Source organism: Equus przewalskii, chromosome 16 (assembly GCF_037783145.1).
Source record: "Equus przewalskii isolate Varuska chromosome 16, EquPr2, whole genome shotgun sequence".
Classification (NCBI taxonomy): domain Eukaryota; kingdom Metazoa; phylum Chordata; class Mammalia; order Perissodactyla; family Equidae; genus Equus; species Equus przewalskii.
Genome location: NC_091846.1, coordinates 1,229,610 through 1,351,505, shown reverse-complemented (window position 1 = coordinate 1,351,505; position 121,896 = coordinate 1,229,610). Strand labels below are relative to the sequence as shown.

Sequence of the window (121,896 nt, the reverse complement as noted above, 5' to 3'; positions counted from 1 at the left end):
GCTAATCTTCCTCAAAAAAGAAAGAAAAGTAAAAAAAAAACACCTTATGAAAATTTGTTCAAGAATGCATTGACTCTATAGATCATTTTGAGGAGAACTGAAATCTTAATATTGAGTTTTTTGTTCTATGATGATTATATCTCTCCATTTGTTTACAACTTCTTTAATTTCTTTCAGCAAAGTTCTATAGATTTTGGATAGGTATTACCTAAATTTTGTTAAATTTATTCATAAGCATTTAATGTTTCCTATGCTATTGTAAATTACATTGTTTTTAAATTTTGATTTCTAATTGTTCATTGCTCTTAAGTATAATTACAATTGATTTTGGGGTATTGACTTTGTATCTACAAATGTGTTAAACTCATTTATGAGTTCTATTAGGTTTTCTAAAGATTTCCTAGCAGTTCCTAAGTATACAACCATGTCATCTGCAAATAAACAGTTTTATCTCTTCCTATTCAATCTTTATGCTATTTATTTCTTTTTCTTGCATTATTGTATTGGATAGAACTTTTAATACAATGTTGAAAAGAAATGGTGAAAGTGAATATTCTTGCTTTATTCCCAATGTTGAGGGACAGCATCCAGTCTTTCACTATTAAGAATGATACTAGCTATAGGTTTTCTGTAGATGCCCTTTATTAGGTAGAGGAAGTCCCCTTTCAATCCTCATTTTTTGTAGTTCATTTCACATATGGACAACGAATTTTGACAGATGCTTGTTCTACAACTATTGAAATGATCATACTTTTTTTCTTTTTTAGTCTGTTTATATGGTGAATTACATTTTGAATGTTTGGACAAACTTATGTTCCTAAGATAAACTTCACTTAGTTATGATGTTTTACCTTTTACCCTTTATATATATTGTTAGACTTAATCTGCTAATTTATTTATTTATTTCTTGAGGAAGATTGGCCCTAAGCTAACACTCGTGCCCATCGTCCTCTACTGTATATGTGTGACACCTGCCACAGCACATCTAGATAAGTAGTGTGGACCTCTAAGTCCATGTCCAGGATCTAAACCAGTGAACCTAGGGCTCTGAAGTGGAGTGCGAAAACTTAACTGTTATGCCACTGGACCAGCACCAATCTACTAATATTTTTAAAAGAATGTTTGCATTGTGTTCACGAGGGATATTAGTCTGTAGTTTTCTTTTCTTTTACTGTTTTTGTCAGGTTTTGATATCAGGGTAATGCTGGCCTCATAAAATAAGTTGGAAATGTTTCCCCCTCTTATACTTTCTAGAAGAGTTTGCGTACAGTTGGTGTTATTTAATCTTTAAATTCTTGGGAGAATTTACCCTTGAAGACATCTGAGCCTAGAGTTTTCTTTAGGGGAGGTCCTAAACTCCAGATTGAATTTCTCTCCTAGAGGTTATCTGCTTCTTCTGGAGCGAGGCTTGGTTGTTTGCTTCCTTCAAGGAATTTGTCCATTTCAAAAAAATATGTCATATTTATTGACATAAAATTGTTCACAAATTTCTCTTATTATCCTTTTATTTTCTGTAGGATCTGTAATGATGTACCTGTTTTCATTCCTGATATTGGCAATTTCTGTATTCTCTTGCTCTCCCTGTCCAATCTGGCTAAGAATTTATCTATTTTATCAATCTTTTCAAAGAACCAGCTTTTGGTTTCATTGGTTTTCTCTATTACTAACTTCCTCTATTGTTATTCAGTTTTCCATTTCATAGATTTCTATACTTTCCTGTCTGATAACTTTGAGATTTATTTACCTTTCCTTTTCCAGTTTCTTAAGATGAAAGTTTCGATCATAGATTTGAGATCTTATTTAAAAATTTACATACAATTCTAAGAGTTCTGCCAAATGCATAGAGTAACTATGCACCATAATCAAGATACAAAATGGTTATATCTCCCCCACATTTTGTATTATCTCTCTTTTTTTTCCTTGAGGAAGATTCACCCTGAGCTAACATCTGTGCCAATCTTCCTCTATTTTGTATGTGGGTCACCACCACAGCATGGCTGCTGACAAGTGGTGTAGGTCTGTGCCCAGGAACCAAACCTGGGCTGCTGAAGAGGAGTGCACTGAAATTAACCACTGGGCCACGGGGCCAGCCCCCTTGTATTCTCTCTTGCTGTTCCTCTGTATTCAACCCCTCACCAAACCCCCAACTCTTGGCAACTGCTGATCTGTTCTATACCCCAATCATTTTGCCATTTACAGAATTTCATATAAATAGAATTATATAGTATATATTCTTTCAAGTCTGGCTTCTATCATCTAGCATACTTCATTTGGATTCCTCCATATTGACTGCTTCAGTAGTTCGTTCTTTCTTATTGCAGAGTTCATTCCGTTTATTGTCTGTTCTATGGATGTACCACAGATTGGTTTTCCGTTTGCCGGTTGTTGGGTTGTTTCCAATCTTGGGAATGTGAGCAAGCAGACATAAACATTTACCTACAGGTTTTTAGTGTGAACTTAGTTTTCATTTGGTGTGAACTAAGTTTTCATTTCATTTGGGTAAACACTTCAGAACAGAAATTCTGGCATTTTGTGGAAGCTGATAGAAATTCTATATAGGAATTTACATACATCTTTATATATGTTTAAGGAATATTTATAGGAATTTACATATACTATATTTATGTTTAAGTTTATAAAAGTCAAACTGTTTTCCAAAGGGACTATACTATTTTGCATTCCCACTAGCAATGTATGAGAGTTTCAGTTGCTCCATATCCTTCCTAACACCTGGAATTGTCAGGGTTTTTTTAAAAAAAATTTTAACCATTCTATTAGATATGTGATGATATCTCGTTATGGATTTGATTAGCATTTCCCTAATGACTAGGATGTTTGCATCTTTTCATATGCTTATTTCTAGTCATATATCTTCTTTCAAGAAATGTCTGTTTAAATCTTTTGGCCATTTTTAAAAAGTTGGGTAAAGTATATAGAATATAAAATGTATCATTTTAACCACTTTTGAGTGTACATTCAGTAGTACATTCATATTGTTGTGCAACCAATCTCCAGAACTCTTTTCATCTTGCACAACTGAAACTTTATTTCCATCAAACAACAAAAAAGTTTAAAAACAAAAAATTTTTTACTGTGGTAAAATATACGTAACATAAAATTTACCCCACCATTTTAAAGTGTACATTTCTGTAGCATTAAGTACACTCATATTGTGCAACCATCACTGCCATCTGTCTCCAAAACTTATTCATTTTTCCAAACCGAAACTTCATACCCATTAAACCATAGTTCCCCATTCCCCACCTCCCCTCAGCCCCTGGTACCCACCATTCTACCTTCTGTCTCTAGGAATTAGTCTACTCTAGGTATCTCATATAAGTGGAATCATACAACATTTGTTCTTTTCTGACTGACATTTCACTTAGCATAATGGCTTCAAGGTTCATCCATTTTGTAGTATGTGTCAGAATTTTCTTCCATTTTAAGGCCGAAAAATATTCCATCATGTGTAGATACCACATTTTGTTCACCCATTGATCTGTTGATGGACACTTGAACTACTTCCACTTTTGGCTGTGGTGAATAATACTGCTATGAACATGGGCGTACAAATATGTCTTTAAGACCTACTTTCAATCCTTTTGTGAATATACCCAGAAGTGGGATTGCTGGATCATATGATAATTCTATTTTTAAGTTTTTGAGGAACTGCCACACTGTTTTCTATAGTGGCTGCACCACTTTACATTCCCACCAGCAATGCATAAGGATTTCAATTTCTTCAGTCCTCACCAATACTCGCTATTTTCTTTTCTTTTCTTTTCTTTTTTTTGTTATAGTAGCCATTTTAATGGGTGTGAGGTGGTATCTCATCATGCTTTTGGATTGAACTTTTCTAATGATTAGTGATATTGAGCAAGTTTTCATATGTTTGTTGGCTATTTGTATATCTTCTTTGAAGAAATGTCTAAATGTCTTGCCCATTTTTTACTTGGCTTCTTTGTTTTAGTTTTGCATATTTTTATACTGTTTTTAAAAATTATTGAGTTTGAGAATTCTTAATATATTTTGTAAACAAGTCCTGTAACAGAGTTGTAATTTGTAAATATTTTCCCCCAGTGTGTGGCTTATCTTTTCATTCTCTTAAGATTGTCTTTGAGGGGCTGGCCCAGCTGTGTAGTGGTTAAGTTCACATGCTCTGCTTTGGTGGCCTGGGATATGTGGGTTTAGATCCCAGGCGTGGACCCATGCGCTGCTCATCAAGCTATGCTGTGGTGGCATCCTATGTACAAAACAGAGGAAGACTGGCAATGGATGTTAGCTCAGGGCCAAGCTTCCTCAGCAAAAAAAAAAAAAAAAAGAAAAAAGATTGTCTTTGAAAACCTATAAGTTCTTAATTTTGATGAAGTCTAATTTATCAACTTTTTCTTTTGCATTTTAAGCTTTTGGTGTCATATCTAAGAAATCTTTGCCCAACTCAAGGTCACAAAGATTTCTGCTATGTTTTCTTTTAGATGTTCTATGGTTTTAAGTTTTGCACTTAGGTCTATGATACATTTTGAGTTACTTTTTGTATATGATAAGAGGCTACCATTATTATTAACTGTGCATATCCAACTGTTCCAGCACCATTTGTTGGAAAGACTATCCTTTTTCCATTGAATTGCCTTTATACCTTTGTTGAAAATCAGTAGACTGTGTATATTTATGGACTCAGGGATCACAATCCTTGGCTCCCTCTTTTCCAATATCTGAGACCATTTTTTCCTCTATTTTGGGGGGTCTTCTATTTGTTTAAGGCAGGAACTTAAGTTTGGTCCTGTTACTCCATCTTGGCAAGAAGCAGAAATTCCCTGTACCATAATCCTTAAAACTGTTTCTTATTGATAGATATTCATTGTGTTTTCAACATTTTTCTATTTTAATATTGCATTAATATCCTATCTAATGTTTCAATTTTTTCTATTCTACTTCTATGCTGAAATAAACAACTTTGTCTACCTTTGTGTCCACTTGTGAGTATTTCTGTACAGCACATCTCTAGGATTGGAATTGCAAAGCCAACGGGCAGATACATATTAAATTTTGATACGTCAAGAACTGTGAGGGGTTTGAGATTTTCACCTTATTGCATACTAACAGGTTAGCTTGCCACAGTTTTGTGGAAGCTGACAGAAGACATGAGACTCCTGGCTTAGTGATAAAAGATTACTCACAGCAAAAGCAATAGCTAGCGTGTCAGCATATTTACACCAGTTGTTGCAGCCCAATTCTCCCAGGGTTACACAGAGGGCAAGATGACCCTGGCATTTGCAATGGGCCAAGGGACCAGCACTTTTTTAGCAAAGAACAAACATTGTAGCTACCAGCAAACAAGCCAGTCCCCCTTCCACTCTTGGAGTGTGCAGTTACAGAGTTCTCTGTGCGTGCCTTGACCTGTGTGGCTGTCTGTGTGGGCAGCTACAGAAACTGCTCAGCATCAGGAGATGGACAAACTTTACACTCTGGTACACGCAGCAAGAATGTGCAGGAACGCTCAGGGCTCATGGCTGACTACTCTCTCAACAATATCCTGTAACATTTCTCTCCGAAAGGCTGTGTCAATTTAAGCCTGCCTTCAACTGTGTAGGAAAGAGTCGTATGTCTGAAAGACTTCATTGCCAGTATGGGAATAGTATCAATCTTTGTAATTTTAGCCAATTTGATTGGTGAAAGATGACTTATCTTTGTGGTGTTACTTTTCATTTCTCTTCTCTTGAGTTGAGCATCTTTTCAAGCATTTGTTGATAATTTGTGAAATCGTTCTTTAAAGCTTACCCCCCTCTGACATTCCTCTTTCCATGCTCCTCACTCAGGGGAAAGTAAAGGAAGAGCTCCATGTGTCATCTGAGTCCGTCCGCGTCCGACATGTTTTCTGCTTGAGTATTGTCTCATCGCCTTGAAGCGCATGACTGTAGCACTTCCCTTCAGTTTGTGCTGTGTGGACCCAGACTGTTGTCATGCGATGTATGATCCCCTTTCCTCTCTGTCTGTTATTTGTTCTTGAGCTCCAAAAAGAGCCAGGAGTCAGGTACCGGGACATTTCCTTTTTCTTATACAGAAACCGACTGTGCCTCTCTAAGGAGGAAGTAAAGTTCAAGAGGCTCTACCCTCAGTCTCCTTAGCATAATATAGTGGAATTCAAGTAAGTCCTCCAGTTTCACGGGTTGATACCTTCGGAGCTTTCCTTCTCTGCTGTCCCAAAGTTCCTGAGCCTCAATCTCATCTGTGGAAAAAGGCTGCAGGTATCTTTCTAGAAACGTATTGTGGGCGTAAACTCAGCAATAACCGTCCTTAGTTTCAAGGCCTGAGCTGGCCTGTATTGAAGAGGTGCTGATATCTTAAAAAGGGAAATTCTGGTGACAGCGAGAGCGGTGGGCCGAGCCTTGCGCCCGCCTGGAGGGGCATCCTCCTATGTACGGTTTTTAGGGTGCACGGTTGAAAGCTGAAAAGGAAAAAAAGAATGACCGGACTCCGCAGCGGCCGGGCTTCGCGCTTCCCGCCCGGCGCCGCCTGGGCTGCCTCTGCTGGCCGCCAGCTCCGCGCGCTCCTCCCACCCGTGGCGCCGCGGCGGCGGGGAGGCGGCTCCTCCCCCCCCGGCGCGCGCCCAATGGGGGCCGAGGCGGCGGGCCCGCCCCCGGCCCTGCCCGCAGCCTATCCGGGCCAGCGCGCCCGACGCGGCTCGAGGCGCGGCCAATGGGCGCGGGGGACGCCCGCCGGCGCGGGGACCCGGCTCAGCCCGAGGGCCGGAGGGCCGCGCCGCCGCCGCTCTCCGCGCTGGCACTGCCGTTCCTGGGCAGCCAGGCGCCGTGGCCATGGCGTCCTCAGCGGCCGGCGTGGTGGCCATCGTTGGCAGGTAAACAGCCCCGAGCCGCCGCGCTCTTGCCACCGGCGCCAGGGGAGGTGTTGGGCCCGCGCGTCGAGCTTTGGGGTGGGCGCGCAGGTCGCTGTCACCTTGGGGAGAGGAAGCGGCGTGGCGGTGCGCCAGCCGCCGGCCCTCCGAGGGCTGCCCTCGCCCTGGCACCCTCCACAGACCTGGGCAGACTGGGAGAAGCGCCTGTCGCGGCGTGGCTTTGCGGTTGAAGCACACTGTAGAGTGCTGTTTTGTTTCACTTCGTGTTGACCTACCAGCAGGTTCGGAGAGCCGGCCGCTCAGGCTGCGGTGGAAATGCGATTTATGGAATTAGTTGAAAGTTGCCAGACCTCCCAGCAAGTGCAAACAGATGTGCTGAGCAGTACGTATTAAGGAAATGAGATCTGGCAACCATTCTGCAGAACTGTCTTCCTTTTTTGGGTCACTTTTCTTTTTTGAGGAAGATGAGCCCTGAGCTAACATCTGCCGCCAGTCCTCCTGTTTTTGCTGAGCAGGACTGGCTCTGAGCTAACGTCCGTGCCCATCTTCCTCTACATGATATGTGGGACTTGCGGCAGCAGGGGGAGATAGTGGTGCTAGGCCCGGCCGGCAAACCCCAGGCTGCTCAAACAAACGTGGGAACTTAACCGTTTTGCCACTGGGCCAGCGCCTGCAGAACTGTATTGTTAACCATTTCCATTTTATGAGTGAGAAAACAGATTAAGCAGTTTACCCCAGGGCACAGTCAGTAGGTGACCGAGATGGGACTAGCCAGCAGGGAGGATCTGATGCACGCCCTCTACTAGGCTGCCTGCAGGGCGTGGGAGTGCGCCCTTCTTGAACCCAAGAGTGTAGCTGGGGGAGGGAATAGGGACACACAGGACATTCCTAATTCAGGGGAAAGGCCCAGTTTCCAGAGGGGAACTCTGGAGTCCAAACAACTTGCTGGGATGTGTCGGTTTAGCAGCCTAAATTCCGTCCAAATTTTTCTGGTTTGTCCTCCCACCACCCCTTTCAAAACTCCTTCTGTTTTCATTTAAAAAAAAAAAAAAAAGGCATTTATGTGTACCTTTCCATTGGTAGCTATCATAGCAATCTAACAACATGTTCATACTTGCTATTGATAGAAGCACCTTTTTGGGGGTGGTTCTGTCCCTTTATGTCACTGAGGTGTTGATGAAAATAATCTATAACCAATCTATAAATGAAAATTTGGTTGAGTTTATTCTGAGCCAAAATGTGAGGACCACGGTCCGGGGCCTTCCTTCTCTAAGGAGGGAAAGGCACCAAAGATGTGGGGTGTACAGAGTGGTTATATACCCTCAAAGAGAATGTTTCACGTATGATTGGAATGTCCCTTTTACATTAGTCATGAAACTGCTCTGTCGGCACAGCGATTGATGGACACAGCAGGCAGGTCTGCTGTCTGGGTGGACACAGTGGCCGGTCTGTTGTCTTGAGCTGAGTGGTCACAGGTGAGCACAGCAATCAATTCCTAGCCTAGGGAGAGATGCTTATCCTTAAGGAGATGTCAATGTGGGGGAGTTGCATCTTTATCTTAAGGGCATTTTTTCTTGTCTTTGCGACATAGCAAATGTTTAAAGCAGAGAGACAATGCATGCTTAATGGCCAGGTCAGGCCAGTTTGGAAAAACAAAGTCAGGTCGAATTAGGTTTACACCCAATGGCTTCCTGATATACTCCAATATATCCTGTTGGTTGCCATTTCTGTTTGTCAGAGGTGTTGGCCTGCCCCCTACTCCTCAGTTTACAGCCCTGTCTGGAGAGCAATTTCAATGTCAGGGTTTTGCCTTTAGAATCCACTGAAGGAAGGAATCATGATGCTTTTTTTCAGCTTTCGTTTGCTCTCAGAGCAGTGGAATGAAGTGTGCTTTTGTCCTCTCCAGGCATGTGGGTGTGTATGGTTGCCCAGTGAAGGAATATAAAAATATATACAGTTGCCTCCCCTGTATGTGCGCGGGGCTACATTGCAAAATCCCCAGTGGAGGCCTGAAACAGGATAGCGCTGAACCCTCTATATAGTATGTTTTTTCTCATATGTACATACCTATGATAAAATTTAACTTATAAATTATGCATGGTAAGAGATTAACAACAATAATAAAATAGAACAATTATAACAATATAGTGTAATAAAAGTTACCGTACATCTTAACCTCAGTATACAGTTTTTTTTCTTTCCTTAAGTCAAGAACTTTCACCTTTTTGCTTAAAGGAAGCACTTTATGGCTTCTCTTTGGCATATCTGAATTGCCAGCATCACTAGTCTTACACTTTGGGGCCGTTATTAAATAAAATAAGGGTGGCTTGAACACAAGTACTGCGATACCCGGACAGTCCTTGAGAAGGCTAGTAAGTGACTAAGGGGCGGATAGTGTATACAGTGTGGATATGCTGAGCAAGGGGTGGTTCACATCTCGGCTGGGATGGATTGGGACTGCCCGAGATTTCATCATGCTACTCAGAATGGTTCATGATTTAAAACTTATGAATTGTTTATTTTTGGAATTTTCTATTTAATATTTTCGGATCTCAGTTGACCACAGGTAAGTGAAACCGCGGATGAGGAGGGACTGTGTGGAAGCGTACTTTGTACTGGGCATGGCGACTATGCTTGCCTTGCGTTATGTTATCCAGGGTCAAGGACTAGAGTTTTGTATGTCTCCCACCATGCCTTGGGTGTTTCGCCTGACCTCATAAATGTTAAGTGAAGCTTTGAGTTGGCTGTACCCTTATCTGGCTCTGGTTCTTGTGGGAAGGAGCACAGTCTCTCAGGAAAGGAGCTGGCATTGGCGAGTCGGTTTCTTTCTGACTCCCTGTTGACAAGGACTTAGATGGAGCTGGCAGACTTTAATGACCACAGGAATTAGCATGGGATAGAAAGTCCTGTCCATCCCGACACTCTCAGCACCCCGGCAGACACCCATCTCTGCTTCTGGGGTGGTGCTGCTTCCATTCCCTTCGTCCCCCTCTCTCTCCTCTCCACCCTTCTTTCTCTCTTTCTCCTGGCCCCATAGGTGATTCCAAGGAACATCCATTTAAATTCGCTGAAACCTGGTTGAGTTTCATTCTTGGATTTGAACAGACCAAAAAAAACACATTTCAGTTTCAGGAACGTATTGGACCATTGTTTTTCCATCTTTTCGATTGCCAGACTCCTTCTTAAAAGTACTTGCTCTATTTGATTCTTTTCCATTAATCTTTTCATAAAGGCCACTCTTCCTCAGGGCCACTTAGTGTTCCTGTGAGCAACCTGTAGGGCGCACTGGTTGCTTCTTGAGTTGGCTCCAGCACTGCGTGTGGTCTGCCTGGGAAATGTCTGATAGCTTTGCCGGCAAATAACTGCATTGCCTCCTTAGATCCAGAGCGTGAGAACAGTCTTACTTCAACTTTTACCCAGTAAATAAGTAACTGTAGAATGGAAAGATAGTTTAAAAAGTCTCTAGAGTGGATTTATTCAAAGCTAAGTGTCATTAATGATAAAATTAGAATTGAACCCATTTTACTTAACTTTTCTCCCCTGCTGCTTTGCTGCTGTCTAACAAAATAAATGTTCACTTGCAGCAGCCTTTTGAAGCACCAGTTCAGATTTATGACTTTATACGCTTTAAAGCATAGCAGAATGGTCAGAATGGTGAAGGCCCATTTTATGGCCCCCAGGCAGCTAGGGGTTCAGAACGAGTTACTGTGATGTCACAAGCTCTAAGGACAGGAAGCTAGTTGTATTTGGGCCTGAGGTAAAGCTCTGAGGACAGGAAGGCTGATGGAGACCAAGGCAGTGAGGCGGCGCCCTGGGCTGTGCATCTGCCCTCCGCATTGCTGTGCTCCGCAGATTACCCCTGCACTCGCTTGCTTTTCCTCTCTCCCCTGCCTCTTTATTTTGCGTATTGCTGCAACCCTGATATTATGAGCTTTCAAGTCCAGTGCCTGTTACTGACTTATAATTTCCCTATTTTAGGTCTGATTTTCAGGAGAGGAAAGCTGATTGGCTGAGCTCCTCTATGCAGCCAGGCTGCAGACATCATGGGGGCTGGGAAGCCAATCGATGGCTGCTTTGCATCAGGTGTCCTCTTCAAGTCCCAGCCTCAGTGACTGCGGATGTGTGTGGGGGAAGGGATGCCAGGGGTTCCCATGGGTTTGCTTTCTGCTCGTGGTCTTGCAGAGGAATATGGGCAATACGTAAAACCTACATGAAACCTACACTAAAAAACAAATGTTGTCTTTAATGCCTGTTTCGTGGGATATAACTATTTTCTTCCCAACATTTTGTTGTAAAAATTCTCAAACACACAGAAAAGTTGAAAATAGAGAAAAAAGATTACCCACATGCCACCTCTGTATTCAACAGTTATTAAAAATTTGCTATATTTGCTTCATCTGTATATAACTTATTTAGCCAATTCTGAATACTAGATGGTTAGTTTTTGCTAATATAAATTCTACTGTGAATGCATCTCTTTGTGCATTGTCCATATGAACCTCAGATAAATTCTAGAGGTAGAATTCCTGGGTGAAATGGTACAAACACTTATAGGTTTTTTTTGAGGGAGATTAGTCCTGAGCTAACATCTGCTGCCAGTCCTCCTCTTTTCTCTGAGGAAGACTGGCCCTGAGCTGACATCCACCCCATCTTCCTCCACTTTATATGTGGGATGCCTACCACAGCATGGCTTGCCAGGCGGTGGTGCCATGTCTGCACCTGGGATGCAAACTGGTGAACCCCAGGCCACCAAAGCGGAATGTGCGAACTTAACCGCTGTGCCCCTGGGCTGGCCGCGGTCTCACACTTTTAAATACCATATCTGTGCAGTAAGGCCCAAATTCGTATCCTCAGACCAGAGCTTGCCCCTGAATCTTAAGAGTTGTATCCAGTTGTTTACTAGATGTACCAATTAGACATCTCAAACTTAAAGCATCCTGTATTGAACTCTGGATCTTCTCTCCCAAAATCTACTCCATTTAAAGTTTTCCCCATCAGAATTAATGACATGTCTTTCTTTCCTATTGCTGTCCAAAAGACACTTGGAGTCATCTTCAGTTCTTTTTCTCACACTCTACATGCAGCCCACCAGCAATTCTTGTTGGCTCTTCCTCAAAAGTATTGTGTATTCAGAACTCAACTGACTACTTCTCATCACCACGTCTGCTTCCATTCCAGTTCAACCTACCATCATATCTTGCAGTAGCCTCCTAACTCCTTACTGGTCTCCTTACTTCCATCTTTGCTTGTCTTTGGTATCTTCTTTTTTATTTTTATTTAAAAGCATTTTGTGTGTGTGTGTGAGGAAGATTGGCCCTGAGCTAATATCCATTGCCAATTTTCCTCGTTTTGCTTGAGGAAGATTGTCGCTGAGCTAACATCTGTGCCACTCTTCCTCTGTTTTATGTGGAATGCCACCACAGAGTGGCTTGATGAGCGGTGCTAGGATCTGAACCTGTGAACCCCAGGCCACCGAAGCAGAGCATGGGAACTCAATCACTATGCTAGTGGGCCAGTCCCCTGTTTTTGGTGTATTCTTTTTTTTTTTTTTTAAAGATTTTATTTTTCCTTTTGCTCCCCAAAGCCCCCTGGTACATAGTTGTGTATTTTTAGTTGTGGGTCCTTCTAGTTGTGGTATGTGGGACGCCGCCTCAGCATGGCTCCATGAGTGGTGCCATGTCCCCACACCCAGGATTCGAACTGGCAAAACCCCTGGCTGCTGAAGCGGAGTGTGCAAACTTAACCACTTGGCCACAGGGCCGGCCCTGGTGTATTCTTAATAAACCAACTAGAACATTCATTTTAAAAACTGAAATCAGATCACATCTTTCTTCTAAAACCTTGTGGCTACCCATCTCATTCAGAGTAAAAGCCAAAATGTCTACATGGCCTCTGAGGTGCCTCCCCTGCCCTCTCTGACCTCATGCCAACCATCCTCTTCCTCCATTCCAGCTGCACCAGCCTTGTTGATCTGGAACATGCAACACTCTCTCATCTCGGGCTTTTCACCTACAGTTCCCTCTGCTGGGGACTCTCCTCTCCCAGGTATCCTCAGGGCTTGCCCCTCACCTCCTTCAACTCTTTACTAAAATGTCATCTTCCCAATGAGACAGTCTTTGGCGGTGATTTAAGATTTCTCTGCTTCCCAGTCCCCACTCCCCTACTTGCTGTCCCTCTCCCCTTCTCTGTCTTTCCCCCAGCACTTTTTACTTTTTAGTGTGCTATCTGCTTTACTTTTGTAGTTTATTGTCTTCCTGCCTGCTGTATGCTCCATGGGACAGGAATTTTTGTTTTGTTGCTGCTGCATCCCCAGTGCCTGGAACCATGCCTGGCACATAGTAGGGACTCTATTTCTTCAGTGAATGATTGTGGCCTTCATATTAACCCCATGGGAAGAAGGTTGTTGGCCGTCATCTAGTTTTTATCACTAGATAATGGAGCTTTCTTTGTTGCCAACAACTAACGTTTGTCAAGCCTCTGCAATGTGCCAGGGAGACAAAGGTGAGCAGGAGAGTTCCTGACACGTAGAGTTTGCCCGGTTGAACAAGCAAACAAGAGCAGATACGTACTGCTGATTAAGCATTGCTTTTTTTAAGCTTCACTGTACAAAATTCACTGTGTCTTTTATTCGTGTACTTAGATCTCAATGACTAAAGATCTAACAGTTCGCAGAAAACAAACGAGAAATGTAACCCCCCTAGCCTTAGCCCTCGAGATCCAGGTGTGTGTCATGTGCTTCCCTCACACCCGAGTCCGTGCAGACTTGAGACTGGTGCCCGAGGGAGAGCTTTCCAGCCTTGGTCCCGGAGGAAAGACTGTCTTGAGAAGATAGAGCTTGGGTGGGCCAAGGTTACCTTTTGATATGCAGTCCCCAGGAGAACAAAGGGACAGGTGGCGAGGCTTGCAGACGCAGGGACCACTGGAGCTGAGATTGGAAGAATGTTAAAACATACGGTTTCTTCTAGGCCCGTGAGGAAGCACCCAGTTGCTCTCTGGTGGGGTAGACAAGTCTTTCCCAAACTCAGAATCAGCCCTGCAGGATAATTTAGTGTTCATTTAAAATAATTTTTAAAAAAATTGCAGTAAGATGCCCGTGACAAATTTTGCCATCTTAACCATTTTTAAGTGTGCAGTTCAGTAGGGTTAAGTACATTCACATTGTTGTGCAACCAACCTCTAGAACTTTATCATCTTGCAAAACTGAAACTCTGTCCCCATTAAACAATTCCCCATTCCCCCCTCCCCTCAGCCCCTGGCAACCACCATTCTACTGTCTATCTCTGAATTTGACTACTCTAGGGACCTCCTATAAATGGAATCATACCATATTTGCATTTTTGTGACTGATTTATTCTATGTAGCATAATGTCCTGAAAGTTTATCCCTGTTTTAGCATGCATCAGAATTTCCTTCCTTTTAAGCCTAAGTTAGTGTTCATTTTTAAAAGTGTAAGTTCCTGGGGTCGGCCTGGTGGCGCAGCAGTTAAGTGCACACATTCTGCTTCGGTGGCCCGGGGTTGGATTCCGGGTGCAGACATGGCACCGCTTGGCAAGCCATGCTGTGGTAGGCGTCCCACATATAAAGTAGAGGAAGACGGGCGTAGATGTTAGCTCAGGGCCAGTCCTCCTCAGCAAAAAGAGGAGGATTGGTAGCAGTTAGCTCAGGGCTAATCTTCCTCAAACAAATCAAAACAAAACAAAACGTAAGATGCTTAATATAGATAGCTATTCTTTGCATCCAGAGTTGGGTTACTCAGAAGGCTGGGTAAATTCTCACTGGCCCAGCCACTAGTTCTGTCCCTGTGGAGAGTTATCCTTAGGGCCCCAAGAGGAGATATGTGGTAAACCCTTTGAGATTGGCCAGCTTGGAAGCTGGAGTTTGGAGTGGGAGACACACAGGTTTGAAGAGGTTTTGTTGCATTTTAGCCACGTGAACTACCTTCCTATAGCCACCTCCTCTGCAAAAATCCCTTGATAACCTGGGCCCCAGATGTGTTGTGAGAAGAGATGCCTTCCTCCCTCTCACCCCTGGCTGAATGCTCACGTACTAGTATTACCTCCCAAGGGGGGCCGTCTGCCCCCTGCAAGACGTGCTAGTAGTCAAGAGGCAAGGTGGTGGGAGAGAAAGGACTATATTACAGCTTGCCAACAAGGGGGAAGATGGCTGACTAAGGTCCGAAAGAACCATCTTACAGAACAAAGACTACAGGCAAGTTATGTAGGGGGCTGGTCTCTGGGTGGGGGCCGACATCTGGTCTAGTTCCTGATAATCTTTTGTTTTACTGGATGTGCATCAGAGACCGGAGCAGGAGCAGCGCCCTCTACACTGACCTTTCAGTTGTCGTTGATGATGGTTTATCAGCATGGACTCTCTGCCCGGGGGTCGTCACATTCCCAAGGAACTTGAAAGAACAAAGTTATTGACTTATTGCAGCTGAGAGGGCCCATAGGATCTGCAGAGCATGCATACCCTGGAGAGTGCATATCCAGTTAGGTTAGTTAGTCAGAGATCATTCACAGTTATGATCGGTTTCTTTTCTACAGTGTGGCCTCCCTTATCTCTACCTTGTGTTGAGCTGGTATCGCTAGGCAAGTACCTTTTGGGAAAGAATTCTAATCATGCTTCTAGGTAACCCTCTACATTCCACCAAATATTCTGTTTGTTTCTTCTTTGCCCTTCTACTCAACCAAACTTGAGAACTTACTGAGTTATTGTTTACCTTTGTGTCACAGAAGTTGGTTTTCAAAGCATGTTCACATACATTCATTTTTTAATAACAGATTTATTGAGATGTAATTCATATACCATACAATTCACCCATTTAAAATGTGTAATTTAAGGGGCTGGCCCCGTGGTTTAGTGGTTAAGTTCGGCATGCTCCACTTTGGTGGCCCAGTTTCGTGGGTTTGGATCCCAGGTGTGGACCTGCTTCACTCATCAGCCATGCTGTGGCGGTGTCCAACATACAAAATGGAGGGAGAATGGCACAGATGTTAGCTCAAGGCTCATCTTCCTCAAGCAAAAAAGGAGGATGATTGGCAACGGATGTTAGCTCAGGGCTAATCTTCCTTAGTGAAAAAATAAAATAAAATGTACAATTTAGTGGTTTTTAGTATATTCACAGAGTTGTACAGCCATCACCACAATATATTTTAGAATATTCTTACCAGCCCCAAAAGAAACCTTGAACCCATTAGCTAACCACTCCTGTCTTTCTTCCCCTAGCCCTGGGCGATGACAAATCTACTTTCTGTCTCCATAGATTTGCCTATTCTGGACACTTTACGTAAATACTGTATGTAAACCTTTCTGACTGGCTCTCATCCATGTAGCATGTATCAGTACTTCATTCCTTTTTATGGCTGAATAACTCTGTTGTGTGGGTATACCACATTTTATTTATTCATTAGTTGATGGACTTTTGGATTGTTTCCATTTAGTTGTTATGAATAATGTTGATATAAACTTTTCTTTTTAAAAGATTTTATTTTTCCTTTGTCTCCCAAAGCCCCCCAGTACATAGTTGTGTATTTTTAGTTGTGGGTCCTTCTAGTTGTGGCATGTGGGATGCTGCCTCAGCATGGCTTGATGAGCGGTGCCATGTCCGCGCCCAGGATTCGAACTGGTGAAACCCTGGGCTGCCGAAGCAGGGTGTGCGAACTTAACCGCTTCGCCGCGGGGCCGGCCCCTGATATAAACATTTATGTAGAAGTTTTTTTTCTGACATTTGTTTTCATTCCTGTTGGGTACATACCTAGGAGTGGAATTGCTATTATACATTCTTTTTTTCTTTTTTTTTGGTGAGGAAGACGAACCCTGAGCTAACATCTGTGCCAGTCTTCTTCTCTTTTATATGTGGGACAACATCACAGCATGACTTGATGAGCCGTGTATAGGTCTGTGCCTGGGCTCTGAACTCATGAACCCTGGGCCGCCAAAGTGGAGTGCAAACTTAACTACTGTGTCATTGGGCTGGCCCCTACATTCATTTTTTAAAAAATAGCCTCTATTTTTGACAGTTCTTTTTTTTTGAGGAAGATTAGCTCTGAGCTAACTACTGCCAATCCTCCTCTTTTTGCTGAGGAAGACTGGTCCTGAGCTAACATCCATGCCCATCTTCTTCTACTTTATACGTGGGACACCTACCACAGCATGGTGTGCCAAGCGATGCCATGTCCACACCCGGGATCGAACCAGTGAACCCCAAGCTGCCGAGAAGCAGAACATGTGAAATTAACCACTGCACTACTGGGCCAGCCCCTATTTTTGACGGTTTTGAGGAGTACTGGCCAGGTCATTTGTAGAACGTTCCTTTGTTGGGATTTGTGTGATGTTTTTCTCACTATTAGGCTGGGCGATGGGTGTTTGGGAGGAAGACCCAGAGGTGAAGTACCCTTCTTCTCACATCATATCAAGGGTACATATGCTCAACATTCTTTATCACAGTTGACATTAACATCATTCACCTGGCTGAGGTAATGTTTGTCGGTTTTTTCTGCTGTAAAGTTAGGCTAGTTTTCCCCCTTTTCCATACGGTACTCTTTGGAAGGAAGTCACTATGCACAGCTCACGCTTCCAGGGTGGGGAGTTCGGTTACAAGGCCCTGAGGGCAGAGTATTGTAGGGGAGGTGGACATTTCCTCTCCCCAAATGGGGGTTCGTCTGGCTGGAGAACGAATTAAATTCACATGAGACAGAATAGCAAGAGAAAATTAAACAAAACTTTATGAGGAACCGTGGCCCGGGGCCTTTCTTCCCGAAGGAAGAAAGGGCACCGAAGAAGTGGGGTGCACAGAGTGGTTATATAGCCCCCAGATGGGGTGTTTCACATATGATTGAAAAGTCCCTTTTACAATAGTCACGAGGCTGCTCTGTCAGTACAGCGCTTGATGGAAACGACAGATAGGTCTGCTGTCCCAGTGAACGCAGAGGGGTGGCAGGTGTATTGCCTCAGGCTGGGGGGGGGGGTCACAGATGAGCGCTGCAATCGGTTCCCAGCCTAAGGAAAGATGCTTAATCCTTAAGAAATGCCAACATTGGGAGGGGGAGGGAAGTCAGTTACAGGAGGTTACCAGACTAGCACAATAAAATGCAGATTTAAGTCCTTGCCTTTGGTATTGATTAAGAGTTTTTAGAGAGAAGGTCATCTCTTTTCTTCTTCCTGGTACAGAGAGGGAGGCACCTTTTACAGATAGAGATTTACCTTACAAACGTAAATGTGTCCTAACAAAGGGCAAGTTCCATTCCTCAGAGCCTCCTTGCCTGTCCCAGTTTATCAAAAGCAATCAGCCTCAAATAATTCTGATGCCAAAGAGACATATCTTGGGGTGGCCAATTTCAGGTCCCCACAGTATCTACACAAATTGTCTGGAATTCTTCTGCAAGGGAGATTTGGCTTCTCTCCCATTTGTTTATTTCTTTACTGTATTTATTTATGTCAGTATGGACTCGGATATTTATTTTATACTTTGGGTTATAATCTAGTGTGACTTTACTTTTTTGCTGACTTGCTCCAGCTGTGGCCATTGGGAGCTCTTTCAGTTAGCTCCTGTATCCATTTGATATGCCCCATCAATAGAGGTTTTTTTCCTTTGGAGCACTTCCTTGCTTTCTGGACTACAAGTATCTCCAGGTCCAGCTTGTGTATTTCCTGGCTCAGTCCTAGAGTCAGCCATTTCTCTGAGGAGCCTTGCTTCCTTTTACTGGAGAATGGTATTAGAAACCAAGTTTTGGGCTCTAGATGTGCTCCCTACATTTATTTTAACTTTTTGAACAGCTCTGTATGAGTTCTCCATGTCTTTTTTATCTTTTCCTTTTCCAATAAATAAAATAAATAATAAATCAATAAAATAAAATAAATCTGAAGCAGTGTGCAGAATGTAGTGGTAAGGACTCAAGAGTCAGTCTGTTTGGGTTCATCTCAGAGCTCCAGCACTTACAGCATGTGTAGTCTTAACCCTCCGTACCTCAATTTTCCCATGTATAAAATGGAAATAATAATACACCTCCTTTGTAGGTTTGTTGTAACGATTAATAGAGGTAAGACACATGAAATGTTTAATGTTGCCTGGCACTGAATACATGCTGAAATGCTGGTGGTGGTAGCAGTAATTATTTATTTGAAGAGGACAGGGAAAATACCTGTTCTTCAAGTTAAGTGACTTGCCTAAGACAGTAGTCAAATGGAGGTTCCCATAGAGGTCCTTCGCCTCCACGACGCCCTGCCACCTCCCTACTGTTAATTTTTTGTTGCAGTGTGCGAGTGTGTGTTAGCTACCTGGTGTCTAGTGGGGCTCCATTCAGAATATTAACACTGGCACTAGAGTCGGGGACTCGGGAGCTCCTGTGTGGAAACAGATAACATTTTAAATAAATACAGCTATCAAAATGTGTAATTTTAAGATGCTAAATATTTTAAGACTAGAATGGTGTATAATTTTAAATATTTCATTCTGGGTTAGGAATGAAAAACTGTTCTATTATTAACTGGAAGCCTTTCTAATTTTCTTTCCTTTCAGTGGACTCATTGGGCAAAGCTGGGGTATGCTTTTTGCCAGTGGAGGCTTCAAAGTGAAACTCTATGATATCGAGCAACAGCAGGTCACAAAAGCCCTGGAAAACATCAGGTAAGTCGGCTGGCACCTTTGGGATGAATTGAAATAACTGTTGCTCCCAGTTCATCTTGTTTATCGTGTTTCAAGGCTGTGAATGTCTGTGACTTCACTCTCTCATTTGATGGCTATTACAGCACCACTGAGCTTTTAAAGGCCGGGGCTGCAGCGTTTGAAACGTGAACTAAGACTAAAGAAGGGGCTCAAATTGTAAGGAAAGGACCCTTAGGATTGTAAAGATGTGTGATGGGTGAGGAACTGAACGTAAATCTTAGGCTTCAAGCCTGAGGGAGTTTGTAGACTTCCCTTGCTGTGTCACACAGGGCTGGAGGTCTGGATTTCCGGCCTTCTCTCTGGGCCAACGAGCCTGTGACAGCCAGAGCTGCATGGGCATTCCATTTGAGCAGTAGAGGTCCTGAGGTTTGTTTTGACCTACTGATCTAATGATGGCAGGACCCAAACTACCTGATAAGTGTAATAGTTAAGGCATGAGAGGAGATGAACTTGGCCAATGCTGAGGGCTGATCACATGGAGGGCTTATTTTAGGGAGAATCACGGGGAAGAAGAATAGGAACCAAAGGGAAAAGGCCAGAAATAGGGAGGCCAAAGACAGAAGAACCAAACTAATGCGAGGCATGCTAATTCATGTCCACCTGAGGCGACTCTCGCTGGCCACTGTTCTGAGCATCTCAGACAGGCTTTTGTGTAGGTGGTTCTCATCCTTCCTCAGTGGCCTACACATGAACATGTAACCTGAATTTGCGTTTTTGTGTAACGAAAATGTTTTATCATCTACTCTTTGAATAGACATATATAAAGGGTAAGATTTCAAACTAATAGGCATCAAGAAATATTATATATCTTAGTACCTTAAGAACCTGAAACCCAGAGCAATCAAGTTACTTCTTACATACAGTAACATATAGCCAACTCCAAGATAAGATGTCAATCTAAAAAACATAAACAAAACAAACAAAAAGCAAAAAATGAAGCAACCACTATAAAACTAAACACGTCCACCTCTAATGCTTTATTTTGTACTGTAACAGACGGAAGAGGAATTGGCATAACTACCTACCATGTTCCAGGCACGTGCTGTTCACTAAGGATACAAAGATGAACAAGACATATATATAGTCTTATCCACCATGGAGCTTATAGTCCAGTAATCTTACCATAGTAATTCTCATAGTAAACCTTATGAGGCAGATATTGTTGCCAGAATTTTATGAGAAAACTTGGATCTATGAATGGTCAGTACCCCCTCAAAGACACAGTAAGACACAAGATTCTAGCCCTGGTCTAACTGACATGTTAAGGGTGGGTCTGAGCATCTTTAGCATCCATGTGTACTATTTGTTTTATAGAGATGCTGCAACTATTACTTATAATATTTGATATATACAAAAGAACAAATAATTTGTACCAGTTTATGAAGAATATAATAAAATAAACATTCATGAACCTACTAGTCAACTTAAGATCTAGAACATTATCCATATGTACACCTTTTGGATCTGATTCCCTTGCCTTCTCACCAGAAGTAACAAATATCCTTTATTTTGTATTTACCACTACCTTGCCTAAAAAAATAGTTTTATCATATATATATATATGTATCCCTAAACAATATGTGGATTTAGTTTTGCTTTTTTTGTGCTTTATAAAAAATATTTTTGAGATTCGTTTATGTTATTGCTTGTGATTGTAGTACATCTATTTTCATTGCTATATGATAGTCTACTGTGTGACTGCTATAATTTCTCTTTTATCCTTTTGATCAACATTATAGCTATTTCCAGTTTGGGGCTATTGTAAACAATGCTGCCATTAATATCCTCGTGTGCATCTCCCAGTGCATAAGTGCAAGAGCGTCTACAGGGTACATTCCTAGGAGTAAGATTGCTGGTCTATTTTTCCATCTGGGATTCTGATTATAACTCATTCTAGCCTTCATATGTTTTAACTTCTCTTTCTATTTTCTGTCTGCCTGTCTCTTTGGAATACTTTCTGGAAACACTTTTTAGATCTTCCAGTTTACTAATTCTAGTTTTGGCTGTGTCTAATCTGCTACTTAAACCATCCATTGAGTTTATTTTAATAATTAAATGTTCATTTTAAAAGTTCTATTTACTTCTTTTCCAAATAGACCTGTTCATTTCTAAGAGTTTCTCATTGTTTGCTCATTCTTTATGGTTCCATTTTTCAAGTCTATGAGCATTTAATGCATAATTTTTTATATTGCATATCTTTTTTTTTTGGCTGTGTCTTTTTTTCTTGGGGAATATTAACCCTGAGCTAACCTCCACTGCCAATCCTCCTCTTTTTTGCTGAGGAAGACTGGCCCTGAGCTAACATCTGTGCCCATCTTCCTCTATTTTATATGTGGGATGCCTGCCACAGCATGGCTTGACAAGCAGTGCATAGGTCCATGCCTGGGATCTGAACTGGCAACCCGGGCCACTGAAGTGGAACGTGCAAACTTAACTGCTGTGCCACCAGGCCGGCCCTATATTGTATATCTGATAATTCCAATACCTGAGGTTCCTCCGAATCAGATCCTGAGGTGAGGATTTCTTGGCCAGTGATTTATGAGACTGACGTGCTGCTGACTGCGCTAAGAAGGTGATTCTGGGCCAGTGATTTATTAAGGAAGTATCCCGGAACAAAGCAGTGAGGGAGTGAGGTGACAGGATAGGAAGATGAAGCAGCCAAGTAAGGGCGTGATTTTAGGAGAAGTCCCCAGCTCAACAAGAGTCCATGGAGTTGTGGAGCATAAAGTAGTCTGCAGAGTTTGTCACCTCTTAAGGCAAGAGAGCTGAGCTTTCACATTCCTGCCTCAGTCACTGACTGGGGGCCATCCTGGTTGGAGGTGAACTCCAGGCACTTCCAGGTCTCTGGTCTGGGTAGGGCAGTACTCTGAGAAAGAGGGTAGGTGTGAACCTTTAGCGACAAAGAATTCAAAAAGTGGAGTGGGCACCCAGTGCTGGTAAAAGGGATTCAGAGAGAGCTGGGTGGAGCAACAATGGCCTCCACTATAGGAGTCGTTAAGGGGCTTTAAATAAAACAATTTTTTTTCCTGATTGACTTATTCTACTTTCATTCATTAATTAATACTGATTGAGCACCTTGTATGTGCTGGGCACACTTCAGCACGGGGGATTAAGTAGGGAACACACAAGACTAAGGTCTCTGACCTCGAAGAACTCACGTTCTACAGGGAGAGGGAAGAGTAGGGACGTAGATAATCCAAAGTGAATCGCTGAAATATACGGTCTGTCCCGGCGGGAGCTGCAAACCACCACCAGCTGGCCCAGTCCCGTCTGCAGCCTGCTTTTTATATCCGATGAGCTAAGATTGGTTTTTACATTTTTAAGGATTATATAATTAAAAAAAAGAAGACTGTAACAGAGAATTTACGTGGCCACAAAGCCTAAAATATTACTATGTGGCCCTTCACAGAAAAAGTTTCTCAATCACTATGTTAAATAGAAGAGATTCTGATTCCAGTTCTGATGTGTGGGTTTTTCCCTCACACTGCCAGTTCTCCGACACAGGTGGGTGTCATCAACGCAAAATAACCAATAACCCTTCTATACGTGAAAAATAAGGTGAGTTTTACTTGAGCCAAAATTATAACCTTGGGAGGCCTTTGCCAGGTTGGAAGAAAGCATTCTGGAGTAACACGGTTTTCAGTACAGTCTTAAACTTTTTTAGAAAAAAACAGCTTTTTAGAACAAAGACATACATTAAACACGACCAGGATACATATTTATCAAAGGTTCAAAGAGGTATTTAGTTGCAAATTAGCAAGTGGTGGTGACCTTGATAACGATAACAATGGAAAGGGACCAATTCCCCCCTTATCAATAGGGCGTAGGAGGGGAGGTCTGCATTCTTATCTTTTTTTTTTTTTTTTTAAGAGATTGGCACCTGAGCTAAAACCTGGTGCCAGTCTTCTTTTTTTTGTTTTTTTCTTCTTCTCCCTGAAGCCCCAAGTACATAGTTGTATATTCTAGTTGCAGGTCCCTCTAGCTCTGCTATGTGGGACGCCACCTCAGCATGGCCCAGAATCCGAACCAGTGAAACCTTGGGCCACCAAAGCTGAGCATCTGAACTTAACCACTAGGCCACAGGGTGGCCCCTACATTCTTAACAGAGTGCATTATTTAATGCTTAAAGCAGATGTGCAATGTGTGTTTGATAGGCCTTAAGTCAGGCTTCTTTAGTTCAAGCTGAATCAGTTTTGAACCTGAGTAGTTACTACAAATACCTCAATATGTGAAGATTTCTTGTCAGTGTCCTACAATTCAACTCAATTCTGACACTCTCTACCTGGAGATAGCATCAGATTTCCCAGGTTAAGGGCTCGGTCCCACAAGACTGCCCTCCCTTTCAGATACTGCTTGCAAGTCCAGGTTATTACCTGTACTTCTGACCCACTAGCTGTAAATCATAGGATCCCACAACCCCCTTCTTCGGTTCCATTAATTTGCTAGAAGGGCTCATGGGACCCAGGTAGCCAGCTTACCCACTAGATCACCAGTTTATTACAAAGGATGTAAATCAACAGCCAAACGAAGAGATATACAGGGCAAAGTGTGCTGGGGAGGCTGGGAGCTTCCCTGCGGTCTGGGCCCCACCCTCCGCAAACCTCCACCTGCTCACCAGCCTGGACGTGCTCTGAACCCTGTGCTTTGGGTTTTTATGGAGGCGTCATTACACAGGCGTGATTGATTAAATCATTGGCCATTGGTGATGGAGCTCAATCTCCAGGTCTTCTCCTCTTTCCTGGGCTGGGGGTGGGGTTCTAAGCCTCTGATCACCTGGTTGGCTCCCCTGGCAACCAGCCCCCATCCCTGGGTGCTTTCCCAAAGTCACCTAATTAACATAACAAAAGACACCTTTATTCTTCTCACTGGACATTCCAAGGGTTTTAGCTCTATGCCAGGAATGTGGACAAAGAAGACCAAATACATATCTCTCATTATAAATCATAGTACCGGAATGGTGATAGGTGCTAAAAAGAAAAATAAATTTTGCAGTGGATTGTTACCTTGCGTGTTTGGTGATCTTTGTGAGCTTGTATTTGGTTGATCCTAATCTGGGGCCTAAATTGGATATGGTTTTCTCCACTGTAGGTTTTCTTTACCACCCAGTTAATTTTCTTCCTAGGTCTGGGGGTTAACTAGATATCTGACTTCACATCGCAGTCTCCTTCACGCCTGGTCCAGAGAGTCTGCAGGCACAGAGTTGCTCATGGCATTTATCCTTAGGGGATAAAGGCAGGAAACTCTGGCTTTTGCTGGTTTCAGTTCTTTTTTTTTACTTGATAAAGTTTTGTTAAAGAAACAGCTCCTTCTTTTTTAATTCCTAGGTTTTCTTTTTTTAGATAGATTTTATTTTTTAGAGCAGTTTGAGGCTCACAGCAAAATTGAGGAGAGGTATAGAAATTTCTCATTTACCCCCGTCCCCATTCTCAGCACCCCCCACCAGAGGGACGCATTTGTTAAAGTTAATGAACCTACACTGACACATCGTTATCGCCCAGAGTCCATAGTTTACATTACGGTTGTCTCTGTATTGTACATTCTGTGGGTTTGGACAAATGTATAATGACGTGTATCCATCATAATGATATCAGAGTAGTTTCACTGCCCTAAAAATCCCCTGTTCTCTGCCTGTTCCTCCCTCACTGACCTCTAGTGCCTGGCAACACTGATCTTTTCACTGTCTCCATAGTCCTGCCTTTTCCACAATGTGATACAGTTGTCATACAGTGTGTGGACTTTTCAGATTGGCTTCTTTTGCTTAGTGATATGTCTTTAAGATTCCTTCATATCTTTTTGTAGCTTGATAGCGCATTTCTTTTTAAAACTGAATAGTATTCCATTGTCTGGACGTACCACAGTTTATTTATTCATTCACCTACAGAAGGATATCTTGAGTGCTTCCAAGTTTTGGCAATTATGAATAAAACTTCTGTAAAGATCCGTGTGCAGGTTTTTGTGTGAACATAAGTTTCAGCTCTTTTGGCTAAATACCAAGGAGCTTGAATCCTGGATGATATGGTAATAGTATGTTTAGTTTTGTAAGAAACTGCCAAACTGTGTTCCAAAGTGGCTGTACCATTTTGCATCCCCAGTGTTACCGAACCAGGTTAGTTTTTGCCCGTCGCCCAGTAAGCCAAACCACCGAGACGATGAGATTGCAGCAGAGGGAGGGTTTAATCACAAGGCAGCCACGTGAGGAAGTGAGAGCATGAGCCTCAAATTTGCTTCCCCGAAAATAGAGACTCAGGGATATTTATGCGATGGGGGCAAGGTGGTCTGAAACATGGAGCAAGGTGATTGGAGGTGAGGAGAGGTGAGGTAATTGATGATCTGTGCAAGCGTAGTCAGACTTCATGCCTCTTCATAGGACCCATGTTCACAAAATGGTGGCATTAGCACGATCTGAGGGGTGGAGTTTTTAGCCTCTTGACGTCATAAGGTCGCCTATCGGACATCTCTGTGGACCCAGTTGATGAGTTGGTGGTCTCAAGCGCCCTGAAGTGGACTAGGAGTTCTAATTCCTGAAAAACAGCTCATACCCATTACCAGGTGACCCAGCTTCCAGGGAGATCTTATCTATAGGAGCCTAGTGGGAGTCAGATAGCATATTGCCTCAGCAGCACAGTTAACAATGGGTGGGTTAAACAGCTGAAAGCTATAATGAGTAATTGCAAAAAGGGAAAAGACTTTAGTACCTAGCTGCTTAATCATCAATGGCTGTTTGCCGGTTTCACCACCCGCAGTGAATGAGGCTTCCTGTTGCTCAGCATCCTCACTAGCATTTGGTATTGTCAATCTTCTGATTTTTGGCCATTCTTATAGGTGTAGAGTGGTATCCCATTGTTTTAATTTGCATTTCCTTGATGACATATGATGTAGAGCATCTTTCTGTATGCTTATTTGCCATGTTTATCTTTTTTTGAGTTCTTCTATTTTTTTTATTAATGTTATGATAGATTACAACCTTGTGAGATTTCAGTTGTACATTTTTGTTAGTCATGTTGTGGGTTGAGTTCTTCTATTTTTGATTAAAAGGGGAGCCTTGAAAAATTTCCTTACTTGCTGTACTTGTTGTGACTCCCTGATGCATAAAAATTATTCTTATGCAGTATCCCATGATTTTGTAAACAGAGGCCCTTCAGAGACTCTGATCTACCATGGTGTTGGAAGTGGAAGTCTTCAAAAGTCTTTAAATAAATTTTAAGTCTCAATAAAAACAGCTCAAAAGCCATATGTTCAGGAGACGGCCTGGTTGTGTTTGAGCTACACTTCAGCAGCCTGGGGTTCGCAGGTTTGCATCCTGGGCTTGGACCTACACACTGCTCATCAAGCCATGCTGTGGCAGCCTCCCACACACAAAATAGAAGATGGGCACAGATATTAGCTCAGTGACAAGCTTCCTCAAGCAAAAAGAGGAAGATTGCCAACAGATGTTAGCTCAGGGCCAATCTTCCACACACACACACACAAGCCACATGTTCTTTCATTGTAATGCAGAAGAAAATACACGTCTTGAGAGAACATTGACTAACGATAAAGAAGGAACTGAGAGGTAAAAGAATTTCCTCAGATTGAGTCAGAGTGTTTTTAAAAGGTATGGAAATGTGGAAAATGATAGCACAAAGTACTTAATATTTGATTTAATGGAGGTGATGTAGGGAGCAATAGGAAGAAATTTATTGATAGTGAAAAACCATTCAAAGGAATACCTACCACTGTAAAGAACTTTAAGGAATTTATGATATTCCTAAATAAGTACAATTACATATACTTTGTTAGCTTATCTTTTATTCCCACATTAGGTGGTTTGTAAGGGCATAACAAGTCCTATTTTGGAAATGGTGGTCGATAATGAAGGGACAGAAAAAATTTCCCTTCTTCTAGGTTCTTTGGCTGGTCTATTAATTAAACTGACATAAGACATTAATAGGAGAAAGACAGACAAATTTCATATATGTAGGAGCCCCATAAAAATACGAGCCCTAAAGGGCAGCCAGGTAACTGAGGCTTCTGTACCATCCTGAGCTAAGGAGAGGGCCTGGGGGCTGGGAGTACAAAGGGGAGGAGGCCATTCACAGGAAGGCAGAGGAGACGCGTGGAAAACAAAGGCTGCCCTGTTAGGCAGATCAGTTTCTTAGGTAAAAAGGTGTCTCTGGTGGTTCCTCTTCTCCTGGTGCAGCCCCCTTCCATTGTACGTTCAGGCAGCTGATGGGGAGGTAGAGAGCTTTTCCTGACTCTGCTGGGTTTTGATTGCCTTTAATTCAAAGTAATCCTTATGCCAAAGACACATATTTTGGGAAAGCAAAATCTGCTTCCCTTCAATAGTAACAATGGCCCTCAATGATAATGCTGGCCCTCAGCAATAATGCTGGCCCTCAATGCTGGCCCTCAGTAATAATGCTGGCCCTCAATAATGCTGGCCCTCAACAATAATGCTGGCCCTCAATAATAATGCTGGCGTTCAATAATGCTGGCCCTCAATAATAATGTTGGCCCTCAATAATAATGCTGGCCCTCAATAATAATGTTGGCCCTCAATAATGCTGGCCCTCAATCATAATGCTGGCCCTCACTCATAATGCTGGCCCTCAATAATGCTGGCCCTCAATAATATTGCTGGCCCTCATATATTCAGGTGGGATACTGACTGTTCCCAGAGATAGTGTTGGTGGTCGGTGGCTTTGGAGCTGAGAGAGATTAGCTCAGTAACTAGCCACTATTGGAGGAGAGCATGGCCTGGAGAAGAGGAGACCCTTGACCCTCTGTTTAGGTTGTGCTTCAAGCCAGCATGCCTTGGGCTGCAGCCTAGGGGTTGGCAGATTTTTTCTGTAAAGGACAGATAGTAAAGGCTTTAGGCTGCTCAGGTCATATGGTCTCCATAGCAACTACTCCTTACGGAGTGAAAGCAGCTGTAGACAATATGTAAACAAATAGGCATGGCTGTGAGCTAATAAAACTTAATGGATTAGCACTGAACTTGGGAATTCATACAGCTTTCGCACATCACAAAGTGTTATTATCCTTTTGACTTTTTTTCAACCATATAAAAATGTGAAAACCGTTTTTATCTCACAGGCCATAGAAAAACAGGTGGTGGAGCAGATTTACCCAGTGGGCTGTGGTTTACCAACCTCTACTCTCCACTTTTCAATTCTATCATCATTCCATCTTTTATTTTGTAAAGCCAGTTCCAACTCAGTTGAACCAGGAAAAAACTCTAAGATTCCTAACTGAAAAGTTCTTTATTCTTTTTCTTGGGGTATTTGTATTTTAGGCCTTATTTTTTTAGGTGTATCATTAAAGGTTTTGGTCACTTTTAAAGTCCTTTCTGGCATAAGGGGGTACATGGGGAAATTGTGAGAGCGTTTTTTTTCCTCCTTCTTCTTTTAGGCCAAATTAAAGGTGTTCCTTTTATCCTACTACTTTGCTTAATTAAAAGCTACTATTTCTTAATATTATTGGTGCCCAGTTAGATTAAACTTTTAGATATCAGTCTGTAAGAGTTTTGAACCCAAAACACAATAATTTGTTACTATTAGAAGGCTTATTATAGAAAAGACAAATGTACTGAATTCTTATGTATCTAAAACTTAAAAGAGTCCACACAAACCCTTCTTCAATAGCGGTGCCTTTATTTTTATAACACACATCCCTTTAAACTGAGTTAACTTAAACGTGCAGAACTGGTTGTGCTTCTTTGGCAGGAAGTACGGATCTTAGGGTGCCTTGTGACTGACTACTTCTTTCTTTGCGGGTTGTTGCTAGCAAATAACTTTGGGAAAATCAGGTTGAGTCGTGTCATGTTGCCCTCCTGGGGAGCACTGAATTTTTCATCTGTGACTTAAGTGAAGCCACCTGTTTCCATTTCTTGACTCACAAGATTTTCAAATGTGCCGTCCTGTACAGAGAGGCCAAGTTAAGCAGGATTCAGAGGAAACCTTATTTTTGTAAATAGTTTGGTTAGTGAGATGAGTTCTGAGTTTCAAAATGTTTTTAGCCAGGAAAGAATTATTGCAGCTTCTTTCAGTAAGTAAACCGTGTCAACCTGAAGGTTAACAGTGTCTGTTCGCTCACGTCAACTATAGTCCCTAGATGGTCAGGATCCCAAGATTAAAATGTCCCTGACCCCGAGTTAGGCATGAGGTGGACAGAGAGCCAACTTTATCCTTTTGTCAAGAAGTATAGACAATGTGTCTTTCTGATTGGGGTGAGTTGACTGTTGGGTCAAAATAGTTTGTGCCCAGTGGGCATCCTTTTATGACACTGTGGATTTTAAAAAATTTATTTATTTTTTTAACAATGGCATCTGAGCTAACATCTGTTGCCAATCATTTTTTTTTTCTTCTTCTTCTTCTCCCCAAAGCCCACCAATACGTAGTTGTATATTCCAGTTGCAGGTCCTTCTGGCTCTGCTGTGTGGGACGCTGTCTCAGCATGGCTTGATGAGCCGTGCTATGTCCATGCCCAGGATCTGAACCGGCGAGACCCCAGGCCGCCAAAGTGGAGCACACAAACTTAACCACTCGGCCACGGGGCTGGCCCCGAGACTCTGTTTTGTGGTCTTTTTTTTTTATCACACTAGGTTGTGAGCTTTGTGAGGACAGAGGCTGTGCGTTATACTCTCAATGCCCCTCATTATTCAAATGTTATGTGATCTCTGTGCTAGCCATCATAGGCACAGAAATAAGTAGCATGCATGTTTCTTGTCCCCAGAGCCTGGAACATAATAAGCACTTGCTCAATAATTATTTTAAGTGAGTCATGGGAAGTTTTTCTAGAATCTCAAAAGGTAGTTCTTCTGGCCGTGTTTTTCATAGATGGTGTCCTGCCACCTGTACCACCTTTGCAGTTTGGCTCACTTACCGTATTTGGTTTCTTCTGAACATTCTACAGTAGAAAATAAAATGTTGAAATTTGTTACTTCTGCATGAAAACTCTATGTATGTTAGAAATATTAAACTCTAATCTTCCTAAATGGGTAGAAATGGTTCATCTTGATTCTGAACTTGTAAAAATGAACTTCAACTGGGTGAGGTTGACATTTTAAAATATTAAAACAGAAGATTAAAGAAATTATTATCACAACTCATACCATGCCAAGAGATCTTAGTGAATTAAAAAAAAAAATGAAAAAACTGTCATCCAAGACTAATCTTTTTCTATCCGGGTGGCAAAATGAGTAATTTAAAACTTAACATCTTTAAACCTCATAATAGAAAGAGAGCTTGACCTTGGAAAATCTTATTACCAGGTGCTTCACTGCCTGGTTTCTGTTCTCCATTAGGTCTCAAGTAAGAATTTGAGAGGATGAAGGTATTTTTAAGAAGAAAAATAAAAATCAGGTAAACAAAGCTGTAATATGGACCTATAGATCAGAACTGTTTTACTGGTTGTGATTTGGATCCAATCTCATTTCCACCTAGTGAGAGGGCCGTTCTAGCCCTCACAGGACCACGATTCCCTGGCGTGGGCCATATTGACATCTCAGGGACCACCCCTACTCTGGGCAGTGAACAAGCTGTCTTGTCCAGCTGGAGTCGCAGTGTGAAATCACTGTCTTTGGGTAAACCTACTCTTCTCAGTCTCAGATCTCTCTGCCATCTGAAAATGGTCATATGTGGTACTCAAATCCACCTAAAAATGAATCTGCTTTCTAAATAGATATGGATTTAATAAACCACCAGAAGCAATCTCTGAAACTAGGTAGCTGCCCTTATACTCCGTTCCCTAAGTAACTGAACTTCGGGTCCCTGAACTCAGGCATTTCTAATACCTGGGTCTCTGGACTTGTTTTTAACTTGCTGCTGACATCTCTGCACTTGCTTAAACATCTTGAACTCAGTTTTGATCTTTGTATTGGTCTGTTCTGGTTTGAAACTGATTTTTAGTTTTCCTACATACCTTTGGCTAGAATAACGGAGTATAATAGGTCACAAAATAGCCACAAATTGCTCCCATCCCTGTCTGCACAACCCTTTGCAATGTGACTTTGCTGCTCCCATCCCCTGACTCTGGGCTTGGCCACGGACTTGCACGGGTCAGTGGGACATGAGCAAACGTGCCGCAAGCAGAGGCTTGGAAAGTCCCTGTGCATGGAGAACTTGCCCTCGCTTTAGCGAGCTAGAGGCATGTGGCCCAGCTGTCAGGAGCACTAGCCAACACTAGCACTAGCTCCTAGACAGATGAGTGAAGCCATCGGACTGCAGCCACATGAGTGAGCCCAGCTGAGCCTAGCCAAAATTACTAACCCCTAGGATTGAGACAATAGATGGTAGATAACTGATACACTGGGCCTTGGTCCTTGGCTGCCTGTGGTTAGAGTGCTCTCCTCTACCAATTCTAGGTTCTGGGGCTTTCTGGTTTTGTCTTTTGACAGCTGTCCATGGGAATTCCACTCCTGGAGGAAGTGATGCAGAGCTGTCAGCCTGAATCCCGGTGTTAAAGGAACATACCATAAATAAAGTTTTATTGGCACACAGCCACGCTATTTATTTGCATATTGTCTGTGGCTGCTTTCACTCTACAGCAAGCAGTTGCCACAGAGACCATATGACCTGTGAAACCTAAAATCCTTACTATTTGCCCCCACCACCCAGAAATAGATCAGTAATGTATGAGTAATAATTAACATGCCATTTGATTTTAGGAGAAGTTGAGTAGTAGCTAAGCTGATAGTGAATGCTTTACTACCAGGGGAAATTTGAAAGGGGGAAATTTGAACATAGACTGTTGGTAAAATTCCAGAGCTGGGGAAAATACATGTCATGTGGGAAAAAAGTACATGTCATGTGGAAGAAATTGTATTTCTATACTGTGACAACCCACAGTTAGAAAACACAATAAAAAATTTGCTACAATTACGAAAAAATGTATGCAATGTAGGTGTAAATATAAGGCAAGTGTAAGACATTCACGGAGAAAGTTTTTCAATTTTATTGAAAGACTATAGGGGTGGGCCTGGTGCTGCAGCAGTTAAGTGTGCACGTTCCGCTTCGGCTGCCCAGGGTTTGCTGGTTTGGATCCCGGGTGCGGACATGGCACCGATTGGCAAGCCATGCTGTGGCAGGCATCCCACATATAAGGAGAGGAAGATGGGCACGGATGTTAGCTCAGGGCCAGTCTTCCTCAGCAAAAAGAGGAGGATTGGCAGCAGATGTTAGCTCAAGGCTAATCTTCCTCAAAAAAAAAAAGAAGACAAATAAATGGAGAGACATCCCCTATTCCTGGCAGGAACCTGTCCTGATTAGTTTAATTGAAGCTCCCCCAGAAGCAGGGTGCAGGGCAGCAGGTTGACTAAAGCCAACTGGACTGAAAAATTCAGAAGTGACCTGAAGTCCTGTTGCCAAAAGTTTCCCAGTGGGTCCTGGGTTCGGCTGGTCCTTCAATCTGGCTTATCTCTGTGCTCACAGATCACGCGGTGGAGGGTGGGGCATCGTAGCTGCCAGGTTGTACTGACTGTCAGTACTCTCAGCTCCTACTCCTCGCTCAGGCCGGCTGTCCTATCTGTTGTCTGCAGAGTCTGACCTTTGCCAGGGCTTTTGGGAGACACTTTGACTTGCTTCTCATTGGCATTTTCCTTTCCCCATACTTAAATCTCAGGTTTTTCCACTCCAGAGTCATTTACCTCACCACTTTTCCATTATTTTCCATCTTCCCCAAAATTAGATCTTTTGTCCATTGTATCTTCTGATATCTCTCACTTTGTGGGCATATATATATATATATATATATATATATATTTTAACACACTCACAAACACACACATTTATTTATTTTTTTTTGAGGAAGATTAGCCCTGAGCTAACTACTGCCAGTCCTCCTCTTTTTGCTGAGGAAGACTGGCCCTGAGCTAACATCCATGCCCATCTTCCTCTACTTTATATGTGGGACACCTACCACAGTATGGCGTGCCAAGAGGTGCCATGTCCATGCCCAGGATCCAAACCCGTGATCCCCGGGCCGCAGAAGCAGAACGTGCGAACTGGTTTATTCCTGAACTCCAGTTCATATGGAGTTTTGTTCTTGCTTGACTTCTACCCTCTTTTACCTTCTAGATGAGTCAAGTTTAAATAAAATTTAAATGGCACTTAAGGCAACCATTCCTTTAAAAAAGAACATAGCTTGTCTTTTTTAATCTGTTATTATGGTGAAAAGCACATAACATAAAATTTACCTTGTTTAGCATTTTTAACTGCACAGTTCAATAGTGTTAAGTATATTCACACTGTTGTGCAACCGTCACCACCATCCATCTCCAGAACTTTTTCATCTTCCCAAACTAAAACCCCGTGCCCGTTGAACAACTCCCCGTTCTCCCCTCCCCCCAGCCCCTGCACCCACCGTTCTGCTTTCTGTGTCTGTGAGTTTGTCTACTCCTGGTACCTCATATAAGTGAAATCATATAGATTTGTCTTTTGTGACTGGCTTTTTCACTTAGCACAGTGTTCTTAGCACTCATCCATGTTGTAGTGTGTGACAGGATTTCCTTCCTTTTTAAGGCTGAATACTATTCCATTGTATCTATATCCCACATTGTGTCTATCCAGTCATCCGTTGATGGACATTTGAGTTGTTTCCACCTTTTGGCTATTGTGAATAATGCTGCTGCGAACACGAAGGTACAAATGCCTCTTGGAGTCCCTGCTTTCATTTCTTTTGGATATATACCAAGAAGTGGGATTGCTGGATCATATAGTGATTCTATTTATAATTTTCTGAGGAAGTGCCATATTGTTTTCCACAGTAGCTGCACCATTTTATGATCCCACCAATAGTGCACCAGGTTTCCACTTTCTCCATTGTCTTTATCTTTTTAAATTAATAAGTGCTCCTTTTGAATAAAACTTCAAAAACAGAAATAGAAAAAAATCAGCCATATCCTACCATACACTGAAATTGTTAACATTTCCTTTTTTCCAGTTTTAAATAAAAATTTACCTTCTCTGAATTTAGGGGGCAGGTATCTGGAGCCGTAGTGCGGGGGTGACCTCTAGAGGTAGACTGGCGTGTTGCAGCCCTGCCCACGTGCTGTAAGCTGAGTGCGTTCTGACACCCCTTCTTAGTGCGGCCACATTCTGGCTTGTGGGAGGCCACTGAGAAGCTGCTGGAGACTCATATCTTGTCCAGGTAGTTATGTGCATCTTCTGCAAAGTCTGAGGCAGAGGTTCTTCCAGAACACTTAATGAAAACGTTGCCGAATGGCTGGGTTTGGTTGTGGCAGGTAGATTTGTTGAAGAGAACACGAGGGATCTGTCTGCGTGGGCTGAGCTCCTCCAGACCTTTCGGGTGCTTTCCCCCACCCGGGCTGCCCGCACGCGGAGCCGGAGCTGGCAGCCGCCCCGCAGGCTGATGTGTCCCACGCCTCTGCCCTCGCGTCGCGTGCTGCCAGGGGCGAAGGGCCTGGAGGCCGAATCGCTTATGTGGGTTCTTCATCCTGAGTCTCACCCGCCAGAGGCCGTGGTTGTGGCTCTGCTCCTCCCCTGCTGCGTGGCGGTGCCCTGGGGGGTTCCAGGACAGGCCTCGGCTGAGGGGCGCGGGGCTGGCTTGCGCTCCCGTGTTTCATCTGATCTGACTCGGGACGTTTGCAAGAAAGTTGAGACGTTTGCTTTGGCTGCTGAAAGCTGAAAGCAGGTGCTTTTGAGCACGTCAGCTACTCAGACGTGATTTCCTGGAGGACAAATGGCTAATCGTGATGTCACGAGGCTTTAGCATTTAAAACTCCATCTGAGTTCAGTAGAAAATGGTTGTGTGAGGTTGGTGGCTAGAGGGACGTTAACTTTAATTTTTTTTTTTTTTTTAAATGACAAGCAGCAAGTATGTCAGGATTGGTGGTGGTTAATTCTTGATGGTAGAAATATGGGGATGTTCATTATTCTTTCTATGTTTTTTGTCAAAATAAGTTAAGAAAAGAAAATAGTTCTAGAAAAGGAACCACGGGCACTATATTAAATTTCCTACTTGTTCTTCTTTGACAGCAAATACTTTTAATTGAACTGAAGTGATTTTTTGTTGCCTACAAACAGCTCTTCAAGATATGAACATTTTTATTCTGCTTATATTTATGGGCAAGGTCGTTAACTTTTACCAATGTTATTGGCTCCTTGGATCAGCCATTGCTGCAGATCTAGTTGATATAGATCGTACAGTTCAAAACCGAGCAGTTCAGATGTAATTTCCTTCAGCCACTGGGCCCATCTAATCTCTGGACAAATGAGGCCATTTCAGGTGTAAAGGATGCAGGTACTCAGATCACACCTGTCGATGGGGAGTTATTGTGAGACTTGGGAGGGAGCGAGGAACGCAGGAAGCCATCTCTGCAGCTGTATTGTTGTTGCAGAAACGGGACATTATTCAGGGGACACCGGAGCCTCTGAGAGTTGGACAGCGGCTCTGGTAACGCACAGCAGTTCTCGGGGGGGTTGTTTCAGAGCAGGTCCTGGGCTAAGGTCCTGCCTTTCTAAGTCCACCGCTGTGGTGACTACCACTGGCCAGATGTCTGTTGCTCCTCCTGCCCTTGACTGATCCACTGTGTGGGTCTTCATTTCAAATTGCCTGAGAGGGATGAGCTGAGTGACTGGCCCTGTACCATTTAGCATAGGTTCCCATTCACTTGACCTCTGGAGCCAGGCGGTAGGTCAGCCTGGGCACATCTGCCTTTGGTTCAGCCTCCCATCTAGGGTCTGGTCCATGGAAGCCACGGTATTTGGCTCACATGGGACCCAGCCTAGCACGCCTATTGGTAATGAATTCCTGAAAGGAGATAGTGGATTGCCAGGTACTCCCTGAGGGAAATGGGGGCCCTGTAGCCCAAGTGCAAGCTCAGCAGGCTGGGACCGGGGTGTTCACAGCAATTGTGACAAGGAAATGGATGGAAGGTCCTCTTTCTGTTCTCTTCAGTGTATTGAGTACCTCGAATCTTCAGATTTTTTTTTGATTTTTCATTCTTTTTTTATTGTGGTAACAGTGATTTATACCATATAAATTTCAGGTGAACATCGTTATATATTTTGATTTCTGTGCATATTACATCATGTTCACCACCCAAAGACTAATTACAATCCACCACCACACACCTGTGCCTAATCACTCCTTTTGCCCTTGTCCCTCCCCCTTCTCCTCATGTAACCACTGATCCAATCTCTGCCTTTGTGTTTATTTGTCGTTGTTTTTATCTCTGCTTTTAAGCGAGATCATATGGTATTTGATTTTCTCCCTCTGACTTATTTCACTTAGCATAATGCCCTCAACATCCATCCATGTTGTCACAAATGGCTGGATTTCATTGCTTCTTATGGCTGAGTAGTATTCCATTGTGTATAAATACCACATCTTCTTTATCCATTCTTCCCTTGATGGACACCTAGGTTGCTTCCAAGTCTTGGTTGTTGTGAATAATGCTGTGATGACATAGGAGTGCATATATCTTTATGCATTTGTATTTTCATGTTCTTTGGATAAATACCCAGCAGTGGAATAGCTGGATCATATGGTAATCTATTCTTAATTTTTTGAAGAATCTCCATACTGTTTTCCATAGTGGCTGCACCAGTTTGCACTCCCACCAGCAGTGTATGAGGGTTCCCTTCTCTCCACATCCTCTCCAACACTTGTTTCCTGTCTTGTTAATTATAGCCATTCTGACCGGAGTGAGGTGATACCTCATTGTAGTTTGATTTGCATTTCTCTGATAGTGATGTTGAACATCTTTTCATGTGCCTGTTGACCATCTGTATATCTTCTTTGGAGAAATGTCTGTTCAATATTTTGCCCACTTTTTAGTTGTGTTGTTAGTTTTTTTCTTGTTGAGATATATGAGTTCTTCGTATATTCTGGATATTAACCCCTTATCAGATATATGGGTTTGCAAATATCTTCTTCCAATTGTTGGGTTGTCTTTTCGTTTTGTTGGTGGTTTCCTTTGCTGTGCAGAAGCTTTGTATTTTGATGTAGTTTCATTTGTTTATTTTTTCTATTGTTTCCCTTGCCTACTTAGAGATGGTACTTGAAAATATGCTGCTAAGACAGATGTTGAAGAGCGTACTGCTTATGTTTTCTTCTGGAAGTTTCATAGTTTCAGGTCTTAGATTCAAGTCTTTAATCCATTTTTGAGTTAATTTTTGTGTATGGTGTAAGATAGTGGCCTAGTTTTATTCTTTTGCACGTGGCTGTCCAGTTTTCCCAACACTATTTATTGAAGAGATTTACCTTTCTCCGTTGTATGTTCTTGTCTCCCTTGTGGAATATTAGCTGTCCATAGATGTGTGGGTTTGTTTCTGGGCTCTCAATTCTGTTCTGTTGATTTGTGTGTCTGTTTTTGTGCCAGTACCAGTTTTAGTTACTATAGCTTTGTAGTATATTTTTGAAGTCAGGGAGTGTAATACCTCCAGCTTTGTTCTTTTTTCTAAGGATTCCTTTGGCTAGTCACAGTCTTTTGTCGGTTCATATAAATTTTAGGATTCTTTGTTCTGTTTCTGTGAAAAATGTTGTTGGAACTTCGATAGGGATTGCATTGAATCTGTAGATTGCTTTAGGAAGTATGGACATTTTAATTCTGTTAATTCTTCCAATCCAAGAGCAGGGAACATCTTTCCATTTCTTTGTGCCTTCTTCAGTTTCTTTCAACAATGTTTTATAGTTTTCACTGTACAGATCTTTCACCTGTTTGGTTAGGTTTGTTCCTAGATATTTTATTCTTTTTGTTGCAATTGTAAATGGAATTGTAGTCTTAATTTCTCTTTCTGCTACTTGGTTGTTAGTGTATAGAAGTGCCACTGATGTGTTTTTTTTTTTGAGGAAGATTAGCCCTGAGCTAACTACTGCCAGCCCTCCTCTTTTTGCTGAGGAAGACTGGCCCTGAGCTAACATCCATGCCCATCTTCCTTTACTTTCTATGTGGGACGCCTACCACAGCATGGTTTTTGCCCAGCAGTGTCATGTCTGCACCCAGGATCTGAACCGGCAAACCCTGGGCCGCCGAGAAGCGGAACATGCAAACTTAACCGCTGCACCTCTGGGCCAGCCCCTGATTTTTATATGTTGGTTTGTATCCTGAAACTTGGCCATATTCATTTATTATTTCTAAAAGTTTTTTAGTGGATTCTTTAGGGTTTTCTATATGTGAAATCATGTCATCTGCAAATAGTGACAGTTTCACTTCTTGCTTTCTAATTTGGATCCCTTTTATTTCTTTTTCTTGCATGGTTGCTCTGGCTAGGACTTCTAATACTATGTTAAATAAGAGTGGTGAAAGTGGGCATCCTTGTCTGTTCCTGTTCTTAGAGGGATAGCTTTCAGCTTTTCTCCATTGAGAATGGTATTAGATGTGGGTTTGTCATATATGACCTTTATTCTGTTGAGGTACTTTTCTTCTATACCCATTTTATTTCAGTGTTTTTATCATAAATGGATGCTATATCTTCTCAAATGCTTTCTCTGCATCTATTGAGATGATCATGTGATTTTTATTCTTCATTTTGTTAATGTGGTGTATCACATTGATTGATTTTCAGATGTTTAACCATCCCTGCCTCCCTGGAATAAATCCCACTTGATCATGGTGTGTGATCCTTTTAATGTATTTTTGTATTCGATTTGCTAGTATTTTGTTGAGGATTTTTGCATCTATGCTCATCAGTCATATTGGCCTGTAATTTTCTTTTTTTGTGTTGTCCTTGTCTGGTTTTGAAATCAGTAATGTTGGCTTCGTAGAATGAGTTAGGAAGCTTCCCCTCCTCTTTACTTTTTTCGAAGAATTTGAGAAGGATAAGTATTAGGTCTTCTTTGAATGTTTGGTAGAATTCACCAGGGAAGTCATCTGGTCCTGGATTTTTATTTTTTGGGAGGTTTTTGATCTCATTACTGGTGATTGGTCTATTCAAATTCTCTATTTCTTCTTGATCCAGTTTTGGAAGGTTGTATGATTCTAAGAATTTATCCATTTCTTCTAGATTATTCAGTTTGTTGGTATATAGCTTTTTGTAGTATTCTCTTATAATCTTCTGTGTTTCTGAGGTGTCTGTTATAATTCCTCCTCTTTCATTTCTGATTTTATTTATTTGAACCTTCTCTCTTGTTTTCTTGGTGTGTCTAGCTAAAGGTTTGTCAATTTTATCTTTTCAAAGAACCAGCTCTTGATTGTTTTCTATTGTTTTTTTTAGTCTCTATTTCAGTTATTTCTGGTCACATTTATATTATTTCCTTCCATCTACTGATTTTGGGCTTGCGTTGTTTTTCTTTTTCCACCTCCTTTAGGTCCACTGTTAGATTGTTTATTTGGGATTTTTCTTGTTTGTTGAGGTAGGCCTGTATTGCTATAACTTCCCTGTTAGAACCGGTTGTATTGTATCCCATAGATTTTGGCATGTCGTATTTTCATTTTCATTTGTCTCGAGCTGTTTTTGATTTCTCCTTTGATTTCTTAATTGACCCAATAGTTGTTCAGTAGTATGTTGTTTAATCTCCACATATTTGTGGCTTTTCTGATATTCTTCCTGTACTTGATTTCAAGTTTCATCCCTTTGTAGTCAGAAAAGATGCTTGGTATTATTTCAGTATTCTTAAATAGTCTGACTGAGACGTTGTGTGGCCTAATATGTGATCAAACTGGAAAAATGTTCCATGTGCATTGGCAAGGAATATATATTCTGCGGTTTTTGGATGGAATGTTCTGTATATATTTACTAAGGCCATCTGGTCTAATGTGTCGTTTAAGACCAATGTTTTTGTATTGATCTTCTGTTTGGTTGATTTGTCCCTTGGTGTAAGTGGAGTGTTAAAGTTCCCTACTATTATTGTGTTGCTATTTCTCCTTTTATGTCTGTTAATAATTGCTTTATATATTTAGGTGCTCCTGTGTTGGGTGCATAGATATTTACAAGTGTTAGATCCTCTTGTTGGATTCTTCCCTTTGTCATTAGGTAGTGCCCTTCTTTGTCTCTTCTTACGGTTGTTGTTTTAAAGTGTATTTTATCTGATATAAGTGTTGCTACCCCAGCTTTCTTTTCTTTGCCGTTTGTGTGGAATGTCTTTTCCCATCCCTTCACTTTCAGTTTGTGACTGTCTTTTGGTCTGAAGTGTGTCACTTCTTTGCAGCATATATATGGGTCTTGTTTTTTAATCCAGTTGGCCACCCTGTGCCTTTTGATTGGAGCATTTAGTCCATTGACATTTAAAATAGCTATTGATAAGTATGTACTTATTTCCATTTTGTTACTTTTTTTCTGGGTGTTTTAGTAGTTCTTGTCTGTTCCTTTCTTCTTCTTCTTCTTCTTCTTTTTTTTGCTGAGGATGACTGGCCCTCAGCTAACATCCATGCCCATCTTCTCCTACTTAATTTGTGGGACGCCTACCACAGCATGGCTTGCTGAGTGGTGCCATGTCCACACCCGGGATCCAAACCGGCGAACCTCAGGCAGCCGAAGTGAAACGTGTGCACTTAACTGCTGCACCACTGGCCGGCTCCGTGTTCCTTTCTTCTTCTCTTGCTCTCTTCTCTTGTGGTTTGATGGTTTTCTTTAGTATTATGTTTGGGTTCCTTTCTCTTAATTATTTGTGTATTTCTTATAGGTTTCTGGTTTGTGATTACCATGAGGTTCGTTTATAATAACGTACATATATAGCAATGTATATTGAGTTCATGGTCTCTTTAGTTTGACTTTTTTCCAAAAGCTCTACTCTTTTACTCCTCTCCTCTCACATTTTAAGGTTTTGATATCATATCTAACCTCTTATTTTGTGTATGTGTATCTGTTATCCTCTTATCATTGAAATAGGTAATTTTAGTACTTTTGTCTTTTGACTTTCATCTTATCTTCGTAGGTGGTTGATCTGCTACCTTTCCTGTATCTTTGTCTTTAGCAGTAATTTTATTGCTTGTTTTGTTTTGATAATTTTTTTATTCCTATTTGTGCTCTTTTCTTTCCCACTTAAGCAAATCCCTTTAGCATTTCTTGTAAGGCTGGTTTCTTGGTGATAAACTCATTTAGTTTTTGCTCATCTGGGAAACTCTTTATCTCTCCTTCCATTCTGAATGATAACTTGCCAGGTAGAGTATTCTTGGCTATAGGTGTTTTCCTTTCAGCTCTTTAAGTATATCGTGCCACTCCCTTCTAGCCTGTAAGGTTTCTGCTGAGAAGTCAGCTGGTGGCCTTACTGGGTTTCCTTTGTATGTCCCTTGCTGCCTTTTTCTTGTCGCTTTTAGGATTCTCTCTTTATCGTTAATTTTGCACATTTTAATTATAACGTGTCTTGGTGTGGGCCTCTTTGCCTTTATCTTGTTTGGTGCTCTCTGTGTTTCCTCTACTTGGATGTCTGTTTCTTTCCTTAGGTTAGGAAAATTTTCAGCTTTGACTTCTTCAAATAGGTTCTCTGCCCCTATGTCTCTCTCTTCTGCTTTTGGGGCACCTACAATATGAATGTTAGTGCACTTGATGTTGTCCTAGAGTTCCCTTAGACTGTGCTTGTTCTTTTTAATTCTTTTTTCTTTTATTTATTCAGCTTGAGTGATTTCCTCTAGTTTTTCTTCCAGCTCGCTGATCCGTTCTTCTGTTTCATCTTCTCTGCTGTTGAGTCTCTCCAGTCAGTTTTTCCTTTCCAGTATTGTATTCCTCACTTCTGGTTTTTTAAAAATATTTTCCAGTGTTTGTTGACATTCTCACTGTGTTCATTTATTCTTCTCCCAAGATCAGTGAGCATTGTTATCACTTTTTGCTTGAACTCTTTGTCAGGTAGATTGTTTATTTCTGTTTCATTTAGTTCTTTTCCTGGGGTTTTGTCCTGTTCCCTTGCTCCGCACATATTCCTTTGCCTCCTCATTTTGCCTCTTTGTGCTTATATTTATGCATTAGGAGAGTCAGCTATGTCTCCTGATCTTGGAGAAGTGGCATTATGTAGGAGATACCTGTTTTCAATTTTATTTTTACTTTAATTTTTTTAATTTAAATTTCCTTTTCCTTTCTTTGTTTTTGAGGAAGATTAACCCTGAGCCAACATCTGCCACCAAAAGAGGAGGCTCTTTTGGCTGAGGAAGACTGGCCCTGAGCTAACACCCATGCCCATCTTCCTCTCCTTTATATGTGAGACGCCTACCACAGCATGGCTTGCCAAGCGGTGCCATATTCACATCCGGGATCCAAACTGGCAAACCCTGGGCCGCTGAAGCGGAATGTGCACACTTAACTGCTGTGCCACTAGGCCGGCCCCAGGAGATACTTTTTGAGGCCCAGTAGTGTGCTTCCCTCTAGTTCCAAATGTTCCAGGAGTGTCTCCTGTATGGGCTGTGTGTGTTCTTCTGTTGGGCAGGGTTGCTCTTGCTGCAGGTTCCCGGGGAGGCTAGGCTGTCCCCCTGGCCGGCTGGTTGTGATGTTCAGCTGTGTGTGGCTGCTATGGACCTTTCAGTCACTTTGTCTGGCATGAGGAGCCCCAGCACAGTTGGTTGCAAGGTCTAACAGCACATTCCTGTTGCATTTTTTTCTGTTTAGTGTGTAGGCCCCTGGCATGGCTGGCTGCCAGGCTCAGGGGCTTACAATTGCTGTAGGCCTCCAGCCTGCAAGGCTCTTGTCACCTCTCAGGATTGCTGCTGAGTGGGGCTGGCCCCAGGCTTGGGAGCACCCAATTATTTCAGGCTTTGGAAGGCAGGGCCAATCCCCTATGTGGCTATTTGAGAAGCACACGTCTTCTGCCACTGATATGCCTCATGGCCCACAGGTCCACACACACCCACTGTCAACACAGTCCTGGCCCATGCACACTTTTTGACCCTCTGGGGCAGACTCAGTCCCCTCACTACAGATGCCCCCACCCACTCCACCAGTGCCCCACACTCTCCACCCACTCCTCACATATGCCCTGCCCCACAGAGGGGGCCCACTCACCTGCCTGCAGAGGATCCAGACCCCCAGTCTATGCAGGCCGTGTTTGGGAGGTGGCTGGCCCACTGACGCGTGACCACAGGACCTCTAGGACTAGTAAACTTTTGTTTTTCATTTTTATCTTAGTAGAGTAGCCTTTCTTGTGATAGAATTTGTGTACCATCCCTTTGACTTGGTTAAAGGGTACAATTGACTGCTTTTTAGTATACTTACAGAGTTGTGTAACTTCAAACATTTTTGAAAGATGGATCAAAAACATGTGAAATGAGAAAGAAATGCTCTTCACATCAGTGGTGCTGTCCTCCCCGTGGTAGTGCAAATGAGGACGCAGGCCGTGTTTGGGAGGTGGCTGGCCCACTGACGCGTGACCACAGGACCTCTAGGACTAGTAAACTTTTGTTTTTCATTTTTATCTTAGTAGAGTAGCCTTTCTTGTGACCCTTTTTGTTGTATTTCCCTTGATGGGATATAAAATATCCATTTGCTGGCACTTAACTTCAGTCAGTTCTTTCTTGATTTTAGCTCTTAAACTTATAAATCTTAAATTTCTCATCTCTTGCTAAGACACCATACAACACTATACAACTAACATAAACTCCTTGAGGAACTGGCGAAGAAGCAGACTTTGTTTTGTACATCGTCAGTAACTACCTTTATAAACCTCTGCTTGAGCTCAAGGACTGTCTGTGCAGACCTCTCTGTAATGCCTGCGCTTGTGGGGTCGGGGGTATTTGGGGCCCAGCACGGAGCTGTTCTGTGTGCGGGGAGAGCTGAGGAGGAGCTTCTGTGTGTTTGTCCTTATGATCCTCCAAAATGAAGTAGCCATTTTCTGGCCCTATTTTATAGTGTTTTTTTTTTAAGCTAATACATTTACAGATCTTCCAAATTACCTGTATGACAAAAATCTCCCAGATTCTCCCTCTCCTTAAAAAAAAAATGTAAGCCCAGGTCTCGTGTGCTGATGACCTGTAATGGCTTCTTTATCCTTGCCGTCCCCAAAGCAGGAGAGGCTTTGCGTCTGCCTGATCATTTGTGGACTCATTATCTTTGCCACGAAGCTTCTTTTCATTAGAAATAAAGAAATCTATTTGTGTTTCAGCATATCTCTGTATTTTTTTTTTTTTTACAGTAACAACAGCAAGAAAGTTTCTCTTCCTCAGTTTGTAGCTAAAACAACACACGAAATGCATGGCTTTAAGAAAGAGAGCACGCAGAAACCAAACCAAAGAGCAGCTCTGACCTGGAGCTGGCCTGGCGCTTGCCACTGGCCACAGCGCTCTCCGGTTGGACATAAGCAGTCTCAGGAACACCCACCTCAGACAACATCCCTCTCAGACCGTGACAAAATGAGACAAAACAGGACCGTGTCATGTGTTATAAATTTCTGTAAGCGTAGACAAAAACAGGGTCACTGTGCAACCTACAAATGCTGAGCACCCCTCTCCCGGCTGAAGAGAAGGACTGCGACTTCCTTGCCCGTTCCAGCTTTGTGTTCAGTCTGGTCTCCCTTCCGTGCATGCGTGTTTACTGAGATGCCCAGTCTTCAGGTTGCCCTTGCTTTCTGACAGCATCCAAACTAGGGAACTTCGACCCTCCTCCAAACCACCCAACTAAAGCTCAAGTCCTGTGGTAACAGATTCTCTCCGATGCCCTCTCACTGGCACCCGCGGTTCCCCTGGTGTGTGTCCCCCTCCCTGTGTTAAGTAACAAACCCGACATTCCACTGCAGCTCTCTTCTTTGGCTGAAGGACATTGACAGCTTGAAGATAAAAACCATGATGTGAAATGATGTAAAAGTTATTTGACTCGCTGGCAGAAAATAACAGACTTATTTGGAAATGCTCTTTGGGCAACTGTGTGTGTTTGTATATGTACTCTGCCTTGTTTATTTAATGTGTCATGAATTCTAAGCAGGACTGACCACGTAGTTTCTGAGGCTACGTGCAAATGAAAATGTGGGGCCCTTGCTCAGTATTTATTAAGAATTTTAAGACAGCGACAGCAGAGCATTAAACTTAGCACGGGCCTTCTGACACGGGGCCCTGTGCGACTGCCCAGGCCACACACCGTGAAGCCGCTGCTCCTGCTTATAAGACGCCTTCTTTCAGCCCTTCTCCTCAGGGACTGACTGAAGGATGAGGAGGAAGACCACTGCTGTCCAATTTTTCCCCCCATGGGCCTTTTTTTTATCCTTTTTTTCAAAAAAAGTTAAAATTTTTAATTGTGGTATCATACACATAACATAAAATTTACTATCAATAATTTTTAAGTATTCAGTTCAGTGGTTTTAAGTACATTCACATTATTTTACAACTGTCCATCTTTATAACTCTCTTCATTTTGCAAAACTGAAACTATTCTCATTAAACACTTAACTCCCCATTCTCCCCTCCCCCAGCCCCTGAAACCACCATTCTTCTTTCTATCTCTATGAATTTGACCACTCTAGATGACTCATATAAGTGGAATTCTGCAGTATTTGCCTTTTTGTGACTGGCTTATTTCACCTCCAGGTTCATCCATGTTGTAGCATGTCTCAGAATTTCTTTTCTTTTTAAAGCTGAATAACATTCCGTTGTATGTACATACTGCATTTTGTTTATCCATTGATCCGTATACGGACATTTGGGTTGTTTACACTTTTTGGCTATTGATGAATAATGCTGCTATGAACGTGGATGTACAGACATCTGTCCGAGTCCCTGCTTTCACTTTTTTAGGGTGCATACCAAGAAGTGGGATTGCTGGATCATGTGGTAGTTCTGTTTTTAACTTTTTGAGTTAAAAGCCACAGTGGCTGCATTTTTACATTCCCACCAACATTGCATAAGGGCTCCAATTTCGCCGCCTCCTTACCAACACTTGGTTTGTTTTCTCTTCTTTCGATGGTTGCCATCTTAGTGGGTGTGAAGCGGTATATCATTGTGGTTTTAGGTCTGCATTTCCCTACTGATTATTGATATTGACCTTTGTTTTTGAATACTCACAGTGATCACTCTCCTTCTTCCTAGAAAAGAGATGAAGTTGCTGGAGCAGGCAGGCTCTCTGAAAGGCTCTCTGAGTGCTGAAGAGCAGCTGTCACTCATCCGCGGTTGTGCAAGTGTTGAAGAAGCAGTAGAGGGCGCCATGCACATTCAGGTGAGCCAAGAACTTTGTACTCAAGTCTGTAGGGGCTTGAAGAGCTGTCTTCTGACCACCATGGAAGAACAGGGGAAGGTAAAGGCAGTGGGAAGGTGTGGACGTCTTGTACCCTCAAGGTCAGAAGGATGTTTTATGTGATGGGAGACATGGCCTCAAAACATCTCCTGTATGGGCTCTCATGAGACTAATATGATAATGTTCTCTTTCAAAGGTGTTAGAATTTTGAGTGAAAATTGATTTTCTGGACAGCTAACACTTTTAGTTTATCTTCCTATTGGATGAGAGATTATATTCTTGTTCCCAGCAGAAGCTTAAAGAAATCACCTAAAAGAAACCCTTTCAGTTCTTGTAGCATTTGCATTTAGCTTTTCCAACAACTTCACTTAAAAAAGAGAAGCCCTCCAGGGCACCGTTTCCACAGCTGAGTGAGCTCCAGGCAGAGCTGAGGGGCAGCCTCGGGCCGCGGGCACAGCTCGATGCTCTCTGCAGGATCCGTGCTTCCTGGGGCTCCTGGCGCACCGGCAGTCCTGCCCCCAGTTAAGAACCCTGAGGTAGAAAGTTGTCTTCTAAAGTGTCACACTTACTGCCGTTGGGTTTAAGCAGATTTTAAAAGAAGCATCATTCCTGGGAGCCCTCCGTGATAGTTTGTGTTTTCTGAGACTTGTGCATTTCTGTTTATTCAGTGTTGCACATTTCATTTGGTTACTGTGATGATATTCTAGCTGAGAATTTGGGAGCAAACCAAAAAAGACTGAGTGTGTTTTGTGTTTAGGTCAGCTGCTGCTCTGAGATTCAAGCCAAATAGAGGAAATCTAAGTTCTTGTCTTTGTAGCTCTAAAATTTCTCTGATTCATTTAACAACTGTGTGTTGGATAGAGCGTAAGAAGAGGACTGTTTTTCAATTCCTTATCTCTTTCTAGCGTTTTCCTCTCTATCTGTTGTATGGGAAGGTTGTGTAGAATTGAGGAGTCTTAAAAGGGATCCCAGTGCCCCTTTAATTAGCTGTCAGATGCTGTCTGTTTAAACACTGAAGTGGTGGCGGGTGCTGTTGGAGCACTTGCTTCTGAAGATCATGGAAGCTTTCCTGCCTGGTCTCAGCAGAGAGGGTTAGCTTTTGAGGAAAGTGTGTGCTTCTTATGCTGAGCCTGCTGGAGGAGGAAATACAGTTTCGATTGTGTGCTCCTGACACTAGCAAGGACAAGTGGGATCTTCCTGCCGTGGAGGCAGTGGTTGAGAACACAGATGTTAAGTCAGGCAGACTTTGCACTGAGCAGCTGTGTCTCTTTGGCAAGTTTTCTTAATTTCTGAGCTCTACTTTCTCATCTGTAAAATGGGCATAATACCCACAGCACTGGGTGATTGTGAAGAGAACCATCAGTGCTCAATCTAAGATGACCCTAATGTAAGGCACGTCTCCCAATGAGAAGATTAAAAAAAAAAGTCCCCTTTTGGGGTCAGTTTGGTATATAATATTTACTTGATGGAAATTAAATATTATAATTACCTATGTGATCTGAAATATGAATATGCAGTATAGTGTTGTAACACTTCTGCTTTCACATTTCACAAAACACTTTTGTTCAAACTCTTAACAGATAGACTCCAGTGTCTTTGTCTTCCTGGGAGTGACTTTTTGAGACTCTTTTCGGAACAGTTTTCCAGAGCGCATCATCTCTGCTTGCCTTGGAGATGTTTCTCTGCAGAGTTGTTTTAATCCATGTATGAGGATGGCATTGGAAGTTTTCTTTCCAGCCTCAACTACTCATTCTCAAACCTTTAGCTGTTTTTTTTTCTCCCTGCAGTAGTATGCGTGTGGTTCCACAACTTAACAGCTTGCTGTGTTAATTTTTTTAAAGGGATCTTGATAAAGCTTATTTACAAATTTCCCAGCACTAGCAATTGTAAAGTCATGCCCAGGAATAATTAATATGTCTATGTTAAATTTCTCTGTCTCCTGGTTCCATTTTAAACAATAGATTCTGTCAGATGATTTCTATACTAGCATGATTGAATTAGTTCAGGCTAATATTTCTTCCCCGAACAGTGTATCATTTTTCAAAAAAATAGAAAGCTGTCCATAATGTGAGAACTTTATAATGACTTGACTATGAGGTGAGTCCTTCTTTTATGGGATAATTTCTGGGGATTATTCTAACTCATTAATGCATGTAAAGTGCTTAGCATAGTACTCAGCACATAGAAAATGCTTCATAAATTTATAAAATGTATTATTTTATAATGTGGCCATTTGTATACAGTTTTGGTAATAAATATTATGGGGCAGTATATGTTGTTCTATGTGTAGTAGGTGCTAAAAACTGCTCTTTAAGGTGTGTCTTTATTTTATTGACTAAATGAATATATTTACATGATATTTGCATGTTGAGCAGCATCTGTCATGCAGAACAACACAGAGTTAGGCAGTGTGGGGAGAGGAGAATGAGAAAGATGATGGAAGCTCTACCAGGTTTAATTTATGTAAGAGATTAAGTTCTTCAGAAACCGTTTGTACTGCTAGTATCACAAAGAGTGTGGGGAGGGGGATGGTTCTGACCCGGAGGACTTGGGCAAGTTTATTAAAGTTAGGATTTGAGCCTGCCTTGGCCTTTGACAAGTGCATTTTAGAGGACAGGGTGGGGGCAGAGCGGGGTACAGTGTCTCAGAAAGAGACGAGCAGAGGACGAGAGAGGTGCCTGTGTGTGTGCTCTAGGCCCCAGGCGTGGAATGGCCAGGCTGAGCTGAGGGCGATTGGAGAGGTGGGAAGAGGCTGGAAGTGAAGTGGAAGCCAAGTTGGGAATGCTTTGAATGCCAACATGAAAGTTACTTAGATGAAATGAGTTAATATTTATAAAGTGCTTAGAGTAGTGCATGGCACTTAAGTAGTGCATTCCTTAAGTGTTCTCTTAAGGAAATAAAGGGTTTGGGTTTCATTTTGTTTCCTGATGAGACTCCTCCAAGGAAGGTGTTTAGCAGGAGAGAGAAACTAATCAGAAGGAAAAATGGATAAGAAAAAAACCTTAGACTCCATTTTTGTTTGTTGCCTTGACTGATTTTCTTGGACATGTTTACATATTTCTTGAATCACATGGGGCAAATTTGATTTTCCAAATTTTGTAACTAATGTGTATTAATTTTACCTCATGTTTACCAAACAAATAAGTTAATAAAACCCCCAAATCAAAACCTACCTGATGTTGTACCTTGTGTTTGTTACATTGTATTAGGTTTCTAACAATCCAGGAATTTTAAAAATATATTTTAAAGAATAAAGAGTAAAGTTTAGGAAAATCCTGCTTAGGTCTATTATTCTAAGAATGTTGTAATATTTTTGTGTATTTGTATTTCTTTCCATTTCTCCTCTTTATTTTCTCTTTCTCTAACATACTTGACATTATACTATAAATAGAGTTTTGTATCTTGGTTTTTAATTAAAACTTAGAATATTTCTTGTTGTGTGATTTGCCCAGGACTCTATCAGATAGAAAAGTTTAATTCTTAGACTTAAAGAAAATTATGTTTATCATGTGTTGTCTAGCATGGAAGAACCTTTCATCCAAGAATGACATTAAAGCTGAAGATGCAGAAAGCCACGGTGGTCTGTAAGGCATCTCCTCCTCACCAGGCCTCAGCGTGCTTCCTCGTCTCAGTGCCCGTGACTTCCTGCTAGCTCAGCCCTCTGGTCAACTCTTATAACTCCTTTTTCTGATTAATAAAAGGAAAAGTTCTCATTGTAGAAAAATTAATCCAGGCTATTTTGAGACATTTTTCTTATAAAAAGAAAATTAGCGTTACTTTAGGGAATTGTTCAAAAGCAGGAGACAGAACTTGTGAATTAACAAACACAACCACATTGCTTGCCAGAGCTCCTGATCTGCCCACAACGTAACTGTAGGATTTACTACTCCCCACGGGGCCAAGACCCAGAAAGCTGTGTGAGTCTCTGAGGTGGATTTGTCTTCTAGCCAAAGCCCAGGAGGCGGGTGCCTGGGGCAGAAAGTCTTCTAATACTCTGCTGAAAATGTGGGAGCAGACAAGGAAGGAACCCGAATTTCCAGAACTTAGTGCAATTTTGAAATCAAATCTTGCCTGGCAAGAAAATCTACTTTACTGGAAAAATAAGTTTATTCTGAAAAGCCTGTCTCCAGTGTTGACTCTTAAAGGGCATTAAGGCCCATTAGCTGTGCTGCGGAGGCCGTGTGTAATCGCTGGAGTTTAGGCCCAGAGATGCCAGGTGCTGGTTGGAGCCGTGGCAATGGTTTATAGAATTATGAAGTTTAAATGGAGTTTCCTTGCACAAAATCAGGACAACAGCTGAAATCTTCAAGTAAAAATTATATTATCTGTGTAGATGATCAGAATTTGCGTCTGAACTTTGCCTTTAAAATTCAGAAAATGCTAGTTGTTTTGATAAGGGCTTTTAGACTGTCAGTAATTACAGGAGGCAGTGTTCATGAATACTAACACTTTTAAAATTTATACGTTTTCTTAAAGGCTGGAAGCTCCTTGGACTTATGGTCTTGGTTCACTGAAGCTCAGAATAATCCTTCCTTTGGAAGGGAGGGGGATGGGAGTGAGGATGGGGGTGGAGGTGAGGAGTGTTCAAGTAACAAAGGGCATATGGGATGGCCAGCACTGAGAACGTGCAGGAAGGTACATTGAAACTTGGATTTTGTTTTTCCTGTTCCATGTGTTTTTTTTTTTAATTTGTAAAATCAGGTTTACTAAGGTATAATTTACATTCAAAAAATTCACCAGTTTTTTTGTTCAGTTCTGTGTGTTTTGACACATGCATATAATCATATAACCACCACCATGTTCAAGCTTTAGAACATTTCCATCACCCGCCTAGAGTTCGCTCCTCCTCCTCTGCAGGCAGCCTCCACTCCCCCTTCCCCAGGCCCTGGAAACCACTGAGCTGTTCTTTGTCCCTATAGTTTTGTCTTTTCCAGATGTTAGGTAAAATGGAATCATGTAGTATGCAGCCTTTTGGGTTTGACTTCTTTCACAGAGTAAAATGAACTTTAGATTCTTATATGTAGTTGTGTTTATCAGTAATTTGTTTCTTTTTACTGATAAGTAATATTCCACAGTCTGTCTTTCTGTTTACCAGTTGAAAAACATTTGGATTGTTTTCAGTTTTTAGCAGTTGTGAATAAAGCTGGTGTAAACATTTGTGTACAGGTTTTTGTATGAACATTTGTTTTTATTTCTCTTGGGTAAATACCTAGGAGTGGAATTGCTAGGTGTATGGTAAGTATATGTTTTTATCTTTGCAAGAAACTACAAAACTTTCCAGAGTGGCTCTACCAGTGAAACTGTCTAGGCTTCAAATTTTCTTAGTTGGAAGATTTTAAACAGGCCTTCAATTTCTTTGGTAGATATAGGACTATTAGGGTTATCTATAGGGTTAATTATAGGGTTATCCATTAGGGTTATAATTTATCCTCTTTCATTTCTAATTTCATTTGAGCCTTCTCTCTTTTTTTTGTTAGTGAATCTGACTAAGGGTTTGTCAATTTTGTGTATCTTCTCAAAGAACCAGCTCTTTGTTTCATTGATCCTTTTTACTGTCCTTTTTGTTTTCAATTTCATTTATTTCTGCTCTGATTTTTATTGTTTCCCTCCTGCTGCTGCCTTTGGCTTTGTTTGTTCTTCTTTTTCTAGTTGTCTTAGTATAGTTTGAGATTCCTAATTTGAGATTTTTCTTGTTTGTTAATGTGGGCCTGTATTGAAATGAATTTCCCTCATAGGACTGCTTTTGCTGCATCCCATATGAGTTGCTATGGTGTGTTTTCATTTTTGTTCCAGATATTTTTTCATTTCTCCTTTAATTTCTTCAGTGATCCATTGGTTGTTCAGTAGCATGTTGTTTGGTCTCCACATATTTGTCACTTTCCCAGCTTTTTTCTTGTAGTTGATTTCTAGTTTCATAGCATTATGGTTGGTAAAGATGCTTGTTGTTATTTCAGTCTTCTTAAATTTATTGAGGCTTGCCTTGTTCCCCAACATATGGTCTACCCTTGAGAATGTTCCATGTGCCATTGAGAGGAATGTGTATTCTGTTTTTGGATGGAGTGTTCTATCTATATGTATTAAGTCCATCTGGTCTAGTTTTTCATTTAATTCCACTGTTTCCTTGTTGTCTTTCTTCTGGATGATCTATCCATTGGTGTAAATGTGGTGTTGCGGTACCTTACTATTATTGTGTTGTTGTTAATATCTCCTTTTAGGTTTCTTTTTTCTTTTCTTTTGAGGAAGATTAGCCCTGAGCTAACGTCTGCTGCCAATCCTCTTCATTTTGCTAAGGAAGACTGGCCCTGAGCTAACATCCATGCCCATCTTCCTCTATTTTATATGTGGGATGCCTGTCACAGCATGGCTTGACAAATGGTGCGTAGGTCCACACCTAGGATCTGAACTGGTGAACCCTGGGCTGCCAAAGTGGAACATGTGAACCTAACCACTGTGCCATAGGGCTGGCCCCTCCTTTTAGGTTTGTTAATAGTTGCTTTATGTACTTTGGTGCTCCAGTGTTGGGTGCATAGATATTTATAAGTGTTATTTCCTCTTGGTGGAGTGTCCCTCCGATCATTATATACCGCCCCTCTTTGTCTCTCTTTACCTGTCTTATCTTGAAGTCTGCTTTGTCTGATATAAGGATGGCAACACCTGCTTTCTTTTGTTTGCCGTTAGCTTGGAGTATCATCTTCCATCCCTTCACTCTGAGCCTGTGTTTGTCTTTAGAGCTGAGATGTGTTTCCTGGAGGCAGCCCATTGTTGGGTCTTGTTCTTTCATCCATCTCCCACTCTGTCTTTTCATCACGGAATTCAGTCCATGTCCATTTAGCATGATTATTGATACATAAGGGCTTAACACTGCCATTTTATTGCTTGTTTTCTGATTCTTCTGCATTTCCTTTGTTTCTCGTCCCATGTATTTCAGACCACCAGTTCAGTTAGGTAGTTTTCTATGCTGGTTTTCATAGTTTTCTCCTTATTTATCATTTGTGTCTCTCTTCTAATTATTTGTTTAATGGTTGTCATGAGGTTTCTATAAAAAATCTCATAGCTGAGATAGTCCATTTTGTGATAGCCTCTTGTTTCCTTTGACTAAGCCGATTCCATCCCTTACCTCTTCCCCTTCTAAGTTGTTATTGTCACATCTTATTCCATCTTGTATTGTGAGTTTTTGGTTACAATGACAAGTTTATATTTATTTTTGGTATTTTCCTTCCCTTTATCTTTAATATTATAATTGTTTGCTAACCTGTTCTGATAGAGAGTTGCAATTTTTTGGTTTTGTCTTTCTATTTATCTCTTTGCTCAGAGTTTTGTAACTGCTTTCTTTTTTTTTCAGGTATGGGGGCCTTCTTGAGGATTTCTTGTAGCAGGTGTCTTGTGGCGATAAACTCCTTTACCTTTTGTTTATCTGGAAAGTTTTTATTTCTCCATCATATCTGAAGGATATTTTTGCTGATAGAGTATTCTTGTTGAAAGTTTTTGTCCTTCAGAATTTTGAGTATATTATTCCATTCTCTCCCAGTCTGTAAGGTTTCTACTGAGAAGTCCACTGAAAGACTGATAAGGGTTCCTTTGTAAGTTATTTTCTTCTGCCTTGCTGCCCTTAATATTTTTTCTTTGTCATTGACTTTTTCCAGCTTCACTACTATATGCCTTGGAGAAGGTCTTTTTACGTTGACAAAGTTAGGAGATCTGGTGGCCTCCTTCACATGAATTTCCATCTCCTTCTCTAGGTTTGGGAAGTTCTCTGCTGTTACTTCTTTGAACAAGCTTTCTGCTCCATTCTCCTTCTCTTTTCCCTCTGGGATACCTATAATCTTTTGGTTGCGTTTCCTAATTGAGTCAGCTATTTCTTGGAGCATTTCTTCATTTCATTTTAGTCTTAGTTGTCTCTCCTCCTCTATCTGGAGCATTTCAACATGTCTACCTTCGATTATGCTGATACGCTCCTCTATGATGTCCGCTCGACCCTTAAGGGAATCCATATTTGGTTTTATTTCTTCCATTGTGTCTCTTATCTGTGATATTTCTGATAGATTCTTCTTTATAGTTTCAATCTCTTTTATGAAGTAGCTCCTGAACTCGATTGTTTCTCTACATCCTTTTAACTCGTTGAGTTTTTGATAATAGCTATTTTGAATTCTTTGTCATTTAGATTATGTATTTCTGTGTCCTCAGGACTGATTTCTGGTTACTTGTCATTTTCTCTCTGGTCTGGAGATCTAATTTAACGTTTGATATTGCTAGAGGGAGTGGCTCTGTCTTTTTCACATCCTGGTATTATTTGGTTGCAGTTACTGCCTATTGCCACTTGGTGGGGGTCAAGAGCTGCGTATTCTGAGCCCTCTGCCTTCAGCCGAGATCCCACGTCCTGGAGCCCTGCTGGGCAGTTTGGGGTGGGGTGCTTTCTCCTGTGTGCTGTTGGGGTTTTCTCGCTCTGCTCTTGCCGTCTGCTCTTCTGGGGTGTTGGCTTGATGAGCTCAACCCTCGTGAGAGCTTTCCCCCAAGTAGAGGGCTTCCCTCTAGCCTGCCAGGGCCCTCGGTGATCCTTGATGTTTCTGTGAACCAACGTCCCCTCTCCCCTTCCTTCCCTCTTGAAGGCCTTCTGCTGTCCCAGATCACAGTCTTTAGGGGAGGGAGCGAAGTTTTCTCTTACCCCATTCCACCTCCTCTGAGGGGGGCTCCAGGCTTTCTGCCCTCCATCATATGGCTGTGTGGGTCTCTCCAACGTTTTTTGTGTTGTGTGGACGTCCTCTTTGGGAGTATGAATGCCCTTTTCATTGTATGGTGGAGGGGAGAGATTCCTGGGGAAGCTCACTCCACCATGATGCTCTTATTTCTTGTTTTTTTTAAAATCTGTGTTTATTTTTATTTATTTGCTTGTTTGTTTTGTGGTATGGGTAGCTTCAAAGATATGATATGAGCAAGGAATGAACTATGTTATCATAAATATTTGAGGGTCAGGCAAGTTTTAATCCTTTTTTTTTTGGTGAGGAAGATTCACCCTGAGCTAACATCCATTGCCAATCTTCCTCTTTTTTCTGTTTTTTAGCTTGAGGAAGATCAGCTCTGAGCTAACATCTGTGCCAGTCTTCCTTTACTTTTCATGTGGGATACCTCCACAACATGGCTGATGAGTGGGGTAGGTCTGTACAGGGGATCCAAACCTGCAAACCTGGGTTGCTGAAGCAGAGTCCACAGAACTTTAACCACTTGGCCACAGGGCCAGCCCCAGGCAAGTTTTAATCTTAATTGAGGATTATATATTTAGCTTCTTCCTATTTACCAAATAGGACTTGAGAAAGTGATTAGTCACAACCTAAGAAGAAGACTAAAATAAAGAAACAGAAGGGGAGGCATCTTCACTGCACTTAGTCTGCTGTAGGAAAGAGTACAAATGACCAGCCTGTTGGCCCCCACAGTGTGTATAAAACCTCATGTGCAGGCACTGTTAATAGCTCCTCTGTCCCTCTGGGGATGAGTGAGGCGGTGGCCTCAGCTGTGTCCCAGACATCGTGGGGCCTGTGAGATCCTTAGGAACATATTCCACGTGAGCTATTGTCTTGGGCTTTTAATTTCTGGGCTTGAGTATGAAGTTAAATGTGCTGGGGCAGAATGTTAAAGGTGGCAGACTTTGATCTTATCCAGGAAGTGTGGCCTACGGTTAGTGTCAGTCTGAATTTCTGCTTTACCTTTCAATTTGGGCAGTTCAGTGTAGGAAGATGCACTTCTTGGTGACAGACTTTGGTGCCTATGACTTGTTGATGAGCAAGGTGACAATGGAAAGCATGTGGCTTAGCATTACCCAGAACTGCATCTGGGAGCAGCCCCAGCATGCCTGTCTCACTTCTGATTGCAGTACCGTAAGGGAGGGGCAGGCTGATGCTGGGAGGGACCTGGTAGGGGCCAGGCTGCCAGTGGTGTGGGCCAAAAGTTCCGTGAGAGAGCATTTGGTGAGGAGGCTGACAAACCCTCTGGAAGCTGTGGTCTGTCCCCAAGGCTGTGCAGGCCAGAGTTTTCGTTCCAGGGTGCTTTACTACAGAAGCCATCCCTTTAAAAAGTGTTAATTATAAATATTAACAATGTTTGAATACTAGAAAGGGGAAAACGTGCCCAATTTGAATATCCCAATACCCGTTTGTTACATTTGTCTATATTTCCCTCCAGTCTTCTTTCATGTGTAATTTCTGTAGTGTAATTGTAGTGTGTCTTTATCTATTCATTTTCATATGCTGCTTATGTGAAACAACATCTAACATTTTTCTGCTTATTAGAGTCTGCAGTTCTTCAGGTGGCTGCATAAGAGGCGTTGAGTGGAGGCACCAACTAAATCAAATGGCATTAATCCATTTCATTTAAAGTAACTAATGATAGGGAAGGCCTTACTATTCTTACTATTGCCATTTTGTTGTTTTCTGTATGTCCTCTAGTTGTTTTGTCTCTCTTTTGTCTTCTTGCTGCCTTCCTTTGTGTTTCATTGTTTTTTGCAGTGACGTACTTTGATTCCTGTCTCATTTTCTTATGTGCATCTTCTATGTAGGTATTTTCTTGGAGTTACCATGGGGATTACATAAAATATCTTAAAGAAATCTATTTTAGACGTAACAGCTTACTTTAATCACATACAAAAAGTCTAGTGCCTTACACCTCCCTCCTACTTTATGTTATTGATGTCACAAATTATGTATTTTTGTGTTTTGTTTCTATGTAATATAGTTTTGCAGTTGTACTTATTTTTATGCTTTCATCTTTTAAATTCTATACCAGAAATAAAAATGGTGTGCACACACCCATTATAGTATTACAGGATTCTGTATTTGTTTTTATGTTTACCAGAGAGCTTTATCTTTTCACGTGTTCATGTTTCTGACTAGCATTTCAACTTGAAGAGCTCCCTTCAGCAATTCTTGTAAGACAGGTCTAGTGGTGATGGAGTCCCTCAGCTTTGGTTTCTCTTGGAAGGTCTTTATTTCCCCTTCATTTTTGAAGAGATGTAGTATTTTTGCTTGGCAGCTTTTTCTTTCAGCACTTTGAATATATCATCCCACTGCTTTCTGGCCTGTAATGTTTTTGCTGAGAAATCTGCTGATAATCTTACAAGAGCCCCCTTGTCCGTGACAAATATTTTCTCTTGCTGCTTTCAAGATTCTTTCTTCATCTTCAACTTTTGACAGTTTGATTTCAATGTGTCTTGGTGTGGGCCTATATAGATTTATCCTGGTTGGAGTCTTTGAGCTTCTTCAATGTGGATGTACATTTCTCTCCTCAGATTTGGGAAGTTTCTGGCCATTATTTCTTCATAAGTTCTCTGCCTCATTCCCTCTTCTCCTTCTGGAGTTCCCATAATACTTATATTGGTTTGCGTAGTAGTCTTGTATAATTTCCTTAGCTGTCTTCACTTTTCTTCATTCTCTTGTTCTTTTTATTCCTCTGAGTTGATGGTTTCAAATGACTTGCCTTTGACCTCATTGATTCTTTCTTTTGCTAAGTCAAGTCTGTTGCTGATCACCTCTAGTGAATTTTTCAATTTTGTTATATTCTCCAGCTCCAGAATTTGTTTCTGTCTGTGTTAATGTTCTCATTTTGTTGATGTGTTGTTTTCCTGATTTGTTTAGTTGTCTGTCTGTGATCTCTTAGAGCACATTGAACTTAAGATGATTATTTTGAATTCTTCGTGAGATAATTCATAGATCTGTTTCTTAAAAGTTGGTTTTGAAAATTTATTTTGTTCTTTTAATTGGGTCATATTTCCTTGTTTCTTTATGTGCCTTATTATTATTATTATCTTTTCTTAGGAAGATTGGCCCTGAGCTAACATCTGTTGCCAATCTTCCTCTTTTTTTTTTTTTTCTCCGCAAAGCCGCAGTACATAGCTGCATATCCTAGTTGTAAGTCATTCTAGTTCTGCTATGTGGGATGCCTCCACAGCATGGCTTGATGAGCGGTGTGTTGATCCACACTCAGGATCCAAACTGGCAAACCCCAGGCTGTGGAAGTGGAGCACACGAATTTAACCACTTGGCTACAGGGCTGGCTTCCTTTTTTTCTTTTTTTTTTTTTTTAAATAATTACAGAGACAAAGACTTTTTTTTTTGGTAAGGAAGATTGGCCCTGAGCTAACATCTGTTGCCAATCTTCCTCCTTTTTTTCTTCTCCCTGAAGTCCCCGTATATAGTTGTATATCCTAGTTGTAGGTCATTCTAGTTCTTCTGTGTGGGATGCTGCCACAGCATGGCTCTGTCAGCAGTGCATAGGTCCACACCCAGGATCTGAAGTGGTGAACCCCGGGCCACCAAAGTGGAGTGTGCAAAACTTAACCACTCACCCACTTGGCCAGCCCCTGCCTTATTATTTTTTATGTGTGATTTGTGCATTTCAAAAACCAGCCACCTCTCCTGGGCTTTATGGACTGGCTTCATACAGGGAAAGACTTTCACCAATCAGCCTGGCTAGAGGTTCTGAGAGCCTTTCAATTCTTTTCTGGGGACATGTCTTCTCTGGGCTTGTGCATGTAATTTCTCAGTTAGAGAGGTTTGCCGATTCTTTTCCAGGAGCTCGTCATCTCCTTCCTCCTTTGGTGTCTGAGTGGCACCACAGGTCCTCTGGCATCACAGTAAGCTGCTGAGCTCCCTTGTTCTCAGTGGCCTCCAGGCATCCAAGGTATGCCAGTTCCCCATCAGTGCTCTGAGTCACATCAGACAGAAACCATCCCTCAGACTGTCCCCCAAAGAATTGGAGTGTTAATGGACATCCCCCTCTTCTCTTTCACTCCCAGGGAAGACGCTGTGAGTTGAGCTTTTCTACCAGATTGCACTGAGCTGTGCTGGCTTGGGGGAAGGGCTGTCTCAGAGGAAATGCAGTGGCTTTTCTCACCCATTTCAATGGGCTCTTCTGTGATTTCCTAACTGGTTTCTGGAGTTGTCAAAAAGGCTTTTGGACCATATACTGTTGTTAAGTTTTTGTCTCTGTGGGAGAATGAGGTCTGGGACTTCCTATTCCACCATCTTCTGATGTCACTCTAGAAAAGCTTTATAACAAAAGGACCAGATTTAGATATCAGAGTGTGTCCTTTTCTGCAGCCTAAATGAATCCGTTTTTCCATGTCCATCTCTCCTGCTCTTTCTCTCCAGAGGCTCCTGCACTGATGGAATTCAGTCAGCCTAAGCCAAATGTCATTTAGAAAACAATGATCTTTGCTACTTCCAGCACTTTGCTATTATAAGTGAAACTTGATTGATCATCCCTGTATATCATTCTTCCATATTATGAGTTACCTTTTTAAGGGCAAGATCAATCAAAGTGGAATTACTGGGTATAAAGCCCCTTTCTGGCTCTCGATAACATATTATTGATTGGCATTGTAAACTCCCCTTACCCTTTAATTAAGAGCAAACTATGGGCCAGCCCTGTGGCCTAGTGGTTAAGTTCAGTGTGCTCTGCTTCAGTGGCTTGGGTTTAGTTCCTGGGTGTGGACCTACACCACTTTCAGCAGCCATGCTATGGTGGCAACCCACATAGAAAATAGAGGAAGGTTGGCACAGATGTTAGCTCAGGGTGAATCTTCCTCAAGCAAAAAGAAGATTGACAATAGATGTTAGTTTGGAGTGAGTCTTCCTCAGCAAAAAAAAAAGAGCAACCTGTTAAGACTGTTTGATTTTAAGCTTGCCAGTATTGGGTATATTGATCTTTAAAATGCTTATTAAATTGATAAATGAAAACAGATACTTCATTATCCAAATTTGTCATAATAAACATGTCATCCCAACATTGACATTCTTAGTTTGGTTTCTAAAATAACTGTAAACTGAATGAGTGACCCTACTTTCCTCTAAAGTTAAAAAAATAGAAACTCAAATCTGTGTTTAGAAGGATACTGCTGAGCTTTTTTTTTTTTTAAAGATTTTATTTTTTCCTTTTTCTCCCCAAAGCCCCCCGGTACATAGTTGTGTATTCTTTGTTGTGGGTTCTTCTAGTTGTGGCATGTGGGACGCTGCCTCAGCGTGGTCTGATGAGCAGTGCCATGTCTGCGCCCAGGATTCGAACTAACAAAACACTGGGCCGCCTGCAGCGGAGCGCGCGAACTTAACCACTTGGCCACGGGGCCAGCCCCTACTGCTGAGCTTTTTTGAAAAGATGGAATGATGATATTGCAACAGAAACCTTGGAGAGTTGACGTAATGTTGATTATATGTAATATAGATATAGGTAGAAACCTATATATCTATCTATGTCTAAACCTATCTTTCTATAGATAGAAACTTAATTGTCCCTTATGTCTTAGAAGTTTTAGGTTACATTAATGCCCAAAGTCAAAATAAGCAAGTGTCTAATATAAAGATTTTTATTTTATGAAATCTGTTAAATGGAATATATAAATATCAACTAAAGAAATAATTTTTTGATCTTGTCACTCAGTTAAAAGCACGATCAGTCCATTTGAAAGTAGCCATGGCATGTGTACTTAATGCTTGGAAAACAAATACTTCAGCACTTACGATATTAGCCTCTAGTTATTTTCCCCAGACTGCTTTCACCTTTTGCTGTTGGTGGTGAGTGGTCATTAGTTGCTAAGCATATTAGATATCATGCACTATACGGACACATCACGGAGTCTTGCCTTTTTAAGAGGTATATTATAAGGCATAAGAGGGAATCTGTCTGAGAATTTAATATTAACAAAAAACAAGGAACACCTGGAGTGAAACTCCATGCTGGTGAGAGTCCAGGGGACCCCAGTGTTCAGGAGTGGACGCTGTGGAAAGCATCCCACGATTGTTTGTTTGTTTTTCCTCCAGCTCTTGGGCTTCCTACTGCTCGCCTAGTGGCGTCGACCCCCTGAGATTCTTATCTGCTTACTCTGAACCGCCTTGTTTGTGTTTATTTTCATTTGAAAGTCAATATTCAGACTTGTTGCCCATATCTGTTTGAACAACTGGGGGAAAAAAATCAAAAGATTTCTTTCAAGTTGGTGACTTTTACCTTTTAGGAGTGGGGTTGTGCTGTGTCAGTCCCTATCACCCACAGGAGATCCTCCTGTCCTTCAGAAGCCCTGGTCATTAGAAGCATTGGACTACACGTCTGTGTGAGGGGAAGCATCTGGGCGCTTGCGCTGGTGCTGTCCCTCTGACTAATCACATCTGCCAGGACCCAGGGTGGGGAGGGCAGGCCTTCAGCACCTGTGGTGTGCCTGCTACAGGGGGCCCCGCCAGGGTGAGCTGGAGCCGCCTTCCTGGAGAATGCCTGCTTTGTTTACACCTTTCACAGTGAGAAAATTTACACGAGCCTTCCCTTTATAGGGTCTCTTCCTGCTCTTTGTTTAAGATGTTACATGGACTTGTCCTTTTACATTTTCTTGCTTAACTTACAAGTTCAAATGAATTTCTACCTATCTTGCCATGTAAGTTGGAGGGTTTGGGGGGTGGGACTTTTCGCCCTCCAAGGGTCCTGGGTTTCTCCCTGAACATTGCCAGAGCAAGCCCTCCAACATTGAGTGACCCCCCACTGGGTACCCAGGACCCCCAAGGCCAGCATGGCTCATCTTTCCACTTGGCCAATGACCCGCCGCCAGCACCAAGTACCATATGTCAGTCCCTTCCCATTACCAGGTTCTGTGCCATGTGCTTCACACACGATGATCCAATTCATCCTCACAGCACCCTGTGGGGTGAGTGCTAATAGTTACTCACCTTGTCTCCTCTCCCCCCTATTATTGTAACCTCCATACCTCTGGGATAATTTTGGTGGTTTTGTTTTCTGCTGATCCCCAGCACCTAAAACAGTGCCTGGCATATGGTAGGAACTTACTGGTAACATTTGCTGATGACTGAATGGAGTATCCATTTACAAGTGAGACATTCAAGACCTTCCCCAAGAGCCCCCGGATGGTGAGGGTCGAGACAGTATTTGGATTCAGGTTCCTTGTGACCCTCCTGCTCTGCCACCCCTCCCAGGGAAGGAGGGAGCGAGGGAGTGCAGGGGCCTGGGAGGACGTGGAGAGCCTTTTCCCAGCATTCCTGGACATTTCCTTCTCGCCTCTCCCTCTTCTTGTCTGGGTCTCTGCCCTCTCTCCAGTCTCCTCCCAACGCCAGGCATCCTAGCGCCTAGACAGAACTTTCCAGAACTTTCCGCTTTGCTCCCCTGGGAAGCATTCGCAGTGAGACTTTGCTGCCTCCTGACTCTTTTATTCTGTGCATTGGAGAAGCAACAGTGAGCTCCAGGGTGAAGGAGCAGTCTCACTACCTGGCTGGTTGCACAGGCGTCCAGACGCTTGGCTGTTAAAGCTAGAGAAGACAGACCAGGAGTTCTGAGCTGGCTTGACCCTGAGGCAAGATGGCCTTATCCCTGATCCTTTCGGACCTGAATAACAAAACCCCAAAGTTCAGAGGACCAAGGTTGCCACGTTGCCTCCTTCCCTTTACTACAAGTAAAGGACGTCGAGGCAGGCCCAGGCAGGAAGCTGTTGGTTGAGGGTGAAAGTCAGGAAAGGATTTCTCCAGAAAGTCTTTCTCGGCTGGGATATTGGCTATGAGTGGCTTGGGATGGGAGAGGAAAGTTCCATGTGTCCCCTCTGGGCACAGCTGACCAGCTACTCCTGGGTTAGGCAGTGTGGAGACCCAGCAGCCTGGGCCAGCCACATCTGAAGGGCCAGGAGCACTTGACTTCTGCCCAAGGTTTCCTCTTGGTCTTTCCTCAAGCAGACCCTTGAAATATTTGGTTTGGCTATGATAAAATATTACCAGTTACAATCACTTACATGAATGGAGTTCCATGCAATAATTATGCATATCATCAAATATGGACTGGGCTAGCTTTTGGTAAGTCTTTTGATTGTAACAGAGAAGTTTTCATGTGTGTTCAGCGTTATTAATTCATTGCTTGTGGAATATGGCCCTCTCTTCCTGACTCGGAAATTAGAGGGAAGATTACATCCCATCTGCTGTGCAGCCTGGGGAGCGGGAGTGGGGCTGTGGGCGCTGGGAGGCACTTGATGCCAAACCAGCGTGGGGCTTGAGGTGTGCTCCGAGATAACGCGTGAGAACTTCAGAGCCCGCTGTTGTGACTGAAAGTGGAAGGAAATATGAAAAATATATTGTCACTGTCTTGAAACTCTGACTGTTGTCTGCCTTTAAATGGAGCAATTTTCAGGAGCTACAAGTTGAGATCCAACTGCTGTTCTTAATAGAATTCAGGACCGTGTACTCATGCTTTTCTCTTCGTGCCCAGGTATTTTTATTAAATGTCTGCTTTCTCTGTAACCTGTAAATAGGGAATCCCCTTCTTTAGAGCTTGAGAAATGAAAACTGATGCCTTTCATTAATAGCTTTGTGGGTGATGCACAACTAAGTTCTCTCTTACTTAAACCCAATTAACTTGAGATGTTTTTGGTACTTTCCTGAGACGTTATTCCTGAGGTGTTAGATCAGGTGAGAGTCATTTTATTGTATAAACACTGATAACAATGAGAAATGAAAAGTAAGTTACCTTGAGTCCTACTACCCTCACAAATTACCCATTTTGGTTTTTCCTTTTTTCTTTTGGTCCTTACAGAATTTTATGTACAATTTTATATGGTGCTTCCCCACCCCGACCTTAACCGATAGTCTTGTTCTACGTTATGTTCATCCTTCTGTGATAAGAGACCGTGTTATTTCTGACAGCTGGGCAGGTGGGCGTGTGGGTCCTGGGGTGGGGACCTTGGGATTGGGTTTGGTGGTCCCCCACCCACTTTCACAGTGGGATCCTGTGAGGTAACAAGGACTTCTCCACTCTTCTAGCTTAAGGCCAGTTCAGAGGCCTGAGGCTGGGACCCAAGGGCTGAAATTTGGCCACATGCAGTTTTAAAAACAAATTTTTTGTGGGGCCGGCCTGGTGGCACAGCGGTTAAGTGCTCACGTTCTGTTTTGGTGGCCCAGGGTTCACCGGTTCGGATCCCGGGTGCGGACATGGCACCACTTGGCATGCCATGCTGTGGTAGGCGTCCCACATATAAAGTAGAGGAAGATGGGCACGGATGTTAGCTCAGGGCCAGTCTTCCTCAGCAAAAAGAGGAGGGTGGCGGCAGATGTTAGCTCAGGGCTAATCTTCCTTAAAAAAATGAAATAAAATAAATTTTTTTGTTTGAATGACTCACTGATGTTTAAAAGTCAGGAAATTTCCATATAAAATGGATTTCTAGCAGCTCGTTAGAGTTGGATTCTCTGGCCACAGTGAACTGGGTAACTGAGATGCTGCCCATGCTCCCATCACTCTCTTGTGTGGCCTTAATACTGAGGCCAAGTGGCTCTTGCCACATATCACAGTTAGTGCACTGTCTTTTTTAGAATGGAGAGGAAAGTGAAGTGTTTCTTGTATATGTATCTTAACCAACAGTGGGAAAACAAAAATGAGATTGAAAACACTCAAGTTTCCACCACCTCGCTAACTCACTTGTTACCTGTCTGAGTGGTGATGGCTCTTGAGTTTGCTCCCCCTTTCCCGCCCCTCCAGGCCTCGATCTTGGCACTGCAAATCCTAACATCCTGATGGCAAGAGGAGGCACAGCAGTGAGTCCAAAGAGATGTTCCACCTCCCAGATGCTGAGAGCATAGCTGGCTTCCACTCCTTGCCCACTTTCCGCCACCCTGCCCTCCTCTGCCTAGCCCCACCGAAGTCCTAAGATTTCCTAGGATACCTTCTTTCCCCTCAGCAACTCAAGATCCATGGCTGGTACTGGCTGTTTGGGAATGGGGAGATGTGGAAAGCGTTCCAGTTGAGAGTCCCAGGGAAGACCTCCACGTCCATCCGCTCACTGCGGGCCTGTTGTAGTGATCCCACGCCCTGCGCTGGAGGACGCCCCCTCTGTCACTGGCCCCGTCCGAATTCCCTCTTTTTAGAGGTGAAGGCAGTGGTAGGAGAAGCTTTGACACTAGCTAGCCACCCCTTGCTCCCACTAAGGAGGTACAACATGGCCAACAATTTTATAGGAAGTTTAGAAAATAAAAGTTTTCTAATCTGTAAAAGGGAGATAATAATGGAAACTACCTGATTATCTCTAGTGAGGAGGAAGTAAGTTAATACCCTTAACGTGCTTAGAAGAGTACCTTGCGTGTAGTGTTAGGTATGATTATCATTATTATCAATAAGGGGGTGGGAGGGAGCGCCTTTGACCTAGCTTCCTAAAATAAGCATTCCTGTCAGTTTTGAGTCTTTTCTTTTTCATGCATGGTTTTGTTTGGTTTCATCCACAGTTACCGTTGGAATGAGCGGGTTATTCCCTGTGACCGTTCCACGTTGTGCTGTAACTCTCGGGCCAGCCTTGTACTGGCCGCGTCCTGTTCTGGCGCTTGTGCCCCACTGCTGCACGCAGCCATCCCCGGGCTGCTGTGCCTCCGGTTTGTGTTATTTCCCTGTGAGGACACCTCTCTGATGCCTGAGACAGCTTCTGTGTAGACAATTTTGTTTAGGATCTTTTCCCTAAAGTGAGACTGTTGGACTAGATAATATGTGCTCTTATCTTTTTACTGAAGACTTTCTATCTTGTTTTGCTTTCTGAAAGGTTGTGCGGATAGTGGTTTTATCGTTGTCTGGAGTCCCTGGAAGGAATGGCATTTGGATTTGTGCAGGCACTCACAGTGCTCTTCTCCTTCCTTTCCCTTCTACCGGTTGTTAGTGAGAACAGTGCATTTTTTGCCACTCTCCTGGAGAAATGGAAACTCCCCCAAGCCAGCAGCGCGGCCTCCCCAGCTCGAGCTCGCAGCAGCCTTGCCTGCGGGGCGCCCCGGCCGTCCGGGGTGCACGAGGGGCTGGGCTGGCCGGCCGCTGCTGCTGAAGCCTTTCCTCTTCTCCAGGCTGCTCCTTTGGTGTTAGAGACGATGGGCTCCTGAATGGACTTCTATTCTTGGGATATTTGAGTGAGAAAGCAGCTCTGTTATGCGCGAAAGATGGGTTCAGCTTTACACTCCGGGCCGTCACACCATTGATAGACTTCTCGAGAACCATTAGGTGTCCAAGGCTGAATTCAGCCTTAAACTTCTGGGATGTGTAAAGCACATCGTACTTGTCCCCTGAAATCCATTCGTTTCTCTTTCGTTACATCCCATTGGGCATAAAGGAGTGGTCTCTGCTGTAGGAGTGGCCTTGACTGTGTAAGTCATCCAGGGCATCCCACCGCCTTGCCAGCCAGAGACTTTGCCCCCTGGCCTGGCTGTGGCAGCACAGCTCTCCTTTGGGGCCTGGCATTGCTGCAAGAATGAGAGAATGGCCCAACTAAGGCCTGAAGAAGTTTCCTGGGACTCTGGGGCTCTTTCTCCTGCGAGAGACATAGGGAGAAATTAAACATTGTCATGCTTGGCTGCAGGGCAAGGAGTAGTGCAGCCATCCTGCCACCAGCCTGAGGATGAAACAGATAAAAGGAAGAATGCACAGCTAAGAGGATTCTAGGGAAAGAAAAGTCTCCGCCACTGTGTTAACTGAACCCTGAGTCCCTCTCTGCCTTTGGACCTTCTGTAATGTGAGCCAATCGGTGTCTCTATTGTTTAGGGCATTTTGAATTAGGTTTTCAATTACTTGTAGCTGAAAACACCTTGAACTAGTAAATATGATAAATTACTTGCTGACCCAGCCTTGAGCTTCTGAAAGGCTTCCTGTTAGTTTTTCAGTCTTTTTGTGTGTGTGAGGAGGATTGGCCCTGAGCTAACATCCCTTCCCAATCTTCCTGTTTCTGCTTGAGGAAGATTGTTGCTGAACTAACATCTGTGCCCATCTGCCTCTGTTTTATGTGGGACGCTGCCACAGCATGGCTTGATGAGCAGTGCTAGGTCCATGCCCGGGATCTGAACCAGTGAAGCCTGGACTGCCAAAGCAGTGTGTGTGAATTTAACCACTACACCACCAGGCTGGCCCCTCATTTTCATTGCCTATGTTTACTATAAATATTCTACAATTTATGTATTCATTCCCCTGTTGATGGATCTATAAATGTTGTAAACAATGTTGAATTATAAATAACGCTGCAGTGAATATTCTTGTACATCTCTTCTTATATTTATGTGTGTAATTGGCATATAGACTTAAGACTAGACCTTGTGTCTCATATAGCAGGTGCAGCATCAATTTTACACACACACACTCTCACACGTAGCAGGTGCAGCATCAATTTTACTCACACACACACTCACACGTAGCAGGTGCAGCATCAATTTTACTCACACACACACTCACACGTAGCAGGTGCAGCATCAATTTTACTCACACACACACTCACACGTAGCAGGTGCAGCATCAATTTTACACACACACACTCACACGTAGCAGGTGCAGCATCAATTTTACACACACACACTCACACCTAGCAGGTGCAGCATCAATTTTACACACACACACACTCACACGTAGCAGGTGCAGCATCAATTTTACACACACACACACTCACACGTAGCAGGTGCAGCATCAATTTTATTCGCACACACACTCACACATACAGATAACAGTTTGCCAAAGTATACCAATTTATTTTTTCATCAGAAACATCTGAGAACACTTTGACTTTTTGCCAGTGTGGTATGTGTGTACTGTGTTAATTTCCACTTCCCTGATCACTTGATAGGTTGGATATTTGAGCCTTTTCTCCTCCACCCCCCTGTCCCCTCATTTTTTGGTGAAGTGCCTGTGTACACTTTTCTCATTCAAACACAAACCTTTAACTTTTCTTTACTGAGTTGTAGCAATTATTTTTGAATCTCAGGCACAAAAGCCTTTGTTTTAATATTTAGTCATAGTTTTCAGGCTGTCTTGCTTTGTTTATCATGTCTTTAAATGAATGCAGATTTTTTTCTGTTTCTGTGCAAATTTACCAGTCTTTTTCTCTGTATCTTAAGCTTTTTAAGTTTTGTTTAGGAGTTCCTCGTCCCCCGGTTTGCAGAGTGGGGCATCTGGAAGGCTGCTAGGCCATGTCTGGGGGCAGGCATGTTGTTTCACTGCTGTCAGGATTCTCGTAAACCCTGTAGGTCAGGGCCAGGCCTTTGCTGAGAGAGGGATCTTCACAATCATATCCGAGGTGGGGGGGTGCGAGCCCCCTGTTGGAAAATGCGGAGCCCCATTGCGGGCGCTGCCTGCCTGTTTCCTCCTGCTCTTGCTCAAGGAATGGATTACCGAGTCTTCTCTAAGATCCAGCCGTGGTGCAGTCAGCTGTTTGCTTATGCCTTTGCCCCTTCGTGGGGGAGAAGCTAAGGCCCAAGCTCCAGACTGCTCCTGAGGAGCGCCTAGGAAGCCTCTGACCTCTCTGCGTTGTGGTTCATTGCGTCAGTAACCCTGTGTTTGCTTCTCCCACCTGCAGAGGTGCATGGAGGTAAGTGACTTGGCCGGGACCCTGCACGCAGCGTGTCAGTCGGGGAGTGAGGACTAGTTACACGTGTCTGTGACTCCCAGTTTAGTTTTTCGTTTAGTCCCAAGCTATTTCCTGCAGTGAAGCTGTGTTTCTCTGGCCTTTGGGTCACTTCTGGATGTGTTTAGTGAATAGTTGAGATATTGAAAAGTCTGACATCCCCTAAGCTATAGATACTGTCCAGCTTCAAAACGTTTGTAAAGGACTGCCAAAGAAATGACTCTGCTCCTCTGCATAAACCATGGCAGTGTTGGTATGTATTTTCTAAAAATAAGAGCAAATTGAATGTGAAATAAACATTTCAAATCTTTTTAATTGGCTAAAGGATTCCTGTCAAGGGACTTCCTGATTGGAAGCATTACCAAAGTTGCTTTGAAAAAGGTGAAGAGGCTTTCTTTCAGGGCTACGGTGAAGGTGGCTGTGTGTAGGACATTTTTATCTTGAAGGAACATATGGGACATTTTGTCCTGAAGAGGTGTTTTTTATTCTTGAAAGTTGTAAAGTCTTTCCTAAGCATGAGATGGAATCTGAAGCGAAAATGACAAATCTACCTTAGATTAAAATACTTCCGTGAGGCAGACAGTGAACAAAATCAGACAGCAAATGGCAGACGGCAGTAGTAAAAAAATGTTTTGAAAAGGCTAATATACAGAGAGCTGCCGCAAATCAAGAAAGATACACTGGGGCCAGCCCCATGGCCGAGTGGTTAAGTTCACGTGCTCTGCTTTGGTGGCCCAGGCTTTCCCCGGTTTGGATCCCGGGTGCGGACATGGCACCGCTTGTCAGGTCATGTTGAGGTGGCGTCCCACGTGCCACAACTAGAAGGACCTACAACTAAAATATCCAACCGTGTACGGGGGGCTTTGGGAAGAAAGAAAAAGAAAGAAAGAAAGATATAAAACCCTGTGTTAAAAGGTCAAATTTCTGAATTGCTGATTCACACACAAAAATATATACAAAGGCAAAAGCAGTATGAAAATCTGTAGGTCTTCTTTTCCCTGGAAGAAAATCAGAGATTGAGAAAGCCGTTTTGGTGAGTGTATGCTTATCCACTCTTGGTGCATTTGGGGGAGTTAGGGGTGATTTTGTAGGGCTGCCGTAACAAGTTACCACAAACTTGGTGACTTAAGACAACAGATTTATTTTCTCAAGTTCTGGAGGCTGGAAGCCTGAACGTCAGGCACTGGCAGGACCACGCTCTCTCTGACAGTCCCAGGAGAGCATCTGTCCTTAGCTCTTCCAGCTTGTGGGGTGGCCAGCAGTCCTTGGTGCTCCTCGGCTTACAGCACATCACCCTAGCTTCTGCCTCCATCATCATGTGGCCATGACCTTCTTCCTTGCGTGACTCCTCTGTGTCTCTGTGTCCAAATCTCCTTTTCCTTTCTCTTATAAAGACATCAGTCATTGGATTTAGGGTCTACACTAATCCAGTATTACTTTTTTTTTTTTTTTGGTGACCAAGATTGGCCCTGAGGTAACATCCATTCCCAATCCCCTCTTTTTTGCTTGAGGAAGATTGTCCCTGAGCTAACATCTGTGCCAGTCTTCCTCTATTTTGTATGTGGGACGCCACCACAGCACGGCTTGATGAGTGGTGTAGGTCTGTGCCCAGGATCCAAACCAGTGAACCCCAGGCTGTGGAAGCAGAGTGTGTGAAGTTAACCACTATGCACTGGGCCAGCCCTCCAATTACCTCTTTTTAACTTCATTACCTCTGTAAAGGCCCTATTTCCAAAGAAGGTCACACAGGTGCTAGGGGTAAGTACTTTGGCTTATCTTTCTGGGGGGCACAGTTCAACCCACAGCACCCCTTTTGTTTTAAATGGGCACATGCTCTAATCTCATCCCTGGGATCCTGCCCTGTGGAAATGGCCTCCGTCTGCACAAACGTACGCATTCAGGGTTGTTTATCACAGCATGGTTTGTAATAAAAGAAAACTACAAATAACCTACATGTCTTTCAAAAGGAGAGTAGAAAACCATGAGATATTTATGTACTGGCATGTTATACAGCTTTTAAGGAGGAGGTAACCCATCTGTACTGACTGAGAAAGATGCCTGTGTCAGTCCACAGATCAGCTTACAGAGCTCCAGCTCCATCTCTGTCTTTTTTTTAAAGATTGGCACCTAAGCTAACATCTGTTGCCAACCTTCCTTTTTTTTTCCTTTCTCCCCAAATCCCCCCAGTACATAGTTGTATGTTTTAGTTGTGGGTCCTTCTAGTTGTGTATGTGGGATGCTACCTCAGCGTGGCCTGATGAGCGGTGCCATGTCCGCGCCCAGGATCCGAACTGGCGAAACCCTGGGGCTTTGAAGAGGAGTGCATGAACTTAACCACTCGGCCGAGGGGCCAGCCCCTCCATCTGTCTTTATATCTGTCTACGTGGCCTGTTACTGCTTTTATTTTACTTTAATTTTTTTATTGAGGTATAATTGACATATATTAGTTTCGGGCATATAACATCATGCTTCGATATTTGTGTATGTTGGAAAATGATGGCCTGTTACTGTTTTTAAGGGTGGACTAACTGCACGCACATGTGTATGTGACATGTCTGTGTTACGTTTAAGCATAGAAAAAATTCTGGCAAAATGCCACTCCACACTGTTGGCAGTAGTTGTCTGAAGATAGGTTGAGAGCCGAGGGGCGTCTGTTTCCGTGGTGTGCACAGCATTTTCTAGTGATGTCCTCGACAGGCTGTGCCTTGGTTAGCTTCCTTTGTAGAATACATAGAGAAGGTTTCTGCTTTTCTTTCTCTGCTCTGAACTGTTGGTCTGATGTGGGATTATATGTTCTGGAAGGTATGTTAGCACTCAGGCTAGACACTCTGCTGGCGTATTTTTTTCATCAATTATGACAAAAAGTTTAAAAACAGAAAAGTGTGGAGAATAATACAACTTCTACTCACCCACCACCTGGAACTAACAAATGCCCCCCATTGTCTTCTTTGCTCATTAATCTTTCCTTTATTTCTTTGAAACAAAGCACTGTGAATATAATTGAAGTTCCCTCTGAGCTCCGCCCCGAAACCCTTTCTCCTCCTTCCTTCCTGAAAGGCAACCATTGCCACGAGTCTGATGGATTTCCTTTCTGTCCATACTTTTGTACTGTGAGTGCACGTTTCTGACAATAAATAAGTTTTGTGTGCTTTAAAGTTTTATTTGAATGTTATATGTAATTTGCATAATGCGTATATTCATATATACAAAAATGTGTATTTTTAAAACGTATTTTTTCACTCAGTTTTATTCTTTTTGAGATCTATTCTTGACATGTTAACTCCTTTTTATTCCTTTTAATCTTTTTCATTTTAATTTCAGTTAATATGAATATGCCACAATTTGTATAATCTCTGTTTGATGGACACTTAGATTGCTTTAGCTTCTTGCTGTTAGATATAGTGGTGCCGCTTACAGCTTTGTGTGGCCTCCGTGTGGACATGTAAGAGAGTTCTTTGCATATATACTCAGAGGTAACATTTCTGGCTTGTAGGATTTGTGCATTTTTAGCTCTACTGGATATTGTCCAATATCATATGTCGTATTGTCATAATGTCCAGAATGGTTATATCATTTTCTGTGTTTTCCAACTGTATTGAGTTTTGAATTCTCTAAATCCTCTTTATCCTTTAACATCATCACCCTGTTTAGTTTTTGCCAGTCTGTTGAGTGTGAAATGATGTCATGGTTTTAATTCGCATTTCCGTAGGTAAGACTAAGATGACGCACCTTTCAACATGTTGTTGGTCCGCTGGGCTTCCTCTGCTGTAGCTGCTGTTCACATCCTATGCTCCTTTCTTCATGGAGTGGTCAGTCCTTTTCTGATTGATGAGTGCTTTTCAGAGATTGACCTTAGTTTCTTTTCCATTATCCCTTCTCATCAGTGGCTGTGGTACTTTTGGCAACATGTTCTTTTAGTTTATTTTGGATATATTTTTAAATTATTGGCTTACAGTTACACAGTACAAAACAGATGTTCTATTCTGTAGTCACATTTTTTTTCTCGTCTCCTGTTGCCAACAATATGGAGTCTGTTTGCTCCACTGTGCTCCTTGCTGTCTCCCTTCTCTGCATTTTCATTCACAGAGTGAGGATTATGCACACCGGGGCACCTAGAGATCGTTGCATGCAGTGTCCTTGTGGGGTGAGAGGGGTGCCCCAGGATGCAGGGAAGCTTGTCTCCATTTGGTTGGATAGGATGCAGTTAGCTACTGAGTATCCATGAACCTTTCAATGAAAACCAAATTTTTTATTTTGGGGGCAGTAGCTCTCACATTAGGAAAAGTATGGCAAAGTCACTCTGGAAACTTCCCTATCTGAGCTAAATGATTTGGGACACGGAGAGACAGCACATCTGCTAGGTTGTTCATGGAAAGGGGTCAGAAAGGCTCTCAATTTGTCAAGGACATGGGTCACTTTTGCCTTTAAGAAGCCTCCACCTTCTTTGGGAATAACTGGGATTTTAAGCAAACTTTACATATCGCTCATAAAGGGCGTGGGAGAATTCCTCCAGCCTGTTGGAGGGTGAGGGAAAGAGCTCCTAAGACGGTTATCGAGAGCTCAGTAACAGTCGACTTCCTCAGTGACATGCAGGAAGGAGGAGTCTTGTATATTTTCTTCTTGAGTAAAACCCGGCAAGATGTGTCTTAACCACACTCCCTGGGTGTGAGCTCTTCATGCTAAAATGGTGGCAAGGTAGCAGATTGCAAACCAGTTTGTACAGTGATCTCATTTTTCAGGGAAAACACTGTGAAAGACACAGGTGTCAAAAATGATTCTCTCTTGGAGGTGGAGACACAGATTTCTTGTTTACAAAAATGGGTAATATAAATATGTGAGTATTCTGAGAATTAAATAAAGAGGTTTATAAAGTACTTACTGTGGACCAGGTGTACTGTTTGAGAAGCTCAGTAAATGTTAGTATGATAATGATTTGCTTTTAGAGCTTCTTATGTCAACAGTTTTACTTATGCTTTTTTAACGTTTAAGTTCAATTTAGGCAACTTTGGCTGTATTTCTGATTATGAAGGCTGTGTGAATGTGTATTTCCTGCAAGTTTTAGGAAAACTACATTCTATGCCTATTGCTTTAGGAAGGAATAAACTCAGTAGCCTCCCGCCCCATAGTTGACCAGAATTAAGTGAACTGCCAAACCTGAGGCTCCACCCAGACTTCCTTTGCAATGAGAGCCTTCGGTCTAGACAGTAGCTGAAGGCCTGTACAAAGCCAAGTGGGTGAAACTGGTGATCTCTCCTTGAAAATATGGCCAAGAGTGAAAGAACTACTTAGTTATTATTTTAAATGTAGGCCGAAAATTGGCTTATGTTGGTATGTAATGACATCCCTGGTAATGGAGGTGCCAAGATAATATTCACATTGCCAAGTCAATGAAAACATCTCTCTCTTCCTAAGAGGCCTGGCTGGATTCCAGCTCCCTCTTTAGGCCAGTGTTCAAACTTGTCATAATTTATTTTGTTGCTCTGTTTTCAGGCAACAGATTTGGTCATTGCTTTTGTTGTATGAGTGCTGAAAGGGTGTCCTAAATATCCACCTACTCAAAGATAGTCATCTGAATCATGATTCTCTGGAGATTACCGCTGGCACAACCGTCTGCCAGTTCACCGAAGCCAGAGCCTGGGAGCCATCTCAACTCATCCTCTTCCTGACCTCCCACATCCAACAAACGATTCTGCTTCTTGAAATGGTTCTGAAATCCATCACTTCTTCTTTTTCTATTTTCCATTGCTTTAGATTCTTTCTAAATGGTCATTCTGATCAATACTGCACGGTTTCAGACCCTTCAATCATTTCCTACTGTCGACAGGATATAAACTGAGCTCCTTGGCCCGATCTGCAAGCATTCTGTGATGTGTTCCCTGCCTACCTCTCGCCTCATCTCTTCCACCCTCTCCTCCTACCAAACTGAGCTCTTCAAAGGTCTACGAGCACACCTGTGCTTTGGGAAAAGTCCTGTTCCTCTTTGCAACCCATCTCAAGGCTTTCTGTGAGGGCTTCTTAAGTGACTCCTTTCTCTCCCCTCCTCCCCTGCTCTGGGAATCAATCAGGTTTTATCCCAGCACTGAACCATTTATGTAGTCTTATTCTGGGATGAATCATGCTGCATTGTGGGAGGTTGTTTATCTGGGGGTTTCTGTACTTGGTTAGGAGCTGCTCGAAGGCAAGACCATGTCAGCTTGAGGTTTGTGATGCAAGTCATTTGCCCAGTGCTCAAGCCCATTGTCTAGAGAAGGATTGCTATCTGGAACCACCATCTTTTTAATAAGGGTTAACAAAATTTACTATATTAGTGTATGTAAAAATAGACAAAAAATATAAACACGAGATGGATTAAATAAATGAGTATTTTTAAAAGTGCTAAAATGCTGTAGAAGATAGCATAGGTCCTATAACATTGACGTAGGAGGGCCTTACAAAGTGAGATACAGAACCTGTGGACCTAATGAAACAAATGCTGCATTTGTAAAAATTAAACCTCTGTAGGCAAGAGATACTGTGACCAAAATAAAAGATAAGCAGCAGACCTGAAAAAAATATTTTCGATGTTCAAATCACATTAAAAAATACGAAATTCAGTGGGAAAAGACAAAGAATTCAATAGGAAAATGGCAAAGGATGGGAAGAGTCAGTTCCCAAAGAGGCAAACCAAAAAGTCAGTAAACGTGTGAAAAGGTGGTAATCCTTGTGGATATTCAGGGAAGTGATAGGTGAAACAGTTGGCTGTGGCAGTCAAGGCGGTGACTGCCCTCCGGGAGGCCGCCTGCAGCAAGGCCGCGCGCAGCTTCTGGGCTGCCGGGGAGGGTTGGTGTGCTGGTGACACAGTGTGCTCACTTGTGCAGTCTCATGTGTATATTTCCTGTGTGTATGTTACTCTTTGATGGATTATTTAATTACTGAACTCTTATAAAAGAAAAAACACAACTACCTATTCTTTTTGCCTCTGAGATTGGCATAGCTGAAGAAGATAGCATCCAGTGTCATGAGAATGTGGTGAAATGGCTGTTCTTCTCCATTGTCCATAGGAGTGGAGCTGTCACTCTCTTGGTGCCACCTTTTGGGAAGGATCATTTGGCAATTTGTAATTAAAAATAAACTATTAATTTCTCTGCTTTAGTTATCACAGCATTGTTAGTGGTAATGACCAGTAGGAAACACCCTAATTACAGTCATCCCTCGGTATTGGTGGGGGACTGGTTTCAGAACACCCTGCGGATACCACAGTCTGTGGGTGCTCAAGTCCCTGCAGTTGGCCTGCGTATCCAGATTCAACCGACCACGGATCGAAAATAGCTCTATACTGTATCTTTGATCCATGGTTGGTTGAATTCATAGATGCAGAACATACAGAGGCCCAGCTGTCTCTGCAGGTAGAGAAATGGTAAAGATTTGGAGCATCCATCCGTGGGGGCTCATGTGGCTGTTCAAAGTGTTTATGAGATATTAAGAGAGGGAGAATTGCTAAACAATGTATAAAGTAGGAACCAATTTTGTTAAAAGAAAAAATCCAAATCATTGGTATATGTTTGTATAAACTAAAAAAAATCTAAAGTATTTTAACAGTGAAGGTTAGATTGGAAGGGGAAAGGCACGTGGACCCTCACTTTCTCCTTCGGATTTTGTTGTAGTGTCTGTATTCTTTAATATTTTTTAAAAGGACGAGATTGAACAAAGTTTTTATAAGTCATGTTTTTGGTTGTAACTTCTGGTGAAATGGGTCCTGGTGACTACTTTGGCATCAGATTTGCACTGGACATAGGGCTGCTCAGGAACTGGCCTAGAGCTGCACTGTCTAGTAGGGCAACCACCAGCCCCATGTGGCTCTTAAGCACTTGAAACATGCTCATCAAGATTGAGATCTGTTGGGGCCGGTCCAGTGGTACAGTAGTTAAGTTCGCATGTTCCACTTCGACGGCCCGTGGTTCGCCGGTTTGGATCCCGGGTGTGGACCTACACACCGCTTGTTCAGCCATGCTGTGGCAGCATCCCACATATAAAGCAGAGGAAGATGGACATGGATGTTAGCTCAGGGCCAGTCTTCCTCAGCAAAAAGAGGAGGATTGGCAGCAGATGTTAGCTCAGGGCCAGTCTTCCTTAGCAAAAAGAGGAGGATTGGCAGCAGATGTTAGCTCAGGGCTAATCTTCCTCAAAAAAAAAAAAAAAAGAAAAAAAATTGAGATGTGTTGTCAAGTGCAAAATTCCCACTGGATTTCAAAGACTTACTATGGAAAAAAGAAAGGAATGTAAAATATCTCAGTAATTTTTAGTATTGATTACATGTTGAAATGACAGTATTTGGGTATATTGAGTTAAATAAAATATGTGTTAAAAGTAAGTTCACCTGTCTTTTTACTCTTTTAATGTGGCTACTAGAAAATTTAGAATTGCTTATGTAACTCACATTATAATTGGATAGTTGGTCTGGAATGTAAGACCCCAGCAAGCCCCCTGGCCTGTGAAATGCGTCGAGGTCCCATGTTGTTCCCCTTGGGCCAGGCCTGCCCTTTTGGTTATTGTTTAAAGGGAGATAACTACTCATGTAACTTACCTTTGTACATTTGACCAGCTCTCTGCCCAGAGCAGTGTATTGTGGTTCTGCTAACACACTTGTTTTCAAACCTCTGGGGATATATTTGAGTGAATTATCTACAAATGTGCTGTATTTCATCATATTGAAGATGATGTTGATTGTAAGACATCTTTTGATTTCAGAAGCATTGAGAAAAAAAGTGCAAATTAGAATAGATGACACAGAGTGTTATTTAACCCTGGACCTATTTGGTGCTATGGGTTTCTTCCTCTAGTTAATTTGTAAATGAATAAACCAAATTTTTCTGGGACTTTTTGCAAGGACCTTTAGGATTGCTGGAATCAGTGTCCATAGAGTTGAAGAGTCTGGCTTTGGAGCAGCCTGCCTGGGCTCAGCTTATGCTTCTGCCCCTTGTTTTCTGGTAGCCTGTGTAGCTCGTTAAACTTCTTTGTGCTTCAGTCTCATCCTTTGTAAAAAGGATCACAAGTGTACCTACGACCATCCAGTTGTCATGAGAGTGAAGTGAGTGAACGGATGGTAAAGGAGCTCATGTGTGTGCAGCACTTGGAGCAGTGCCTGGGACAGCCCAAGCCCAGCATGGTGGGTCTCGTCTGTCAGCCCTTTGAGGTGGGCATGTCATCCCCATTTTGTAGATGAGGGAACTGAATTGACTGCTGTTCTACTTTTAGTAAGCAGACTTTATCTTCTGTTATCATATTGTTTTTCTGAGCTAAAAGTAAATTTAAGATTTCTAGTTAAGTAAGTGCCATAGGCCTGGTGATGTATTGTGTATCATTAACCTAGAATTGGACGAATGTTGCATTTCATCTGAACTCACTTCCACATCAGTTATTCTCACAGATTTAGAGAGAACATGCAGAATAACCTGGAAGTGTATTGTGGTGGACTGGAATTGGCCACCCCAAGATATGTCTCTTTGGCATGAGGATTATTTTGGGCTGTTACTTTTAAAAACTGCAGATAGGAAAGAAACTCTGAAAAGTAGAATTTACTTACCCTTTGTTAAGAGACATTTTCATTTGTATTAACTAGTGTTGGGGGATTAACATCTAAGGAGAAGATCAAAGAGGACCCTAAAGAGCACCCTGAGGGTGGGGGAGAATACCCCTGCTGAATCAAACTTGAGAGGAGTCCCCAGTCCAGGGCGAGTCCAGACCTTGCTGAAGAAGGTGTGGCTGTGGCTCAGTGGATGGAGGACACCTCTCATTCTCCAGGTTACTTAAATTGGATGCTTGGCTTATTAATATTTTAGGGTTTCTTTTCTTTAAAAAAATTTTGAAAAATAAGTCTCTTTAATAACTGTTTTAGTCATACCCCACAGATTTTGATATGCAGTATTTCATTGCTGCTCAGTTCTAAGTATATTTTAAATTCCATTGGGATTTCATTTTTTACCATGAACTATTTAGAATTTTATTTCCATTTTCTAGGTCTATAGGGTAATTTTTTGTTTGTGATTTCTGTCTACTTGCATTGCAGTTAGAAAAAATGGCTTATATGGGATGAGTCTTTTGGAATTACTGAAATCTGTGTTAGAATTTAGTAAATAGGCACCTTTTATAAATGTTTCGTGTGTGCTTGAAAAGAACGTGTATTTTTCAGTAGTTAGATGCAGGGTTCTCTGTGTATGTCTAGTAGATCAAACTTATTAATTGTGTTGCTCATTTCTTCCATGTGCTTACTGAATTTTTGCATCACTAATTGAGAGAGGGATGTTAACATGTTATACCACAATGGTAGGTTTGTCTGATTCCCCTTTTTGACTGTCAATTTTTGTTTTAGATTTTGTCTTTTTATATGGCATTCTGGGTAATTTCCTTAATGCTGTCTTCTAGTTTATTAATTCTCTCTTCACCTGTATTTATCTTATTGCTTAACATATTTGGTAATTTTATTTTTAATTCCAATTTCTAGATGTTCTAGTTAGTGCTTTTTCAAATCTACCTGGTCTTTCTGGGTTTGATTCCTTTCTTATACTTTTAATTAATTTAAATGTACTTATTTTACTAGATTCTCCTCTATTTTTTAATTATGTGAAGTTCTGGTCTTTGTTCTGTCTAGATGGTTTCACATATTTCATAATTTTGGGTTGTTAGTTTTCTTCAGTGGTGCTCTTTATTTGTGAATCCCAAGAAAGGTGAGGCCTCTTTCAGCAAGTGTCTCTCCAGAGTTCTTTTGAGTTTGTGTCTACCGACCTTATTGCTAGCCCGGGAGCAATTTTTATGTTACTTTCTTAGCTTAGGAGTGTGCAGACAACATGTATAACATAATTTTGAACCCCAAACCTGGGTGAAATTCAGGCTTGTGAATATGGATTCACATATTAGTTTACCTCCCCCTCTACCCCCTAACTTTCCCGATTAGAGCCCAGATCAAGACAAGCTTTCCTGTCTTCTGCCTCAGCAGATGGGCTATTTTTTTGTTTAAACTAGTTCACTAGTTCACTGAAAATATAGCCTTTTGAGAGTCTCAGCTTTATCACGGGGGTCTTGATTCTAACTCCCTGAATCCTGAGGGCATTTGAACCCTCTCCCCAGCTCACTGAAATCTACTCCCTAACCCAGATGGTCACAGCATCATTCTAATGGGGACTGCTTTGACTTTCAGCTTCCTTGTTTATTTTACCTGATGATTTTCCTTACTTTTTTGAGATCTCAGCTATTCATTTAAAAAGATGATTTGTTTTATACAGAATTATCCAATATTTGTGAAGGGAAGACTTTTAGGTGTCCTAGTCCATCGTATTGCCAGAACCAGAAGTCTCTATCGGTTTTATGGAAGAAATTTTTATTACCATACACACTCTCTTTTTCAACTTTTTAAGAATTTGGCATGAATTTTCCTATCCACCTTTGTTTTCAGGGTTATATACATTTTCTTTTTTTGATAGCTTTGTGGTACCTGTTGGGGGAATCTAATGAGGGGTTATTTTTAGCTGAATTCTATTGTAGGTCAAAGGTCAGTTTTCAGTAAACACACAGACAAACCAATAAATAAACAAACAAATACATATATACATTTATGTTAACTTCTTTCTAAATCCATCTCTTGTCTTTTCTGAGTGAGACGTAAAATATCAGGACTGCTGTTAACCAGAGCCGTGTCTGAGCCCCTCAGTTTTGTGTGGCCTGGTAATACAGGTCATTGAAGTAGTCATCCCACCATCACTTCCTTGACTCTGATACTTCCAGGAAACTTCCTGCTCTTGGAGTGGGGAGGACTCATAGTTAAGGATGTAGGGGTGACAGGACGTGCCTCTTTATACAGTGTCTGGCAAGGAACACACTGCTTAGTGGCTTCTGAATGTTTAGCAGAATAAGAATGGGAGTCATAATACCCCCAGTAATTCATGGATGACCCCATGTGTGTATATCATCCTATCTTACCATGGACCAGAGTTACTATCGAAACTGAGAGATAGGTTACTACACATGTTTGTATTAAGTAACTGCTGACACACAGAAAAGATCAAATAAGGATCATAAAAGAAAAAGATTCCGTTTTTAAAAAGACAAGTTTAAAATGAAATGAAACAAATGTTTATTATTACAGATAAAATTATAAATCTCTTTTTAAAAAAGCAAGGTGTTGGTTCTGTTCAGTGACATAGACAAGGAAGCGAGATTGAGTGGATATGAAAGACTCAGAACAGGGGACAAAGATCAGATCTGATTGTCACAGCTGAATAAACCAAGTGCTGTTGAAAAAGATAATCATTTGTATGTTTAAAATAATAAAAATCGCCTGAATTTCTTCTAAAGCAGTTATAAAATTCCTACCTGAAATTTATAAGCCCAGCTAATCTTGAAACCTCTATTATTAGTTAAAATATTTTTCTTCACTGCAAATGTCTTGTCCCAGCAACTAGAGAGAGTGTATTACTTAAAGAAGAGGAAAACTGCCTTTTAGAGTATTTAACACAAACTTTTTAAAGCAATGTTGCGCTTATGCAACTTTAGCATAACTGCTTTCACTTTTTGGTTTTTCCTCTGGACAGATGGAGCCAAGATACAAGTAGCTATTGCTTTGATGATGCTATTCCTGTTGAAAATGCTATAAAATTATTTTATAGTCAATTGTATACATATACATGGTTACAAGTGAAACTACTTGTGTGATACTGTAAGACAAAGTTTTCAAAAATGAGAATGTTTTCATGAAACAGTGATTGTCATCCTAACAAAATATATTGAATGTAAATTATTGTTTTACTTATAACAATCACAGAGTGTTTTGGCCAAAAACATCTAGCTAAGTTATTCTCAACAAGAGGAGTGTATTTTAATTTCCATGGTCCGCCCCCCCAACCTTATAAGTAGCTTTTCCCCACCTACCAGTTCTCTGCTGCCTTGAGAATTGCTGCTGCATAAACAGAGACGTCGCTGATGGAAATGCATTACACGTGTCCAATATGGAGCTTAAATTAGTTACATAAAAAATTAACTGATGGAGTCCTCTCAAAGTCTCATTTGTCACCTGGAATTTAAGATACTTCTCCCTGATATTAAATGGCCTTAGCATTGATGTGATGTTCTTCACATCAACTTTTTATTTTCCATTTTTCTTCTTAAAAATTTATTCTTTGTGCCTTACTTAAAGAATCCTTCTCCAGTTTTGAGTTTCATGCTATTCCCAGCACTTTGTTAAATAAAAAATTGTATTTAAAAATCTCTCTTCTTTCTCATGAGAAATATTATTTAGAAATGTAGTAAAACTATATGCTAATTTCAGGCTTAAATGAAATATTGAAAAAATTTTTTTATGTCAGGCATTTAACCCAATTCTAAATAAATAATTCCATAAAAGGTACCCCCCCCCAAAAATCACTGGAATGAAGATGGGCATAGACACATCATCAAGCAGCAGTTGGTCTGGGTGCTTCTTCAGCCTCTTCCCCTTTTCCTGTGGTTCCCGGGGAAGGACTTCTATTTAAAGCAAACAGCAATAATCCTGGTCATCTTAACACCTAATCCCCCGGAAGTAACTTCCTAAAAATATGATCTACACTGAGTTTTACTTTATAACAATCTCTCTTGATTGGGTATAATTTGTCCTAGATTATTGTAGACCTCTGTTTAGGGTCTGTAATATGTTTAAAAAAAAAAACCAAGAAACTTTATTTTGATTTTTAAGGGAAAAAATGAGCCTCTGGTAAAAAATGAGCCTCTGGTTAGGGCGCAGTAGTTTGTTGCTTGTGATATTGAAAACTTGTACTCTTTCCCTTTCTTTTTTCTTAACACATACTTCTAGAGCAAGAGGATTTTGTTTGTTTGTTTGCAAATGATGTCCATCTCCTAAGAAGTCTAGTCATAGCAATCTATTAATCTGATCGATTTTTAAGATTGTGCTCTTGGAAGAAATAGTGAAGAGAAATGGGTGGTGATGATTAGACAGAGTAAAGCAAGAGATTTAATTAGTGCTAACAGATGGACTGTAGAATGTAAATCATGTCCATCTTCAATTTGAGAATGAATTCCTTCTGCCATGATTGCAGTAGGATTTTAAGATTTTTTTTTCCTTTTTCTTCCCAAAGCCCCCCAGTACATAGTTGTGTATTCTTCGTTGTGGGTCCTTCTAGTTGTGGCATGTGGGACGCTGCCTCAGCGTGGTTTGATGAGCAGTGCCATGTCCTCACCCAGGATTCGAACCAACGAAACACTGGGCCGCCTGCAGCGGAGCATGCGAACCCAACCACTCGGCCACGGGGCCAGCCCCTGCAGTAGGATTTTAGCTCTTCGTTCTTTTCTTGTCATGTCTTTCCCTCCAAAATTGGCTAATAGAACTTCTTTGCATGTAAAATACCTTATGTACTGAAGTCTGTTGTTTTTTTTTTTTGAGGAAGATTAGCCCTGAGGTAACATCTCCCGCCAATCCTCCTCTTTTTGCTGAGGAAGACTGGCCCTGAGCTAACATCTGTGCCCATCTTCCTCTACTTTATATGTGGGACGCCTACCACAGCATGGCTTGCCAAGCGTGCCATGTCTGCACCTGGGATCTGAACCAGCGAACCCCGGGCTGCCGAAGCAGAATGTGTACGCTTACTTGCTGCGCCACTGGGCCGGCCTCTGAAGTCTTCTAATTTAGTTTTTCGCTCTTTCTCAAAAGTGCATTGAAAATTGTTTCTAGATATTTTGCATTAACAAATGTAGATTTTCTAGCAACAGGATGCCTATCTAATATGCCTGAACTGATTTTTTAAAAGTCAATGAAATTTCGTTTTCCCCCATGAAAATATTTGTTTTGAAAAATGTACGCTGTTGCACAGCAGGTGGGGAAATTTCAGCCCTGAGTTCTTATGTAGCAGCCCTTGGCCTGGGTATCCTCCAGGACACCGACTGCTGCTTTTCTAAGACAGTCCTAATGAGTTGAATGCTGTCACAGGGAACTTAGCAATAATAAAACACAGAAGTTTGTAAATGATTTACTTTTTAACATATGAGTGAGTTAGAGAGAATTAAAAGTGATACCCACAATACCGTCATTCAGTTTCTTCCGTTCAAGAAGGGAAAGGAAAAGGAGTGTTTTACATGTCACCCTACTTTTAACTCTGATACTGCCTACGATGAGGACACTCCTTTTCATGTACTAGTAATAGTGGTGATGCTTGGGAAGTTACATGGCGCTTTACTGGTCCCCAGAGTTTTGTTTTGTTTGTCAAATCTGAGCATGCTGCTGTGGTGGTTGTGCGTGAGAATATCATGTATTGTGTTGTGTCTCCCTCTTACCTCAAAACAAATAAAACACAAACAAACAAGAGTCATTGCTTTGAAAATGCTGTCAGAGTTTAATTAAGCAAAGCCAAGCTAATTACCTTCAGTAATGCTAGCATTTTTGCTTCAGTTTTGGTGGCTTTCTCTAGAAAGGACCCCTGAAAGACTCCTGTGAGCTGAGAGAGCTGGGGGTGCATTCCCAGCTGGTCCCATTGCTGTGGGTTAGAGAGAGAATCTGCTGTGCAGCTGGGTTCTCAGTTGTCTCATTGTTTGGTGTTCTTCACTGCCTTTCTTCCCAGCCCCTCTGGAGCAAAGAGAATGACTGTGGTCTCTCAGCCTGGTAATCAGCCGCAAGGGATTGAGGTCTGGATTGGTGGTGCTTCAGACTCCCTTTCTCAGAGAAGGGGTGACAGCTCCTGAATGAACAGCAAGGAAGTGGACTCAAGGCTTGACATGGACGGGGGCATTATAACCCTGGCCTAGCAAGTCAAACACACTTGGGTTACTATGAAAAACAACAGCAGCAGCAAAAATTCAAGCAAATGTGCCATTAAAAACCCTTACATAATTGTAGCAGGTTTGGGTTTCCTCTGGTTCAAGTTTTCTTGCCTCTTTGATAATCAAACGATCTGAAGAAAGGCATAGAGTTTCAGGGGAGAATCTGCATGACAGGCTCACAATACGGCTATTCACGAGGACTCTTTTATTAGCTTAAACAGTATCTGCATCGTTCTTAGTCTCTGGCTTTACTACAAGGCTCCATTTAAACTTAACCCAGCTTGCAGACTTAACTGATCCAGGAATCACTCAGTACAGCCAGCCAGCTACTGTAGCTTTTTCCTCCTTTTGATAAGGGTGTTTAACACAATGGGGTTCACAGTTCTTAAATGACTCTGTTTTTTTTTCTGTCTTTGAGATGTGGTGCTTATATGACCTTTTGTTCTTAATAAAATTCCACATAGTTTGATTATATTTTTAAAAAGCATAAACAAACACAATATTGACTCCTTACCCTTAGAGTAAAACTTTGAAAATCTCATAGATGATATAGAAATGGAATTCATATCAAAATATGAACACAGCTGACTTTAATATATTACTTATTATTATTAACTATTAGATATTATGAAATCAAACTTGAAAATATTTTCTTTATTTTTGAGGGGTGATTCTGCTATCAGGACACGCTTAACTGGTCCCTGATTAGCCGGTGGCGGGGGTCAGTGGGGGGAAGCCCTGACATCAGAGTGGAGAGAGCCCTGAGGGTGTATTTTGTAGCACACCACACTGAGAGTACTGATGACCCACACTTGGGGTCCACCCCTCAGAATAGTGGGGTCTCAAACTTTGGTAAGCACAGAAGTCATCAGAATGTTTGATGAAAATGCAGATGCCTGGACCCTACCCCCAGAGGCTCTGATTCAGTATGTCTGGGATTGGGGCTGAGGGTTTGCATTTTTAACAAGCATCCACTTGATTCTGATGCTGATGGTCATTGGACCATACTGAGAACCATTATCCTAAATTCACCAGGGAATGTTGGGAGTTCACGATGCCTCCTCCCTGAAGGGCCTCTTGCCTCCAAGTAAGTGGGGACCCGTCTTGGGTAGGAGTGACCCCTGCTGTGATTTCCCAGAGGTGTTGGTGGCCAGAGGGTAAGGACGCCTCTCGTGTTTCCAGTGTTGGGGCAGCTTGTGTATCCTCCCTTTGGGCTTCCATCCACAACAGGGCAGTACCCACCAAGCGTATCACATTCCCAGAAGCACGCCTCACCTAGGGGCCAGCACTTGGGTGTTTGAGAATGTCGTCTCACTCCCACCCCAGCTTTGCATGTGATTAGAATTTCACAGCAGTTGTTATCTACAGTATTTAATCCAAATTTGCTTCTCTATCCTCCTCCTCTACCCCTATTAAAGTAATTTTAGATGTCGGGAAACAAAGGCCTTTTTCAAAAGGATTTCCAATTAGAAATGGATTCTCAAGAAGCCTTTTGGGAATTATGGATGTAACAGGTTTTTTCATTTCACGAAGGTAAGATTTTTCCTTGGAGATGAGTTGTTCTGATGGTCAGAACAGATAGGGAAAATAGACGGTACTGACTACTGCTGACGTTGAGGGCACTTTGCCTGAGGTGCTGCTGTGTGTCCTGTTTGTACAATCCACCCCCATATAGCCGTGGACTTCTTTATTATGAGAATTCTCAGGCATACACAAAACTACAAAGTACAACTGCTATATATGCATCGCTGTTTCCAGAGTTATCAAAATATGTCATTTTTTCAGCAGCTTTTTGTTTTGTTCTTAAATTTTGCTGGTGGTTCTCTAATGGGCTCATTTAGGAGTGAATGCAACATGAAATGCTTTGCTTGGGCTGGTGGCGCAGTGACTTTGAGTAGTGACGTGGACGTGTCTTTTCAGGAATGTGTTCCAGAAAACCTGGAGCTGAAGAGGAAGATCTTCGCTCAGTTGGACCGAGCCGTCGACGACACGATTGTCTTGAGCAGCTCCACCTCGTGCCTCCTGCCCTCCCAGCTGTTTGCCGGTTTGGCACATGTGAAGCAGTGCATTGTGGCCCATCCTGTGAGTATGTCACACCTGGAGCTTTGATTGGGTCTCATTCTGTTCTTCAGGAGTAATATGTTTTGACTAATTTGCTAGTATTCTCAAATTGCTTTATCGAGATATAATGCACATACTGCACAATTTAACAGTTGAAATTGTACAATTCAATGGTTTTTAGTTTATTTAGAGAGTTGTGCAATACCAGCATTTTTTAAAAGAATTTTATCCCAGAATTCCTTGGATTGTCTCTGTGTAGCTGATACATAATGGGATAGAATGAGCAACACTCACAGACTTTCACCCTCGTGTAATTCCTCTCTAGCTAAGGAGACAGACTACTAAATAAATAATTCCACCACCCAGGAAAAAGTGCTACGTTAAAAAAAAATGTATACACTAAGCAGGATTTTGTAGATATATCACTTGTACTATGTAGTTTACTGAACACAATTCGGAGTGTTAGATTTGCTAAAATGCAAATTCTAGGTCCTATTCCCAGGGTTCTGATTCAAGAAGTCTGACTTTACTCCCCTCCTTTTTCTTGTTGTTCCTGTCCATTCATCTGTTGTAATTAACGCTGCAAACTTACTAGGAGTGCGTTAGGAGGTGTGATGGCCAGAGAGGGATTTCAAGGGTCACTTGTGGATGTTTGAGTGCTGTGAGGTCAGCGTGTCCTTGGAGAACTGGGACAGCCTGTTAGAACAGAAGAGCTAACTTAGCTCAAGCCCTAATAATATGACAGTATATGGTGACAACCACACCCTTAGCACCACCAGGCTGTCAGAGGTTAAGGCTGGGGAGAGGTTAGACTGGATAGGATCTGGTTGGCTTGATGATGGAGGAGAGAGTATGAGGCTGGGAAAGACCCTCTGCCAAGAACAAGCATGGGGCATGCAGAATCGAGAGGAGACCAGCTTGCCTGAAAGAGCAGGACTCTGGAGAACCGTGGGAGTTACTTGGAAGAATCGGGGCTGAATTGGGAAGAGACAGAGCAGCATGGAGATGTGGTAGTAAGGCTGCCTCTGGAGGGAAATATAAAGGCCCCTTCTGTGTTGGAGGAGGCTCGGAGAAGGGAGCCGCTGCTTCACAGGACTCGGGCAGCATTCCACGTGGGAGGGACCAGGGCCTGGCTGAGGCGAGGTGCCCTGGGAGAGCAGGCAAATTCTTCCTTCTGAGCAAGAGTAGTTTAGAGTGGGGAAGTAACAGGTTTGCTCAGAGAGGTGAAGAAGAAGGGTGAGTCGGAGATGCCTGTTAGACTTCATATGCTGAGAAGAGGGGCATCCTGGACCGCCGTTCCTGTAGCTGTGGTTCTGGATTGCCTCTTACTGAAGTATAGTGGAAATGTGAAGAATGCTTATAAAATAAGGAGACTTAGACCCATAGAACATGGACGAAAACCAGTCACCTTCAGTTACCACCCAAATATAAGTGGAATTAGCACCAAGAGGGACCTTAATTGAAGCATCCAAATGCCCAGTCCCGTGAACTGTCATGCCTTTGCTCCTGTGACATTTACGTGTCAGTGCAAAGGGCTCGCAGGCCATAACCACTTACTAGATCGTTACTAAATCATTACTTGATCGCTTCAGTGAAAGATGTAGGCCTCCTGCTTGAAAGCTTCCAATTTCTCACCAGTGCTTTTACTTCTAAGTCAATTAAAAAACACAACTAAATCAACTTGTTCAGAAAATACTTCCTAAGTTCCTAAGACTTTTACCACATCTCTTCAGTTTTAAACCTCCTGATGGGCGAGACCACACCTTACTTGCTTTCGTTGTCACACCTGGCACGGCCCCTCTGACTAGTAGTTCAGTCAGTAACTGTTGAGTAATGACATTTCTCTCCCTCACACAATCCAGTATTGCTCACTGTTACTTATTTAATCAAAGCCAAGCAGCATAAAGTCCAAATCTTATTTTAAAAATTAACCTCTCATTACTTTCATAAATTATTTTTAACCAAAATTGATGTTAAGTAAAGCAAATCCAATCACCCAAGTTGACTGTCTTTGGAATTTTGTCCCTTCTCTCTTCTCTGCTCGTGCTGCCCACCTTTTCATCATTCCACTGACCTCTAGGAGAGTGGGAAAAAGCGTCTGTAATAATTCAGTCTAAACTGATGGGCAGTCCCTAAATAATCCCAAACCATTTATAATCTTTGGGGAGCTGCAGAGTTTTCCATTCAGCCGTCCAGGCCATATAAGGGAGGCTTGGCCCGTCAGCTCCATGCAATGGCCTTTGGCTTCCTGCGTCGGTCATCCCGAATTCTTGGCCCAGACAGGAGACAGAATAAAGGAGAAAGAAGTCTGGTCATGCCTCTGAAAGACCCTGGCAAAAGTGGATATTCAGCAACTGAAAGATTCCTGTGTCCACAGCCGATAAGCCTCAACACTGCCCGTGTTCTCTTGGGCACCTTTTCCAGCGGAGGAGGGGGCTTTTCAGGTGCTCTCAGTGCTGGGGGCAGGGAAGGCACTAACGGTGGGCATGGGCTCCCAGCACCAGGTCGTCAGATCGTCAGACGGGAGTTTAGATTGGGCTTTGTAGACTCAAGCCAGGAAAAGTGACAGGCTCAGGAAGAGGGGCCTCAAGACAGCTTCTCTGTGTCTCTGACGTTCTTCCTCTCAGATGCTGTTTGCGTTGCCTTTCCTGTCTGCCTCGTCTCCCTGTGGTGTGTAGAAGGGTTGGGCATGGCTGTTGGTGGTCGGGTGTTGGCTGATGACTGTCTGAAGGTTGTTTGCTTGCAGTTTCTCTTGGTGCTTAGAATCTATGTTAGCAGTCAATCAGAACAGCAGTTTCCTACTGATATTTTCAGCCACACTTTACAGAGGCTTTCCTCTTTTTTCTTCTTTATTTCACTGGGGATGTGGTAGTGGTCTGATGGAGCTGGTGGGGCTTCTTGGGCCCATTACGTGCTCTTGATTCTGCTCCTGCCTCTTACGGATGCCCCGTAGGTGAGGCTGCCTGGGCAGGATGTGTTGGCTCACAGGAGATAGAGTCTTAGGCAGAAGCAGCTCCAACACACAGGTCTGTTGCAGTCACTCGTTAGCCACGGAGCTGAATCAGGCCTTCTTGCATAAGGTGCCCAGAATGTTCCCGTCTGGGCACTTCTTGCCTATGCTTGCACTTTTCTGACTCACTCTCTTACCTGACCCTGAAACCGTTTGCACTCGTGTTGGTGGTAATTTGAATGTTGCATTTGTGGGTTTGATTTATAGAGAGTGTATGTGTCTACGTGTCCCTTGTACACTGCATAGCACTGCCTGTTCCAGATTGTCAGGTCTCTCAGTTTAGGGCAAGTTCAGGAAGGGGGCGGGGTTGTCACTGATGTAAATTATCAAAATACTAAGGGATTAAATCCTCTAAACCAGCTGTAAACAAGAAGCCCCTTCATTTTTGGCCCCTGTTGTAAAGAGGAGGAGGAATTCACCTGGAGAGAGTGCAGCCCCATCAGTGTGTGTGAATGAATCGCACGTCACTGAGTTGTCCTCAGGGAGAAGGGACAGGCTGCCTCTTCTCTGCGTTGACTTGGGTTAGTCCGCTGCAGAGAACAGACGGAGCCTCTGTGCTGGGTGCCCTGTGCTATCGCTGCGATCACATGCCTGCCGGGCTGCTCCAGATTCTGGGCAGGCTTTTCACAGAGCTGAATGGAGAGTGGCGCCTGGGGCCATCCTCAACCTGAGCTCTCACAGAGCCTCCTGGCCGCAGGCCTCTCTTGTGCCTCCAGCAAAGCGCAGAGCCCAGGGGCCGTCTCCTGTGCCCTTTAGGGAAATTGCCTCCTTTTCTCGTTTGTTGTTCTCATTCCTGAGGGTGTGCTTCCCAGCCTTCCTCCTAGGCCACGGCAGAAGGCCCGCACTGCAGCCCTCAGGAGGAGAGGGGCTCTGCAGGAACCAGCCCGGGCCTGACCCTTCCAGCAGACTCACTGCTTTGGCTCTCTCTTCTCCTCGCCTTCCTCCCGTCATCTCCACCCTGTTAAAGTTAAGGGGCATCTGTCACTATTGTCAGGATCCTTCTCTGAGCCTGAGAGAAGGGTTGATGTCCTTGTCCAAGGACCAAGCTGCTGGGGCAGGAACAACCCCACCCAAGCCCTGAGAGGTCCTTTCCCAATAGCTTACCAGCCTGAGCATGTGGACACAGAATCGAGGAAACTGTTTTCGGAAGTACAGAGGGCCCTAACTGCATTTAGCCTGCTGTATGCCTTTCACAGCGGCTCATGCGAATCTCTGTAGGGTTTTGAGCTGGAGGGGGTGTGATCAGGGTCCTGTTTTTAATTTTTTTTTCAATTGTGGTAAAATACACATAACATTTACCATCTTAACCATTTTTAATTGTACTGCTCGGTGCTATTAAGTACAGTCACGTAGTTCTGCAGCCGTCACCATCGTCCATCTCCCGAACTTGTTTCATCTTGCAAAACTGAAACTCTGTCCTCATTAAACAGCTTCCCTTTCCGCTCCCCCAGCCCCTGGCAGCCACCATTCTCCTTCCTGTCTCTGCGGATTTGACAGGCTCCTGCCTGACAAGGCTCACCTGGCAGTGACAGGAAAGATGAGCCTGGAGGGGAGGCCGGTGGGGAGACCCCAGAGTCTAAGTGGAGTGGTGGCCTGAACTAAGTGTGTGGCAGCAGGAATGGTTTTTTTGAGGGATATGGATAGAATTGACAGCACTTTTGTCACTGATCGGAAGTGGAGGAGGCAAGGGAGATGCAGGGACCAAGGATACTCCTCATGGTAGTAACCTGGGTGTTGGGGATGTGATGGTGTTCTCTAGGAAGAGGAACATGCTGGTATGGAGAGACGTGAATTTAATTGACAACAGGTTAAGTGTATGCTTGTGGTGTGTCTGAGGGAGAGTGTCCGGTGCACAGTTATCAGCATAGGCCTACAGTGGGAGCTGAGCTGCGTGTGAGGCCTCTGCACCTTGGCAGTGGCGAGGCCCTCGGAGCTGAGGAGCTCTCCCGAGGGTCTGAGAGGGAGGCCATTGGTGGCGGCCTGGGTGCACCTTCACTTAAAGAAAGTTTGTGCAGCAGGAGAACCTGCAAGGAAGACCGAGATGAGGGAACTGGCAAGCTGTATGTAAAAATGCTTTTTAATTGTTTGTCTCAGTCTGTTTTTTTGCCACCCACAAGGCTTAGAACATTGAATAGACACTAAGCCCAACATCCCTGCTTTGTAGTAAGATAAAGTTCTTCGGAGATAGCTGTTCTTCCAGTTCTTATAATTCTGCTTTTTGAAAAGGTCAGAGGTTAAATATTTTTGTAAGAATTCATTGGTTATAGGCAGGAGAGAAGTGATTCAGTTGAGGCATTAGTTTATCATTTATTTATCTGAAAACAGATGCCATCCTCTCCTGCTTTCTAAGAGGATGAGACAGTGTGACCAGGACAGCTGAGGAGGAGGGGACCTCTGAAGCGAGGCTGCCTCTCCAAGGTGGTGTCCTAGGAGAAGAAAACTTTTCTTTCCGTCTTCTGTCGAAGTCATTGGAAAATGGTTGCTTCTCGTAGTTACTCAGTGACTGTGAGATTCTGCCAGTTTTCATCCGTCTCTGGGGAAGAACCATTTACATGCGTCATCTGGGGCCAGTTTACTGCAGTGCATTTGGGTCAGTGAGGCTCACCAGCTTCTACCCAGCGCCGTTTTCTTCCGACATTTGATACTTCTCTGTGGGAATCTTCAAGAATGGTTTCTCAAAGTTAACCAAGAAGACCAGAGCCAAAAGTTTAAATGCTGTGCTGGGCAAGCATTTCCATAAGGACCCACTCGCCACGGACAGACCTTCCTGCCTCAGACCATAGCACCACGTGGAGGCTGCTGAGGGGCCTACTGCTGTGTGATTTCTCCATGAGGTTCAACTGGGGAAGTGGATGCTTGAGGCTTGACATGGAGAAGTTAAGGAAATACCATGTTTTGCAAAGATGCTGTCACTAATTTTTAACACTGACATGTAGAATGGCGGGAAGCTGCAGTGACTAGGGTGGGAAGAAGTGGCTGGGGGGTGGCCGGAGGGTGGGTGGCTGCCTCTGAAGTCTGGACGTCTGGGAGCAGAGGAATGCTGTGGTGGTTGGGGGGGAGGGGGGGGGCCGGTGGAGATGAGCTGGAAATGTATAGGGTGGTAATCTGTGCCTCCAGACATCAGCCTCATCTGTTGGTTATGATTTTTCTTTGAACAAAACCACACAGTTCTGTACTTAAATTCTCTCTTTTTCTCTCTGCTTCATGAATTACTTTATTTCTCAAATTTCTTGCCATTGGATGCCAAAAATAAAGAGGTCTTTACAAAGATGAATCCTCTCCATCTGACCGTTCCTGATAGGTGAACAAAGTTGGCCAGAACAGCAGCGCAAACTCCAGAGCCATCTTCTTGACACTCTCTCCTTCTGTCTCCCTCTCATAAGGTAAATCCACCATATTATGTCCCGTTGGTTGAGCTGGTCCCACACCCGGAGACGTCCCCTGCAACAGTGGACAGAACCCATGCCCTGATGCAGAAGATCGGACAGTCCCCGATCAGGGTTCTGAAGGAGATCGACGGCTTCGCTCTGAATCGCCTCCAGTACGCGATCATCAGCGAGGCCTGGAGGCTCGTGCAGGTGCGTGGCTGCTCTCTGTCCTCTGGCCATCTGAGCTGAAGAGGGGGAGGAGCTCCTGGGGCGCTGGCTTCGGAAAGTCAGATAACGCTTGATCCTACCTGCCCTATTCTGGAGACTGAGGGCAAACTTTGCTCTCAGGTTCATTCAGAAGGCACCGAAAATAAAATGTAGCAACTCATTGTCTATTTCAGGGATTCCTGTGTTAGAGTAAGCCATTTGATACTCAGATGTGATGGCACGTCTCTGCTTCCTGTCTTTCCATGTCATTACAACATGATCATCTCTGTGTGACGGGCTGCATTCTCCCATAGTCTCAGACCCCCCCCAGTGTTAGAATTTTTCCTAAAAAATTATATTTTGAGTAAAGTAAACTTGTATCCTCTCAAGGAATCCAATTTATTTCAAGAGCTTGAGGAAGAAACAATGGAAACATTTAAACTTGTTAGTAATATTCTTGTTTTACATATAAATAGGAAATTATTTATATACATATTTAACCCCATCCTTCAATTAAAAGATTTTACATGTGACTTAAAAAATTGCCTAGCTTTGGGGCCGACCCGGTGGCGCAGCAGTTAAGTGCACACGTTCCGCTTAGGCGGCCCGGGGTTCACCGGTTTGGATCCCAGGTGCAGACATGGCACCACTTGGCAAGCCATGCTGTGGCAGGCGTCCCACGTGTAAAGTAGAGGAAGATGGGCATGGATGTTAGCTCAGGGCCAGTCTTCCTCAGCAAAAAGAGGAGGATTGGCAGCAGATGTTAGCTCAGGGCTAATCATCCTCCAAAAAAAAAAGAAAATTGCCTAGCTGCATCCATTCCTGTCTCTGTATGAGGGACCTGGTGCCTGGCAGGATAGATGTCAGGGCAGGACCTGGAGTGGAGAGTTGGGGCCTCTGGTCTCTGTCACTCCCTTCCTGACGCTTCCCCAGCTTCTGCATGGGCAGCCCCGCTCTCTGCCCACACTCATGTGCAGAAACATGGTGGGGCAAGTGAGAGTCCTTCCAGGTCCAGGAGGTGAGAGGCTCAGCTGAATCCCCTTTCCCTGGAATGGGCCCATGGCTCCCTGTCTTGACTTCTGTGGCCGCCTGAGACAGGAACAAGGAAGCTGGCCGTGGGCATTGTATTTTAGCTTCCCGGGGCAGGATGCAGGGACCTGCTCACCTCCCAGTCCTGGCGTTTGGGCAGATCCCCGTTAGGTTCATCAACTGACCTGACTGCTACATGCGTTTGCCGCCCAATACCTGCAATTCTGTGTCGTCACTGTTTAAATACACTTAATGCACCTGTGTCTGCAAGAGACCGTGCTGCGATTGCCGCAGTTAAGTCTGCAGTCTTGATTTCTTAGTAATTGTAGAATGTTTTTGAATATCAGTCAGTGGTAGAGTACTCTAAAGAAACACTGAACTAAAGCACCCCTTGGGAGATCTACTTAAAATATTTTTACTGGTCTAGGGAGGGAACAATTTAATAGGCCACAAGAAAAGTTCAATGTTGCAGTAAAACACTGTGGGAGGTTTTAAGGCAATTTTGTCTCCTATTTGTAAGGTATGTTAGCACCCCAAAGAGAAAAAGAAAAGCCCTGAGTCCAAGCTGAAAGATGTGGGCCAACTCAAGGAAAAAGTTGGAGATTCTGTGTCAGGGAACTGGGTGGGAGTCATGCACAAAGCTTTCTGTTTTGACCTCAAAGTGGAACTGGCTGCCGTCTGGAAGCTCAAGCTGGGAAGAGCAATGAGGATTCCTGTCTCCCTTCACTGCTTGGAAGAGGAGGGAAGGCTGAAGGCTTGTTGTGTGTGGTTGCCCTGGGAGTTCTTACTGCCTCGCTTTGGGTACCCTTCTTTCTGTCGTCCTGTCTCCAGGGCTAATGGCACACTGAGTGTAGTCCTGTTACTGGCTGGTGGGAGTGTTCTCACTCCCGGTCTTCAGGGCTGACACACCTTCTGAGAGAGTGAACCCTGCGTATGTCTCTACATCGGCTGCTGTGGGACTTGTGTGGCTCAAGTTCCCATAGGAACCAAGTGCTCAAATCCAGCAGGATACAGTTTGAATGTGACAAAATGAGAAGAGGCTGCAGAAATGAGAAGATTCAAGAGTGTGAATAGAACCCAGAGAATTGCATTTGGTGAAAGTCTAGAAGATAATTCACTTTAAAAAATAAAGATCATCTCCAGACAGTGAGAATAAGGCAGATGTAGAAACTGTGGGTCCCTCTCTCCAGGCTGGGGTGAGGGTGGGCTGGGAAGAGACTGTGGGGCCTCCCTGAGCCCTGCCGTGGAGCCTTACGGGGACGGCTGAGTGCTCAGCTCTGGGGCTGGGGCTCGCAGAGGGGAGCAGGGAAGGGGGGCGGGGTTGCCAGTGTTGCGCCTGCTTTCAGCATCCATGTGCAGGGGCAGCCCCTTTGTTGGCTGCCCAGGCCCGGGAGGGTGGCGAGCACATCAGACATGCACCTGCTCCCAGAGTAGTTGCTTCTCAGGGCAGAGAAGGCTGTGGTGTGGGTTTCTGAACGTCCACACAGAGGCCCTGCTTTTCTGAGGCTCCAGGGCAGCCATGCTCTGAGAGGAATCTCCCCCACGTTCACTGTACCAGCCACAGGATGCCTCCCACTGAGCACCCAGCCCAGCTCTCGGCCCTGTACCCAGCAGAGACACGAAAGGCACGTTTGTCTTACCACCCCCACCTCCTCCTCATGGGAACAGTGGATCAATATTTCTGCCCATTCGGAGGATGGGTTTAAGGATTCTTGATTTTATTGCATGAATTTCTTAAAAGAAAACCGAGGCTGCTTGTGATCTGTTTGCACTTGAGATACTGAGAGTCGGGAAGGGTTTGAACGCCTCCCCAGGGCCCCGCCTTTACCTGTGCCAGTCCACAGTCAGTGCTGGGCTTATCCACACTCCTGGACTCTCAGTTTCAGAGCCAGTTGAACTCGAATTTAGATTTTGGAGTGTTCCAAGTTTACCTCAAAACATTTAAGGGCAACTTTAATATAAAAAGCTGAATTGGGGAAGTTTTACAGTAAAAACTGAAAATTTTATATACTTTAACTTCAAAAGATGCAAAAATTTTGCAGTTTCTCTTTCCCAGGCATCCCCTTTCTGGGGTGGGTTTCACGTGTGGGCTGAAGCCCCTGAGGGTGAGCCTGATGCGGTGAGCAGGAGCCCCTGCTCGAGGGCTCACCAGGGGTGCTGCTGGTTCCTTCCTTTCAGGAAAGTTGAAATTTGGCAGAGCCCTTTGTCTTTGACCCAGGCTAGGGCTGGGTGCTTTCAGGGAGGGAAAGGTCCAGGGTGAGTAGGTTCCAGAGCACTGGGGGTCTTGTGGACCCACGCCCTCTGTCCTGGCTTCTGGAGTGCTGGGTCAGTGCGCGGGTCGAGGCATGCCATGCCCTGCTGTCTGTGTGTACGCTGCTCTGCACAAGTCTGATCCCAGTGTGTGTGTCCAGGGGTCTTACCCCTAAGTTAGGGCTTGAGGTGGTGTGCGACGGACAGGGCACCTGGCCAGAAGGACCGCTTGTGTTTCCACCCAGCTATGGCGGTGTCTTGATGCGGGGGGCCAGAGAGCAGAAGGAGCTACTTTGCCACTTGCCGACTCTGCTGATAGGGTGGGTTACGTTGGTTGGTTTTCTCGTGTTGAACCAGCCTTGCATATCTGGAATAAATCCCACTTGGTTGTGGTGTGTAATTCTTTTTAGACATTGCTGGATTCAATTTGCTTATGTTTTGTTGAAAATTTTTTGTGTCTAAGTTCAGAAGAAATATTGGTCCTGTAGTTTTCTTTTTCTTTCTCTCTCTCTTTTTTTTTTTTTTTTACTATCTTCGTTTGACATATCAAGGTAATACTCCATTGATATCAAGCAAATAATACATCAGATGAGTTGGAAAGTTTTCCCTCCTCGTCTGTTTTCTGGAAGAGATGGTATAACCGTTGTTAATTCTTCTTTAAATGTTTGGTAGAATTCTCCAGTGAAACCACTTGAGCCTGTAGAGTTCTTTTTCTGGAGGTTTTTAATCACAAATTCAACTTCTTTGGTGGTTATAGCACCGTTCAGGTGGTCTGTTTGATCTTGGTTGAGGTTTGGTGGTGTGTGGTTTTTGAGGAGTTGGTCCGTTTCTTCTGGGTTGTCGAGTTGATGGGCACAAAGCTGTCTGCAGTGCTCCCTTACCGTCTCGTGGCTGCAAGGTCTGTAGTGAGAGCCCTGCTTTCACTCCAGGTAGGGTAATTTGTGTCTGCTCTCTTTTTGTCTTTGTCAGTCTTACTAGAGGTTTATCACTCTTACTGATTTTTTTGAAGAAGCAACTTTTTGTTTCATTGATTCTTCTCTGTAGTTTTCCTGTTTTCAGTTTCACTCACATCTCTGGAGGGCATATTTTTTAACACTTGCAGCCAAGCATAAAAGAGAAATTCTAAGAAAGGTAGGACAGGGAGTGGTGGAGAGGCTCCTGTGCAGGCCTGTCAGCTGTCAGGGCTCGAGAAGGGGGAGCCACGCCGCAGGCATCATTTCTAGGTCAGAAAGAGAAAATGGTGGGAATAGGATGTGTCTTGTCTTCACTGCCTACTAGGCCACCAACACACAGTCTTGTCATCGCCTGTGACGTTGTCTGTCCCCACACAGCCCTGTAAGCTCTGTAAGGGCAAAGACTGGAGCAAGATGGGCACCCAGATGCAGAGGGAACGAGGGAGCTGGGTTCTATTTTATTGTCTCCGAGGCGCTCACTCCATTTTTTCCCTTCAGTTTGGCTTCAGACTTGGGACAGAACAGCCTCATAGGCTTGGAAATCCCAGATGGATGAGTCTGGCTGCGGTCTTGAAGCCTGAGATTAGGTCACCAGGTGACAGGATCCTGTTGGCCAGGAATGTTATTTTAAGTTGATATCCTTAAGCTAATGAGCACAATAAGGGAAGTCGTATTGTGATGATAAACTCATACCCCAACAATAGCTGAGCTTGTACTGCCCTACCAAGGCAGGGGAGGGGAGGGGTGGAGGGGAGCAGGAGTGAGTCATGGAGCCGCCCGCAGACTCCCGCCCTGTGGAACTGCGTTGGTGGGAGTGAGCTTGGAAACCGCTGACCTCAGGTTTTTCGTCTTCCCAGCAGTGTAATGGCTAAGCTGGATTTCTCTTCCTTGGGCCCTAAGCTGCAGAAATTCCGTTGTTGACTCTTTTCGTGGAGGGTGTGGCCTATGGAATCTGGACAGGACCCTTTGAGACGCCAGAGCTTTGTTGCTGAGCTTTGTTTCATACACGAATGCCAACTGTTCTGAGGAATTGTTTCAGTTAATAAAGTGTATCTCAAAGATCATGGAGTAAAATTAACAGAGGAAGCTTTTTGTGGTAAACTCATTCAAGGGTTTCTGTTGAATGTGATTTATGAGTCTAACAGGAATTAGGAGCCAGCACAGGAACCACCTCGAATCGTTTCCTCATCAGTAACTTCAGTTTGTATAGGCTTTCAAAGTTTACAAAGTACTTTCCTTTACATGTCTCATGATTCGCAGATATTTTCAGATCATCCAGTCTTAAAACCATGAGAGGCACATTGTTATTTTTGCCTTTACAAGTTAAGACACTTGCCGGAGAGTTTCAGTGGTGGGATCCATGTCCCGCAGTCCGGTGGGACTCACACCTGGGCCGCCCCTGTGCTTCAGCATCTGCATTCGTCAGTGGAGATGGCGGAGGACCTCTTTCTCATCGAAATATGATGAGGATTGGATGGGGTTGTGAATGTAAACGGCTTAGAACATGCCTGGCATATAGTAATACGTTAGTAAATGTTATGGATTATAATGATGATAGTGACAGTGATGTTTTCTGAATCTCTGAAACCAGTGTTCTTTTTTGTGATGTGGCACTTGTCACCAGTGAGTTAGCTCTGAGCTGAAATGCTCATGTTCTTTCTACGCGGGTGAAACCCAAAGCCGTGGACCGCAGCAGGGGCCTCACCGGATAGCTTGGTAGACATGCAGCATCTCAGGTCCCTCCAGACCTGCAGAAGCAGGCTCTACATTTTAACCCCCAGGAGATTCATATGCACATTATAGTTGGAGAAGTCCTAGCTTATATAACTCCCTGGTGAAGCCTTGGCCTCAAAGTTTTGATGTATTGTATTTCATCTGTTCTAAGATAAACTTTTTTGTTGTTGTTGTTTTTTACAGTTTAACATCTTAGTTTTATTGGCAGCATGTTTTCTTCCTTAATGGAGCATTAAATACTAGTTTAACTTTCAATTGATGGAGTCTTAATTCCAATGAGATGCAGTATATTCTACTGTCTTTTTTATTTGGCTTTTCTCCTTCCGTGTTCTTCTGTCCCTTGTGTGTATGTCTCTTGCTTCTGACTCTTTGTTTCTGACTCAGGCTCATGATAGAAAGTGTGCAGCTCCAGCCAGCTTCTGCTTAGTGGAAAGACTCTCACATGGTCACTCTATGGCCGTAATTTCCAGTCCTACTTTTATGACATTGAATACCTTTGGTTATCCCCAAAAAGATGTGAAAATTGATCAATAAATGATTTAATTCACTTTTAATGAAAACACAAACACATCAGAATAAACGCATGTGAGGTTGTCACTGCCCCGATGGTGAGTCGCTAATCCAACTCAAAGCTGGCCTCACCTGTGTCCCCCTGGACTTGTGTGGAGATGGACACCCAGACAGTGTCTTCCTTGTCATGCTGGCCACTTAGCATTGGCCATCCTCATCTAGACATTTGATTCCTGGACCAGGAATGCAAGTTGTGATCAGGTTTTCCTCTTACTAGTCATGGGCCTATGTGAACAGAAGTGGGCCCCACCAGGGGGAACAGCCAGAAACAAGCAAGCTCGTTGTACTTGAGCGGCTGTGTGTGTGTCCCCCTGCCTGCAGCACTGTGGACCACGTGCTTTTGTGCAACATGCTCTTGGTCTTGTGTTGTCGCGTAGGCGAATGAGCCACCTGCCGCATCATGAATTGCTGCACTCAGATTAGAATGTACAGCAAGCGCCTTTACAGGATGGGAGGTGCAAAGGGGAACCGATCGGGTGAACGTATTTTAGGGGGGAAAGATAGCCTAAAATGTTAAAATTCACTACTGTGACTACCTCTTAAATTTCGCCCACATGTGCTGTGGTCACATGGAGGCTGGCGGTTATTTGACTACTTCTCTCCTTTCATAAACCAGTATTAGCAGGGATCCAGTTCTCCAAGTTCACATTAATCTCCAGGAAGTTTCCTTCTCGCGCATCCAGTGTTCTGAGAAGGAGGCGTCTCAGACGGTAAGCTGCCTCCGTGGCCTGTCCTTTTCTAATAGTCTGGGGAGGCCCTGTCATTTCACTGATGGCATTTTCCATGAATGTCACCCTGAGTAGGTTCCCGGTGGCTGAGTAAGTACATCATCTGCCAAATACTCAGACTTCCACTGGAAGAAAACAGTGCAAAATGGGCAGTGAGGATGAAAAGAAGCCAATAGAGAAAAGCAGGCTAAGTCACCAGTCTTGCCGGCTTTAGGATCAAGGAAAGCAACAGCAGTCTGTGGCTTGAGAGGCTTGACAAGAGAAAGCATGTTGAAAGTACTTGCTTACAAGGCAGCTGGAAGGTGGGGTTACTTTAGAAGTTTAGAGAGAAGATGTTGGAAACACCATCGACTGCTTCAGGCTATGGCTAACCTGGAATGTGTCCCAGAGAAAAAAGCTGAGGCTTGAGTAAAATATTACGGTACAGTCACTGGTGACATCTGTGTACTTGGCAAGAAGAGTCATGTAGAACGATGGGCCAGGACGTACAGGGAGGTTAAAGGAGCCAAGTAAGCCCCAGGCTCTTGCACTCCACACCTCACCCTCAGCTGTAGGATTTTCTACATTTTATGTATTTTAAAATTTAAACTTTGAAGTTTAGATTTTTCTTTTAGTTAAAGAAATAATGTATAGAGCGTCCGAGTGAATCTCCTCGTGATTGGAAAGAACTAGCCTGCAGCAGCGCTGCTCACTGAGCTCTGCGAATCCCTGAGCCTCACATCCTCCCAGAAATGATGGCTTCGTCTTCCATTCCAGGCCTGGGCCTCACTCTAGGGTCCAGCCAAGGGTGGTTCTCCCTGCTTCTCATGGCACTGCAGGAGGCCTGTTTCCTCTCGCTCCCCTCATGCCATGGGTCCCTCCAGGCCCTTGCCTGCCTTGCGGTCTGTCTTTCCTTCTTTTGTGTTCATCTGCTCCCGTTCCAGGTACAGTGGACAGGGAGTCTCCCTACTTCCCATCTCCAGTGTGCCCTAGGCTATGATGCCCTTCTCTTTCCTTTCTCATCAGGTCAAAATTCACCCAGCAAAACTTTTTTTAAAACATTTTTCTGCCATTTCTGCGTTATTTATGCTACCTTCTGTAAATATAACCCAGATGCTGGTGTTGGTGAGTTTGAGGGAATTGTCTCCCACGCCTCCGGCACCCGCAGCCCGTTCCTCTTTCTGCCTCACCCACACCCCCGGGCCCATTGTCCCAGCGTCCGCCTCACCTCTGTCTTTGTTGCCTTCCAAAGCCTGAGTTTGTCTGTGGCAGCAAGTTCATCACCAGAGGACATCAGAGAGTTCTCTTGGCTCTAACTCCTCTCGCCTTTTCACCCCATGAAGTTTACCAAAGGCTGTCATGGATCCATTGTGACCACCATTTTCCTTAGCTCCATCCTATTCCTCGGTGCGGCGACTGAGCTAGCACACCTCGGGGCTGCAGGGCCTTCGGAACGGATGTGTCACCTCCTTCACCAGGGCCATCCTCCAGAGTAATTGAGGCCTGTTTTCTTGTTGGCTTTAAATTCAGAGAGCTTCTTATCAATGGCCTTCTGTTCAGAGGTGCCAGGAGAGGGTGATGCTTTTCATCTACAGGGCAGTGCTGAAAGGACACTAAGGGTCTTGGCATTTGAAGAAGTCCCAGAACTATATCAGAACCCATAGCCATGACTCAGCAAGTGTTTAAGGTCTAGACTGACCACTGGGGGAGGATCGAATTAAGTAGAGGCCATTTATAGGCGACATATAGTCGGCTGTCTGGTTGGGAAGACTCAGTCTGGTTGTGACTTGAGATACGTTATGATGCGCGTGGCCCACTGTGGGGATGTGGGTCAGAGCAGTGTATGGCTCTTCCAGAAAGGCTGGTGGCTTTGTGCAGAAACAGTGTCTGAGCGTGTTTACGTAGCTCTCCCTGCTTCACGCCGGAGCCGAGAGGCGCGTGCCTCCTGTGCTTGGAGCTTCGCCCCTCGTGGCTCTGCTGAGGCTGCCTTTCCCTCGACGGGCAGCTTGGGCCCGGCTGCAGCGCACACTGTAGAAGCCTCATTCGTTGTGCTGGTTTCTCTCCAGAACAGTCCAGTGAAGACGGAAGCCACTGCAGAAACTGGAGTTCTCTTCTCTCTGAAAACTTTATTTGCTGGCTGGGAATTATTGTTAATTAGAACTCCTTCTAGTAGCGATTGTCTCTAAGAAGTAGACCCTTTTTATAATAGTACTTATTATTTTATGGGAGTTTACTTTCCGTGGAGCGACACTGTTGAACAACAAAACCCTACTGAAAGGAGAAATGCTGCTGATTTCTATTTCAGAGACACCTCCAGCCCCATTAACAGACAAGCGTAATGAAAACATCAACCATATACTCAACTGGAAGAAACCTGTTTGGCATGCCTGGGATCACTTCGATGGTGTTTAAAGTAAAAGCTTCTATCGCTGGTATTCTAATGACTCCCAAAAAAACTAAACAAAAATGCTATTATCCAACACCTGACTATAATCGTCACCAACAGGTAATCCATCAGTGAGTGTAAGTGATAGATTTCAGTCTGCTCGTGTGAGTTGAAGAGCTAACAGGGAGGGGCAGTGGGCCCCTGAAACAGAGGATAGAAGGAGGGAAGGGTGCCCCTGGGAAGAGGCAGAGAGGGAGGCTGCAGGTGCCAGCTCATACTGTGCAGCCTGTTGCCTGGCCTTCTCTGCCTTCCATGAGGTGCAGGCAGAAGCTGGGCGTGAGCCGGCGTGTGACCCGGGGCCACAGAGGCATGAAGCTCCGCTGGTGGGGCGGGCAGAGATGGGGCTGTGCTGTGCTTCTGTTTTGGAGTAGAGATTTATACGCTTTGGTTCAAACCTCTTTGTAAGAAACTATTCCCAGAGGACCTCCTCACCCCCCAACCCCGGCCCCAGTTAAGGTATCACCGCCCTTGCTGAATAATAGTACACATATTCACATTTGCACAGAAGGGTAGGTTCTTTTTGCTTTGTTTGTTTTTAAGGTCAAGCCCTTTCCTTTTCTCCAGACTCTATTGATACTGTTGCTTTTCTCCCCGAAAGCATTGTCTTAAACACAGCATCCTAAGAAAAAAACATACCAGTGTGTTACCACTCGGGCCTAAAGAGCTCTGGACCATCCCTCATATTAGGACACAGTCTTTCCTTTGCCTTTTTTGTTTGTTAAAAGCTTTATTCTAAGGGATATCCAGGGCCAGCCTGGTGGCGCAGCAGTTAAGTTTGCATGCCCTGCTTCAGCGGCCCGGGCTTCACAGGTTCGGATCCCGGGTGCAGACCTGTGCACCACTTATCAAGCCATGCTGTGGTGGCATCCTGCATACAAAACAGAGCAAGACTGGCACAGACGTTAGCTCAGTGACAATCTTCCTTACTCCACAAAGAAAAAAATATCCAAAGGGAAAAATACTAGTTATGTTTCCCCTACCCTAAGTCAAACTGCCTTTATTTTTCTGTGTTCCTGTCTGATCTCCAGTAACAATACTTTCCTCAAATGTTTACTCATTTTTAATGGCTTCATGATATTTGATTTAGTTGATCTTTTTTAAAAAATCAAATCTTTCCATATTGTGGATTGTTTTAAGGTAGTTTCAAGTTTTCTGCCATTATAATGCCTCTTTGAGCCTCTTTGCACATTAGTCTCTTCTTCTGGAGTCTTTTCATGGACGAGTTCCTGGCAGTGGGATTGCTGTGTCAGAGAGGGGGGACATTTTTACGACTTGATAGTTGTAGCCAGAATACCTTCAAGAATGCCTTCACAGGAGTCGACCATATCTCTTGCCATCAGTGGTGTGCGTGGGCTTTTTTCCCAGCTGCCTCAGTGGTGCCGTCCACCTCACACTTCTCATTTCCTTCCCCCTGAGCGTCCTCTCAGGAGACTCTGGCAGTAGGTGTTTTATGGGTATGATTCAGTGTCCTGTTGCATCAGTTAAATGTGTTCAATCAGCTCTTCTACAAGTTAGCAAGATTTGCTCAAGTCATTCTGCAGGAATGTTTGTACCCCGCTTCCAAGAAAGCTTGTCAGTGTTGGCGAGAGGCCGAGCAGCTCACAGACCTGACCACAAGTCTTTGAGTGATGCTGGGCAGCTTTAGCAGTCTTTTCTTTTTTACTTATTGAAGTCTTGTGTTTGCCTCACCTTTTCCCTGGAAGGAAGCATGGGTGGGGGTAGTCGGATCAGGTCTTTCTCACTCTTGCTTTGGAGCCAGTTTCATAGTGCATGTAGGAGAAGTGATGCTTGGTGAGGAGCATAGAAAACAAGAACATATAAGTATATATAAATATATAAATGGAGGAAGCTCACTCATGGTGCAAGTTAGTTCTTGTGAGAAAGACCATGAATCATCACCATAGCTCCTACTTCAAACTTCAGTGTCTGTAACTCTGTTCCTCTCTGTACCATGCATAAGGGCCCCAAGGTTGGATGTTTCTAAAAGAGAGGCCAGTACCCTCACTTGTACTTGAGTTATTTATACACCAGTGATTATTCTCATCGAGTCCATCCTTGACACATCTTTGGAGATGAGGAACTCGCTGAAATTTAAGTTTATTCCATCCTTGCCCTAACCAGAGCCCGAGGTGCACTCTCTTTCGGTAACCCCTTCTCCTTGGCCTGACTGGAGTGATACCAAACACGTCCAGGGTCTCCTTCATGCCCTTGGATGTTGCATTTCATTCTCTGACTTTTACCTAAGATGAAACTTTTTCTGGCCCCCTTTTCTCAGTTAAGATGATAGATTGATGCCCAAGCCCCTCTGGTTGGGGGTGCAGAAGGATTTGATGTGACCGAGTCCAGATTCCTGGGGAGCAAGTCTGCGTTCCTGGTGGTGATGGCAGTGACAAAATTAAAGCAGGATTTGTGCAAGGAAAACTTGAAAATTCAGGACCAAGTGTGGTGAAAAGTAGAGCAAAACAACAAAGAAGAAGATCAAAATCTGGAGATTAGTAAAAAAGGAACTAGACAAGGAGAGATGCGTAAAGAAAAATGAGAAAAGTAAATGAAAATGAAAGCATGCAAAAAATACATGAATTGAATAAGAAAGCTTAATATGAGAATGGGATGATTAGAGAGAAGAAAAAATAATTCTATATAGCAGGTAATCAGTAGAGGACATAGTCACAGAGTTTCATTCAACAAATACTGCATCCCCAAACTATGTGAGACACCCCTCCCCAGTGCCGCCACTGCCTCTCCCTGTCTCTGTCTCTCCAAAGGACCAGATCAAGTACCACTGCATCCACTGATTTTTTGCCTATTGTCAATCATTCCATGTATCCTCTTTCCTTCCCTTCCTCCTGCGCAAGGTGCCGGATCCAGGATACCTGAGGGTCAAGACCACACTTTGGACTTCTGCTCTATCCCCTGTGAGAGCTGCCTTGGCTAGGCTAGAGCACCCAGTCATTCAGGCAAACACAGGCTAGATGTTGCTGTAAAGGTATTTCATAGGTGTGATTAGTACCAATAATCAGTTGACGTTAAGTAAAGGAAGTTATTCTTAATAATTGATTCAAAGGCTGTAAGAGCAGAACTGAGGTTTCAAACTGCCATCAGCTCCTGCCCTGGATTTCAGTCTTGCCAGAGCCCACAATCACTAGGCCAATTCCATCATATACGTCTCTTTACGTATATATAACCTACTGGTTCTGTCTCTCCCTAGGAGCCTGACTGATATATCCTCAAAGCTTTAATTATGCTTAAAAGTTTGTATCACCATCATTGAATACTTTATTACTGTCTTGCATTTGCTCCTTACTCATGGATGGCACTCTTATGCAACCCCCTCCCCAGACTGGGCGTTTACTCCTGGCATGGCAGGTGCAGGGCGTATGCCCAGGCCATGAGTGTGTGTTGGTTGATTGTGGTAAGTCTTAGATTTTAACTAAAGGAAGTAGAGGCAAGAAGTTTTCGGTAAAGGCGATTCCTTCCCACTCTGGCGGGGCTCTCCTCACCCAGTGATTTTTCAGGACATGATGCAAACCAGGTTTTGAACTAATAGTGGTCGTAGTGTCTGTTGCTTTTTATAGGTTTTAGGAATCTTTTAACCACTTGGGGCTTTTCTTTGTATGTATGACTTGAGAATTTTACCACAAGATAGAGGAAGTCCTGATAGCTTTACTGACTAATGTTCATTGAACCACAGACACGCTGGAGTGGGGTAGGCTTTCAGTCTTCAAACAAGTGTGCAGAGAACTGTCTATTTCCGAGGAATCATTTATCAGATCAGTGTATTCAACTCAAGCACTTGTTTCTGCTTTGTACGCCGCCTTGGTTATTTATTCTAATTATTATTGATAATATCAACAGTTAGGCCATCGATGTCCCTCAAGCTCTGTGTGGAGTGGAGCTCAATAGCAAAATTAAGCAACTTGACCTTCACAATATCCTGCACATGAATCTTCAGTTCAGTGCTGAGTGCATGAGGGACAAACTCAAGTGTTTGCCTCAGTGACGTGAAATCAGTGAGCCTCAGCTCAATTGCTTAGGGCCATTTCTCTTCTCCAGACTTAACTTCTGGGTAACAACTCAAGCTTAGAGAAATCTACTTCAGAAAATCTAAATGGTGCAGAAAGAAGGAGTTAGGCAGAGAGGATATTAAAACTTTTTCCCTGGGGCCGGCCCTGTGGCCAAGTGGTAAGTTCGCGCGCTCTGCCTCAGCAGCCCAGGGTTTCACAGGTTCAGATCCTGGGCGCAGACATGGCGCTGCTCATCAGGCCACGCTGAGGCAGCATCCCACATGCCACAACTAGAAGGACCCATGACTAAAATATACAACTATGTACTATGGGGATTTGGGGAGAAAAAGCAAAAGAAAAAAAAAAGATTGGCAACAGTTGTTAGCTCAGGTACCAATCTTTAAAAAAAAAAACTTTTTCCCTTTCCCAACTTGTTCAATGAATGAATAGTAACTGATAAAAATAGACAGCCTTTCTAGGGGTGAAATAGGAAAGAGAAAACAGCATTGGAGAATTGGGAGAAAGTGTGCTCCTCTCCTACATGATGACGTGGTGTGGAGAATCTCCCTAAGGCTTTGGGTAGTTGGGGGTCAGTTGAAGGTCACGTGATACTTACAATCAAAGATTAACTCCTCTTGGGGGTATTTTGAAATCATTTTGAAGTCAGCTCTAAAAGTGCTGAACACAATTAGAGAAGAGAAGAGCCCAGGCAAACAGCACTGTAGGTACAGGCCGGCTTCCACGTTTGCGTCCTTCACAGCTTGAACTCTGTAATGAAAACTGCAGGCTGTTTGGAATGTTGACCTGGAGACCAAGGATAAGGGAGAGTCTGCAGGGCCTGCCTGGCTGCCTTTCACAGCATTCCGGAGCCCACAGGGTGCAGGAATGCCACAGCTAATGCCTTTCGACTGCTTGGAGAGAGGACCAGAAGCCACCCTTCCTGTCCCAAGAGCTTAGTGAGGAGAGAAAGGAAGGCAGGAATGCCCTGTGGTTTAATCGTCGGTTTGTTGATAGTTCTGGGCGTTACTGTGGACTTTCTGTATACAGTCACGTGTTGCTTAACAATGGGGATGGGTTCTGAGAAATGTGTCAGAGATTTTGTGGTTGTGCGAACGTCGTTTGTGCAGTACACAAACCTAGATGGTATAGCCTACTACATACCTATGCTATATAGTACCAATCATACGGGACCACCATTGCATATGTGGTCTGTTATTGACCAAAATATCGTTATATAGTGCATGGTTGTATTATTTTCTCCTTGTTGCTGCCTGCCTCCATTACAGCTATGCTATCAGAAGTGAAGGGAGGTGAAACTTGTCAGCATTTGAGTAAATTGAATAAATTGACTTGCTCTTGGTCCAAATGAACTCTTGGTAGGATGATTTAGAACTAATAGGAGACCCAGGGAGATACCATGATGGCCTACCAGATTAGCAAAACTTTGCAAGCGTGACACCATCAAGTGCTGGAGAGGATGTGGAGCGAGGGGAGCTCATACACTGCTGGAGGCAGTGAACCTGAGTACCTCCACTTTGGAAAGCAGCTTAGCATTATCTAATGAAGTTGAAGATGTAGGTGCTCCAGCACAACATTTCCACCCTTGGACACGTGCCCCAGGAGCCATGAACAAGAATGTTCTGGCAGTCCAGTTTATAGTAGCTGCAAACTAGAAACCCAAATGTTCATGAACAGTAAGATGGATAAATGAACTGTGATTTTTATACCTCAACGAGGATGGACAAACTACAGCTACACGCAACATAGGTAAAAGCATACGGTCACAAAAGAATGCACAGTGTGGGGCCAGCTCACTGGTGCAGTTGTTAAGTGCGCATGTTCTGCTTTGGCGTCCCAGGGTTTGCCGGTTCGGATCCCGGGTTCGGAGATGGCACTGCTTGGCAAGCCATGCTGTGGTGGGCCTCCCACATATAAAGAAGAGGAAGATGGGCACGGATGTTAGCTCAGGGCCAATCTTCCTCAGCAAAAAGAGGAGGATTTGTGGTACATGTTAGCTCAGGGCTAATCTTCCTTAAAAAAAAAAAAGAATGCACAGTGTGATTCCATTTCGAAGAATAAAAACAGGCAAAAAGCAAACTCCATTGTTTAGGAATGTAAATCCTAAATGTAAATAAGTGGATGGCAAATCCAAAAGTAAAGAAATGGTGATTATAAAAGTCAGGATGTTTTGCCTCTGGGAAGGAGGGGAGTATACAGTGGGGAAGATGGGCACGTTGGCGGTTTAGGGGAGGGCGTTGCCTTGTAATTATTCTCTAAACCGTGTGGGTATGCTTAGTACACATCATTGTTTATCTCTCACACACACAAACAAAACTAGATGGAAAATGGTTCTTTTAAACAAAGTTTCTCAGTCGTGCTAAATCGTACTAGCCCTTTGGAGGTGACTCTGTTTTCTTGGTTCTTTGGCTCCATCCCCTTCCTGGTCTCTCACCCCCAGGTCACCATGGGGTGGTCCAAACACCCACATGGACCTCAGAAGACTGGTGTTTCTCCCTCAGCAGCTAGGTTGCAGGTGGCGGTTGGGTTAGAAATCCTTCTTCTCCCTCAGCCTTGATGACTGAAGTCTGAAGTAGAGAAGTCACAGTGGCCCTGGAGGAGGAGGTACAGCAGGGGGCGCTCTAGTCTCCAGTTCCTCAGCATGGAGGGCCTGGTGCAGACCTCCCAGGGCAACCTGGAGGGCAGAGGGGCTCCTCCCTGTTGGCCACGGGGCCACAGTGAAGCCCTCTGATGAGAGATTTCCTACCTCACACAGCTATCTTCTCAACTAGGACCACAGACAGCCCTTTCAAGGAGAGGGAGAGGATCTGCCCTGTAACCCAGAGTGAAAGAGGCCGTGTAGGGGGGCCACCTGTTGGGGCCTGTTCATGGGAGCTGGGTGGATGCACAGCGTGTGGAGGTGCCCTTGCGGGTAGGGACAGATCTGAGATTTCCACAGCAGAGCACTTCGTCTTCTGCCACAGGACTCCGGTCACCTGGGGCCTACTGCTGAGGGCTGGCAGGGGCCACCAAGGCCACCAGTGGAAGAGGTGTCAGCCATGGCAGCCATACTTAGTGGCTTCTCATGGAAGGCGGTGGCCTGGCTGCCGGGCAGGAGCCAGCTCTCTCCCCACAGCACTCTATTTGTGAAAGAAGCCACTCAGGAAATGAGAACTGGAGAGTTCACAGTAAATCTACCAGTCCGACCAGTGACGACTTAGGGGAAGAGATGGTGTGGGTTTCCCCTGTGTCTGCCTTCCTGACGGTTGAAAAGCCCAAGGTGAAAATATCCTCAGGTGGAGAGTGAACTGGCAGTGAAGTGCCAGATTATGCAAATATTTACTGGTGCGTCCCTGCTCATCTCAAAAGCTAGAGGCTGTATAAGAAACAGGTTCAGTGACGCGCATGGCCAATTTGACATGTAACCTAAATGCACAACAGCTTGCTTCTTGCTTTGCAGTTCACGGAAGATTCTAGGGCCCCACCTTTGCAAACAAACACACAGTTCTAAGCTGCATTTCATCAAAGAATATCATTTTTTACAAACTCATTAAAAGCTGAACAAGGCTGGGCTTGCAGGCAGGCAAAGCCTGGAGAGCAACTTTCCAGTTCTTTTGATGGCTCCAGTCTTATTGCCCCAGATCTTAGGCAAATATGTAGAAAATCCTTCCTGCCCTTTTCCTCCATTCCCCATTCTTACTTCTTCTCCCTCCCTTTATCCTCTCCCTTTCTCCAAAGCTGTGAGTGATACATAGGTTGTAGGGTAGAGAAGGGAAGCCAGTGGAGGTGGGCACAGCAGGTAGAGGGAATTCACTTCAAGCCCATGTTGATTACAGCCCAGGTGGAAAAAGTGAATAGGTGTTTGGCCGTTTCATAAAATGTTCTTTTTTCAGGATCCATTTATATTATTATAGTTTTGTCATGCAAAATTAGATGACAGTACTATTATAGTGCTTTAGAGAGTGTTTTGGGATCCTGCTCTAAGGAAGTTAGGATGAAAGAGATGGTAATGAAATTGTCTTTCCAGAGAATTCATCTATGTGCTGCCCCATTTTCTCCATTTAGGAAGGAATAGTGTCTCCAAGCGACCTTGACCTTGTCATGTCAGATGGCCTGGGCATGCGGTATGCGTTCATCGGACCCCTGGAAACGATGCATCTCAACGCCGAAGGTACGCTTTGGTTCCATCGGGGCTAAGATGGGAATTCTGTGCTGTTTAGTGTTTTCACGGGTTTTATAAACGGTCAGTTTTTGCCTTTTCTTACAACTGAGTAGAAACAGTATCATATGTAGGAGACAGTGGCCAGCCCTGTAATTCACAGAGAGGGGCTGGGATGGGTCACTGTGTCCTGAGATGTAAATCCATGAACATGAGGGCTCCGTGTGGCAAAGAGCACTCAGGTCAGAAGGAAAAGAAAGAGATGGGTGATGTTACGGAGACTTTGCCACATATCATCCAGCCCGATAGGAGATAAAGTTGCATTTTCCTGAGAAAGGTGGTAAAATTATGTAGAGGCAAGAAAAGAAAGATAGGGAAGTAACCATATGAACCTCTGCTGGACGTATCTTCTGCCTAAACTTGAGCAACTTCTGAGTGTGATTTACTGAGCTGTGGGTTTTCTTCCAGAAGGCTAGGGAGCCATGAGGGAGGTACTTCCACAGGAGGAGGGCCTGGTGGTTAGTGCGGACCAGGAAGCCAGCTTCAGAGGGCCTGGGGGAGGTGGGTATGAGCCCAGGATCTGGTACTTCTTAAAGGACGATAACTTGAGAAGCTCGAGAAGCTTTCAAGAATGAAACTGTCAGCCAGATTTTAAGTGATTCAAAAAGAAGATGTCATTTGAAAAACAAGCAATAAAACCTACATCAAATCAAAACAAAGTAAATTTTAAAAACTATTTATAAAAAGCTGGGAAAATGTCACCTAAATGTGATTACTACTGGCTATCTGTTGTTGTTGAAATTACAAGTAACTTTTATTATCTTTTGTTTTTCTGTATTGTCATAAATTTCTACAATTATTTTATATTATTTTAATAGTTATATTATTAATTTGTAAAATGTATTGTAGAAAGAGAAAACAAATATTGTATTCAACTCCACAGTCTACATTTAACAAAAATATTGAGCACCTGGAGCTTGTCCAGAAGAAGGTGACCAGAGTAGTGTGTGTATGTGTGTGTGTCTATCCTTGTCTTTTGTGAGGGTAGAACCAGAATGAAAGACTGGAAATGGGAGGCAGACAGATTTGGGCTCAGTACATGGCCGGAGGAACTTTCTAGTAAGTGGAACTGATGTCCAGGGAGAGGGCCATACTGTGGGTGGGTGAGGTGAGCACTGGAGGCTGGTTGCCCACCTGTCGGGATGTTTAGAGGTTCAGGGGAGACTCCTGCCGTGAGATTGGAAGTCGGAGTCTGTTTGGCTTAAATTTTATAATTCCACAATGTTTTGGTAATAGTTCAGTAGATTTTCACCACAGTAATTAATGAAATATAATTTCCAACAAATTCATGGCAGTTTTACTTGACATATTCTTGCACACAGCAGGTGCACACATGGTGTCTTGATTGGAGTGGTCGTGTGTGTCATGCAAATATAATTCAACAACCAACTTGAGTCTCCCTTAAAACCAGGCATTGCTGAGTGGCTGAAGGAAGAGGGGAATTTCTCCTAGCACAACATATTACTTTTGTGGAAGGATAACAATTGAACGCAGGAGGATAATGTAAAGAAACAGGCCCTCATAACAGTGAAACATGAGTTTTGAAGTATCATAACATAAAGTCTTGGATAATTTCAAATGTTTTTTCAACCAGAACTTTACGGGGCCAGCCCAGTGGCCTAGTGCTTAAGTTCATGTGCTCTGCTTTGGTGGCCTGGGGTTCAAGGGTTCGGATGCTGGGCACGGACCTACGCACTGCTCATCAAGCCATGCTGTGGTGGTGTCCCACGTAGAAATAGAGGAAGATTGACTCAGCTATTAGCTCAGGGCCCATCTTCTTCACCAAAAAGAAAAAAAAAAGGTCATGTACATATTTAAGCATTTGAAATGTATGTAGACACTATTTGATAACCACTGTGTTTTTCCTTTTCTTTCTTTTTTTTTTTCCTTGAGAAAGATAAGATAATTCAGGTATCCTGAGAAATCGATAGGGAGAGAACTGAGAACAGCTTTGACTCTCAAACAAATAGAAACAGAAGCCAATGAAACCAGAAACTCAAGAACCAAACAGTGTGGCAGACAGGGAAGGAGGCCCATAGCAATTTTTCAAACAAAGCAGATATGATAAGAAAACCTAATTTGCTTCATATGATAATGGTGGACGGATGTAGTTTTCAACTTCAGAGCATTCCAAAGCCCAGAGTTAGACAGTTACGAGATCTGGCTTGGAACCAATGGAAATGTTCATTATTCCTCACAGTGTCACCCAGAATATATCAAGATTGGAGTTGGGAGAATTCTTTTTTTCTGATGTTGTTTTCATAAAGCCAACATCTCAGGTGTAGGCTAGTTATTCCTCTTAAAAGCTACAGTTTATCTAGAAGTGGTAAAAGTATTTTAGGATTTATTTTTAATCTAATAAAATAGCACCTGGAAAACAGGAGGCCAGCATGCTTACTTTCCCTTTTAGCTCCTTTTTAAAAGCAACACTGGTGAAGGGCAAGCTCTCAGAACAATGGATCTGGTCAGTGGGGCCAGTCAGCCTGAGTCCCTACCTGATTACAAGCTGGATAACCTTGTGCGAGGTAGTTCAGTGCATCTCGGTTTCTGTGCCTGTGAAATGGGTATGGCACCAGAACTACCTCACAAGAGTCGGGTGAGAATTTAAACCAGACAGAAACACTTAGCAGGATGGCTAACACATATTCATCTTAATAAATGCCGCATTCACACAGAGTTTGTCTTGTTTGTTTGATTCATTACTCTTCCAGTTTTGTCTTGTTTTTATTCTCCCCAAAAGATTTGCAAGTGCATGAGAGAGAAGTACAGAATAAATACAGATTAGGACGTTTTTGCTGTGGAATAGTGAAACCTCGAGAGTTTGTGTGGTTTGCTTCTTTGCTGAGCTTTTGGACTAGTGGGTCAGCACAGAGAACTGCTCCGTCTGACTCCTGGCAGCTCTTTGGGCACCTCCTGAGTTTAGCTCTCCCTGGGAAGTTCTGTGTCTGAGAATCCGGCAGCCCCTGGAATGACCTCCAGGTAAAGTGAGTGCGTGCCACATTGCCTCACCAGCTTCCTCCTGTGTGTGGGTGCGTGTCTTTTTTAATCGAGATGCCTACTTGCTGGGGTGGTTCATTTATGTGGAGTGTTACTGGCAGAAACAGGTGAGCTGATATGGCTGGGACTTTGTGAGTTAAGGGGCCCCGGGTTGGTTTCTGTCTCCACCTGCCTTCTGACCTCAGGCGAGGTCTCACTCAGGTGGGAATTAGATAATGTCACTCTATGCTTTGGGTTCTTTTTGATCTTCCTTAATAGGTTCTGTGAAACCCTGGCTCTTAAAGCAGGTGAATTCATGTGGGTGTGGGGTTCATAGCTGTGTGCAAACTAGACTCGTCTGGTGTGGGTGCAATTAGAGCTCTCCAGGAAAGAACTCCCAGAGCACGGTAGGCAGCCGCCTCCAGGGCTGACAGTGGGCCCCATGCCGGCCGGTGCCTACTCTGTAAATACAGACAGACGGGAAGGCTCCCTGCCTGCCCACCCACCTCGGGTTATGCTGAAGGTTCCAGAAAGCATGCTGTCTCACCTTCAGGCTCACAACTAAAGAATTCCAAGTTAGAAAGCAGCAAGATAGGCTAAATCTAATCTCATGAGAATCAGTTCTTTTTCTCATTCCGTAAAAGCATCTCTTAAGAAATTAGGTTCAACGTCTTCTAAAAAGCTAAGCTCTGCAAGAATTGGTGAACAGAACAGAGGACCTGGAAGTGCAGAAGGAAAAATGTGAGGGAAGACTAAATTTCAGAGTAATACAGGGGAGGACAGACTAGTGGGATAGAAGAAGTGGTGTTTTCCCTTCCGTTTCCAATGAAATTGTTATTCTAGAATAATTCCCACTCAGTTCTCCTTTCTTGCTGTAGAAGCCAAATTATTGTTGGAAATACGGTAAAATTCTCCTTTTATACTTTTCTAATGGAAGGGGAGGTGTTGCAAATAACAGTAACAGTAATAAGTTTACTGGGACATTGTAAATGATATGGCACAATGCAGGTCTTGGCTGTCGGTCACCATGAGCTGCTGTGTGTGAGCAGGTGGGAGAGCGCCCTTCAGGGCGCCCGGCTCCCTGCAGCTGCTGCCAGAGGGTCTGCACACCCCTGCAGCGCCCGCCGCGGCTGCGCCGTTAGCAAAAGGGCTCTTATCCCAAGAGCCTAAGTGTGTGTTATAGAAAGTGTTTTTATATTAGCAAGAGTGAAGTTTTAATTGGTTTCCTGAACAAGTTGGGGGGAAATTAGGAATGTACTCTAAAGAGTTTCACCATATTTTGTTCTATTCTGAAGAAATAAATGCCTTCAAATTTTATAAAAGATAGTAGGGGGAAAAAGTTCTAGAAAGCCCATGGGAGATTCAGATGACTTCACAGGGACAGTAGAAGATGAACACTCGCTCAGAAAATGTGGAGTAATCCATAGGTGAAAGGGGGCACGGGAGTTGAACCCTGTGGCTGGTGTTGCTGGCATGGAGGAGAGGCGGACTGGGCTCCTGAGAGCGGCGCGGGGCTTTGTTTCCCCACAAGGTTGGGATGAAGACGCAGCTACAGCGACTCTTCCTCTTTCTTCTCATGTGTACCTTTCCAACTTCGTTGATTCTTGTGTCTCTGCTCCCAAAAAGGAATAAACTGTATTTGTGTCTAGACTTTATCACCTTTAGTTTGAATAAATAAACAAATAGTGAAGTAAATATTTAATTCCCACAAGGAAATAAATGTGTATGTTTTCTATGTTCCAGAAATGCTAAGCCATCTAAGGGAAGCCAATGCTGGCATATTTAGGGAGCCTTCCAGAATTCAGAATTGTCAAGTTATCTTAAATGAAATGAAACATCTTATTTTAAAAAGAGACTTAATTGTAGGTTCTGTCAGAAAGGTTTGTATGTTTGAATTTTTTACCCTTCAAAACAATTTCTAAGAGCAAATTGCATATAATTGTAGCACACCGAAAGAGAAGGAGAACTGTCTGAGGCAAATGAAGTTGAAACCCAGTGAATTCAGGCTTCTCCAGCAGTTTAGTCCCCCAACACTAAACCCAGAGAAGTGTTTTGTCTTTGTTTCCAAAGACTGTGCAGTGGTGCTCATTACTATATGGATGAGTCAGTCGCGCCCAGTTTCTGTGCGGCAGGTGACAGCCGAGCTCCTGTGTCTGCGAATTGTGCAGCCTCACTTGTCCCTTGTTGGCTCTTTAGCCTGACTGACCAACTGCTGAGTCTTTCTGGTGTGGAAAGCTGTTGGAAATGGGCCACGGGCGCAACAGCGGGCAGCTCAGCCCCGTGTCCCGTGTCCCCCGGGCCCAGGCCTGGCGCTGACCCGACTTGTGTCCGAGCGCACGCCCTCGCCGGCCCGGCCTCGCTGCCCCGTGGGCCGGGGAGCCCTGCGGCCGCAGAGCAGGCCGGGTCGGGGCGGGCCTGCCGCCCTGTGCCGAGGCGGGCAGCTGACTCTTTGCCTCTCGGCACGTCTGATTCTGCACACCGTCTTAGCCACAGCCTTAGGTCACCATGCTTCACCCTCCCCTCGCCCTTCAGGATAAGCCTCTTCTTCCTGTGCGCCTCCATCAAATTCCTAGGGCCCTATCCTAGAACCCAAGAAATGGATTGGATCCCCGAGGGCTGCAGAAGCCGTTGGAAAGCAGTGCAGCCCAGGCTGGAGGACTGGCCTCTGTCCCCGTGTGAGCTCCCAGCCTGCCTCCCGGATAAACACGGTCCCTTTAAAGAGCCTAAAGTGGTAACTAGAATTCATGGAATAAGAGTAAATGGGAAACAGATTTAATTGAACTTTGACAACTTTGGTTCTTAGAAAATGCATTCAAGCCATTTACACAAGTAACCTTATAGAGACATTGTTGAAGGAGACATTTTTGGTGAAAGTAGAACTTAACGTGACGTTTAACACGTCAATGCGGGAACGTAGGCCGACTGGAGTGTCCCGTCACATGCGCTGACAGAGGTGGGACAGTAGGCCTGAGGGTTCTGTCGCTTTTCAGGATTTTAGGATCTGAGAGAGAGCTTGACTAGGGACTAATGGTGAGGACCTTCACTCCCCAGGGCCAGCTGAGCAAGGTGCACTTCCCACCTCCACCTTTCCTTCATCTGCAGGAAGAAAAGGATGTAGTTCATCGACCCCAGGACAACACCCTGCACAGGTTTCTTAGTTTGGAGTTATGTAGTATTCTTGCTGATAAGTGGGTTCTTGTTTTCATATGATTTCAGGTATGTTAAGCTACTGTGACAGATACAGAGAAGGCATGAAACGTGTCCTCAAGAGTTTTGGACCTGTTCCAGAGTTTTCCGGGCCCACTGTTGAAAAAATCAACCAGGTATGTCGGCCCTTTGCAGAGAACTGTGCTGGCCAAGTGGAAGCCCTGGGCTGCAGGTGGAGCGTTGTTTGTAGCTGAGTCTTTGATTTTGATGGCTCCTCACTCCTAACTTTGTCCACAGTTCTGTCATGGCCGTGGCAGACCTGAAGAGCAATGTGGCCAGTGAACTCCTAGCCCATTTTGACTTGTCTCTGAGGAAGTGTAGCTTATGTTAATTGGGGGTTTATTGTCCTTCTTTTGTCTTTGAAAGCAAATTCACAATCAGCGTAAATAGGAACAATTACACTCCTGATAAATGAGTGCCTCTTCATGCTTCTTTTTTCTTTTCCTTTTTTTCCTATTTCCAGGCCATGTGTGTGAAAATTCCAGATGATCCGGATCGCTTAGCTGCCCGAAGGAAGTGGAGGGATGAATGCCTTATGAGTCTTGCCAGATTGAAAAGGCAGATGCAGTCCCAGTAATTTCTTGTAATGCTCCTGTCACTCCTCTCATTGGGAGTCCTATTTGGTGGAATTATAAGCAGTTAATCAAATCGCTCTTTGACAATGGGAAGCCACAGTGGTGCTTGGCATGCAGATCCTGAGCCTGCGCTCCTGGCTAGGCAGGCGTCCAGTGGTGGCGGCCGAGTGCCTTACAGTTCCTTCTGATCTGCCTCCACCTGGGTGTCCAGCAGCACTTGCTGCCTGCCCCCGGACAAGCAAGAGAGCAAATCGTCTGAAGAGTTTCTCTTTTTATTTTTAATGTGATTACACATGGCTATATTTATAGCCAATGATTGTAGTTTCGGGTTATTTTAATCTGTAGCAAAATATTTGTATAATTGTTTTCCAATCCCTTTCTGAAGACTCTATGGCGCTGCATTTATGAGGCAGCTGCTTTCATTTTGCTAATGCTTATTCTGAATAGAAGGTTTTGATTCCATGAAGACATGGTTTTTCCTCTGATCTTTCTGAGAAAGCCTGTTTGATCCTGATGATCGACATATTTTAAAGTGACCACAATGAACGAGAAATAAACAGATACTTTGTTCTGAGTCCTTCGTTTGTCATTCACCAGTTCGGGCCAGTGTTTCCCAAAGTAGCTTCTGTGGTGCCCTGTGGCTCTGGGGTCATGTGTGTCTGGGAAGCTCCATCGACTGCCCGCCCTTGGGCGCTCGCGTGTCCGCAGGAAGTTGAAGCCCCTAAGTCCTGCAGGAAAGATCCCTGTTCGGGTTTAACCCAACAAGCCGTTATCTTCTCTGAGCTCTTTCTCTAGCACTAGTTCCCCAAATACTCTGGGAAATAGCAATACAAGTCCCTCCACCCCAAAAGGCCAACATGTCACAGTAACTTTGATCACTGGATACACTGTGGGGTTCCCCGACAGCTCCCAGCCCAAATGACGCTCCAGCCTTCTGCTTTCAGGTAAGCAGCTTCCCAGCTTCACCCCGTAGGGAGACGCCTTTCCTCGGGGGCCAAGGCTGTGGTGTGGGAGCCAGCACCACAACACCCTTGATTAGGGACCATGTGGAAGTGGTAGTTCCAGCTGAGTGTGCACATACACTCTCCATCACATTCATTTATGCTACAGCATCAGTTACGCCGCTGAGATGCAGGCGTCACGCGTGTGGTCCCTGCCTTTCAGAAGTTTACTGCAAGACAACAAAATGTTAGAAGAAAATATGATAGCTGCTCTAAAGGCTCATATCCGCAGGCAATCATGACTAACTGCCCTGGATGTGCCCTGGAAGGCCTCACAGGAGGCAGCCTTTGGGCAGAGTCTTGAGTAGCAGGTAAGAGTCAGCCAGCCTCCCCAGCAGAGGGAGCAGAGTGGGGAAGCGGGCTGGGTGCCCCAGCAGGGGGAAGCTCTGTGGAGGGGAGGCAGAGCTGGGGCCAGATCCAGATGGCAAAGAGCTCTGGGACCGTGCCAGTGGTTAGACCTTGCCTATGGCAACGGAGAGCCTGCACGGTCTGTAGACTGTGAGTGGCCTGTTCAGATCAGGATTTCAGAAAGTTCCTTCTGACAACGGAAGGGCCTGAGCTGGAGCTGGAGACTGTGTGGTCCAGGTGGGGGCTGATAAGGCAGTGAATTCAGAAAGCATCCTGGGGTAGACCTGACAGTCACGGGGGACCGCAGAGCCTCCCGAGTTATCAGCTTGGGCGCCTGCCCAGATGCTGATGCCCTTTTACAAGATGAGGAAGTGCGGAGGAGGGCAGGGAATGCAGGTCCCAGATGTGAAACGTCACTGAGAAGATAACATGAGAAGACGTGAAGGAAGTTTTCAGCCCTGCGAAGCATCCTTCTCTTCATCTGATTAAGTTTTAGATACTCCTTAAACTCTGGTGACTCAACCGTCACTCCTATCGACTCCTAACTGCTCATTCCCTCCGACCTATTGAGAGGGCTCTTGCACTGGGCAACAGCCCAGCCCTTGCTTTTCCCTCCAGCTTCCAGCTCTTGCTCCTTTCCCTTCAATGTACTCCACCCTCTTTTCTTCTCAAAGTCACTGGACTCTTCTCAGTGCCTGCCTGAGTCTTTCTCTTGTGAGCCTATGCAGGCTGCCCACACTCCCTGGACCCAGGTTTGGGGTCACTGATCTGAGGATGACCCAGCTGGGGGAGGTGGGGTGCTGGTAAATGTCCCCTGTGACCTGTTGGTTTCACGGCATCAGTGAGCCACAGGAGCTGCAGAAAGAGTGGCCAAGTGCAGCCGTCCAGCCCAGTGCTGCAGGCCAGCAGGAGAGCAAGGCAGGAGTGTCCTGGTGTCCCCTCTGGTGGTGTGGGCGTGGAAGACAGAAGTGGGGACAGTTTGGGAGCACATTCATTTGTATGTTTAAATTGTATTTTCCTACTTTTGCTGTACAGTATTTTGTGCTGATGTCAGGTCTGTTCTACGCTATGTGCAACAGAAGTGGTTATGGGTTTTGCTCGTAGCTATCATGATGTCTAATGAGGAAGAGTCAGCAAAAGTGATAAGTTGTGAGAATGCTGAGGCCAGTGTTTTGACTCTCATCTAAGGGCTGAAAAAATTGCTTTTCAAGCTTCAGAACAGCAGAGAGCAGATTTGTGGGTCTGGACCCAGCTGCAGGGAAACAGCTGCATAGAGCTGGGAGCTGGTGTGTCTGGGGTCAAGGAGGGCCAGGTGTGTGAGCATCGCCTCACACAAAACTCAAGCAACCAAGTCTTTTACAGATAAGTTGTAAAACTTAACAATGAGCAGCTTCCACTTGTGGGGAGGCTTTCTGCTTTTCAGTGTGTCGTCCCTGGGGGCCGGCTGGCGTTAGTTTAGCACCTGTATAATTTCATGTACCAGGTTTCCCATGAACGTCCTCTTTCTGTTCCAGAATCCCATCCGAGACACCTCTCTGCATTTCATTGCCGTGTCTCCTCTGGTCTGTGGCAGTTTCTCAGTCCTGCCTGCCTTTTCATGACCCTGACGGTCATAGCAGCTCCAGCCAGCTATCCTGTAGGATGTCCTGTCTAGATTTGTCTGGTGTTTTTCACAGGGTTAGCCTGAGATTAGGGGTTAGGGGTTAGGGATTAGGTTTGGGAAAGAATACCCCAGGGGTGAAGTGCCCTTCTCATCAGATCCTATCGGGCTACACAATAGCCATGTGACATCGCCGGGGATGTTAGCCTTCATCAAATGTGTTTGCCAGGTTTCTCCACTGAGTTATCATCAGAAAATAGGAAATTAATGAGAAGGATGAGCCCAGCAGATATTGTCCTGCCTGGTTTCTGAGTCATTTTCTCAGCACTGCAAAGCTGTCACCTCCATCCACAGTGTAATGCTGACACAGTTCCTCTCACGTGGGTCCCTGCTTCCAAATGGCTTCTTTCCCGAAGCCCCAGTTACGCATCGTGTGCACAAGGAGCCAAACACTCCCCCTGTTCCACGTGCTTTGGCTTAGCAGCTTAGTGCTCCTGCGGGACTGGAGGAAGTGCCAGCTGCCAAAGGGACAGATTTTACGTTGTTTCGTGGAAGTCGGAGGCAAAGGTCAAAGATGGAGCTAACAGTGGGGTCCCTACAATTCATGTCTGTTCTTGCTTGGTTTGGAGGTGCAGAAACTACTTTGTTGGTGCACGTGTAGTTGATGAATTATAAGGTGCTGTTTCTCATGCTAATCAAACTTGCAAGACTGAAGTAAAAACCAGAGTGCCAGTTTTATTCATTTTCAATTGATTCATCTATCAAACATTTATTGAGCAGCTACCATGTGCCAGGCACTGTTCCAGGTGTTGGGGATACACTAATAAACAAAAGAGGCACAAACTACCTGCCCATATGGAGCTTATACTGCCATTCTGGAGAGAGAGAACAAAACATAACCAATCAATAGGCAAAGTATAGAATACGCCAGAAGGTGATCAGTTGTATGGCTGA

General features: G+C 43.6%; 1 protein-coding gene across 1 annotated transcript; it reads left to right on the top strand.

The window, feature by feature from the left end:
• Nucleotides 1–6,662: 6,662 nt before the first annotated feature.
• On the top strand, nucleotides 6,663–118,567 carry CRYL1 (crystallin lambda 1). The gene is made up of 8 exons (XM_008540866.2): nucleotides 6,663–6,856; nucleotides 19,371–19,478; nucleotides 46,396–46,522; nucleotides 86,601–86,762; nucleotides 93,135–93,329; nucleotides 111,082–111,187; nucleotides 117,428–117,534; nucleotides 117,882–118,567. The coding sequence occupies exons 1-8, from the start codon at nucleotides 6,816–6,818 to the stop codon at nucleotides 117,993–117,995; spliced, it is 960 nt and encodes a 319-aa protein (XP_008539088.1). The 5' UTR covers nucleotides 6,663–6,815; the 3' UTR covers nucleotides 117,996–118,567.
• The last annotated feature ends 3,329 nt before the right edge of the window (nucleotides 118,568–121,896 follow it).

What these genes read in the sequence shown, in the direction of transcription:
- CRYL1 (XM_008540866.2), top strand. Translation starts at nt 6,816, where the DNA reads ATGGCGTCCTCAGCGGCCGGCGTGGTGGCCATCGTTGGCAG. An exon ending in AGGGCGCCATGCACATTCAG is followed by an intron (nt 46,523 to 86,600) that starts GTGAGCCAAGAA and finishes GTGTCTTTTCAG; the next exon opens with GAATGTGTTCCAGAAAACCT. An exon ending in GATGCATCTCAACGCCGAAG is followed by an intron (nt 111,188 to 117,427) that starts GTACGCTTTGGT and finishes ATATGATTTCAG; the next exon opens with GTATGTTAAGCTACTGTGAC.